This window comes from Eriocheir sinensis, chromosome 44, assembly GCF_024679095.1.
Source record: "Eriocheir sinensis breed Jianghai 21 chromosome 44, ASM2467909v1, whole genome shotgun sequence".
In the NCBI taxonomy this organism is placed as follows: domain Eukaryota; kingdom Metazoa; phylum Arthropoda; class Malacostraca; order Decapoda; family Varunidae; genus Eriocheir; species Eriocheir sinensis.
In genome coordinates, this window is record NC_066552.1 from 5,717,629 (window position 1) to 5,857,609 (window position 139,981).

Here is a 139,981-nt window from a genome sequence, read left to right on the forward strand (position 1 = left end):
TCCTGAGCTGGGATTCACAAAGCTCCTCACTTTAAGCCTTTCCTACAATGATGTAAGCCTTCAACCCTATTCACATGGTGCTACAACATTGTCAGGAGGTTGTTGTAAGTTTTGCATAGCTTGGGAGGTGTAAGATTTGTGTCATATTTACATGTAATGAGTTACAATTAGTTTCCCAAAAAGAAAATGAAATACGAGTCAATAAAGCAAAATTATTCATAAAAGTAAGACGGCAACAGAAGAGAAGTGTGTTCACAATCTTGTGGGGAGGGAGACTGTAGCCGCTGCCTCATGGTATTTCCAAAGAAAATGTTCCTCCTCCATTTCTACTGAAATTGATTTCTTTTCATAATCATACTCAAAGTATGCATTCATATCTACTAGCTCCCTTGCAAACCAGCAAATAATTATACAAAAGTACAGGAGTCATAAGTAGGATCAAGTAACCTCACTGAGCCCCTGAAAAGTATTTTATGCCTCAAACACTTTGTCACAATGGCCAAATTATATTTTTGACTCCCCACCCTGCCTTGCCTAATTAATCACAGTTGATGATGATGATGAAAATATTTTCAAGAAAATTAAAGGACCATATATGCAACCACCCTGTACTTATTCATCACAATCACTACTGAATTTGACTTTTAGTTTCTCTCCTAATGCCATACATCTTGATATAAGATCTACGTCTGGAGGCCACATCCTAGTGATGAAACCTATGATCCCTCAAATTATAACTTAGGTACAATATTCACAGCCTCTACGTGGTCACAGCTATACAGTCAGATGCCACAGTCTGTACAATACAGTCAGGATTGGATGTCATGCACCAGTCTTGCCCAGCACACTCACCAGGGTCCCTACACATGCCACACACATCTCTCTTATCACCAGCAACATCTGTCCTACCTCAGCCAGATTACGCATCCAACAAAACAATTTACCTCTCTCAGAACATGTATTTGCTAGGCCCTCAATATTTCAGCATGTGTGGGCGATAAGACCACAGCAAAGATAATATATCTTTGCTGATATAGTCAGTTTGCCACGTCAAAAATAGTTGAGTACATAAAGGACCGTCTACTTTTAAAAATATTCTTGAATGATCAGGTCTGAATATCAATTAAATCAAGTGAATGCATGATATAGATTTCAGATGTACGGGAATAGAACCCCATGATTTTATCATTAGCAAAATTAGCATGAAATTTTCAAGGATATTCTCAGTAGTTTCAATATTTTAACTTCCATTGTATGCAGTTACATTTATGATTTTTTTCCCTTCTTTTTTTTTACGATAAATTTGCCAACATACTTTCAAATTTACCTCTTGAAGTCCTTTTAGTGTACTAGACATGCTGAATTAATGACAGCTAATTTCATGAGTAGCATTTGATTAAAAGTCCTTTTATTCAAAGTATAATACTTTGATACTGATAGATTTTTCTGTTATCTCCCCTAGTTCAATGTCTTTTTTTCATCCTATAAAGGGACTTTTAATATAAATAGTCATTTGATTTTCAAATCATTATTTGTTTGACATCTTAACACCAATCACACATAGTCTAGAGCAGCATCCATGTCTTATATGCCAAGTGTTTTGTACAGGTAGCAGGTAATCCAGAGGCATACCTGACCCTCATGTCTGTGTTGAGGTTTAATACTGATGTCTTCCTCTTACTGAACCAAATTTAAACGACCTTCAAACTCTGCCATATAGGAATGCTCAAATTCAACCTTACGTTTTGGATGTTATTCACACTAGACTAGTATATGACTGGATCAACTATGCAAAAGATATGTAACCATACACCTTTACTCTGTGTAATGAGAAGAATGAATAACCCATGAGCCAAAGGATTAAATAAAGTTGTTTATATCACTCAAATAGGACAAAGAATAGGAGTAAAGTTATTTGGGCCACAATACAACTTTTTGCTTTGAACACAAAACCATTCAAGCAGAATGATACCACAATCCTCAAAGCAGCAACTGAAATCTGTCACTGGAAATGCAGGCTCATGTGGTGTTTTAACTCTTTCTAATTTCTAATTCAAGCAAAGCTTTAACCTAATATAGTTAATTGGAAACTGCTTCACTTATGTGATGATGAAACATATACCCTGAAGTTTATGGACTACTTTGAAAAAGGAGAAGTTTGGTGCCACTGCTGCTGCCATCAAGGTGAGAGGCTGAGTATTATTAAGGTCAAAACAGCCATAAGCTTTCCGACTGCCTTGAAGCACTACTGTGTGGCCTCAGTTTTTTTCTGTGCAAGGTTGCAATTGAAAACAATTCCCATGTGGCACTTTGTTTACAAGTAACAGCTGAATATGTTCTTCACTGACATCAATGCACCATTTTAATATTTACTCAGCTGCCATTTTAGAATCTCAGAGTACACCTTCAAATGCAAATACTCAGACACAAACAAGGCCGATCACATTTACAAGCACTGTTTGAAGGTCTTAGCTATTAAAAAGCCTTTTTGAAAACAAAACAAACAAAAATAAACAATAAATATGATGTGAAATTAGTTTTCAAGATCGACTTCAGAATAGTTTTTGTTCAGTGACCTTCAAACATTTTTAAATCAATTCCTGGTGCCCTCTTACTGCCCTGTGCCCCTGGTCTACCTGCCACTAATGGGGCTGAACCAGAACTAGGGTCAGGACTGGCCACAAGAGGTGTGCCACTTAGAGGAGCACTACACAGAGTAACGGGGGACCCAGTCGGCACACTAGCGGGAGGCCACAGCCGGGCACGCGACTGGCTCTGAGAGATGCATCCCTGCAAGTGGACTCTCCCTCAACACTTTACTTCATGGTGGTTTCAGCCGGGAAGAGTCGGCTTCATACACAAAATACTCTTTAGCAATTCTACCTAAACTAGGAAAGATCATTTTCATTTCTTTAGAGAGAAAATATCTTTAAGTAAAAATGTATATATAAATCACGAACAAAAACTAATTGTATGGCAAAATTTTTTAAATGTTCAAAACATAAAAAAAAAAAAAAAAAAAAAATGCAAAACATCCTTAGTACTGTGCAGTTAGTTAGGAGAGGAAATGCATGAAATAAATTATTTCCCGGCACTGCATCAAGATATTTCGGCTGGTACATATGTGAAGCAGTTCTCCCAAAACATTTACATAATTCTTATTTTAAACTGTGTCAAAGAACACACTGAACCATCATCAACAAAAACACTAATATATGCATTACTAACATGCTTTTCAGCATGGCACACTATCACTGAACTGTTTTCTTGAATTTTTTTTTTTTTTTTTTTTTTTAATAATTTCATAATCTAAACATGAAAGCAAGAAAACTCAACACACATAAGCCACTAGGCATTCAACAGATTTCCTGTAATGAAATGGTTAGAATGTGTTGGTTCAAAACAAAACTTAACAAGAATAGGTAATTGCTAAAGCTAGGCTATAGAGATACAACCTCTACAACTTGACAACATGTCATAAAGCTGAAAACCTGTATTTTCCATCTACATTAATTTCAAGATAGTCTGTTAGTCGCATTACCCTCTATATCTAATATGACATAAATCCCAAACTGGCAGAAGCTGTGAAAGTGACCCTAGTATTAAGTGTGATCCATAACCATCATAGGCCTACTTTTTTGTCTCTTAGGCACCCTCTGAACTTAGACATTGCAATAAGCCATCAACAGTCAGATCTCTTGAAGGTCATACCTGAAGTTTCTGGAATTCCTGATTTATGTTGGAAAGGCTGAAAGTGGCGGAATCTGAGGCACGTCGCACGGTGGTGCCTCCGGGAGAGTAGCGGTCGGAGGTGAGGTAGATGGAGTCCTTGTAATTTTCTCGGCCTGGAAGTAAAAATGTGTCACCAACAAATACTGAAGGTGGAAGTATTTTTCAATACAACTGTTATTTTTTAAGTGTATTACATGTATTACTGTTATTATTATTTCAAGAGAAGAGCTTTCATAACAATATGTGAAAATATTTACATACAAATTACAGCATTTAAGGGGAAAAATAAAATAAAAAGCTTATTATAAATGGACACACTGCTTGCATGCCAGACAAATAATTTGTAGATTTTTTAAGAACTCATCATTCTTACACACTTCATTACCAACCTTCAGTACTTTAGATAATCACAGTCCAATACTTTTTGTTCACATTAGCCAGTTCAAAATTTAATAACATCTGCATTAAGTAGCTGATGCTTCATGTCAGTGATAATACAAATTCTCTCAACAGGCACTTGAAATTCAACTCCTCAGGCAGGCACTAGGCATCCTCATTATTCAACGGTTGCTCCAAAAGCATAATTTACACCAAAGAAAACAGTAAGTATGCCTTCAAGTAATGAAAATACTTCAAAGTGAAAAAGCACTGCTGATAATGAATGGCAAAATATGTTATTGGTAAATAATTTGCACAATGATCGTACAATGGAACATAGCCAATTACTAGAGTTGTCAGCTTGCAAACATTAATACATTTGAGCACCAGTTGTATGCTGAGAATGTGGTCTACAATCTGACTGACACTTTCTGGAATGTGAATGTTGGTAGTGCACTTACACTGCCTTGTGAGGGTATTAGAATGATGGTGATGATGACTTTAAGAACAATTCAATTATATTTTGAGCATATCTTTTAAATTTCATTAGTAACACCAACAATTTTATCAAAGTTCAATTTATTGGCATAAAATAACTTGTCATAAAAATAGCTTCAAAATACATGGCATGCAACAGTTATTTACAAGATTAAAGAATCAAGCATAAAAACAAGCATGCAGCGGGCAATGGTCTCAGAAAATATAATGAGGATCTTGGATACCATGAGTGACACTTTAAGGTGAAGGCAGGCAAAAGTGCTAGAGCTATATATTCAAGCTAGCAATAATGTTATGTGACAAAATTATGACACTAGGAGACTATGCACTATATAACACATCCCTATAACAACACCTTGATGTAAAAAATGTCTCATCTCAGTAAGTCCCTAAGCTTACAATACATGAGGCAAAATTACCCAAGAATGCTGTTCACTCCTAAATGGTCTATCCTAGAGGGATTAATAAACTGTATGTACATGAGCGCAAATTTCCTTAGGGTAAGAGAACTACAGCATAATGCTTTAGTACAAGTAAGACAAAGAGGTTGTCTCACTTTTTTTGCTGCCACTACCAAAATTAAGGCAAAAACAGAAGTAAATCAAACAAATACAACAGGAACTTTGTGATGTCAACCCAGCCACCTTGGAAAACATACCACCACTGCTGATGCCACCACCACCACCAGTGAGAGTAAAGTCACCGCATTCGCCACGTCCAACCACCATAACATGGCTAAGGCCCGTTATAATTACCCACTGTGGTGCTATCAGCTGCTTCGGAGGGGGATGACACTAGCCAGTTATTTTCCAGGACCGTTGGGAGGCCTGTTTTTCGAGTGCGTTCCCTGTGCTTTGGCCAGGAATTGTTGTTGTTGTTGTTGCTGCTGATGTTGTTGTTATGTGGTGGAATGCCTGAGGTTATCCATGGGGCCGTGGAGGAGGGCGTTGGGTGGTGGGAGGTGGAGGAGAGGGAGGAGATTGAAGAGGATGGGGATGAGGAGTGGGTGGGGGAGCAGAAGGGTGTGGCACAGGTGCTCATGTGGAGGGGAGGGGAGGAGCAGCCAAAGCCAACATACGAGTAGTTGACCAAGCTGTGGGGAGAGGTGGAGGAAGGGATGGCATGGCGCTTGGCCTGGGAGACAGGAGGAGGTATGCCTGACATGATGCCTGGCTTGATGGCATAGCCTGTGCTGGTTGGTGGAATGCCTGTAGTAATGCCGGGGGCGAAGGGCATTCCCATTATGCGGGCATTGTTACGCATGTTTTGCAAATGGGAGGTCATGTAATCCATTTTCATTCGCGCCTCAGCTTCAAGTCTTAGCTCCGGGTTGATTACTACAAATTGGTCATGAGAGGAGCAGGTGAAGGGTGTGTGCAAGCCAGTGCCAATAAGAATAATAGGATTGTTAAATAAAATAAGACAACAAAGGTTTTTACAGAATGAAACAATCCAATTCAAAATAGAATTTTCAGATGAGATATGTTAAAAGAATGGGAGCACAACACAAATATATTTCCCCATCAAAGCAAGATGAAGATTTTGGCACATTTTCAAGCAAGCAGTTAAAAATAACAAATAATGGGCAAAGTCAGCAATTGGTGAATGGCATCACACAGGCATCAAAGGCAGGCAGGGGAGGGGAGGAGGGTCAAGGGAGGAGAAAAAAAAGGAAAAATAAAATGTAAACTCAGAAGAAAGACATAAAAGTAAAATTTTGGAAAATAACATTTCAAAATAGGACTACAACACAAACAGAGCATGCAATCCATATGAGATACAGCAGCATGCTTACTCTTCAACAGACTAAGTTATTATTAATGAAAATGTGCATGAATCCTTATATTCTCATAAAGAAAACATCAAACATACATAAAGTATAAAATAATATCAAACCATTCTTCAAAGACTCAAGAGAACTGGCTAAGAAAATAAGAGGGTAGAAAACAAGAAAAAGCAATAAATTCTACAGTAATGTTCAAACTTGTAGTAACTCATATTCATCAATTGCTAAAAAAACAAACTTAATTCAAATTACAATACATTAACTAAGCAGCAAGTCTCGTTACAGTAGAGCGAGTGCACACAGGAGAGTGACTACATGGCCAGAGTGACTCAGGAGGAGCTGCATTGAACCCAGCCTCACCTGGAGGCCGCTCAGTAACCATAGGCAAGCCGGTCTTTCGCAGGCGGTTGGGTGGCATCTTCCTCTGCGCCTCCTGTGGGTCCTTGGGTGTCACCAGGGGTAGCGTCACCCTCTGGCTGGCCCCTCGTGCTGACATGTAACTGTTTAAAGATAGGTCACTGTTGCAGTGTCACGGTCTTCAACAGGAGTCCTTAAATTTAACGTGTGCTGACCTGTTTTGTTTATTCAGAGCCCTTAAAAAAATAATTCACATTTGTATGATCCACTTAAAGTTTAGTCAGCAAAAATATGCCAGAAAACAGTATAGAATATCCACAAAGTTTTTTTTCAGGATCCCTAAAACTAGGAAGCCAGTCCATTCTCTGTCATGACTCATGTCCAGATACTTTAATTTCCTCTCTCCCTGTCAACTCACTGAGCAACGTCACTGGGGTCAATTTCCTCATCCCGGTGTGCCAGCAAGTCATCCTCTTGCTGTGGCAGTGGCTGGGAGTGACCCCCAAGGCTGCTGGGTACTAAGCCAATCTGTCAACACAAATACAGTTTATACCATTATGCCTATGAAAGTCCATAGATGAAAAATAAAAAAAGGATGGGGGATGGGGGGAAGCATAAGCATTCCTATGTTTGTTTATGTTACTGAACTATGAAATCCACACATTAGGCAGCAAAAAATAATTGCTGTACTCTTGCATGACACTGAAATAAAGGTTTTGTATCATCATCATAAAATTAAGATGTGAAAACTGTACTTTTTTATATTCCAAAAAAAAAGAAGAAAGTATCACATAATTCATGTATTTAACACAATGGATGCTATTGCTATGATATTTGAGAGAAAATCCTAAAGCAATGAAGTGAATTTAGATCTAGAAGACAACTAGGCATGAAAGCACAGGTTAAACACACAAGTATGGGAATCCACAGCACTAGTACAGGAAATTCAAATGATTAGCAAGCTTCCAATGCACAAACAGGGGTCAGACCTTTGTAATTTGTTCGTGGCTGTTGGGTTGGCTCAGTCCTCCCTCAGGCAGGTGACATTGGAAGTATACCTGAAGATTTGCTCCACCGTCTGAGGCTCGTCTGCCCAAGCCACCAGCTGCTAAGGTAAACATTACACCTTTACATACTCCACTTGGTAAAAGAACCCCTGGGAAGACCACCTGCACCACAGCCTCCAAGGATTCAAAGTTATAGATCAAAAGTTTAGAGGACGTTCAACTGAGGATGATCATCTGCCAATGCATCTTAAAATTTAAAAAGCCAACAAATCTTTCAATATTGAAACTTCCCAAAATAATGCAAAGCCTGCTATACACTGACCTGCATGCATGAATGGTGGAGGCTTCAAGAGGTGCTGGTCTTTGAAGGAGAAGTTCTGTGGAGGCAAGTTTTGTACAAGTGGAAGGTTCTGAGGCAGGTTGGTCTGGGGGAGGAGGGACATGGGAGGCGTCTGGTAGCCACTCATAACCCCAACACCTCCCGGGGCAAGCAGCTGCAGGTTCCCCCGCATGTGAGCCTCCATCACCTGTGGACAAAATGCAGCATGTCAGGGCACAGTATTGGTGCTCAGGGAGATCTCCATATGAATGAAAACCCACCATTGTGATAAATAATGATAAAATAATGATCACTCAATCCTCTAGAAACTAATTAAACACAACGTAAGAAATAAAGGGTTACTCAGCTCTGTAACCCAAAGTACCATACTGGGCAGCTTCAGGGCTTGGAAGAGATGCATGCACTGCTCATCAAACAAATAATTTTTTTAGTGTCAACAATTTCCACTCAAATCTCAATATACTGTACTGTATGTATGCATGCATTAGTATAAAAGAAAGTAAAAATCAAGTTAGTAACACAAAAAAATACACACGCAAAAACTCACAGTTCTCAGTTCTAAAGATTACAGCTCATTTTTAGCACTCAAAAACTCCAGGCATCTTGTTCTCAAATCAGGCAGAACTAATACGGTGGAATGCCAATAATGCTATCATGCTTCTTTGTTAAATCTCAGGTAAGTCCCTAAAACTGCCACAAGAGCTCAGCAATAACACTTGCAATAGTTGTCTGCAATGAGACGAGATGATAGAGAAAAAAAGAAAAAGGATTATAAACTTCTATGTCAATGCACAGCGCGTTACCTTAGCGCCTTGCGGTCGACCGCATGCTGGGCGGTATATATCCTGATGGTGATGGAGGAGGGAGAGGGAGTGAATGTCAGGCCTCTCAATGTTCTATGCTAACATGAGTATATGACAGATGAGATCTTTTACAACAACCTTGAAATGGACTCCTTTAGCAGCATGACTGGTTGATGGAAAGTAATAATTGTGATACACTTAACAGCTAACCAACCACCACTGACTTCAGGGTAATGGCAGTCAGGATGTGTCCTCACCTCCTCGTGGTGTGTGTCTCCTGGCCCAACAGTGTGTCGTCGTGAGCACAGGTATTTGTCCACCGTTTGTTGGTTGGGTTCCTCATTATCTGATTCTCCACTGATCTCTATGTCCCCATACTGGAACGAATAATTTGAGTAGAGCTCCTCATAACAGTTCAACAATTCAACATACAAATAATAACACTCTGATGATGTCCACCTTTGAAATCTTGAGATGAGAGTATATCACCATCCACAAAGTACTAAAAAATACAAGATGATTCCCCAACCACTCTAGGCCTTCTGTAGCACGAACCCTTACTTATCTCACCTTCTCGAAGGAGTAGGTCTGGTAGGGGTCCTGGAGGGATGGCAGATTTGGTGGTACAGGGGAACATGAGAACAGAGGCACAGTAACTTGGGTGTCCTCAGTGTCCGAAACAGGACTTCTGTCGACAAACCCTAAAGGGAGAAGACAGTTAGTAAGCTTATGGCATAATGACCCACTAGGATATCACCCGTCACTGCCACCATCACCAGACTTTGCAACTTGCATTCAATACACAACAGAAAAACAACATCAAGGCCTGGAAAAAATCATCAATTAATGCAAACAAATTGCCCTCTGGGGTAACTAGGTATAGTTTTGTAATCAAAATTATAATTATCAATATCTAAAATGTTTTTTTTGTTAAATAACAATCAAATGCCAAAACTCCAAAGAAATATAATTTTTCAGACCTAAAATTAAAAAATGCTCTTGTAAACTAATGTATCAAAATGCCATTGATGTTTCTTTCTGAATTTAAATCTTTTACTTATTTTCTCTTGAGAATGTTTAAGAGCCAATTCATTGTTATGTGGCCAGTCAGTCCTCTGCTCTGAAGATAGTGTGAACAGTAACAATAATAGTGATAATCATGACACTAATGCCCCAACATCCACCCTTGGAGGGCCCTGGCAGGTGGCTGACTCTCACCTGTCGTGATGGATGACTTTCTGGGATGGGCAGGCATGACTGGGAGGGTCTGGGGGTAGAAGGGGATGGCAGGGGTCGAGGAAGGAGCTTGCGTTGCCTCGGCCACCTGCTCCTCCAGGAGGTGGTATATGGCACTAATGTGATCAAACTTCATCCCATGCACACACTGGGGAAGTTGCAGTAACAGAGAGTTAGTATCATCCCCTACCTACCACACCACATCATGCAATAAACTACAGAAAACCATTAAGAAGCAAAGGTTCTTCTGTGACCTGAGCTTGGCACTGCCGAGTGTTTGTCGATCTGTTTCATTCCATTCGACTGATTCCAACTCAGAACTACAATGTGTTATAAGGTACATATCATATGTAAAAAATGCAGTCCTTTGTAAAATTAAGCTACCTGTATTAGAACACTCCTCTAACCTCAACCCCTCAGTCTACCATTAAAGCATAAAAATTCAACCATGCCAGCTATTGCTTCATAAAGCAAACTAATGCACTATCCAAAAATTTTAAATGATTCTTTTATGAAGCTTTCAGAAAACCGTCATAATTATTTTATAAAGAAAACTTGCCACACCACTACCTGTTGTAAAGGTAAAGTAAGCAAGAATCAAATGATCTACAATCAATTACAACAAGAAAAGTAAATCTTTGTACATTAGTGATCAAAACATGCATGTAAATGAAAAAAACACTCAATACATTAACTCAGTAGTAAATTGTTAATGGGAAAAGCATCATCATCAGTCAAGGAGTCACCTGTAATATCTGCTCCCTGTCCAGGTTAGGGATTATTTGCGTCATGTGATCCAGCACTTGCTCATTGTCTGGCGGCAAGCGGTTGCAGTCATCACAGTTGTATTTTTGGAGGATTTCCTTGATCTTGGAGTCTAGGCTCTCCTGCAGACATGTCAAAAAAACATTTTTTATATTTCTCACATGACTGACAGATTACAAACACAGTTCCTGTTGAGAAACAACTGGTTGACCCTTAAAATAGTGATAGTGAGTGCTGGTGACTTGTGTTGTTTTAAATATATTCAAAATGAATCTGATGAAAGGGCACATTGGGGGCTGACTTTATAGCTCTCATTAGGAAGTGTATATAAAAAAGATCATGGACATTAATGTACTGATTGACTGGTAAGTAAAAAAACATGTTTTCAACAAAACAACTCTCAACTCACCGAAGTTATCCACCTGTGCTGCATTATTCTTTCTATACTAATTCTTCTTTCTGGGTCTACCTGCAGCATTTTTCTTATGAGGTTATCACAATCTGAAAACACAGACATCAATGTTAAACTTTTTTGTCTAATATGTCTAATATCTACTCAATAATAATATGGAAAAGTAATGCACAGGTCGGACTATAAGGGAACCAACTGAAGCAGAATTAGCTCTCTCTAAAACATTACTCAAAAACAATTCAATCATGTCTTACCTGAGGACATGAAGTAAGGTATCCTAAATTTGCCAGCCACCACAATTGACCTCAGAGTTTGTAATGTTTTGGCATCAAAAGGCAGGTACCCGCATACTAACACAAAGAGTATGACTCCTAAGCTCTGCAAAAGATGAAAGTCTCTGTAAGACTCTGGAATGGGAAGTAACTTCAATGAATATCATACAAAAATATCATGAGGGCATTCATCACCTTCGCCTCAATGTCCGATGCCTACCCATACATCCGCTTTGGGGCCATCATACTCCTTCCCCTCAAACAACTCTGGTGCGGCGTAGGGAGGGGAGCCACACCACGTGGACAGTAAGACCCCTGGTGTGTAAAAATTGCTAAACCCAAAATCTGAAAAGGAAAAAGTGTTAGTTTGGAAAAAAAGTTAAATGAAGTATTCAAACTGACATTCATAAAACACTATGTATTCAAATGCTTAATAATATATCATACTTGGTGCCTCTTGCATGTCCATGGATAAAACACCTTTATAAATCACCCACATTGCCATTCATAAACCATTCTGAATACAAACACATCTTGGTAAGTGATAACGTATGTTACTTAATTCAGCCTAGCTAACTTCATTCCCCTCCACACACTCACACTACCTCACCTGCAAGTTTGATATTTAAATCTTTATCTAGGAGTAAGTTTTCTGCCTTCAGGTCCCTGTGTACAATCCCTCTTCTGTGGCAATACCGAAGTGCTGCCACAATCTGCATGAACTTCGTCCTCGCTTCCCGTTCCCTCATCTTCCCATGTGTTGCTACATAATCTGAGGAGACAAGTTAAGGTGAGTCTTCTGATTGTAAATTTATGAACTGGAGATGCAATTACTGATCATACATTGTACACATTATCTTTTATTTTCACAGTGATGGATTAGCAGTCCTTTCTGATGGTATTCAAGGTAGTAAAGTTGTGCATAATTCATAATTCCCAAAGCTGAGATAGACTATAACAAGAAGAAAAAAAGGAATGTGAATAAACATTATATACTTAATTATGCTTAAAAATAAGTAAATAAATAAACAAATACACAAGGATTTATCAAAACAGGACACTTACTTTTGAACTTTACAGTGAAAGTTCCTACTATATCAACTCCAAAGTGTGAATACTATTGGTCCAACAAGAGAACTTTGAGGTGCTACCCACCAAACAACTCCCCACAGCTGGCATACTCTGTGACCAGGTAGATCATCCGCTCCGTCTCCATCACCTGGTACAGCCGGATGATGTATGGATGTCTTAATTTCTTCAGGATTTCAATTTCTCTTAATATTTTTCTTAAATTATCTGTATCTATTTTGCTTTTGTCGATAATTTTGATGGCAACCTGCAAAAAAAGTGTGTATCAGTGAGCATATTTTCTAATGCTGGTTACCACCAACATAATTGGAATAACATGTTACCAAACCAGAAACTTAAGGTAATAAATAATTGGCTATAAACTAAATTAACAATACATGACAGGAATCTTTAATTTCCATGTCAGACACTGATGATGAGAAATTACTGATTATTAATGCAACACTGACAATAAATGTCTCAGATGTCATTTCGTGTTCAAGGATTTGTGTGAGTGTTAAAGGAGGTGGCAGCATTGACAGGAGGGTAAACTTTCATGCCATGTCAGGTGAAGCTGCATGAGTGTACTTAATGATCTGGGAGGTAACAGCAGTATTGATGGGTGACCGATTCTTAGTGAAGGAAGAATTCTACCATGGTTGACAGCTTAAACCAGTGGTTCTCAACTGGTGGTCCATGATGACTTTTTGGGTGGTCCACAGGATGCTGTATATGGTAATAAACTGGAAAATGAATGTACATAATTTTGAATTTTATTGAATATTCAGTACGAAGAATTCAATCAAAATAAATAATTGACCATTCATTTTATTATATTATAAATATTTAAGAAATACATTGCCTATCTTTAAGTTTTGGCTGCTAAGTAGCACTTCGAGTCACTTTTAGTTTCTAAATTGAATCTATTATAGAATGAATATCCATGATTTACTATACAAGTTGAGGGGATGAGCCATCTTGTTGATTTCTTTCAGCTGATGCACGGCTACATATTACGCTGTCGTAAAGTGCTGTAGCTAGTAGCAACCAAACTACTGAGCTGATAGCTGATTAGTTGTATCATTCGTCCTGTGTCCTAACACAGAAAAGCTTGTCAGTGAGAAGAGAATCCAAAAGTCTGGTTGCAAGGAAAAATTAATTAATCAAATTTGGAAGGACATTGTTGGTTAGTTGTAGTATACTTCTGCATAATTTCAAAATTTTGTTTGTTATAAATAAGTTTCACGACAAAATGTTAGATACATGTGCATATATTTCCTGGAGATTATGTTTGTAAGAAATATATTTCAGATCAAAATGTTAGCTGGATATTATTTTATATCATTTCTCGAAATTTTGTTTTGAAGAAATATATTTTAAACTACAAAATGGTCCACGACATTTTTTTTATTGGATTGGTGGTCCGTGGCCTGAAACGAGTTGAGAACCACTGGCTTAAACCAATGGTTTAAAACAAATGCTTAAAACCAAGCAAATTGAAATTGAACTTTAATCACTCGGTTTCTTCTTGATACAGGGGATTATACTGTATTTGCCAAAGTCGAAGACTCACTTCATTTGCAAGTACTATATTTTAAAGAAAAAAATAATCAAATAATATCTTGATCGTTACCAATTTTACTAAACTGTTTTGTTGCTTGTTTCATGACCTGTAGTACATGTCTACCATATACTATTGGACCAACACCATTTTAAAACATATATACCATACCATACACACATACACCATACTGTAACAACAGCACCATGTGGAAGGTGACCTGTTCACTTGGAAGGGTTTGTTTACCACTAGTGAATCCATCTTGACTAACGGCACATGGCCAATACCAAGGTCAAGACTTAATGGAGGGAGTATGTGGGTGAACCTCATCCTACCATTGGAATATACTGTATGGACTGCCAGTTTTACTAGAACTATTTTCATTACCACACGAACATTACCAACAAAACATCACATCACAATATGACAGTCAGAGCATTCCTACAGAGGACAAGTCTGTGGTCTGAATGGTGTAACACACCCTGCACCTTAGCCTTTCACTGTTAAATGAAAACAAAACATTTCATTGTTAGATAATGAATGAACACCAATTGGACCAAAAATGAACAGACACCAACTGAATCGATAGGTGCCGATACAAATGACACACTGGAGATGGCAACTCCCGCAGAATAATGCCAGGAAAAGCAACGTACGGTATGCTAGACAACCCTTCAACAACAAAAGCAACAACATCTTATCTAATCTGTGCACTTCCTATAGGCCTAAGTTATATCTACAGGTAATGTAACATTCAGCATCCACAATGCATGCTGAATTTTTGTCTTATTTTGAGAAAACGAGTACATCTTCGACACCTGCAATATGGTGCATAGCTTTACTGTGCATTTTTTTTCAGACACTGACTATTAATTTCTGTGTAAAACATGATGCTGTTTCACAGAGATAGTTCTATTTACCAGAAAACAGCTGTAAAAGACTCGAGGCAAGTTTATCTACAAATCACAACATAGCTATTTCAAGGTAAATTCAAATATATCCACAACAAAAAGCATCACACTGTATACACAAATGAATAGTCAGTGTCTTGATTAACTCAGAAACTACATCAAATGCACAGAAAAAAGAAAAGAATGAGCACTGAAGTCCCCACAAGGACATGAGGAAGGAGGACTCTGCTGCTGAAGTAAGCTGCCACCCCAACTGTTATATAGACAACAGCACATTGCAAAGCATATCAAAAGTATTTATCAAAAATATATGAATGTAACAAATCTAACTAAGCCTAACATAACCTCTTATTAACCAACCTAACTTCAGGATATAAGCAAACATGTAACTATACACTAAGTCAATAATTATATAAAAATCGTAAGTAATATCTGTGTGGTGAACCGCTCAGTTAATATATATAATGAGAGTACATGCTATAGCTGCGCATGGCCTCGGAGCTTGTCTCTGACTCATTGGCCCTTGAACCTGTAGCGTTTTATAGCCTGTTCCTTTTCAATAATTTTTCAAGTCTTAATTATATAGCCATATTCCTATTACCATATTAAAAACATAAAATGAACTACTGCCTCAATGTTCTAACAGAAAACATATATATAACTGGCATACTTCATTGGCAGGACCTTAGAAAACAGGTCAAAAGTGATGAAGAGTATGGTAACAGTGGATGTCTGCCTTGCTGTGATGGCCTTCATGCAGATATGCTGCACGCTATTCCATCAACTTTACATTACGACTGGACAACGAACCTTCTTTTCCGACATCATATTGACGAGGAGGAAGTGGAACGCATATTGAAAGTTTTGAAGGAGAAAAACACTAAAGCACAGCCAGACACAGAGAGACAAGAAGATCACAATGGGGAGGCCATTCCAGAACTAGAACTGAGCAAAATTCTAAAAGCCAAACAAACTGAAGGCACACTCCATATTTAAAACTGAAATCATTAACTGAGGAAGGTCAATCCATTTCCTAGCAATGCAACAGGGGACATAATGGAGTGAAGATGATGTCAGGGTAAATCACAGGTGTTTGTTTGTGTGGCAGGGGAGAGCTTGTTGTCAAGCACATAAATCAAAGTATAGCAACAAGGTGAGATAGGTTTCCAGGTGAGGAAGAAAGACTATGCGCCTGTGTTGCCCAGAATCCCTGTGTATGTTAATTAAGGTATATTCATGTGTGTGTGTGTGTGTGTGTGTGTGTGTGTGTGTCAGTGGAAGCAGTGTACAGAAAAAGAAGAGAAATAAGGAAGGAAGGAGGGAGGGGAGGAAGGAAGGGATGAATGAATGAATGAATGAAGGAGGGAAAGAGGAAGGAAGAAAGGTAGGAAGGAAGGAAGGGGGAAAGTGTAAGGCAAGGAAGGAAAGCAGGAAGGAAAGGAAAGGAAGAAAGGAATGCAAAAGAAGAAGCAGAAGTAAAACAAGGAAGACGAAAGGAAGGAGGAAAGAAATAAACGAATAAAGAAGATACAAAGCAGAACAGGTGAAAATAATAATAATAATAATAATAATAATAGGTGGCAGGGATGGAGTCAGGGCTCAAAACAACCCCTGGCATACCCACACCTACCCCTGTCCGTCATCCCCAGGCTCCCCCCTTCTACCACATCCCTTTGCCATAGCTGCCAACCATTTTTCCCATCCTGTCCACCCCTAGAAGGCTGCCAGGGCGTTAAATATGGCAAGATAAGATCGGGCAAGGGACGGGAGCCAAGATAAACAAAGCCGTTTCTGGGCGTTCCTTACCTTGGATTGTGTTACTTTGTGTGTTGCTAACTTCACTACGGCAAAATTACCCTTCCCAATTGTCTTTTCGAATTCATAATAGCCTACGCGCACTAGTCTTTCCGCATTACACGATCCAGCCTGCTCCGAGCCGTCCATAGTTGCCATTTTGGGTTTGACTGAATACTAATCTCTGGTTCTGCGAGTTTTCTTCTTCTAAAACTTACACATTGGATTTCCGGGATGGTTATAATTTACGGGGAGTTACTGGGGGTGGGAATTGGATGGATATAAGACGTAGATCACAGAGCACAGGTAATATTTTTTTTTCCTGGTTGGAACATGGAATTTCTCTTAGTATGGACGAGGGTGCGTGTTTCTCCCTGGGACTTTATTATAGAGGACTTAGTGAGGGTGAAAAATGGGAGAATATAAAACATAGGTCATGGAGAGAATGTAATATTTGTTTCATGGTTGTGGCATGAAATTCCTCTCTAGTAAGGACGAGGGGTGCGCATTTCTCCCAGGAACCATATTGAAGGAAAACTTGTAAATTAGCCATAACGTCTACCACACTGTGCAGCTACAACAATATATATGCAGTGTCCAGGGTGTAAACTATTATGTATTGTTTACGGAAATTAAAAAAAAAAAATCTTGGACAGTGTTGGAACATATCGTCTGCATTTTTCGAAGGCCACTTCCCTTCTACGTCGTCTGCTGCTTCTAGTCTCCCGCCTCAGTTTGAACACTTAACTATTTTTCGTACTATACTCTCTCTCCCTAAATAAACCACTCACATAATGATGATTCTTGGAACGTGGAACCATTTGGACAGTGGTTGATGAGGTTCCTTTCTTTCCACGGGCTTTCATTGTTCATTCATTAAAGGTCAAGCTTAACCATTTGGACTGTAGTTGATGAGGTTCCTTTCTTCCCACGGACTTTCATTGAGTTCCGCGTTCATTCATTAAAGGTCAGGCTTAACTATTTTTCGTGCCATATACTATCAAGAAATAAATCACCCAAATAATGAGTCTAGGAACTTGGAGTCATTCGGATGCTGGTTGAAGAGGTCCCTTTCTTCCCACGGACTTTCATTGAGTTCCACGTTCATTCATTATATAAAGGTCGATCAGGCTTAACTATTTTTCGTGCTATATTTTCTCAAGAAATAAACCATCCATGCAAGTAATGATGATTCTAGGAACGTGGTCATTCGATCGGATGCTGGTTGATGAGGTCCCTTTCTTCCCACGGGCTTTCATTGAGAGCCGCGTTCATTCATTAAAGGTCAAGCTTGTTACTGTACGCTTTTGAATGAAAGTCCGCTTGTCGCCTGCGGGTGGTCGTGCTGCCCCGCTGACCGCCTGCTGCCCCGCCACCCTCTTCCTCTTCCTTTGACCTGTATCAATTTGTGTTGCTTCGTGGGTTCAGGATTCTAGAGTATGCTTTCTCTAGACTCCAATATCTTGCTCCTCCTCCTTCTGATCCTCTCTTCCGCTTATTCACACACCTTGCGTTTCATCTTAATCCCTCACTACATATTCTTTTTGTGTGTGTTGTACTTTCCCAATAGTTTGTTACCATAGCCTGCACTCCACTTTCATAAGGTACTTCTTTCCCGCCCCAGCAGCACTTTTGGGCTGGAGGAGTAGGTGGGGGGTCATCACACTCCCTCAGGGGCGGGGTCACCATTAAACCCTTCAGCGGTTGTGATGTGCGGCGGCTGCCATCATTTCGCGACCACACAGGCTATGAAGACTGTACCGGCATCGCTTGTGTAATTTTCCCAGATATAAAATTAAAGCTCTTCATGCAGTGCCCAATACAGCAGCGCGAGTATACCTGCACCGGAAGATTGAGACTGGCATAAAAGCTAACGAAACAAGATTATTTTCTTAAAGGAAATGAAGCATTTCATTTTTCATTTCTAGGGGACCCGCAGAGGACCACTCTCGGGTGGCATGATATGCGGGGGGATTCAAGGGGCCAGGACAGGATTAGGATGAGGAAAGGTATTGGAACATGGTGAAGGGCCAGGATTAGGGATCGAGATAATGATTGATGATCCTATTCCTAAATGTGTCAAGAGTGGGACTATTAACTACGTGAGATGGGAGATGATTCCACTCTTGGATGCTGTGGGGAAAGAATGAATATTTGAATATACTAGCATTACTTTGATCACTCCGGGAAGTACTTAACACGTCTTGGCTACAGACCACACCCCACACCAATATCGGTCATATGTTACACGAGAACCTATTAAAGGGCTCATTGGAGGGTCGAGTTGGCAAATTCTGGAAAATCAAACCATTATAAAATGCGATATTTATTGTTTGAGGTAGTGCTTTAATATTTGATCCCTCATGTGGCATGTAGTATATTTTTACAAAAAAAAAAAAAAAAAAAAACTTTACTTGTAAATTCATCCGAAGAATATGTGCAGCCTTCCATAGGACCATAACTTCAAAATCGGTGTGGTCCATTTTTTTTTAGCAAGAACCAATGTTGACGCACATTATAAAAATAAATAATCAGTTCTTGCTGGGCTACTATATATAGCTTACTTGTGTATCTAATAATAAGTTGCCTCTTCAATAATCTGGACCCTTTCAAGGGGTGGACTTATTCCAGTTCATACTTTCCAGTCCTGGACACTTTAGTCCTCTCATCTACTGTTCTTTCAAGATATTCTACAGTTCTGTCCTCCCATTTCTTGGAAACACCCATAATCATCACAATGATATACTCTTGATATAGTTTCAAGACTTATGACTTAGAAATTAAGAAGATAAATAACTGACCTATTATATATAATGTGCAATGTATCTAAATGCTAACAATGTTTTATTGCACAACTTGTACTACAAATAAAATACAAGTACCATACTGTCTTTTCATCAGTAAGAACACGATTCAGCTATGAGAACTAAATTCAGATCGAGTTACAACTACATAACTGTAGTATTAAGTACTACTTTTCATCAGTAAGAACACGATTCAGCTATGAGAACTAAATTCAGATCGAGTTACAACTACATAACTGTAGTATTAAGTACTATCTTAAAGTATACTCTGTATTTACTTCCTACTAAAGGTGCCCATTATTTATCCTTCACCTTTTTTCCATTACATCCAACTGTGCAATTGCTGCACCGACTTATGTGTCTTGTTGTCACAGAATATTGCCCTAACTATATTTTGGGTATTCTCTGCATCATAAATGCATTGGCTTCAGGTTCACACAGCTAAGTACATATGAGATCCACTGTCACGACGATTTGCCCTCTACAGTCATTTGAAAGTTCTATATGGCACTTCTTTTCATTGACTGTGAATGGAGTAACAAAATGAAACTTGGCACATATATTGCACAGTTACACCCAGCCACCCTTCAGCTGCTTCAATCACCTGCAATAGTTTCAGTGTTGTCACCCATCCTGGTCTAATTATGTACTCCACCATCTTAAAATGTCACTTGTAAACACTTCCTTAACTTGCATACCACTTGCATTGAAACAGGCAATAAATGGAATGAAAGCAACATCTGCACTCTGCACCAGTCAGCCAAAGAGAAGGGTTGTAGGATCATTCATACGTCCAGTCACGCCCCCTATTCAAATGACACACTAAATTATTGCTCCACACCTCAGGACTGGTTCATTCTTTACACTCTTCCTGGGTCCTGGCACTCAATCACTCCAGGGTTTCCTGTGCTGTACCGACTGCTTTTTCCTTGTCCTGGTCAGGCTTGCTGAGGAGGCGGGGAGCTGTGAGCATGATGGCAGCAGCTCCCACCGGTGCAGTGACGAGAATGCTCAGCACAGCAATAGTCAGTACCTGCACCACATCACCAGGGAAAATGTAAATAGGTCAGCAAATAGCTACAGTTTGAGAAAAAAAAATCACTATCTTCATGAACATACTTCCTTATGCCTCACAATCTATATTATCTTTTCCTCAGCATATTCTTACCTGCTCCCCAAGTTTCTCCTCCTCTGGCCCAGCATTGGTTTTCCTTGCATAGTCCAATGCTTGGGACCCAATAGCAGCCTGTTTAAAGTGACACCAAGCCACAATTAAAAACTCTTGATCAAGAATGTTTTTGTCTGGTTATAGAATTTATTATGAGCATGAGAAGGATACAATGGAATCTGATATAAAGATATTAGCAACTGGTATTAAGTGTAGTAGTAAGTCAATACTGAAAATGATTGAAGTACATAAATAATTATTGACTGGTTTGTGAGCAAGTAGCTGTTTGGTGCACTGCTCCACTGATAGAAAGTCAAAACCTCTCACCTGCACTGTGGCCTTTGGGAGCCATGCAAGAGCTACAAACAGTCTCTCCCTGAGGTTGAGTTGCCCGCCCATAACCACCAGGAAGGAAGTCAACATGCGGAACACCAAGCTCACAAATAGTGTAAGCAAGCCATAGCCAATGGTACTTCCCTCTAGCTTGTCCACCTGTAAGAAGTGGTGGCCTCATTTCACTAATAATGATTTGCACACTGAATGGGATTTCCATAACTATGGTGACTGGAATCAGTCCCTAAGTTTTGTAGAGTCCCTTGACTAGTTCAGTGAATTTCTTACATCTCTGACAAAGTGGCAAAAAATAATCTCTTACCTGAATTTCTGCACCAATTAGAGCAAAGAGAAATGGCTGAAAAAATATCCATGCTTTCTCTAGCATTTGGTCCACATGATTCTGCAAAAGAGGAGTTCAAGTTATTTAATCATTGTTGTGTGACCAAAGCTACTTATCTAAATGTCATAGGCATAACGCTGACAACTATCACTCAAAGAAGAAAACTTGTACTTATCATCACTACTCTCCACAATATAAAAAACTTTTCTAAGCAAGACAAAAGAGACAGGCAAAGACAGAGAATGTGAAATGAAACCTAGATGTACTTATATAACCAATCACACAAGAAGGTATGAAATATTTATTCAGTTCAAAGAAAGTCACTGTTGACACTTTATTTCAATTGCCCTCAAAATAATAAAAGCTGGTGATACACTATGCAGTATAGTTTGTTTCATTCCTTTCACCTCTTGGTACTACCAATCTTTGAATGTGAACAGCAAACCAGGTGACACACCAAGGGTTGTAAAATTCCCGGGAATTTTTATTTATACCATAAGGTGCTGGCTATCATGTGTTTGAAGATACCCTAAACTTAACCTAACCTAACCTAACAAAACCCTGAACAGTTACTATAAGTCTTGACTCAAAATTCATATATGCTTCCTTCCTCATGAGACTTTCTTCAAAACAAAGTGAGGTCATTCTTAGTTGATTTACATCATTAGGTGCCGGCTATCATGTGTTTAAAGATACCGTAAACTTAACCTAACATAACATAACCCCAAACAGTTACTATAGGTCTTGACTCAGAACATTCATATGTGCTTCCTTACTAATGAGACTTTCTATACAACAAAGTGAGGTCATTTTTTGTTGATTTATACCATAAGATTCTAGCTATCATGTGTTTGCTGGGATAGCCATAAGGAAGTGGAGCCAAATATAACTTCTTACTCTACCTTCACTAAAGACGCCACCCACCTCCTCAGTCATTCCTTGTCGTCTCCAGCCAAAGCCAGCCACAAATGCCATGACTAGACAGCCTAGGGCACCTGAGCCACCCAGATGTATCTGAAATTTATGTTACAGAATCAGTGAGTAAACAACTTAACACTGGCATTTATCCAAAATTGTTCCACTCAGTGAAAAACAAATCTAGGTCTTAGACTGGATAAATGGTGTCATTTTTCAATGAGGATAAATAATGAAATCTGAAAAAAGAATAACTTCTTGAAGTGAATGTCTCAGTTTCCCTTACCATTTGACTTCCAAATAGTGACACTACGCCAGCAGCCAGCAGCAGGGAAAACCTGAGTACATCAGTGTTGTTCTCGCTAGGTACTGGCAGTACCCAGGAAAGAGCCCCCAGCACCAGGCCATACAGCACCCCGACCACAACCTCAAATGGGCCCTTTAGTATGACAACCCACAACTCTCCTGAAAATGTTTCCAGAGTAAAAGTCATTGAATTAGTGATTAAGAAACAGGTGATACTTCATTCATTCTGCCTAAACATATATCCTTCATTTGTATCAATATGCTCTATAGAAAAGCTGAGTTGCATTAGATTTTCTCTCTGTGTCTACAAAGTTATACATGAAGATATGACAGTCATTAACCTTCAGCAAACGTGATCCCCATCAGGACACCAAAGCCAGATATTGCCAACACATCATCAATGCTGGAGGCAGCAATGACCAGGGTGGGGATGCCTTTCTCCACCCCGTAACCTTTCTGGGACAACACTAGCATACACGGAACGATGACAGCAGGGGTCACAGCTCCCAGGACAAAGCTGCACGTAAGAAAACCAAAATCAGCAACCAAAATCAGCCTTACCTCTACAAATACAATTCACTACAAGACATTATTCAGTATTTTCTTTTCTGACATTCTTAATTTCTTAAAACATATTCTTCTAGTCAAACTTAATAGATTGCAGCCAGAGACACTTTCATAGCTATTTTTCTTTATTTTTATCAACTTTAATAATTAATTGGTAGCACCAAATCCAATGTTTTGTGAAAAGTTGAGGAAAAAAGTTTGATGACGAAGTTAACTCACCCTAGCATGAGCCCCCACAACCAGGGAAAGCCAAGGACGAGGTGCGTCACCACTGCCACCACCAGCGTTTCCACCACACATGGGGAGAAGGCAAGACGCACCACCATAAAGCTGAGCTGTCTCAAAGCTGCAGGGTCAAGGCCAAGACCTGCCCTTAGAAGGATGATCACCAGGGCAAGGTTTCTGCAGGAGTGGGAAGACTGTAGGGGTGGAATGGAAGAGCAAGAATGCATTATGTTGCTCTGGCATGAGTGAGATCATTGTGGAGGGTCAGGAGCAGAGTGGGCACTGAGATAGATTTTGTGTGGGAAAGGAATGAGATGGAGGGAAAAATTAAGGGTATAGCTATGCAAGGATTTTGTGGGAAGGGATGAGACTGCTGCAGGACATAGAAAGTGAAGAAAAATGCTGTTTAAAAAGATTAACCAACATCCTGATGCCTGTTGATGCAGAGGTAACCTTTCAGTTTCCCTAAGGATGTTCATGATAATATTAATGATAGATAATGATGCTAAAAATAATAATGTTTATAGCAACATTATTGCTCAATGGTAAATATACAGCAATAAAAAATTAAAAAATAATGATAGATAGATATATATATATATATATATATATATATATATATATATATATATATATATATATATATATATATATATATATATATATATATATATATATATATATAAGGATAACTTCCAAATGGATGCAGTAAGGAGTATTACAGGGCTTACCGGAGTGCTGCTGACCACTCCTGATCAATGTTCTTCCCTATTACGTCAAGTCCAGGGACACTCTTGAGGAGGATGCCTACCACCAGCATGCCCAATAAAGGTGGCAGCCTCAGTGGCACCACTGCCCGCCCCGCAGCCTCCGCCAGCACAAAGAGGACAAAGAGTGAAAAGATGTTGCTCCCTGGAAGCGCTGATTCACCCAAGAGGGACACTAGGGAGCCAAACACTAGTGAAATGATTAACAGGCCTGTCAACCACTTTCCAACCTGAAACAACACAGAACTGACAATATATGTGTTTACTGGGAGAATCCTCTTGATATGAAGGTTTTCCCATGCTTGACCATTTATCAATCTCAAATAATGGTAGCTGTCAAGTGTTTCTTTACAGAACAAGTTATGCATGTGAAAGCAGCAGGTATACATATCATATGAGGCACAGATTTCTCAACATCAATTATTACTCTTACTCTGCCATGTGGGGGACAAAGAAGAGAGTATCTGAATTTCTGTCGGAGGGTGGGGTTGTCAGGCAGCAGGTAGAGGCTTCGAGTGAAGGGACGAAGGCAGGTCGCACAAAGGGCCTGGCACCGCCCTACCTCTTTCCTGGGACCACCTGGATCCTCCACACTGCATGAGTCCAGCAAGACGGGTGTAAAAGTTTCTTGAGTTTCACCATCACACTGAGCCCCTGTGGGTTGTGGGTTAGTACTTTTAAGCTTTCATTAGCTCCTGTTTAGATAACCCCACTTACACACATGAATAATTGTTTTTCTTTTCATTTCTATTTATTTTGGGATTTTTTTTTTTTCATAAGGCTGCAATCTAAAACATTCAATTAATAGGGCAGTAATCTTTCTAATAGAACTTAAAATTATTTCAAGTTCAGTTCTTAGCATAAAACAAATACTTACCACCATCCTGTGAGGCATTTCCAGTTTCAGAGAACTGCAGGGCCGAGTTTTCCATGGTTCACTGGTCACAGGAGCTGCCAAAATCTCTTCAGGGGAAAAAAATATACACCACGGAGGAACTGCCTAGGCAAATTTTTAGATTTATGAAGTACATCTTTGGTGTTATTTGCAGTTAATGAAGCATCCTAATGTTTAAGATGATGTACTGCTCGTCTGACAGTAGTGGAGGCATTGTGTTAAGCCGCGGTCCCTCTGTCATGTCTCGGGGAGTGTCAAGCCGGGTGGGGCCCCGGTGTTACCCTGACAGCCACACAGCAGGATGCACTATGCCTCGACGTTCATTCTGTAAGAAGTTATCTGCTTAACAACTATTCTAATGTCATCACTTGCTATTTCACTGTGACAAGTAACCTTATATGCCTACAACGACAACCCATGCGAGTATGTAAGACTTCAACTTTCCCTTCAGAGGCGCGGCAAACACCCACTGCCGGCTTCAGCCCTTCACCCTCACCTGCAGGGTTACGTAACGGTGCAGCCACCATGACCCTCGGCACCCCACGTACACCGCGGCTTATTACTGTACAACTGATAGGCTTTAGTGTAGGAGTTATGCAAAGAAATACAAACCAGACGTACCATCTTCTTCAGTGTTTTAGGGGGCTGGTTAGGCAAAGGGACCACGGCCTCTAAAGCCCCAGCAGCACATACCTAACCACCTCCAGCCCCGCAGTGTTGACAATCACTGATGAAGGTCCGCCGCGGCGCCGCCGCCGGCGGCCCGCCGGTGTTCCTCCCCGCCCCTGCCTCCCCTCCCTCTTCTCCCTCCCTTCCACCCCTCACATCCACGACCCCTCACCCCCTGCCTCTCCTCCCTCTTCTCTCCCTTCCACCCCTCACATCCACGACCCCTCACCCCCTGCCTCTCCTCCCTCTTCTCTCCCTTCCACCCCTCACATCCACGACCCCTCACCCCCTGCCTCTCCTCCCTCTTCTCTCCTTCCCCCTCACATCCACGACCCCACCCCCTGCCTCTCCTCTTCTCTCCCTTCCACCCCTCACATCCACGACCCTCACCCCTGCCTCTCCTCCTCTTCTCTCCTTCCACCCCTCACATCCACGACCCCTCACCCCTGCCTCTCCTCCCTCTCTCCTTCCACCCTCACATCCACGACCCCCCCTGCCTCCTCCTCTTCTCTCCTTCCACCCCTCACATCCACAACCCCCCTGCCCCTGCCTCCTCCCTCTTCTCTCCCTTCCACCCCTCACATCCACGACCCCCCCCCCTGCCTCTCCCTCTTCTTTCCCTTCCACCCCTCACATCCCTATTTCCAAAGGCCGACAAGGAGATCTATTGGGTTCTAATGAGTGTTTCCGTAGGTTCACGGTACATATGGGTCAAAATACCAGATGGGTCATAAAGCTACCCCAGAAAAAGCCCAACTCCTAAGAAAGCCTTGGCAAATAATTATGTGAACTTGGGCGATGTATAAGAATGACTTTTTTACTTTAATTGCTCTCTTATCTTGCAGAAACTTTGTCTAAATTTAACCAACTCCATTTATGTTTCACAAGGATAAAACAGACATAAAAAGGGTACAAAATACATATAAATCCTCCGAGCTTTATTAGTAAAACAATCCAAAACTAAAAAAAAAGGAATTTAGGTTATATCAACTGGAACAAAATGTCCCTAAAACAACTGCATCTCAAAGTAAACATCCCCACCACAAGTCTGACCAAGGGCTTGGGGTAACTTTACAAAACTATCAGGTAACTTCGTAGATAATACTAGAGGCTCATTATTTCCCGTCGAAACTTTAAAACAAAACTGAAAACACCAGAATTTAGTATTTGAAGCAAACTATAAAAAAATATCTTAGTTTCCCTACTTCAGATAATCTCATGGACGCGACGGTAGACGTTGGATATGTACTCCTTCGCCAGCTCGAGGGTGAGGTACCTCGAGGAATAATTGAGAGAGACGCAGAGGCTGTTCTGGTAAAGATGCAGCACGAAGGAACAGGCGTAGCCGAGCTTGTGGCGGGACATCGCGGCCTCCGTGTACTCCACCACCACGTGCGGGCCGCCTTCCGTCACCAGGGGCGTCACGTCGTCCAGGAAAGTGGTGAAGTAATCCTTCATCTGCGGCAGCGGCTCCTTGAACATATCATCGTGTTCGCTCGCCCGTGGGGGGTTGATCTCCATCAGCGCCAGTTCCCTCATGGCTTGGTCTCTCTCCTCAGCAAGTTTTAAATCAGCTTCGAATCGGCGCGCAAATTCCCAGAAGTTGTCGGCTGCGTGGCGAGGCGTGGGGATACTCAGGTGCACAGGGGTCATGAGGCAGCCCATGAGGTGTGGGGCATCAATGGCACCCGTGTATGGCCGCAGATTAACATTGTGGCCACTGAAGAATCTGTAAGTGTCTTTAATGACGTCCCGTGCTGTAAGAACGTCCATCAAAGCAATGTTGAATATGGCAGACATGGCAGCCATCAACCGGACACCCTCGGCTTGGCAGCGGTCTAGGAGGCGTCTAGTGGAGTCCGAATCGAAACTAATACCTTCATGGCGGTTTCTATGGCGTGGTCTCCTCCCAGCCCGACCGCCTGCTCCGCCTGGTCCCGGTGGACACTCTTTGAATATTCCAGTGGCACTAGATTCCCAGTTATTCCTTGCTTCTATTTCCGCTCTCAGTTCTTCCTGCTTGGTCAGGTTACTTAGGAGAATCATTCTCGAATTTAAGGCATCCCTCAACTCGGAGACTGAATTTTCCTCCAACGGGACTGTATCGTCTATCTCTATCCCTGCAACTGTATCGTTTATCAACTTTACAAAACGTCCGCAGATTTTCATGCCCGTGATACAGTCAGCGATGCCTTGGTGGATGCCGACCACAACACTAGTGGAGCACTCAAAATTTCCCCCAATGGCTCCCTGTGCTGGAAGGCTAGGGGGTGAAGGTCCTCTGCGTGGAGACGAAGAGAGCGAGGATGACCCGGTATCTAAAAATGCTGGGGACGCAGAGCTGGAGGTCCCTACGAACGAAGAACGTGACGACCCGACGTCTTTGGGAGCAACAGCTGTGGCTGCCGCAGTGGCAGCCGCAGCGCCAGCCGCTTCTTCTTCAGAAGTGAATTCTGATAACCCGTACCCGAGTTCTCCCTGTCCCTCCCCCCCTCCTGCTGCTGCTGGCGCATTCTGTGGTGCTGTTGCTGGTGACCCACTGCCTCTGCGACCGTAGAAGGAAGGATTTGAAGAAGATCTGGACGGAGGATCGCTGGCCAAGGCTCCTTCACCCACGCGCCTTTCCATGCGAAACGGGTCCACGAGTTCACCTTGGAATATTCCGGGGGCATGGGGGTCATCAGACGGGGAGACCCGAGGCACTTCCCCACTCCCTCCACTTCCATACGCCTCTTCGGGCGACAGTCTGCGGTAGGCAGGAGAAACCGTCCTGTAACCCGGGTCAAAGGGTGCAAAATCTGCCCCTTCAGCTCCCCGTACATCCCCTCCAACAGCACCCATGAGCGGATCGTCGTATTGCTGCTGTGGATCCACACCCGCTTCTGGGGCAGGCGCTTGTGGTTGCAGGATCACACAGCGGTGAGGTTCATTGACGGGCACCCCGATTACTTGTCCGGGCATAAGCGGCCTGCAGTCGTAGGGTTCAGACGGATGGGCGCCAAAGCCAGTATCGGGGCGTGGCAGCAGCATTTCTTTATCTTCTCCCTCCGGGGAGGAGGTGCCCAGACCAGTGTCAGGTCGAGAAACATTTTCCCCACTAGCCACCGAAGGGCGGCCGGGATTGTAGCCCAACAGCACCTTGACACACCACAGCGGGCCCGTGTGAGACCTATAGCGGTATCTTGTCATGCTAGCCATCACATCATCCACAAAGTTGTGTCCCATCATCTGCGGAGAGAACTTTTTATTAAGGCGACAAGTACTGGAGGCGATCTTATTATATAGCAATCATTTTGTCATATGATGCTGGCAGAAGGCAACGAGGATAAAAACCGCCGTCATGGACACTACCAAGCAGATTTATATGGTATTACTTGGCATTACTGTATAGTACATAAACTATTCCAACAATGCATTTTAAAACTAACGAAAAGACTTGCGAATCTAAAACTAGGGGAGCAGGAACCCACCTCCAGGTCTATTGTCTCGTTCGTGGACTCCTGAAACCAGATGGAGCCCCCGCTCTCGCCAAAACATAAACGTAGGCACGGAACTTGTCTGAGGAGAGCGGGCAGGACAGATTACTTAATTCCTTTGTCTCCCACTACATTGGAAAATTTATATGTCAGCTTGCCCTGCACATAATTCATTAAAGGCCTCAACCATCACCCAGCCTACGACACTAAATTCCCCCTTCTCCTCAATCATCAACCTCCCTACAACCACACTTACCTACGAAGGTGAACGAGCGCCTTGTGTACCTGCGAAGGCGTTAAGGTCTGCATAGATCTCACCCGCACAAGGTAGCCGCAGAGGAGCGTGTCGTTCAGGTGACCCATCTCGCAAATCTCCTCCAGGTAGGAGGCGGGACGCACCAACGCCCCCCCGCCCGAACTTCCGCCTCCCATGGCACACATTATTTTTTGCTCTCTGCCACCACCAGTCCACCCGCTACACTGAACACCTCCCAAAAGGTTGCACAAACCGTTTAATTCTTGAAGGAGAGACTGGACTCCATAATGTTATCTAGTGGCTCCAAGCAACGTAAGGTCCGTACGTTAACAATTAATTGAACAGCGGATGTCGTTAGAGGGACACCCGCCGTTAATGACCTGACTCCTGCCAGCTCATCCCTCAGACAGTGACTGGAACACAATCTTACCTATAGACACCTCGTCGTCTCTATGAACGCTTGGATATGAAACCGCTTCGAACCGGGGAGGAACATTTACGCCCAGGAATTTATACATTAGCAAATGAAAAGCTTCTTCACTTAATGTAACCTTGTTGGTTGTGAGATAAACATTAAATAGAGGGAGGGTCATGGCTTACCGGTCAGCCTCACGCAGCTGTCCAGCAACGGCCATGAGAGGAAGGTCATAAACATGAAGTCTTGGTGCCGTGGCGACCAAGGGACTGTCCCGAAACCTGAAGCACCACATTATCTCCAAGGACACACGCTGCTCACAAATACTCGAGCTGTCTCGGGATACTTCTTTTTCGCTTCCCTTAAACAATATTTACGATACTTGGGGTTAAATGTAGTCAATAACTGAATAAAATCTTATACACGCGTCGCATCAAAGCACCCATATGGATTGCTCACAGTACTGAGTGAAGCAATTCTAACAAGAGACCCAGTCAGCTCGGTATAATAGAACTGAGGTGGAAAAGAGGAAGTACACGGGAATAACCAAACATCCTTTCCCTGTCCCCCTATCTGAACTTAATACTGGGGCGGTAAGGAATAACCCAGGCTTCATATGATTCCCTCTGACTCAAATAAAGGATAAATTAAAGTTAATATGAATCTTATACATAGAAAATCTCTTTGTAAATAAAACACTGTGATTACAATATTCATGTAGTGTCGTCATGACAAAAAAAAAAAAAAAAAAAAAAAAAAAAAAAATGACGAGAGAAAGACTTGTGTATAACTTGTGGCAAAGCTCTCCATCACCAGGAAAGTCGAGCTTTGGAGGAGAAAGTCAATAATTTACTTCCTTCAGTCCACACAGAGACGGTATTTTGCTTCGCCTTAGACATCAATGCTCATCTCTCTCTCTCTCTCTGTTTGTCTGTCTGTCTGTCTGTCTGTCTGTCTGTCTGTCTGTCTGTCTGTCTGTCTCTCTCTCTCTCTCTCTCTCTCTCTCTCTCTCTCTCTCTCTCTCTCTCTCACACACACACCTAGATAGACTACGGGAAGAATAAAAAAATAGGAGATGAAAATAATCAAAATACATAAACTACTTCAGCATGGAAAATATATATAATATACATATATGTTTATCTATGCATTCAGGCTTTAGATACAATGGGCAGCTGTACAACACAATCAGTCCTATGTAAAAACTCCATTCACACGAAAATCCTTGATATACTCTCCTCGGAGGCGTCCTTAAATGTATGTACAGTAATGCATAGGAATATATCTGTTAAAAGGTCCTCAGGCTCACTAAACTAACAATGCTCTTTTAAGTAATACATCAAGACGACGCCTCGTGGTTGGCATCTTACGGTAAACTTGAAATACCGAACACCGATGAGGAATGACTGATACGCGAGACATACGCAGAAGACATGGATATATTACACTCCACACTGTTAATCCACCACAATACCATACATACATTCCTGTCGGTGTTCGGAGGAAGAAATACATCATAAATACGCCAAGAAATTAAGGAAGAAAAAGTTTCGTTGCTGGACAATTCCGGTGGGGAGGGAGGGCGGGGAACGGGGCGAGAGATGCATGACAAAAGTAAGTCACCCCCCCCACCGCCTCCCGTCCTTTCACAAGCCCTTCACTCTCATTAACATGACCCGGGACTGTTTACACATGCTCTTGGGGGGACGCAGCACCCCGCCAGCCCTTACCCCTCTCCCCCTCTCGCAGGATATTAAAGCAACGCAAATAATAAATACATTCCCTTGAGGACGTATATAATGCCGCGGCGACGCTTCTTGTGGCACGTCTGCTTCTCCTTGGCCGACTCCGACTCCGTGGACGCCGCCTGATGCAGTCTTGTTGAAGTTACTGTATGTTTGTTTTTGTGGCGTTATTTCCTGTGACCTTTAAGCATTGTGACTGTGTTAGGGTTTGAGATTCACACTCCTCCCTGATGGCTCCTTGCTTCCCTCTATTAGCTTTTTATCAGTTTTATATTGATACATTTACATCGACTTTTTTGTATTCTAATCGCTTTTGCATATCTTTTAAGCGAGTGGGAAAGTTTGGGCTTATCCCCTCTTAGTTCTATGTTATTTTCGTATCATTATCTGTATTATATTATCAACGCTGTAATTAACTGGTTTTAATATTCTTTTTCAAGTAAGCAGGAAGCATGATCACGTCTAAAGGAAAACTATTAATGCTATTACACTTATTATCATTAAAGTTTCTAAGCACTAAATCATCATTGTGACCTTGATTTTGGAGGTCTCGCCTGGGCCAAACAACAAACAACTTGAGGAGTGCCTGCTTGTCCTCTGAAGGTCCCCGCTCGTTCATAAGTACTTCACCTACATTCTCATTCATCCTCTCGACTCAGTACGTTCAATCATGTCAATTATCCGCCAAGCATTCACGTTCCGCATCCACTCAAGACAAACTTCTCGCATGAGTTGCCGAGGGAATGGTGTGACAAGGCGGAAAAAAATTGACTTAACTACGAGATTGATCAGTTTTGTTACGATTAAGTATGACGGCCAATTTTACCCACAAGAAAATTTAATAGTTCTGTAGTGAGGATCAGAGTATACATCGCAGGGATCACGTGACTCACTCCCTCTCCCCGGGTAAGTCCAGAAACTGATTAGTACTGGTTAAGTCTTACGTTAATCTTGGCACGCGTGAAGGTTAAGACAATGTTGTACTTTACCTGGCAATATAGTTATGAAGTAGAAAGTGGTGCTTCATTAACAGGTGACGTAATACAATTGACAGTGGAATATAAAGGAGCAGAGAAGTGATAATACCGCAAGGCTTATCTTAGAGGGAGCAAAGGGGCAGAGTAATGCGGCAAGGGAGTAATGCAGTAAGTAGTAAATGATGGAAATACAATAACAGGTTCAACACAATTCTTGGTAGACTCTTGAGCAACGCAGCAGTGGGTGACGCAAGACTGCCAGGTAATGCATGTCAAACCAAGTAAACATAACGCTAAACCAGATAAGGTGATACGGTAGCGTGGACTAAACGGATGAGGGACTGATTCAAGGCTGTAAGAAAGTGACACATGAACACACTGATATTTGGGAACCTGCACAAGCCTCCATCTCCTGTGGTTGGTCTTTTTACTTCGCCTCTTACAAAGTCTGGGATGGCTCTTGTATCAACATAGTGAGTATACAACTTAAGGGGCTATTACACTGGGCAAATTTTCCGTGGATCTTCAGTCAAACCATGATTTCCGATAGCGTGATTCTCATATTTCCGTGGTTTTCTGACATGTCCACAATCTTCCAAAGCTATGGTAGATTTCACCGAAGGACGACGGTATTACTCACCATCATCATAAGCAGCATTAACACGAAACAAATGAGAACCACGCTAGCGGAAATCGTGGTTTGACTGAAGATCCACGGAAAGTTTGCCCAGTGTAATGGCCCCTTTAGTTGTGGAGTTTGAAAAGTGAGTGGCACGGGGGAATGGTATGGATAAGAACGAGTATGTATGACTGTGAGAGTATGAGACAATGAAGATACCGGAAGAACACGACTGATATCAACAAACATTAACCTCAGACATCTTATATAGCAGTAAAAAATGGCAAACGCTGTATAAAAGAACATAAAAAACGTGAGAAAACTACGTTACCAGCGAAATAGTACAAATAAATGGCATAACTATAAAACAAGTGATGAAGGAAGCTTGAGAGAGCGGAGAAGGAAGTTGATGGAAGGCGAGGGACGTGACAAGACGCCGCTCAGATGCCTCCCTCGTCGAACGCTTTGCTCATGTCATCAACGATTGACTTGAGGGTCGGGCGGTGCGGAGAGTCCTTGCGGAACACCTCTTCGAGCAGCGCCGGGTCCGTGAAGATGTCGAACATGAAGTCTATCCTGGCGATGCTCTTGTCCGTGAGGTGCTTCCCGACGAGCTGCTTCAGAAGGTCTCGGCATTCGCTGATGTTCTTGATGAGGAACCCCTTGTCGAAAGAAAAGTCCACCTCGAAGAAGCTGATCACCGTCTTTACGATCGTGTTGAACTTGATGTGGAGCTGAAACGTGGGCAAGAAGGGTGTTATTCAGGTCTATGTGTCTGGTAAGTACTTCCCCTTCTCATTTTCACATTTCTTCTTCCCTTTCTTATACATTCCTACCCTCTTTTATCTCTTCATACACTAGTGCTACATCTGCTAATTATAGAAGGAAGTTTAACACGGCAAAAATGGTATAGCTCTTGATGTTTTAAATTCGTTTCGTAAATCAGTACGGTATACGATAAGAACTACTACTAACGCTCTTTTCTTTTAAACATATTAGCAACAAGGAAAAGTAACAGTATTTTAATAATATCTTAATAGCTTTTGGTTGGTTCACAATATAGGAAGTATCAATAGTTATTAGTTGGTTTGGTATATAAGAGGGTACCTGAGCCTGCAATATAATTTTCTCTTAATATGAATCAACAACAGAGAGAGAAGAGAAGAGAAGAGAAGAGAGAGCTACGATTGACTATGCATGGTGGTCACAATAAAAGCAAGAACTCTCTCTCTCTCTCTCTCTCTCTCTCTCTCTCTCTCTCTCTCTCTCTCTCTCTCTCTCTCTGTTTACTCACCTGGTTGCCCACTTTCAGTTCCTCTGTATTGAATTGGTCGTTCCGGTACAGGATGTGTATTTTCACGACGATCTTGATGATGTACTTGACCAGCTTTTCCGCCTCCTTCTTGTTCCCTGTCTAAAAGATGGTCACATAAGTCAATGCTGGCAGGACTCATGTTTATCTACTATTATATCTGTACATACACCTACCTAACTACAAATCAAACTACCTACCTATCAATAACTACTTGTCTATGTATCTTTGTCTACCTACCTAGCTATTTATCTATCTCTATCTGTATCTATTTTACCTATTTATCGGCCCAGCTACCTACTTAACTATATACCAACCTACTTATCTAACACCCTTTCCAACTTTTTTTTTTTTTTACAACAAAGGAGGCAGCTCAAGGGCACACACAAAAAAAAACAATAGTAAAAAGAAAAACCCCGCTAATCGCTACTCCCATAAAATAATCAGAAGAGGTGGCCAAAAGCAAGGTCAGATTCGGGAGGAGAGGTGTCCTGATACCCTCCTCTTGAAAGAGTTCAAGTCGTAGGCAGGAGGAAATACAGATGAAGGAAGATTGTTCCAGAGTTTACCAGCGTGAGGGATGAAAGAGTGAAGATGCTAGTTAACTCTTGCATAAGGGGTTTGGACAGTATAGGGATGAGCATGAGTAGAAAGTCGTGTGCAGCGGGGCCGCGGGAGGGGGGGAGGCATGCAGTTAGCAAGTTCAGAAGAGCAGTCAGCGTGGAAATATCGATAGAAGATAGAAAGAGAGGCAACATCGCGGCGGAATTTAAGAGGTAGAAGACTATCAGTAGGAGGAGGAGAGCTGATGAGACGAAGAGCCTTAGCCTCCTCTCTGTCCAGAAGAGCTGTGTGGGTAGAGCCCCCCCCACACGTGAGATGCATACTCCAGACGAGGGCGGACAAGGCTCCTGTATATGGATAGCAACTGCGCGGGGGAGAAGAACTAGCGGAGACGATACAGAACGCCCAACCTCGAGGAAGCTGATTTAGCGAGAGAGGAGAATCATATATTCATCATTTTTCCCCATTTTAAGTACTGTTTATCGAGTGTCTCATTGAGCTCTCTATCACCCATCTGATGTTTGTCCACTCCAGTTCCCTGACAGCCGTTGAAGACATGAAAAAGAGGATGAGGAGAGTGGTACTTGAATAACTTTATCATCATTACCTGAAAACACCCATTGAAGCGTTGGGACAGGTGTGTGTGTGTGTGTGTGTGTGTGTGTGTGTGTGTGTGTGTGTGTGAGGCAGTGGGTTAGACGGACTGATAACAAGCTGATAAGGATAAGCGTGTTAAGGAGGTAAAAATATAAATAATGAAATGTAGTTAATGAGAGAGAGAGAGAGAGAGAGAGAGAGAGAGAGAGAGAGAGAGAGAGAGAGAGAGAGAGAGAGAGATTCTTTATATTTTTCTTTTTAAAAATAAATAAAACGCTTTACGGACAAAACTATGAACATTTCCGGTTTCCTTTGTTCCGAAATAGTATAAACAGTAAGGTCACATGTGTGTTTGTGTGTGTGTGTGTGTGTGTGTGTGTGTGTGTGTGTGTGTGTGTGTGTGTGTTGTATTCCTACATTAACAACTTTCGTTTCTTTGTTTTCTTTTAATACTGCGGCTGACTCGTTCATTCTATAATCCTGACTTCCTTTCAAACTCAAACTACACTAGGGAGGACTGCTAAGGATAATTCACAACGGGAAAAAAAATGTTGAAGAAGATAACAAAGACATGAAAGAGAACACACACACACACACACACACACACACACACACACACACACACACACACACACACACACACACACACACACACACACATTTCTCAAAACTAGCAAAACCGTTCCAGCTTTCTAAAATTATAATGCATTTTTCTCCCCTATTTCTCGTACAATACTTGAATAATTAGCAAAACAGTAATAAAACGATAAAAAGAAATATATAGGTTGGGCTTATACACTATCACCTTATCATTGTTATTACAGTAGTAGTAGAAATAGTAGTAAAAGTTGTAGTAGTAGTATCATCATCATCAGACTCAACAGATCCGTAAATAAGTAGGAAATCCCGCTTTTTGACGCTGTTGGACTGTTTTGGAACGTCACGGTCTCGAATTTTAACTTTTATCTAGTACAAACAGGACGGAAAGAAGGGTCCCACCACGCTCTCTCTCTCTCTCTCTCTCTCTCTCTCTCTCTCTCTTACAACAACAACTACTACAACTCTTCCTCCTCTTCCTACTACTACTACAATCTTTACTTCAATAACGCCATGATAAACAATTACTACTATACCATTATAAGCCCATGTTAAAATAAGCGAGCCAGAACACAGCACACCAATAAAATCTTACTCATATCTAATCTAGCCGTTGAATTCTTACGAGTAGGGTGCGAGGTATACAAATATGAGTGTGAAAAATGTAGCTACTCTTCATACAGACCCGGAGAAGGCAAAGAACAGGGGGAGAGGTATAGACAAGTCGAGAAAAGCCAAAGCAAGGTTAGGTAGCCAGGGCCAATATTCTCAACATTTCGGGGCTTATAAACCCACATCTGTCAAGGCTTTCGAAGGAGTTGTAAGCATTTCCATTGGTAGTTTCGTGACCCTGGTGGTAGTTTGACAAGGGTTATGTGCCATGAACCTCAAAAACACCCATGAAAACACGACGTATCTCTTATTATGGGCTTTGGGATTTGTTGGTGTGAGAGGAGGAGGTGTCTGAGAACGCCGACTCAGGTTATGTTAGCCAGAGTATCGCGGAGCCTAAACAAACGTCTCGGCCGTCGCCCCAACATAAGTCACGAAAACGTCCCGAGAAGAAACGTGTAGCAGATGTTAGGCTCCGCTCAGTATACACCGGCGATGATTTATAAACGCCAAAATTCAACTGAGGCTCCAGAAATGATGAAAAAGAAAGCCGGCACCGCGCGCAGCAGAAGCAACGCGTAAGAATTGTATGACAGCTGGGTAATGGAGAAGCTGGTCTGGTTTATACACCTACGCCTGAATTTTTAACCGTGGTATTAGTATTTATTAACAGTTATGTGGCTAGTTTGGCTTTTCAGCTCCATTTTTGGGACGGAGTTAGCTAGAAGAGTTGGATTTTCACAAAGACGGCATATTTCAAGACTCAGTCGTGAAAAGTTATGAAAAAAAATTAACAAAACCAACTAAGCACGCCTTGATAATCGGGGCAAAACAAGACAAATCAGCCACATTATTGTTGATGAAGACTAATACGACGAAAAAAAGAAACAGGCGCTAAACATTAAGGCTGATATTACAAGACACTTTCGCTTCTCACATCAGCTGTTTCTAAAGGTCAAAGGGGGAATCATTCAGGTTCTAATGAGTATTTTTTAGGCTCAGGGTACAGAAGAAGGGTCAAACTACCACCAGGGTCATAAAACTACTACTGGAAATGCCCACAACTCCTGCAAAAGCTCTCCAACGTTAACGCTCACAGGATGATGGTTGCGATAATACGTGTTCTTGGGCAGCGAGATGTCTTGTAATACGACCCTAAAACTCAGCTAGTGGCGCAGGAATCATAAAGGAAACCCGTCGTGGCAGCAGAAGCAATAGCAAAACCCCTCCAGGAACAATGTACGTGGTATCTGCATCCCGGATATGAGGTATAAAGGTCCCTCGGTCAACAGCATACACCTACGATGACCTCTAGTCCTCTAAATTCAGCTAATGACTCACGAATGTTAAAAAAGAAACCGTGAACAGCAGCGGAACCAACAGGAGTAGCCTAGACTAATTCCACGATCCAACAGGGAGTTTTTAATCTCCCAAACTAAATACCAAAGACTACACTATCTTGTATACAGTATTTAGTGTTGATATAGAAGCTAAGAAATTTAAGGGTACTCTCTCGGATGCTTATTAGAAAACCTGGTATTGTGGGTTGTATAGTTTGGTCTCAGCGCTTATGACACTATTCTGGGCCGAGCTAGGAGGAGGAGAGGAAGAGGGAGGGATCAGCGAGAGGGAGAGGGAGAGATAAGCTTGAGTTGAAGAGGTGTAAAGAAACCTCCAGCTCCAGTGGCAATGCTTTCAAGAGATGCCTGTAACCGGATGTGAGGAAAGCCACGACGGAGAGCAGCAACGATATCACAAAGTTCAACTGACGCACGAATGAAAAAGGAAAAAATAAAGTCGTCATATCCCACAACGCTTAAAATAGACTTTCTATGTAAATATTATAAAACAGATTTCTTAGAACGCTTGGAAACGTTCAAAGGTCGATAAGTAACACCTTCCACGGTTTGTAAGAAGCAGAAAGAGGGCCATCATGAAAAAAATAATAATAATAAAATAAAATAAATATACACATACCCATAGCAAAAATGAATGAACAAATAGATGAAAATACAAGAAGGGGGAGGAGGGGAGCGGGTAAAATTTAGTGATAAAAACAAATGTCTCCAGACAAAAAAGTGCTCGCCCAAGACACAACCAAGGGATCTGAAACAATAAAAAAAAGCCATAAGAATGTTAATATATGGTGATCAGCTCTCCAACGTTAACGCTCACAGGATGATGGTTGCGATAATAGCTGTGCGTTATCTATCTCGCTGTTGCGTGTTTAGGGAAGGCGTGCCGAGGAGACGCCGGCAATCACACAAGGACTCCACTGGGAAAATTTAGCACCACTACTACTACTACCGGCACTGGGGTTGGCCGCTTCAGGAAAATACTTGTCGTTTGAACATATATATCCTGCCATTGCTAACACCACCACTACCATACCATCAACAACAATAACAACAACAAGAACTACTACTACTACCGGGCGTTTTATACGTAAGAAAGCAGCAGTAAGATGGATGACTAAGAGAATTCCGACCCACATCAATTTGCACTCCATTTAATCTAGTTTAGCTTCGTCGCCAAGCAAACCATACTACTACTACTACTACTATTACCCCCCACCCCCACCACCGCACACTCACGTGGGCCTTGTAGAGTTTGTGGATGTTATCGAGCACCGAGCAGAGAGTGTCGTCGATGAAGTTCTTGGCAATGGTCTTGTTGGACATCTTGCCAAGCAGCTTCTTCTCCGCCTTCAGGCTGATATCCCGCACCCTGAAGGAGTCACCCATCCTGGAGGGAGGAAGGGAAGGAAGGTCGTGAGTGGATTTTGATAGACACGTTTATTGACTCAAGTATATACATAGTAATTAAAGAAGGCAAAATGCACACAACATGCACGACTCAAGTACAACGTCGCCTGCAAAATAAACATATGATAAAAAAGGCAAATAATAATGATTAAATACACAAGTGAAATAAAACAATAAATAAATAAATAACAATCTAATAAACACGATACATAGTGATAATCTTTACTATGTAAGTGTGGAAATAAGTCAATCGATATTTTGAAAGTAAGGCGAGTGGTGAGGGCGGTGGTGAACACACGAAGAACATTGGGTGCAGTGAAGAGAATGTTAATAATAATAATAATAATAATAATAATAATAATAATAATAATAATAATAATATACGAGTTTTAAGACCGAACAAAGCCTCGCAAGAAAGGAAACCACAAAGGGAAGGATTATGACGAGGGCTATCACCATGACCCACACAATGAACTGGTGAAGGTGGTGGGGGTGGGGATTGAATTGGTGAGTCATTTACAGTAAGAAGCATTATCCTATTGACTCTTGAGGCAGGACTAAGATGGTGGGGAGGGTAGTGGTGGTGGTGGTAGTGGTGAGGGAAAGAGGGGAGATGGCTGAAGCGGGCGGGAGGGGAGGTGGAGGTCGTGAAGTGAGGGAGGAGGTGGATGTAGGGCATGAGGGGGTGGAGGAGGAGGTGAGGTGAGGTGGGAGATGTGTCCTTATGTTGTGGCGGAGCGAAAATAGTGTTGGAAAAAAAAGGAAGGTTAAAAATAAGAATGAGGACACTTTACGAGGAAGAGGAGGGGAAGGGAAAGCAGCAGCGACCCTACACTCCAGTTCTCAAGAGGGAAAGAAACCAGACGGGGCAAGGTTGAAGGTAGGGAGGGATCTGGTCACGAGTTTGGCCACAACAGTAAAAACAAACGGGGAAAAGGTAAGGACATTAGAACCTCAAGGGCGGGGGATTGTTTACCATAAAGAAAACAAACATGAGGAAAAATATGGACGTTAAACGGAAAGAGGAGGAGGAGAGATAGTAAAAAGTGACGGTGGGAAAGCAAACGAAATGAAATGAAATGAAAGAGAAGGGAGGAAGGGATTGAAGAAAGTGACTGGGGCAAAGTAAAGAAGAAAAGAAGAAAAAGAAGAAAGAAAACACGCAGGTTGTTGTCAGACGGAAGGTGAGTATGTGACAAATGAAAGTGCATGTGAAAATGTGGAAAGAAAACTAAGAAAACTGAACTTGATGTGCGATGTGACAGAGAGAGAGAGAGAGAGAGAGAGAGAGAGAGAGAGAGAGAGAGATGTGCATTCTCACGAGACGGATGCGTGAGTAATAAGCCACCCCCTCTCGACCTCCCTCCCTTTACTCCTTTTCTTCTTCCCTCCTCCCTGTTCTCCCTCTCTTTACTCCCTTTCTCCTTCCTTCCTTCTGTCCTCCTCTTCCTGCTCCTCTTCCCTACGACACTCCCTTTCCTGTTGAGCCGGAGGAGGAGGAGGAGGGGAAGGAGGAGGGGAGGGACAGATGGTTGAAGGAGAGAGGAAGGAGGTAGGAGGGGCTGACGTTCCCTAAATATTACGTCATCAAGAGAGAGAGAGAGAGAGAGAGAGAGAGAGAGAGAGAGAGAGAGAGAGAGAGAGAGAGAGAGAGAGAGTAACCGACTTTTTAAATCCTGAATATAATTTTTCCTAGTATATCATAAGTAAAAACTATAAACTCAAACCATTTCGCATACATTACTTTTTTTAAAGGAATGAAAAAGTAAATCCAAGGGCAAAGGCAATCAGCACATATTCAGGAAACGTGTGTGTGTGTGTGCCCCAGATAAACGTCTATCACACAAGGTCCTGAATTAATTGCTAGGATTAGTTAACATGACGTGTGTGTGTGTGTGTGTGTGTGTGTGTGTGTGTGTGAGGAAGGGAGGGAGAGGGAGTAAAAAGTCATGAACAGCACACACACACACACACAAGTGCCTCTCTGTGGTGACAACGAAGAAAAAAAAGGAAAGGAGGAAAGGAGAGACGTAAGAAATTTGAAAACATAATAAAAGTGAGAGGAAAAGTAGATATTTTTGTTTTGTTTTACTTACTACCACTACTACTACAATTGGGATGCTACTTTATTTATACGGTACTATCTTATTATCAGGTGTGTTATCTCATTACACTTCGTTATCAGTGAAGTACTTCGTTTGATGGACTCCAGGGGCAGCGGGACATTTCTGAAGGGCAAGGAGAGGCAGGGGTGAGGGTAGTGTAGGGGCTGAGGGAGGGATAGGTAAGGGCGAGGCGGGGAGGGAAAGGGATGGGATGGAGGAGAGGGTAAAATGTGTGGACGGGTAAGTAGGGTGAAGGTTCGTGTGTGTGTGTGTGTGTGTGTACTCCCCTTATCCGCCACACTTCCACTCAAGCCACAACTTTTGCTCCATATTTATCTACGCCACAGGATGTGAGTTAAGAAGGTGAAGACAAGCTGAAGGAATCCACAAAACGTTTCCGAGTCCGCTAACATCAGACTGCGAGAGGAGGAAAGACATGACGAAAATTCTTTGTCACGCAGTGGAGTAAACATGGTTGGTGATGATGATAGCGACGTCTGAAAACTAAAATCAATAAAAGAAAAAGACCTCCATACATGCAAAAAAAAAATAAATAATAAATAAATAAATAAATAAAATAAAATAAATACTGACAGGAAACGGCAATGGAAAAAAAAGAGAAAATGTAGGAAGGAAATTTGTAAAGATAATAAAATAATAATAATAATAATACATAATAACAGGAAAGGAGTGGAAGTTTGTTGCTTTACACTACTACTACTACTATTACTACTACTATACGAAGAGAACGAAACTGATCATGCTGGGACGAAAAACGGTGACGAAAAATACAGTGGAAACGTTATAAAAAAAAAAGCCATGAGAAAATACTGATACGAAGAGAACCAAACTGATCAAACTGGGACGCAAAAAGGTGATGGCAAATACAGACGAAAAAAAAAAAAAAAAAAAAAAAAAAATTGCAACGAGCCAAAGACACCCACAGTCCACGGGTTAGAGCAGAATACGAGAACCGAGACCAGAACAACCACGGCGTTATCAGAGGAGCAGGGAGGAGGCTAATGGGCGCCATCTCATTAACGAAGGAGGAAGAGGAAGAGGAGGAGGAGGAGGAGGCAGAGGCAGGAAAATAAAGGTCGTAAGGTTCAAAGAGGAAAAGTAAGGTTAAAAAGGCCCCCTAAAAAGGACAAGACAGGAAACAAGAGTACAGGGTTTAAAAATAAGAGCAGAAAACAATATTAAAAGTGAAAGAAAAAGGACTTATGGGTTTAAAGGAAGAAAGAGGAGGAGGAGGAGAGGAATGAGAGAAGAGTTTGGGACTGAGAAAACAAAGACAAAGGAAACAATACAGGGTTGAAAAAGAGCAAAAAGAATATTAAAAGTGAAAGAAAAAGAAGGGATAATGGGTTTAAAGGAAGAAAGAGGAGGAGGAGAGGAATGAGAGAAGTGTGTGGGACAGCAAACAAAGAAAGAAGAGAAAGAATAAGAAAAAGTAGTGGGAGAAAAGGGAAGCAACAAAATATAAGGAGAAAGAGGAAAAGTATGTTGACAGATATGGAAAAAGAAGAATGATAAAATGGATGGAGGAGGAGGAAAAAGGAAGAAATAGGGTGCCATAGAGGAAAAAGAATAAATAGTGAAAGGGTTATAAAAATGGAATACGAACACGGGGTAACGAAAATGGAGGAAAAAATAAAAACAAAATATGAGACAGGATGGGGCGGGACCAGGAAATAATGGGAAAAAGGGAAAGAAGGAAAAAGAGCAGGCGAACAAAGAAGAGGAAGAGGAAGAGGTAGGGAAGGAAAGAAGGATGAGCGAGAGGACAAAACAAGGGGAGATAAAGGAGAAAAGTGGAGCAAAAAGAGTAGGAATAGAAGGTAAAGAAAACCAGACAAAAAAGGGAGGAAAAAAAGAAAGGAAATAATGACACTGAGGGAAAAGGGAATAGAAAGGAGGGAGAGGATCATAAAGCAAGAGAAGGGGGAGGAGGAAGAGGAGAAGATAGTAAGATAATAAGTGATACGAAAATGAGGTGAAGATGGGAAGAAAATGACAAAAAAAATATTAAGAGGAGGAGGAGGAGGAGGAAGAGAAAAAGGAAGGAAAATAAAATAGATGAGACGAATGAGGAGACGACAGTGTGTATAGGGTCAGAAGAGAAATAGGAGGAGGAGGCTGATGATATGAAGGAAGCGCCACCAAGTTGTTATCTGCTGCAATGAGCGATGTCACGAGGGAATATTTTTGTGTCTGCTCTCTCTCTCTCTCTCTCTGTCACATTCACTCAGGGCAAGGTATGAAATCATGTGTTATGAGACTCCTGAAACACAAACATTACTATCACTACTACTACTACTACAACTACTACTATTATTACTACTACTACTACAACTACTACTACTACTACTACTACTATTATTATTATTATTATCTATTTCCTCTGTACTAGTTCTCTCCACCTTTCTTATCTTATTTATTTCTTAATATTTATTATCAAGAACTGTAAGGTAAAGTCCCATCTCTATTTTAAGACAAACAGGTAAATATATTAACACAAACAAATTTACATAAACAAACAAACAAAAAGATGTGAACAAGGAAAGGAAAACACACACACACACACACACACACACACACACACACACACACAGAGGCAACAAGAAAACAGGAAAAGGAAGGAATAAATCACAAAGTTTCTCCGTTGGTTGTTCTTCTTCGCGTTAAGTAAAATAAAAGACCATGACAAACACATTTCTTGGTCAACAGTAATTCAAGTAACGACCACGTGACCTCATGAGAACCTGGGTGTATTCATGACCTCTGTATAGCGGCCCAAGACCAGCTGAGAAAGACGTAGTAGTGAGCACCCTCTTCACAATGCGTTACCAGCTATTCCTCGTACGTTACAATGCAGTGGACGTCCTCTTCAACATATCTTTTACGTAACCAACAAATTTTTCAACGTAACCTCATGACATAACCTGTGCCGTAATGACCGTGACTTTTAAATCCTGAATATCATCTTTTTTTCTTTTTTGTAGTGTGTCATTGGTAAAATTATAAACTCAAACCCAAGTCGCACACATTATACCTTTGTTGGAAGAGATAAAAAAGGAGTATGGTTGAATAAAAAGGGTAGGAATAATAGGTAAAGAAAAACAGACAAAAAAATAGGAAAGAGGAAAGAAGAAAGGAAATTATGAATGTGACAGAACGAGATAATAAAAGAGGATGGAGGGGAAAGAAGGAGAGGAGGAATAAAAGATAAAGAAAAACAAACAAAAAAGGGGGGAAAGAGGAGGAGAAAGGAAATTATGATAGTGAGACAGAGCGAGAGATAATAAAAAGGATGGAGGGGAAAGAGGGAGAGAAGGAATAGAAGGTAAAGAAAAACACAAAAAAAGGGGGGGAAAGAGAAGGAGAAATTCTGGGATAGTGAAGAGGAGAAAAAAAAAATGAGGGGAAAGAGGGAGAGGATTGGTAAATATGACGATACTGAGCACCCTCTTCACGACACTGACTGTGGTATTGAAAGGGGTGATATGACTGGTCGGCTCTGTGTGTGCTGTTGAATAAAAGGATAACGCTTATTGGTTCACTTTCGGCAGTTAAACGAAAAGAAAATTGCTTACTGCCTGTTACTGGGCGCGTGTAATGAACGACAGCCTCCCATTGGTTGATTCTTTGAAGGGAGAAGAAAGTCTATTGGTCGATTTTACGGAGGTCGTGAAAGGTGAGCGTTCGTGGGTTGACTCCGTGTACGTTTGATTAAGGGACAGCGCTCACTGGTCGCCTGAGGGCACATTAATGAAAGAACGGATGCGACTGGTTGTTTACTGGGAAATGTAACAACAGGACGGGGCGCAATGGCTGATTCTGAGTGTTTAATAAAAGAACTGCGGCCATTGGTTGTTTCTAGGAACGCTTGATGAAAGGAAGGCGCTTATTGGTTGTCCGTGGATACCTCCGAGTTGTGATTCGCTACCTGAGGTAACTCCGGAAATTGAGCAACACCTCCGGACTTGGATTAGACAACGAGGTTCGGACTTTCATGGGTTTTAGTATTTATTTCAACAAATTAATTAAACAAATCAATAGAAAATGAGGAAATAATTCAGGGTAATTTAAAGGTCTGTACTTTAAACTCATTGGGGTCTGTGTATTGAGAACTTCACTTGAGGAGCTGGATTGACCCTCGAGCCCTGTCAGGCATCAGTAAGCTCTGTTATCAGTCCTTATCCCTTTAGCTTTCACCTTGGACTCTTGGATAAAAACAAATAATAAGATAAACCCGTGGATATCGATAAAACTTCTGTGAGCAGTATTATGGTTTAGGCCGAGGCTAGAAACAGCTCCCTTGGTGTTTTTCCACTGGGGGAGAGGGGGGGGTAGGGGGGGGTGAGTCAGGAGCTTCAACTATTATCTCCGGATTTCAAAACTCTCAAAGCTGGCAACCCTAATTAGTGATAATGACTTTGATTACAGAAGCTACCATCACCACTACTACTACCTTATTTTTCTTACAGCAAGGGAGGCAGCTCGAGGGCAATAAAACAAAAAACATCAACGGAAAAGCCCGCTAGACGCTGCTCCGACAGAAGAAAAAAAGAGCATGAGGCCAGAATAAAGGTCAATTTCGGGTGGAGAAAACTACTACTACTACTACAACTACTACTACTACTACTACTACTACAACTACTACTACTACAACTGCTACTACTACTACTACTACTACGACTGCTACAACTACTACTACTACTACTACTATTACTGATGATAAGACATTACTCATTACCAATTCACCTGCACATACCATCACTACTACTACTACTACTACTACCACCACCACAACAACAAAACAACCACAACAATACTACTACCACCGCTACGACACAATTACCTACAACAAAAACCATAATCATCGCATCAGTCGTAATTACAGCCAACATCAACATACAAATCCCCCCCCCTCCACCACCACTATTATCACAGCCACCACCACCACCACCACCACCGCTATCAGCAATACACCGGCCTCAACTCCGTTTCTTGCCCCATCTGACCGGAAATGACGTCACACCCAGTTATAACCGTCGCCGCAAGAGAGAGAGAGAGAGAGAGAGAGAGAGAGAGAGAGAGAGAGAGAGAGAGAGAGAGTGCGTCTGTTGATATCAAAGTTGAAATTATTTTAGGATAACAACTTCACGTAACTGCTATGAGAGAGAGAGAGAGAGAGAGAGAGAGAGAGAGAGAGAGAGAGAGAGAGAGAGAGAGAGAGATGGGTACAAACAGGAGACTGACAACTCGCGTACAATAACTTTACTTTTGACGTACGATGACGATGACGAGACGAGCGCAAACACCTGACGTGCTGTTGACTGACTGGAGACTGACAAGGATGAAGTTTGTTGGATCGAGTTAATGTTTTAAGTGTTGACGATCAGCTTTGAATACCAACACGGAGGGAAGGATTTAGGAAGGGGAACAGAAATGAAGGGAAGCGATGGGTAGGAGGTGGTGAGGGAGAAAGGGAAGGAAGATGAAAAGAAAAGGACAAGGAAGAAAGGAGGGAAGGAAAGAGAATAGGAAGGTCAAGAAATGGAAAACTGCATGAAAGGAAGGATTTGGGGAAGAAGGGAAGCTCGAAAAAAAATTGGAAAAGGAAGGAAAGGGAAATGAAAAAAAAAATGGATGAAAGAAAAAAAAAGGAAATGGTAGGGAAAGGAAACTGCCAAGGATGAAGGAGCGGAAGGGAAGGAGGTAATCAAAGAAGGAAGAACAGAAGTGACGAAAGAAGGCAAGGAGAAAGTGACGGGTGGGAAGGGAATGAGAGAGAAGGCAAAACGGCCAAGGAGGGTGAGAAGGGAAGGAGAGGTTGACATTCAAGTTAAGAGAACATGAAACAGTTACCGATGGCTAGAAAGACAAACCGGCGATAGGAATGTTACGAAGGACGAAATGAAGGACAAGAGAAAAGGTTAGGATAGATACAAGTTAGGACATGACATGAGTAAGGATGGTAGATATAGTTGTTAAAATAGACAAATATGCAAGCTAGTGCGAACACGAAATTAAGCAAGGAAAGAGGGAGGAGAGGACAGATAGTGGAATTAATGATATATTAATGATGCAGATAAAGTTATTAGTTAAAAAGACATGTAAATAAGCAGGTGAGAAAACGAAAGCATGCAAGAGAGAGCGGAAAGGGAGACGACAGATTGTGGAATTAGTGAGAATAATGATAGCGTTTTGAACATATAGAATATAGATAGTTGCAGTTGCTAAGGGTAGAGAGTGAGTGAGTGAGTGTGCGTGTTGGGTAAGCAAGTGAGGGAGTGAGGAGGATTGTGAGTGAGTGAGTGACTTGGTGTAAGCGAAACGAGTCTTCTTTCTTCGTGACTTGTGGAAAGGCTAAAGGATAAGGAATGTGTGACCCAGAGAGAGAGAGAGAGAGAGAGAGAGAGAGAGAGAGAGAGAGAGAGAGAGAGAGAGAGAGAGAATATGAGTTGGACGTGAGTGTGGTCGAGAATAGTGGATTGAATGAGGATCAAATAAGTATGTGTATATAAGACGTGTATGTTGGTGCAAATGAAGAAAAAAAAAAGAAAAAAAAGTAGTGATTGAGGTCACGCAAAATTGGATTCAAACAAAGAAAACATAAATAAATAAGTTTGAGCCATAAAGTTCAAATATCTTTAACTGATAAGAAGTTACCTTCCTGAAATAAATTATATTCACGGATATACGCAAAATTCCTTTCCACATTTTTCCTTGACAATATATATCGTAGGAAAACAAGATAAGAATACGGGAATAAACTAACACCAACTTTTGCATACCAAGTCACCCAATCAAGTTAACCACAACCCAGCACACGAAGTAATATGAAAACGGTCCAAAACATGCGCCATATACAGATAACGGCGTTCATACTCTGATTTTCGCTCATTCTCTATGCTATCGTTCACATTGATGTAATACTTTTGAGAGCAACTGTGCAACCGAGTATATGACATAACAAATAGTCAAATAGTCTAAAACGTGCACCATTTAGTTATAAAAATGTTTATTCTGTTTTTTTCTCATTTTTCTTCTATCGTTCTAATAATTTTTTTTAGGGGGGGGACAACAGTATTTAGCACACGAACGAACATAAAAATGGCTTATAACACGAGGCATTTACAGTTAGAAGCGCCCATTTTTTTTGTCGATTCTATATTCCGTTCACATGGAAGTATTTTTTTTTTTTTAATGGCAACTGTGCAACCCACCAGACGAAATAATATGAAATCGCTTTAAAATATGCCCCGTTTACAGTTAACGGCGTCCATTCTCTCTGGTTTTCGCTCATTTTCTGTTCCGTCGTTCACTTGGAGGTCGATTATTTTAGGGGACAAGTGTACAACGCCAACGCAGCGCCATAAACTCCTCCAAACAAGCACGGCCACGCACCACCAGGCACATGACGGCGATTCAGTGTTGCTTGTGGGTTTTGCGTTTTAGTGGCTTCTTGATCTGTATTTTAATTCCAATCTCTCTCTCTCTCTCTCTCTCTCTCTCTCTCTCTCTGGCAAAACGACTAAAAACTGAAAAATCAAAACATGTAACTCAACCAAGAACAACACTAACAACACAAATGAAACAAAACAAAACAGTGAATAATTGAATAAGCAAGCAAATCAAGGTTAACCGTGGAATGAATACAGAAAGCAAGAGGTAAATAAACACACTTAGCAAGGCAGACTTACTTAAATTTAATCCAAGGCCTATTTCGTCCCATCAAAAGCCGTTGGATGTGAGGACTTCAGAACTACCAGAGAAAAAAAAAAAATAACGAACACGAACACCCCCTCCAACGGACAGCGAGGACAAGGACGCGGACAGGGGAAGTTAGAGGAAGGCAAACAAATGACAGACGGAGAGCGGGAGTGAAGATTAGGGATGCGTGTGAAGGGCAGGGGCGGGAAGGCTGAGAGGGAAGGGAAGAGGGCAAGGAGAGGAAGGAAGACAGAGGTGGAGTGTGTGGGCTGGTGGGTGTGGCGTGGGTGGGTGTGGGTCGGTGGAGCACGTGGATCGTGTGAGTATGGAGTGTGGGTGTGAGGACGAGAGGCAGGAGAGAGAGGAGGGGGAGAGGTATTAAGATGAAGGCCAGGGAAGTGCAAGGTAGGAGAAGCTTAAGAGGAGGATGAGAGGGAGGATGATGCAAAACAGGGAAAGGATGAAGAGCAGAGTGATAAGACTAACGAAACTGACTGAGGAGGAGACACTGGAAATCTGGAAATGAGAATGAGCCAGGTGAATGCAGAGAAGAGAAGGAAGATGATGCAAAACAAGGAAAGAATGAAAAGCAGGAAGATAAAACTAACGAAACTGAGTGAGATTGAGGAGGAGGAGACACTTGAAATCTGGAAGTAGGATTGAGCCAGGTGAATACAGAGGAGAAGGAAGAGGAGAACAAGTGTAAATAGCACAAAAACTGTGCTAGATCGGCATTGCGTGACCCTCCAACACACCCCCAACAATTTATATTATGCAACTAGGGGCCTAAAATGGAAAATGCTGAAAAGTAAAGATGGCGCCACTATATACACTTGCCTGTGCCACAACGGGCTGGGGCCGACCATCAGGCCCTATGAAGGCCTACCGGCGCCACAGGCCAAGACGTAATAATAAATAAATAAATAAAAAAAGCTGACTTTGTTTATAATGCCATGTTGTAGGGTTCATCAGGGCTAACAAATGTTATTATACAATGTCATGTCTACAATGCATGGGTAAGCCAGGAAAACAACTTGAAGAGAACAACAAGATGTACAATCTGTTGATCGGCGTCTGCGACGCCGATAAAAATGCAAAACAAGGAAATGATGAAGAGCAGAATGATAAAACTAACGAAACTGAGAAGATCGAGGAGACACTTGGAATCTGGAAGTAGGACTGAGCCAGTTGAATCCAGAGGAGGAGGAGGAGAAGGAAGGTGATGCAAAACAGGGAGAATGAAGAGCAGAAAGATAAAACTAACAAAAATGAGAGAGATTGAGGAGGAGGAGACACTTAAAGTCTGGAAATAGGATTGAGCCAGTTGAATGCAGAAGAGGAGGAGGGGGAGAAAGTGGGGGGAAGTGGAGGAAGAGGAGGCGGGCGACGAAGGAGTCAAGATGATCGATGGCCAAATTCAGGAGGACATTGTCTTGACTACCTGCGCCGAGGAGTTACCTGCCTTGCTGGCGTCATGCAGAGGGCAAACACACGAGCCCCGGGTGTTCCTATTCCTGATAGTTCGATCCGCGCCCAATCAAATACCAGAGATGTAATAAAGAAAAGAAATATAAAACAAGAAAAAAATAGAAGAGAAAACGTTTGAGCAAAAGTTTCAAAGTACGTCACATAGTGTTCTTCTTCTTATTATTATTATTATTATTTTATTTGACTTGTTGTTATTTAATAAATATAAAAAAAATAGCTCTGAATTTCCGTGTCAAGAAAAAGATGTCTAGGGACTTATAAAAAATTAAACACAGACACAGATAAATAAATAAATAAATAAAAATAAATAAAAACAAAAAAATGAAGTTTGCCTTGTATTTAGGAATTCAATACGCATCTCTCTCTCTCTCTCTCTCTCTCTCTCTCTCTCTTCACAAGCGTGCACACAACCTTCTCACTACGCTTTGCAAACTACTACGAATTTGCCCTCCAAGGATTTACTGAGCTGCTAAACGGATTGCGAAACGACGATGGCGAAATAACGATAATTCTCTCTCTCTCTCTCTCTCTCTCTCTCTCTCTTATCTCACCGACTCGCCTCTCTTCTTCCTCTTTCTCCTTCCTCCTTCCTTCCACCCTCCATCTTTTTCACCGACAAAAAGGACTCGACAACTGACGGACGAACAAAGGGACGAATATTCAACGTGTCGATTTCAAGATCTTCAATTCGACTACTGATATAACCTGTTCCCTTCCTGACATTCCCCTACTTCTCCCTCTCTTCCCTTATTCTCTCCTACTCCCATCTCTCTTCGTCCATACCGTTTTCATTCATTGTGTTTCTCTACTTCATCTTCCCCCATGTAACTTTTCATTAATATTTTTACCAGGAAATGGCTGCGTACTTCTTCCTCTTTTCCTTCATTCTTTCCTATTTCCATTTTTCTTCGTCCTGCAGTTCTCATCCATTGTGGTCTACGTCATCTTCCTCCATGCACCTTTTTTACTATTGTCTTTATTAGGAAATGGTTGAGTGTATCAGATTCACACACACACACACACACGTACCGTCACACCTACTTGGGCAGGCACGCGAGTTAACAATAACATATGATACGAACGTGACCGGGTGGAGAGAGAGAGAGAGAGAGAGAGAGAGAGAGAGAGAGAGAGAGAGAGAGAGAGAGAGAGAGAGAGAGAGAGAGAGATTAGAGTGAATCGCCAATAAAATCCAGCTCAAGTATAAATTAATTTCGAACTTCAGTGACGAAAGAGTTCCAGTCAAGGCTCTCTCTCTCTCTCTCTCTCTCTCTCTCTCTCTCAACAAGTACAGTCCTTGTTTACACCCAGCGGTCACTCCTCTTCGCTGTCAGAGGCGGGGAGATCCAAGAGTAGGTTAAGAGTGCGCTAAGAGACCCTTTTAAAGAGGTAACGCGACCTTCCTCTTCCTCGTCTTCTTCCTCTTTCGCTTCCTTTTTTTGTTGTTAATCATTCTGTCTTTCTCCTCTTCCTAGAATCGCTGTTACATATATTTCTATTTTTCTCTCTTGGAGATGCTTTTATTCACTTTCTTTCTCCTCTTTATGGATTTTTTGTTTTTGTTTTCTTCCTGTCTTTTACGTCTTTGTCCTCTTCCTAGAATCGCTGTTATTGTTTTCATCTTTCTCTTTCTGGAACCAGTTTTATTCACTTCCTTTCTACTCATTGGATTTTTTTTTTTTTGTTTGTTTCCTGTCCTCTTCCTTCTCTCTACCGTCTTTTTTTATCATTTTCCTCTTACTCCTCTTTCTGGACATTTTTTTCTTATTCACTTCCTCTTTCTCCTCTTACTGGGAGTATTTCTATTCCCTTCCTCTTTCTCTTCTTCTTGGACACGTTCTTATTCACTTTCTCCTCTTTATGTAACCGTTTTCTTTCATTCTTTCCTGTTTTTCCTTTTTTTTCCTGGAACCGCTTTACACTTTTTTCCACGTTCGAAAACTAGGCTATACATTGCATTTGCTTACATCTTCAATTAATAAATAAAATAAATAGTTGATGGATATTTAGTTGTGGTAGCTGTCTATTTCTTGTTTTCTTTACTTTCTTCATTATTTACATCTTTTCTCTCCATCTATTTATCTTTCTTCGTTACTCTCTTATCCGTATTCACAGCCCTTCCTCTCACCTCTTAACATTTTCACACCAGACGTCTTTCTTTCATTTTCCTTCCCTTATCTTTCCTCCCACTCATCCGTTCTTCCATCTCTCTCACGTCACATATATAAATAACTTCCCACCCTCGTTGTGGCACCTCAGCGCACCATAAACACGCCATAAAACCGCTAAAGAAAAAGAAACATCGCTGCCCTTGAATCATACCCTCTATTTATATACCCTATTATTAATGGTCTCTGCAGAAGCACCTAACGCGGCCTTGAGTGAGGATGCGAAGCGGACTGCAGGCTCTCAAGGGTTGCTTTGTTCAGTAAACGAGGAAGGAAAGGAAGGAGGAAGGAGGAGGGAGGAGGTGAGGAGGAGAAATAGGAGTAACAAGGCGAGGAAGGAGGAAGGGATGGAAGGAGGAGGTAAGGAGAAATAGGAGGAACGAGCCAAGGGAGGGAGGAAGAGATGGAAGGAGAAGGTGAGGAGAAACAGGAGAAGCAAGAGAGAGGGAGGAAAGGGGTGAAAAGGAGGTGAGGGAAGGCGGGAGAAATAGGAGAAACAAGGCTAGAGGGAGGGAGGAAAGGGAAGAAGGGAGGGCGACGAAGCATAGCAAGGACGAAGGGACACACCAGGCAAGAAGGAAGGGAGGCACGAGGCAAGGAGGAACAAGGAAAAAGGGAAGGGGGAAGGGAGGGATGAGGCAAGGAAGGACTGGGTGGAAGGAGGGAGGCAGGGACGGGATGGAGTAGGGAAGGGGAGGCACTGCAGTAGGAGGCGAGGGCACGAGAGGAATGGGATGGGGAAATCAGAGGAGGAAGGGCAAGAAAAACAAACATCGATCAAGATTGCTCGATAGATGAAACAGCGCGGGTAAGGAAACACTGGCAGACAGACGGGAAGACGTGCGCCGATGTAGACGTATGTTGTGTGTTTACTGCGAAAGAGGATGTAGATGTATGGTGATAATTAACTGTTGAATAACGATGCAGACGTACGATGTGAAATAGCTGTGAAATAAGGAAGTTTACATATGTTGTGTATTAACTATGAAAACACGTGCATGCAGTAAAAAATGTAGTTACTTAAAAATGCGCATAATTACGATTAATTACTGTAATTACTGAAGATGTATCACTGATTTATAACTTGCTTCCTTGAGACGGAAAATGTACATGGGTTTTCATAGATGCACGTGTGTGTGTGTGTGTGTGTGTGTGTGTGTGTGTGTGTATGGAGTTGGATGCTGCTCACGACACATAATCCTTTACGTGCGGTTGTCGAGAGAGAGAGAGAGAGAGAGAGAGAGAGAGAGAGAGAGAGAGAGAGAGAGAGAGAGAGAGAATAACATGATGACAAAAAAAGACAAAGATGAAGACGTGCAAGAAAACTCGGAGGACAAAGAAACTAAAATCCGCTGAGATAACTAAACATGAAAGAAGAGGAGGAGGAAAAGGAGGAGGAGACATATAAAACAGTTAATCAGCTATAAAACATAAAACAAAGCTGCCAAAAGTACCGAAGACATGAATCATACCAAAATAACTTATCTAACCTTTCTTTCGCCCCCCTCTCTCTCTCTCTCTCTCTCTCTCTCTCTCTCTCTCTCTCTCTCTCCGTCGCCAATGCCATGAGACACGTGGCGGGAACGGTGTGACAAGACAAGGAAAGATGGGAGGGGGACGGCTGGGGAAACAGGGGCGGGGGGAAGGGCAGGTGTAAGAGGCTACAGGTGGGCTGCTGTGAAGGGTCTATCGAAGTGTGTGGACTCTTAAGAAGCCTCGATTGAAGACTTTTTATCAGGTATCACAGAGAATAAAATAAATTGTCGTTTAGAATGTAAAATTATACTCTACCTTGAATAATATAATGTTCCCTGTATAACCGACATCCAGGAGAGAGAGAGAGAGAGAGAGAGAGAGAGAGAGAGAGAGCACTGATAAATTGTACACTAAAATATCTGTCGTTTTATGGTTTTAATTATACGAGAAGCGTGTTGGCAATCGTGTAATCATACATAATTAGTTAAACGACCATTGGGACAGTTTTATTGGGAGTATATGCATGATTAAAGAGGGGGAGATATATAGATAGACATACACAATTATAGATAGATAGATGATAGAGATAAGTTGAGGGACATATAAACAATAAATAAGCAAGTACATAAAAAAAAAAAAATACCGAAACATGAAGAATTATCCTCACACTCGTATATCACCTAATGTTGACATAACGACACGAGAGAGAGAGAGAGAGAGAGAGAGAGAGAGAGAGAGAGATTAGATGATTCTCTCTCTCTCTCTCTCTCTCTCTCTCTCGCGGTTGCAGGGTTGCGGTCACCTGCAGAAATAGGTTTGCCTCGCCGCCACTGCCCTTAATTCCGCGGCCTTCTCTGTACCGCGTGTTTGTGTGCCTGGGGCTGCGCTTGGCTTGCACGCATCTCATAAAGTATGGGCGAGGGCGTGGCCAGCGGCGGGCGTGCATTCATATAGGAGCCAAAACGTGTGGCGCGAGTCTAATAATGCTACTGTGAAGATTTAGAGGTTGAGGCAATGGTGGGTTTGTTTGTCAACTTGTGTGTGTGTGTGTGTGTGTGTGTGTGTAGCTGCCTGGTATATAAGAGCGATATGAAAGGAAGTGAAACATCCTGTAGACTCCTACAGATAAGACTCACCGACCAAGGAGCACTGGACACACACACACACACACACACACACACACACACGCACGCACACACACACACACACACACGCAAAGCCAAACACAACTTTTTCCAATAAGTTTCAGATGCAAAGTTTAATACGTGCAATCAGAAGGAGGAGGAGGAGGAGGACGAGGACGAGAGGAAGAGGAGTTTGTTGTCCTTTGCCTTGCCTTGCCTTAAAGACTTAGATTACTGTTGTTAGTAGTAATAGCAGTAGTAGTGTTGAATGGTAGTGGTAAGAATGACAAAGTTTCAATGTTTTTGGTAGTTGACGTGTGACCGGTTATTTATATTCACAGATAAGAATGGAAGCAGTGTGGCTGTCTAAGTATTTGTCGTGATGGTAAAGCAGTGGATTGTAGTTACGAGAGTTAGTTACAGTGGCAGTTGTAAGGATGCTTGAGCTGTGCATGATGAACCGCGGAACACACACACACACACGGACAACAAGCAGAACACGTATAGAAGATGTGTGTCAAGGAGAGCACAATCCAGCACAGTCACACCTTCGCATATCAATTTCATTTCGTATTACCCTCCTTCAAACTGACTGACATCCAGGCCAGTCTCAGAAGGCACCGGGAAGATGGTATGTTTTATTTTTAGACGAAATTAAAGACGTTGTACCAGAAGAAATCATAGAAACAGCAAAAAAGTACCTTAGTTGTGGAGATCGTAGTCGTCGTCATCGTAGTTTTAGCATTAATGGGAAGTATAGTTGTAATGGAGGGCAGTAGTCAAGTAAGCTCATTCTTATTTTCTCTTTTCTCCTTTTTTTTTTTTTTGTTTTCTCAGTTTCCCATTTAATTCTTGCCTAGTTCCCCTTCCCTCAAAATTGTTTCCGCCCCCCACCTCCCCCCAATCTTACAAATACCTTTCTTCACCCTTTTCTTAATTTTCTTTTTTTCGTCCTCATTTATTTTTTTCTTCACTTCATTTTACGCCCTGTTCCCTCTCGTTCCCTCTTCTTACACATTTGCTTCCTCCCTAATCTAATAATTTTTTCTCCAGCCTCTTCTCCTTTATCTTTCCTTGTCTATCTTTTTTCCACTGTCACTTAATCTTAACTCCCATCCTTTTTCTTCTCTTTCTTATCATCTTCAATTCACTGGCTACATTATTTTTCCTTCTCGCCCCCTCTCCAATTTTCTCTTTTAATTTAAGTTCCCATACTTTATTTTATATCCCCTTTCGGTACCATAGTCCACCCAACTTTGTTTCCCGTCTCTTTTCTTCCCTCTTTCCAGAACTATTTATTTTTACAGCTAATATTAGTCCAAACTCTCTTTTCTCCTACCTCCTCATCCCATACATATCTCTCCCCCTCTTTCTCTCCACCTAATTTTGCTTCACGTCTCTTTACCTTTCTCCTATTTCTTCTTTCACTTGTTATCAATCCTCACTCCCTTTTCTTCTGACTCTTCATCCCTTTCTTATATGTTTTCTCTCCCTCTTTTTCTCTTTACCTACTTGTGCTTCTATTTCCCCTTTCCGTAACTATTTCTTTCACCCAATACTACCCCTTTTTTCTGCCTCATCCAATCTTCACATCTTTTATCTTTCCCAATCTTTCTTTCTCCAACTCATGTTGCTTCCCGCCTTTTCTCTTCTCTCTTCTTACATCTAATATTACTTCTCGCTCCCTTTTCACCTGGCTCCTCATTCCATCCTTATTTATTTTTCTCTCGCTTTTTCTCTCCACACAATTTCGCCCCCGTCATCCCGTTCCCCCACCAGGAGCAGTCAGTGGGTCGTTCCGTGGCTTTAGGCGTTGTTAAAGTTAGTTTCCCCCCGTAAATTACCTTCGTATACCCGAGGGGGACACGGCCGAGGCGGAACGCTGTGTGTGAGAGGAGGGGGAGGAATGGGGCGCTGTTGTTGTTGTTGTTATTGTTTGTTTTAATCCCTTGGTGACTGAGATACAACACATTTCGGAACGTGGAAAAAAAAGTCTCGAGTTAGCAGAAAATAAAGGGGGGGGGGAGGGGGAGGGGGGATACAAATAGTCATGGAAAAGATAACTAGGTGAAACTTATCGTGGGCCAAAAGGTTATGGCTATCTTACATATCATTATTATTATCGTTATCATATTCACTTCTCGTTCTGGTATCGGCACCGTCGTTATTATCATTATTAGCAAACCGTTATAAAAATTAGTCGTCATGTCCGAAAGAATGATCTCAACGGGTGACATAATGTGTCACATACGCCAAGGACAGCTTATCGCGAAGATCCAGTGGAGATGATCACTGGCTGCTAATCATTCCTCCACATATTCCGCATTATCAGACGTGTCGTGATAAGATAACGTGTGCGTGTGGGGGGGGAGGGTCAAAGTGTGTGTGGGGGCGGTTAATAGGTATATGTGGTTTAAATGGTGTGTGTGTGTGTGTGTGTGTGTGTGTGTGTGTGTGTGTTAAAGAAGCATAACACACTCGGATTACTTTACAAGGCACTAAACAGACCGAGCCGTGTTATTTACGAAAGAGCGTGGAGGCAGGGGCGGAGGGGGAAGAGGTGGGCATGTATCTATTGTGCTGCTGCTGTGGTGGTATCGCCCGGGGACCGTTACCAGTACCACTACCCCCGCTATGGGCACCTTACACCTGCCTACCCCAGCTTCCGGAGCCCACCGCCACCCGCCACCCGCCCCTCGCTCGCCCTCCCTCCCGCTCCTCGCCCACAACCATTAAAAACTACGGTAAATGTTTAAGTTCCGGGGCTGGTATACCGCGCTAAGGAGTTCCAGGCACGGGCTGTTGTTACCTGCTCGCTCTCATCAACAATCCCAGTTTCAAAAGTTCCATGAAGTAATCCACGACATTCCACTGCTATTCGCTGCTCCATAACTGTACATCCACACGAAATGGCACTCGTTCTGTGTGTACTAACGGGTGTGATGCAGGTAAAGAGTGGCAGCGTACCTGAGAGGCGTGCGGGGCGGCAGACGGGGAGAGAAGAGGCATACACCACTGAACGCACCGCTGCCACACAACAACTGACACACGTTCGTCGGCGTAGCGGACTCGGCTGCGGTGCGAGGTGTGCTGCGCAGCGCCATCTGTTACCGTCCTGCGACCCTCCTCTTCTTCTGCGCCCCCCCTCCCTCCTCCCAGCACTTCAGGCACAATACTCTGGCTCAGTGTTAATAACGATAGGCAGGAACACAAGAATAGGTCGTCTCTGGCTGCCATGACGACTATTTCCTAAGGTCAAAGAGAAGGCTAACCAGGTTTTCATGGGTGGTTTTCCAATTCAAGCGGCAGAAGTTGTGTAAAACTATCACTATAGGGCCACAAAACAGTCCATGAAAATCCCACCAACTTCAACAATAGGTTTTTCAAACTTTTGAGTTTTTGGTCGATGTGCCAATGACGAAGTCTGTTGTAAGTTTGAGGACCACAAGCAATTTTTTTTGTCGCAGATCATGTAACAGAATGACGCCTGTTTAAAAATTGCATGTATAGTATACATGCATGACTTCACATGATATTTATATCTAGTCTCACATTTTCCTCAAAATTTCCCTGAAAGCAGACCGTTACTCCAGAATGAAACTGATATGAAATATTTTCCTTCCACAAAATATAAGTGAAGCAACATGTGATTACCTCCACTTTCTAAACCTATTGTCCTAAGTACTTGGTGGCTGAGCGTCTCTGTGCGAATTTATGAAGGATTTACAAAATTGTTTGGTACAATAACATACGCACAATAAAAAGTGATGATAAAGTAAGGAGCTCAGAACAGTGAAATCCATCGATAACTTTTATTATGACTATAAAAAGAAACCCACAACGAAGATACAATAAAAACACAAAAAGAATGTTTGGAGGAGAATATACAACTCTAGAATACAGAGCTTAATCAGGAGCGAAAACAGTCATATGTGTTGCTTACAGAGCGGGCAGAGGGAAGAGTGGGCGAGGCAGGAGGCGAGACAGGAGGCGTGGTAGAGGTGCAGGCAGGGCGTCACTCTGGCCTGCCGCAGCTCCTCCAGGCACACGGGGCAGGTGGGGCGGTCCTCCAGCTCCTGAGAGAGAGAGAGAGAGAGAGAGAGAGAGAGAGAGAGAGAGAGAGAGTTCAGTAATAAGTAATGAGTTTGTTTAGTAATAATTAGTAATGACACAACGAATACGATGATAACAATAACATCAACCAAAAAACAATTACTACTACTACTAGAACTACTACTACTACTACTACTACTACGACCACTACTTCTCTGCTACTACTTATTTTGCATATAAATAAAAATTATAATATTAATAATAATAATAATAATAATAATAATAATAATAATAATAATAATAATAATAATAATAATAATAATAATAATAATAATAATAATAATGCCAATATAGCAACAACATAAACAATAACAATAATACGAGAAAAAAAATTATGTCCAAAACCCCCTTTATCCCCTTCTCCTCATCTGTGGACCTTGGGCGTGGCCTTCCTGCAGGCGGTGAGGACGGCGGCATGCGGGGAGTCTCGGCCTGCCACCCTCTGCGCCACCACCAGACCCGGCACAAGCAGGTTAGTGTAGGCCGCCACCACCACCAGCCACGGACGGGACGGCGCCACCACCACCGCCACGCCCGCAGACATCACCAGAGGGAGCACGAGGGCCCCCAGAGGCACCCAGAAGTCTTCCTCCTCCTCCAGGGGTGGCAGACGGAGTGCTCGTATCCATGTTATGATTCGCTCCTCCCCTGGGGAATGGAGGGAGACTGTTTTAGAGGGGCTGTGGTTTGTGTTTATTTATGTCTCTTGGAGTGTGTGGTTGTGTCTTGTTAATCTTCCTTCAGGCAGTCAGTCAGTTTCTTCTGGTTTGTGTTTGTTAAATGTCTCCCGGGAAGTGTGGTTGTGTGTTAATCTTCGTTACTCAGGAAGGCGGTTTATTTTCTATCAACTGCTTTCTTGTGGAGTGTGTGTGTGTGTGTGTGTGTGTGTGTGTGTGTGTGTTTACTATGTCTCTTGGGATATAGTTGTATGTTTTGCTAATCCTCTATTAACTGGTGTCTCATTCATTTGCCAGTCAGTACATAAATCACCACTGGTAATCATCATGATCCCGTAAAACAAGGGTGAACATGTATGTACTCTTATCTTGCCTCCCTGACGTGTTTGTGTTACCGGGTCACCAAGGTTTTGCTGTGCCTCAAGGTATGATGCTGACCTGTCCACTTGTGTTGTGTGAGAATAAAGTAAGTGAAGGTGATGGAGATGAAGGTCAGGTCAGGCTCGACGTGGGAGAACTGAAGTGTGAACATGACCAGCACGAAGGACATGGCCACGCCCTTGCCCAGCCTCGTTGCAATGTACCACACGGCCAGGCGCGCCAGGTCATGTGATTGGCCCACTTGCACTCTCATGGCCCAGTGGCGTCCCTGTAAGGTCGGGTAAGGCCTCAGGTGGAAAGTCAAGGATTAATTATTACGATTTTTTATCTTACATTTATCTCATTGTTTCGTTTGTCACACTTTGTACTAAAATTAATCCTTTAGCAAATCTATTATTTTTCCTTTCTGTTCATTATCCGTCCTTTCCCTGCTGCTTCTTTTTATGTAATTTCCTTGTATTCTACGCCCTGACGAAACCCCGATGTCGTGCTTACGAAGAGAGCTCTGTGGATGTAGACGAGGACGGTGTAGAAGAGGAGGAAGTAGAGGGACGTGAGGTGTGCCCAGGGCGTCACCAGCTCCTGCACCATTAGGAAAAACACCACCTGAAGACCACGCCGGAGAAAAGAAGAAGAAAAAAATGTTAACAGATAAATAAAACCATGTTTAAGATTATGGGTAAAAAAAAAAGATAAACTTCCAATAATTACTTCCTGATATACTAATCTTGTGATCTATTCGAGAAACATGAGGAAAGTGTAACACAAAACACATATATAGATAGATAGACAGATTCATTAAACATACAAAAGCGACAAATTGATAGACAGATAAATAGATGCAAAGGCAGATAGTTTGATACATTCTCTCTCTCTCTCTCTCTCTCTCTCTCTCTCTCTCTCTCTCTCTCTCTCTCTCTCTCTCTCTTACCTGATTGGCTGTGATCCGGGCTCCGTAAAGGCTCATGTACGTTTCATGTATGGCAAGAGTCACTGCCACGGACAAAGCCACGGGCAGCACCACACAAGCCCGTACCACCCCCACCAGGAGGAACCTCACGCCCACCACGACGCCCCGCACCGCCCCCGCCGCCCACCGCCCCAGGGAAGTCGCCCACCCCCTGGAGAGGATAAAGAAAATGTGAGTATGCTAGTGGTAGTGGTGGCGATGGCGGTGGTGGTGGTGGTGGTGTGACGTTGATTTGGCTTATCATCTTTGTTAGCTTGATAATTATTCATCATCACGCCGTCAAAATATGAGCTACTGTTTACTCTCTCTCTCTCTCTCTCTCTCTCTCTCTCTCTCTCTCTCTCTCTCTCTCTCTCTCTCTCTCTCTCATTACCGCGTCAGGAGTACCGCTGCAATGGTCCTGGGCAGCCATAGTGGCGAGGCTTGAGGCAGCTGGGGGCCCAGGGCGCGAGGCAGCACCACTAACAGGTAGCAGAGGGCAGCAAGGAACAGCAGGGAAGGGCAGGGACGCGCCAGGTACAACACGAAGGGCATGCCAAGGAGAAGCAGGAGGTAAGGAGCCCCAGGAACAGCCACCTCCTGCGCACGCACTTTGTTGCTACCTGCAGGAAGGACTGCACAGCCCACGGAAACGTCTGCCACCAGTACCCGACACCACCACCATTACTAATACTGTTATTGTCATTCACCACCACCATCATTAACTGTCAACCTTCACCACACTTAATATTATTCATCACCACCACCACCTCAGTTCATACCTACAAGCACGACATTCCTCACATCATTTGCGTCATTCCAATCGTCCATATCTGAATCCAGGCATTAACTATATGAAAACCAAGATACCAAGACTTGATCTAGACCAACAGTGCGATGGAGCGATCTTTTACTTACTTACCTGAAGTGCGCGTAGCCATTGGTGGATGCTGTACTGGGCAGAGCGAAGAACACAGCCAACAGTGACCGAACGACCCGCAGCAGGAGCTTAGCGAAGGAAAAGTAGCCTGTGAGTGCAGGGACGATGACGCCGCTGTAGAAGACGATGCCCACCACCACCGGCGTGAGTCCCCACTCCCGCACCAGCAGCGGCGCCAGCAGGATCAGGGAAAGAAGACAGCCTATGAGAAAATGAGATAGGTATTATTTCAAAGCGCGTGTGCATTGTATATTTTTACGTTCATTATCACTTGTAAATGTATACAATGGTTCTTAATAAAGCAATTTGGTTTTACGAAAGGAAAACCATGCATAGCAAATGTTACTATACGTACGACAGAGTGGCAGAAATAATGAAAGAATTAGATGGATGGAAGACAGCATATACCTAGACTAGGAAAAAAAATGGCAGAGTATCACATGCAAGGTTAATATGAAAAATTGAATGCGGTGAAGGAATTCAGCTTCCTAGACAGATCGAGCATCGGATCAACTTAATATATTATCGAAAGATGTGTAAAAAAATCAGTTGTAAAGAAAACTTATAAAATAGATTAAAAATACCGGACACTACGAACTTGGCTAACTCCTGTCAAAATACAAAGGTAAGAACACCTGCTGTGCCGTGGCGGACTTCCTGGCGGAAGACAACGGCCCTCCAGCGACCAGGATTGCGGTAGGGCGAGGGAAGTGGCATCCCCCAGCAGGCACCCCCCGTCCCCGCCAGGCACACTCACTCCACCACTGGAAAGGAAGCTACGTGTTTACTTCTCTGCTTTTGATACTGTTAAATACTAAAAGTTATATGTATAAGAAAAAATTGCATCACCTCTGTATGCACTACCACGACCTTGGGCCAGGGACCGCCGCCAACATCTCAGGCCAAAGGTGTGTGGGAGGCATTTCGTACCGGTACTGGTGTCATAACTGTTGCCTTGATTTTGTTCAGCACACCAGAATCAAAATTATATACCGATTATAAGCATCACATTAATAACACCAATTATACAAGATGAACTTCATATCATTCGTTCATTCTTGACAAATGAGCCTACTTTTACAAGCAGGTAAAACAGAATAAGTATGGACCATGACTTCTATCTACCAGACTACCGTGGCGTAGGAGCTTACATAGTTAGGAGTAGGGGAGCCAGAGACGAGTGGATATTTTCATTCACACATTGCATGAGCTATAATTCGCTCATTTGCTGTACTTTTCCCAACATTTCCATTCTAATCAAGTAATTTGCCACCCATTACCCCAGTCTGTCACAGGTTCCAGAGGCAGGGCAGGAGCATGTCACGACACCACCACCACACAACACCGATGCTCCACCACCACTGCCACCACCACCTGGCACTGGCACCACAACACTGCTGCCAAATTTGCGATGTTACTAGCCTGCCTACGTAGAATAACTTGTAAACGAAAAAAAAAGAAAAAAAAAAGCGAGATGTGTTAGAAATACCGCATGTGTTCTGGAGATAAACAACATGGATCAATGACAATAAGTAATGACACTATAAATTATCATTCACTGCCTACACCTTGTTAGATAGGAGAACTAATCACTAAAGTCAGACACCCAAAAGGCTATTAAAAGGGCAATTAAGTGGCTATCATCACCACATCTCGGGAGGGAGTCACGTGATGCCAAACGTGTGCATACAACCCTTCCTCCCCTCAAGGTCACTCCGTACACGCGGCGCACACTGATTCGTCTGCATGTACCTCACCCTTTCTTGGGCCTTTTCTCCATTCAATAAATCAAATGGACTCTAATATGGTATCTGGACTGTTAAGCGAGTCTCTGGGCACACGTCAAGGGCGGGTTTGATGGGGAAATATTGTCCGGGGAAGGTGTTGAGGTGGGGGCGTGCGAGGGGCGGCGGCCAGCTGAGCGAGGTAAACAAACGTCATGGCAGGCCGGCGGGCGCTCCTCCATCTGCTCCTCCTCCTCTCCCTTGCCGCCTTATCTGCCCCAAAGAAGAGTGAAGGCGAGGAGAAGCCAGCCTGGGCCAAGAAGGACATTAGGGACTACAGCGATGCGGACCTGGAGCGGCTGTTGGAGCAGTGGGAGGTGGGTGGCCATGTGCTCCGTGTTGACAGGCGGGTCATCACTTAACTTCTTTTCCTCCTCCTCTCGTTTCTTTCTTTTTTTGCACGTTATTTTCCTTTCATGTATTCCGGAAACCAGAAACAGAAAAAACAATCGAGTTCACCAGCATGCGTACCTCCCAGATAGTTTTAAGGGGTCAGACACTCCTGAAGAAGATAGCGCCAGTTTTACGGTTCACTACAGCAAGTTTGTAAGCTCCCCAACCAGACTCAAAATACGACAAAAAATCCTTGAAGCTCAAGTGTCTGGCGTTGATATAAAGGGAGGAAATTTTTGAAACCGCACAGGAAGAGTCTATTAGTATCTGGTATTGAGTAGAAATAATGGATCATTGTGGAGGATATTTTTTGGTTTGGACGCTTACAATGACTGTGTGTTGGACTGTCGAACTGGCCAATATTCTAAAACACCTCGGCGCCCAGGCACACATACTTGACCTGGCTTTCGTAGGAGTTTTGGGGATTTCCAGGTGGTGGTAGTTGGACCCTTATTCTACACCATGATCCTAAATAACACTCATGAGAACTTGATTTATCTCCTTTTTGGCCTTTGGAGATAGTTGATGTGAGAGGTGGAAGGAAGCATCTGAGAATACCAACCCTGGCTCGTGTAAGTGTCTCTGGCTCAGGTAATACAATCACCAGGGTGTAATGATGCTACCCAAATTTACTGGGTAGCGATTCATAAGGAAAACGGTGAGCCCTGACTAAATATAAAGTTGGCAACTTTGATAAATTAACTTTGGGCCCCTCCCGCGGCCCCGCTGCACTCGACTTTCTACTCATGCTCATCCCTATACTGTCCAAACCCCTTATGCAAGAGTTAACCAGCATCTTCACTCTTTCATCCCTCACGCTGGTAAACTCTGGAACAATCTTCCTTCATCTGTATTTCCTCCTGCCTACGACTTGAACTCTTTCAAGAGGAGGGTATCAGGACACCTCTCCTCCTGTATTTGATCTTCCTTTCGGCCACCTCTTTTGCTTTACTTTAGGAGCAGCGAGTAGCGGGCTTTTTTTTTTATTATTGTTTTCTTTTTTTGTTGCCCTTGAGCTGCCTCCTTTGTTGTAAAAAAAAAATAAATAAATAAAATTGCAAGTGCACTGGATTGGGTGTTCAGACTAGAAACAAACACTGCAGCATAGATCACCCAGGTGTCTCCTCCATCTTCACCCACAGATCAGTATTCAAACTAATAGAATGCCACCTTAAAATAAATTATAGCAACTTATCACTGCTAAAATAGTAACTTATTGCTGCTGAGGAAAGTAACCTATCACTATGAAATAGTAAGCTACTACTGTTGAAAGTTATTTGTAGCCCAGTTGGCTCTAGCACTTTCATAGCAATTTTCTGGTGATGATTGTCTTCACCTGAAAAAGGTAGGCTAACTATCCATCAAAGGACCCAGCTCACGGTGACAAATGATGACTCGACTGCCTCATTCGCCTTTTGCACATCAACATTAATCTTAAGTAGTTTATCAAAACTAATAAGATTAATCTTACAATTGTAGACTAACCAACAGAGGGGGTCATCACCCCTCCTTTGACCCTAAAACAAAGTCACTGCAGTGAGTTTAGGTGAAGGAAATCTTTTATTGCAGAAACAAGAAATTTTACAACAAATAGGCTAGTTATAAAGAAAGATGAATAGCACATTAAGATCTATTAAATAAGTGTCAAAACACTGAAGTGCAATGGTCTTTTAATAAATAAATACCTGAAAACATCATAGGTATATTACCCAGACATTGATAGTCTATCTCTGAAATAGTCTGCTCAGGTCTACTGAATAAAATTACTATATTGTATTCATATGGCCATCCCCTGGTGGGAGCTCCTAGGTGCAGGCGTCGATGAAATGATGATGATGATGTATTCATATAATTAGCAAGTTGCAATTAAGTTCATCCTCAATTTTTCACAATATTCTAGCGACACCAAATAAAATATATACTATTAATTTTCATATTCGTCTTTTGATGTGACATTTATTTATTCTTTTATTTTTAAAAGCTAATGCAAGCCAAAGAGGGTTGAAAGGTCCCTGAATCTATGGATGTGGAAGGATTGAAGTGGAGTATTAATTACATTAATCAGCATTTTCATTTGTGAAGGAAATTTGACCCAGCCATAAAATTATCCATGAATATTTTTAATGTTTCAACTCTGCCTAATTATTCTACTCTTCATTTGTAGGAAGATGAGGAACCCCTGCCTGAGGATGAGTTACCAGAACACCTACGGCCTCAGCCACAGGTGCAATTTGATCCTTCCAACATTGGGGATCCTGAGCAGCTCCTCAAGATGAGCAAGAAGGGCCGCACGCTGATGATGTTTGTGCAGGTGAAGGATGAGCTTAGCCCCAGTGAGGCCGAGGAGGTCACTAAGTTATGGCAGAGCTCTCTTTATAACAACCACATCCAGGCTGAGAGGTAGAGTAATGCTTTTCCCCTTTAGTTCCTTGACAGTAATCTTGTGTAAGTTCAGAGGTAAGAATATATTGCTAGTTTGGTGGTATGATTAAGGTTGGAATTCGGTGTGCTGACCACAAATATTGATTTTTTTTTGTCCTCCTAACATCACTTTTCCAACTATATCAATATTTTTTATTGCAAGTGCATACATATGTGATGTACCTCTGGTATTACTCCTAACATCACTTTTCCAACTATATCAATATTTTTTTATTGCAAGTGCATACATATGTGATGTACCTCTGGTATTATTTTGATAGAGATAGCAGCAGTAGTTTCTATGAAAAAAAAATCTCAATTTATATTAAAAAATATGTGGAATAACTTCGAATATACTTGGAGTACAGTAATTTCCTTTTTTTTTACAGATTTTCCTAACCTTGAAGTACAATTCTATGTATTTTTGTAATTGTAGCTGAAAAGACTAATTTTTCATAACATTGCAAAGTACTGATTTTAATTTTTTGTAAAAAATTGCAATTAAAAATCTTCATACTTAATATTTATGGTAATTAAGGCTTGAAAATAGAGTACATCACAACATATTTATATATCTCTTATATAAATAACATATCAGGGTATCAGTGGTGCCCACCCAAGCTCATTGTTGCCATGAAATCATTCAGAAACCGCCAGGCTGGTAGTCACGGTCAGATGTTGTACATTTCCTCTTCTTCCCAGTATGTTTGGGTGGTGTTGTCTTTTTATCGTCTATTCTCTTCCTTGACACCACACTTTCTGAGGTTAAGGCAGGACCCTGAGGCGGTGTGCTGGGGGTGGGAGCATAGCGGCTGGGAGCCATGTGCGAGGTCTTTAAATAGCCAGCCACTTAAATACCCAGCGCTGTGCGAAAACATGATTGTACAGCTGCCACCATGGCCTATTGGCTGCGTCCAAACCCAAAGAAATTAATGACAAATATTTTAAAAATCGACGTTTTTCGACCGAATAGCCGAATTCCGTCCTTAACCCTTTCCATCCGTGACGCAGACATTGGCGTCACGGTATGGAAAGGGTCAGGAGAAAATGGAAGAGGATTAATCCTCTTCTAAACCTCTCAATCCTCCTTTAAATTCCTCTTATATTTCCTCTTAAGAGGTTTAGAAGAAGATTAAGAGAAAATGGAAGAGGATTAAGAGGTTTAGAAGAGGACTAACCCTTTCCATACGGTGATGTCGTCGGACGCCCATTGGCATCGCTGGAGTGAAGGGATTAAAATTTTAAAGGAGGAAAGGACAAAAAGACCACAACTCCTTGACCTTACATCTTCATATGTTTGCTAGTTGAATAGAGGAAACAAAAAGTGATAAAGTCTTTTTCTATACAGTCTAGTATTCAAATACAGACTTTTAGGTGTGACCTGAGTGTGCTATGCCACAAGGTTAGGTTAGGTGTGTTTCTATACATAATTTTTTACTAATGATATTTTGCATGAATATGAGTTTGGTATGACTGGATTTAGAGAAAAGTTATGTCAGCCCTATACTAACAATGCAGAAATACGATCTCTTTCTATAGTGAAATGCCATTTTGGGTGAGTCGGGGTTGAGGTGGGGCACTTTGCAGTTTTGTAAAGATGGTAACTTAAGAAGTTGCACAAAGGCCCAAAATTTCCTGCTTTAAAACAGTGTGCATGCAGTACATAGAATACTTCTAATGCTTCAGCATAGGAGAAGTTTATCATCTCTTTCCAGGTATACATAATACTCCTATGTTGAAATGGTGACAACAAAGATGGCATTAACAATTTATTTGGCATCAGCTACAATTATCAGTATGGCTAATATTAAATCATTCCTGTATATGCAGTGACTCATCTGTGAGTAATTTTCTTGCACTGCTGTTTGTATCGGTAATCCTTGTGTAAATGTAAATCGCCATTTTACAGATACATGGTGGATGAGAGGAGAGCAATATTTATGTTTAAGGATGGAGCACATGCTTGGGATGCCAAAGACTTCCTGGTGACACAGAAGGACCTGAAGGAGTGCTCAGTAGAGAACAAGGTTTACCATGGCCACTATACACCTGAGGTAAGGAGACTGAAAATAGTACAGCACAAAGTAAAACTGCAGGAAAGGCCTAAAGTAATTTTTAGGCAAGTGCATTCTCTTAATTTTAGGAGTATTTATTTAGAACAGTTGTAGAATGTGTTCTGTTTTCTTTATTGAAATGGTTTAAAGTTGGCAGTCATATTATATGAACTGATAGACCTACTGCACATGCCTCTAATGAAGATGCGCAAGTGAAGGTGTACTTTCAGGGATTGAGAAATGTTTTCTGTGTAGCTGACCTTAATTGAACATTGACTTGTTATGAGGAGTATTTCAGAGTTCTGTTTCACCTATATTATTACTTTCCAGGGCAAGAAGGAGAGAGAAGAGGCTTATGCAAAGAAACTTGCCAAGAAGAAAGCAGATAAGAAGAAAAAGAAGACTGAACTTTAATTGTTGCTTGGTGTAGAAATCATTTCTTCAAATTTGGTATTTTTTACCAATTCCAAATACTGTTGTGCCCTCTATTGAACTTGGTATTTGATTTTTTCACATACAGGTAATTTATCTATTTTATGACCAGACAAGTATTTCTGTATGTGTGCATTTGTGGCAGATTTGACAGTTTATATACCTTTCCTAATAAATCTTTTGTACAACTTTTAACTTTTATAAGACCCATTTGCTTTGAAAAGTAAGGATTGTTCACACCATTGGTTTAAATTGAAAAATCTAAAGTAATTTATTCATAATATTCAAAACCTGATACTCTTGCTATTTATTAGATGCATCAATTGGTTGACTGAATGTGTAGTTCATTGTTATATAAAAGTATGATTCACACTGCTAAAGTTACCTGAAATCTACTTCTCTGTGCCCTATCTTTGGGGCAGTAACTAATCCTCCAATCTGGTGAAGTAGACTAGAGTGTCAAGGGTGATATTGTACAAGGTGAAAGTTTTGGGGCCAGTGTCAACTAGCTCTGTGCCTTCCTGTTTCCATTGCCCTGGAGGTAGCACCACGTCTAAAGAGTTTCCAGTATTGAATTCCACCACGGGTACCACCAACAGGTCATCCCCGACCAGAAACTCTGTTGATGAAATAAGACTAAATTAAGGAATTTCTAGTGTAGCAGCAGTGTCATTCTTGTCATCTTCATAAGTGCCGATTAGTGTGGATAGGTAAGAAAGACGAGCTGTGGGAAGAATATACTCACGCTGGTCTGCAGTGAGGCACTCAGACAGGGTGGGGCAGAGCCACCAGGTGGGCCGAATCATTGGGGCCACAGAGGTGGTTGTCTCTTCGGCCAGGCTGAGCAAAAGTGGTGTGTACTGAGAGTGAAGTCTTGTAACTTCCTGACACAGCTCTGTCACCTTTAAAAGTGGGAACAAAATTAAATTAATGAATAAATGTTAAATTTGAGAATTGATTGGGGCCATTCAGGTGATGTACATGGGAACCCAGAGAACTTCCTTTGACTAATATGCCATGTTTTCTCAAAATAAGGAGTAAGTCACCTCATCATCATACTCCCAAGGCAGGAGAGAAAACTGGAGGGCTGGCATGAAGGCACTGGCTTGGGCCCACCTCACAAACAGCTGCTTGCTGGGCTGCCCATTCCCTCCAATCATGTCTGGCAGCACAAATGGGTAGCCCAACAACCCTGAAAGATGATTGGGGTACATTGTGGGGATTACTGTTAATAATGCAGTTTATGGAAACTTGTGTCATGTGGTGGAATATTTTTTACTTGATTAAAATCATCCACTCACTGCCGTAATTAATTATTTTTACCATAGTGAAAAACATAATACTCCAGGATTATTCAACTATTATAAGCAAAGGTCCAGTTAGACAAGTTCAACTGTATGCAGAGGTCTGCATAAGTGTTGTAGCTGGGCCCAAGGGTCCAGGAGAAAAATATAACTAAATAACATGAAGGTCCTGGTGACTGATTCTTGCAAGTGTAAATTCTTTGACTGACTGTAGGGCCAACAATCAGTCCAGGAAATACACTTGCAAGAATCCATTGCTGGGACCTTCATGTTATTCAGTTACATTTTTCTACTCCTGGAGCCTGGGGTCCAGCTACAACACTCGGAAGGTCTGGATTCAGACCGCAGGCAGCCAATTGAGTAACCCTGTAATATACCATCAGGTATTTATGTACCAAAGTGCAGAAGGGTAGGAATAAGACTCTTCAGCCCATTGTCATTGCTCCAAGTGGAGTCCTTATCCAGCATCCGAAGAAAGGCACCATGGCGTTGAGTTCCTCGGCCAACCCTCGCCTCTATTATGGGCCCAAACTGTGTCACTGTCTCAATAAACCTGTCAGAGATGCAGACTATGTGATTCAACAGGAAACTGGTGAATGGAAACATGCTGAATATAAATTTGATAAGAAGTAAGTATGCTACAGTAGGTTAATTGTTGAAAGCAGTCGGTATTTATTTGAAATTAAACATGAAAGCAAACTGTTGACCTTCATGTGACACTGTACAATGCAACAGGCTGTGTCTCAGTGGGGCCTACTTGACAGAGTAGATACTGGGCCAGAACCGCTTATCTGCCTCAAGTGTGTAGTTATCAGGCAGCCAAGCACTTTCACCAGCATCAAACTTGAAGCTATCTATGCCAGTCTGTTGCTGCAGGTCCACCAAGCGTTGTATCCACCAAGCTGCAGCCTCAGCGTTGGTGAAGTCAAGGAGGCCAGCTTGGTCTGAATTCCACCAATGGATGAACTGCGTTGTGCCTGAGCTGTCCTATGAGGTTGATGGGAACAAATATCTTTACATGGCATGATCTGATACTCCTGTATAGCAATTGTAAATTTCAAGCTGAAAGTGCACAAAATCCATGACCATCAAATGCTTTAATCGGGAAAAAAAAACTAACCCTACTGATATCTCCGCTGAATATATATACTTGAGGGCCAAAGAAAAATATGGAATTGTTTGGGTTGTCAGGAGGACATGCCCACCTTGGCGAGGAAACCATGCTCATCAGCATAGGTGAAGGCTGGACAATCGCTGTTGATGAAGGGATGGACCCACAGTGTTACCCGGAAACCCTCACTCTGCATGACAAATAAAGAGAATGAGAAAATACAAATTAGTGTTTCTGGCAGCAACTTCCTCTACTTCATTGAAAGGGACTAATCAGAGTGCGTGTGTGTGTGTGTGTGTTGCTTACATGTAGCTGGTCCACCATGCCTTGTGGGTCAGGGAAACGTTCCGGGTTGAACACAGCCTCGCCGTAACATGTCTCCCAGTTGTCGTCGATTTCCACCTGCCAAGGGAGAGACAAAACCTGAGGATATTTTCCATCTCACTATTTACACACCCTTTCCCTCACCACTCTTAACGTTTGAACAGCAGTCCTTTGACACCCCTTCTCCTCCTTGGGCCAACTATATTGGATATCTTTGCCACTCTGCCCTCAGCTCCTTTCTGTTGTTTGTTTGTTTTCCTTTTTTAACTTTCTTGTCCAGCAACCACTTGCCTCCCACCTTAGTAACTAACACCCCAGGAGAAGTTTCTTCATGCTAAATAGGGGCCTGATGCCTATCACAGCTACCTCCGTTCACCTCTTGCTTCTTTTTATATGAGCAATGATTAGCGGGCTTTTTTGTCTTGATTTGTTTTTTTCCCTTGAACTGCTTCCTTTTGTGTATAATAATAATAATAAAAAAAATTATTACCCAAGCCACGTACTCTCCTTTCGCTCCACCAAGAGAATCATTTAATTCTTAGCCCAGCACACACCTGACTGTTGTTGAAGCCATGCTCAGCGACTGCCCGGGCAATATCGAGGACTCTAGAGTCGTTTACATCGACGTGGTATTTTACCCAAGTGGACCAGATAGGGTCACGCATCATGCGGGAGTCCGGCACGCCAGCTGGCAGCTCGAAGAACTTGGTAAAGGTTGCTTCGTGAACCTGTGGTGAGTAGAGATGGGAATTAATAATTAGCAGCCTTATTACTGACAATTTACAGTAGAAAAATGTGTAACAGCCATCTAATACGACACTTGCAGGAGAGCAGTGACACACGTATAAAGAAGAGGAACTTATTGGGTATAGCCCCGCATACTTTCGGGGTAAGTACCTGTACAAGGCTTATACAGGGGGTCACAGACCTGCTTGACGTCGTCAGCGGAGCAGAGAAAATACGTGAGGGTAAGGGGGCTGCCCAGAGCGGCAGCGAAGGGTGGGTCGTGGCGGGCAGCCAGACACAATTCGTCCGCCGTCCTGTCGCCGTCCGTGTCTGGGACGCTCAGGAACAGCGGTGTTTGCTCCTCCACCTGCAGCAGAATATACACATTTCAGAGTAACAACCTGCCTGCCCCTATCAGACCGACAGGGATCAGTAAGTCAACAAACTAATAACGACAAGACTTGTAACTCAAAAAGGTCATGCTGGCCAGCCTCACCCGCACCGCCACGCCCTGCGACGACACCCAGTACGCCTCCGACACTCCGCCGTACAAATGCTTGCGGTCCTGTGACATGTCGGCCGTGATGAAGGCGGTCTCAGCACGCGGTTCATTCTCCATCGGCCACGGCTGCTTTGCTTGCTGGCCGCCACCATACCTGGAAGTGGCACACGCCGACTCGAAGATACACCGTGATAAATGGACAGCACAAGGAATTTCTGAATGGACTACGCCAATAGGGATTTGAATAGGTGTTAAGTGCACCTATGACTCAAAACACTTAAGTAAGAGGAAGGATACTGCGTAATAAGAAAAAAAGAAATATTCCGAATGATAAGCAAATAATACAAGTTCATAACTTGTCGGCTGGTTATGTGCATCTTTGTCGACTATTTTCCGCACGCCGCGCCCTTCCCTCGCCCCACCCACCAGTGTCCCTCCAGCAGCACACAGTCCAGTAGCTCCGCGAGACTGCCATTGCCGCCGCCATCGCCACCGCTGGTCCAGGCCACCTTCTGGCAGTGGTCTTCGACCGTCACCACCACTCGCGCTACGCTGAAATCTAGGCATGAGTCGCCCTCGCCGCACGGCGTCCCTTCCGCACCCTCAGGCAGCGTGAGACCCCACCGCACGTGGGCCTCTCCTACCGATGGGGCAAGGGAAGTAACAAGACGATGACACCAACGATTCGCGCGTTCAACGAAGCACACGCTCACTCATCAATACTGAATCGTTGCTGCTGCTCAGCACTGGGGTGACGGAAGGAGAGGAGGAAGCCTACCTCTAGGGTGGACGAAGTGTAGGGTGTGGTAGGCGTCCAGCGTTAGGGTGTTGTGGGGGACATTGGACACCCGCAGGAGGGGTTCACAGCTCCCGCCCGCCAACACCATCAACGACACCGTGATCCATGCCAAGCTATGCTGCATTGCTGCAAATCTTGTATAAGCACATTGCACATTTAAAGAGGCATATAGTAAGTGATACGTACGCCCTTGACAAAAAATAAACGAAGTGAATCGGCATGTGTTGGATAATATGCCTTCGTGAAAATTAATATTAAAGATATATATCGACTTTTATAATGGATATACGCATTACATCGCAAAAGGTGGGTGTGCACGCCGGTGCCTAATCAAGTGAATGGAAAAATTATCCTAAACACAAGCAGCGAATCGCACTGTTATATACGGGGAGGCAGACTTGCACGATCTCAGTCGATCTGCTTGGTTAGGCATTCTAAAAAACCCTCCTGTTTTCTACGACCGGTGGTTCACCTGCAGTAGAACAGCAGCACCAGTGGCGGATCCAGCTCCAGGTGGAGGGGGGGGGGAGCTGATGTACAAGATGGGCGCCATACCATGCCATACCATATATATATATATATATATATATATATATATATATATATATATATATATATATATATATATATATATATATATTGATTGATTGATTGATTGATTGATTTATTGGGGGCCCTGCAGGTTTTTTTTAGGGTAAGTAAGAAGGGGCCTAAGATGGCAATACCAAGTGGGAGCACTAAATGTAGTAATAATAATAGCGGCTGCAGGGTAAGGCAAGGGGTAGGTCTAAATGTGTACTATACAAACAGTAGAAGTATTAGGAATAAGATAGATTTATTGAGGGGAAAGGCGTGCGTAGAGAAATTTGATATGATAGCGATCACAGAGTCATGGATAAACACTGCAGACAGACACTTTCTCCCAGAATTAGAGATTGAAGGGTATAAGTTATTCCACCAAGATCGAATAGGCAGGAAAGGGGGTGGGGTCGCACTCTTCGTCAGGGATAATCTTAAGTGTGTCATTAACAACTCAATCAAGGAAGATAGCAATACAGAATCCCTCTGGGTATAAACAATAGGTAGGAAGGAGAAGCTTGTCATCGGAGTACTTTACAGACCGCCCAACCTTACCAGGGACAGTAGCCAACCCCTTTTACAAGAAATTAGTAGGGCGTCAAGATATAGGAATGTGTGTGTAATTGGGGATTTCAATTATAGGAACATAGAGTGGGATACTTTATCCGGAGACCAAGAGGCACAGGATTTGTTAGATGTGATACAGGATAGTTTCCTTAAGCAGTTAATTAGGACACCAACGAGGGAAGAAAATATTTTGGATTTGTTGTTAACTAATAGAGATGACATAATAAGCAACATTGAGTTTGGGGATTCATTAGGTAACAGTGATCATAAGGAAATTAGATTAATATTAAATGGAAGGATAGAGTAAGCAGTAACAACACATTAATACCTGACTTCAGGAAGGCAGACTACGAGAGGTTAAGAAAGCAGCTGCAGAGGTTTAGGGGAGCGAGATCAGAAGTAGGTCAGGACCCAGAGCAGGGAGGGGCGGTAATCTCTGGTGAAGTCACTAGTCAGGTCAGTAGCTTGGAGGGTGAGTACAATAGTCTGGTCAGGGAGATTAAATTAGGACAAACAGTTTATACCTCACAGGGGAGTCAGGTCAACAGGTAATTACCCGCGATGGATGACAGACAGGCTAAAAACTGAAATAAGAAGGAAAAGAGGACTATATGTTAGAATTAAAAGGGGGGAAACTCACTTAAGGGATAGTTACAACGATTTAGCTAGAGCAGTAAAGTAAAACACACGTATGGCAAAACGTAATTATGAGATTAGAATTGCCAGGGAAGCAAAGACCAATCCAAAGGGCTTCTTTCAGCTTTATAGGACCAAGGTTAGGGATAAGATAGGGCCGCCTAAGTCAGGAGAATCACTGATTGATAGTGATGAGGAAATGAGCGAGGCGTTAAATAGATATTTCTTAACTGTATTTACCAAAGAAAGATTAGATGATATACCTCAGGGAGAACAGATCTACAAGGGAGAAGAGGTAGAAGAATTAACCGACATCAACATAAGTAGGGAGCTCGTGATAAGACAGATAGATAGACTTAAAGTCACTAAGGCGCCAGGGCCAGATGAACTTTTCCCCAGGGTAATAAAGGAATGTGAAACTGAAGTAAGTGGGCAGTTAACAGAAGTATTTAGGAAGTCACTAGACAGAGGGGTGGTGCCTGTTTCATGGAGGCAGGCACACGTTATTCCAATATTTAAGAAGGGAGACAAATCTACTATGGAGAACTATAGGGCGATTAGTTTGACGTCAGTTATAGGTAAAATGATTGAGTCAATAATAGCTGATAGTATTAGGGACCATATAGACAGACATAATTTAATTCACGACTCACAGCATGGGTTTACTAAAGGAAAGTCGTGCCTCACTAATCTTATATCCTTTTACAATAGAGTATACGAGGCAGCTGACAATGATGAGAGCTATGATGTGGTTTATCTTGATTTTAGTAAGGCCTTCGATAAGGTACCTCACCAGAGACTGTTAAATAAAATCAGGGCTCATGGGATAAGAGGGAAGGTATTTGATTGGATTAAGGCGTGGATTAGCGACAGGAAACAGAGGGTTACCATTAACGGTAAAAAATCCGAATGGGGTAATGTTACCAGTGGGGTTCCTCAAGGTTCAGTTTTTGGCCCGCTTTTACTCATTATCTACATCAATGACATAGACAATGGGATAACTAGTGACATAGGTAAATTTGCAGATGACACCAAAATAGGACGCACTATTAGGACAGGGGAGGATGCTAGAGCACTGCAGGAGGATCTCAACAAACTGTCAGCTTGGTCAGAGAAATGGCAGATGAATTTTAACATCACCAAGTGTAGCGTACTTAGTGTAGGAACACGCAACCCATTACACGGGTATAGTTTAGACTCCACAGCGATAGGCAGGTCTGAGTGTGAAAGGGATTTGGGAGTGTTAGTGAACTCTGACCTAAAACTAAGGAAGCAATGTATTAGTGCGAGGAATAGGGCTAACAGGGTATTAGGCTTTATTAACAGGACGGTAACCAACAGGAGTGCAGAGGTCATCCTCAGACTCTATTTAGCGTTAGTTAGGCCACACTTAGATTATGCTGTCCAGTTTTGGTGCCCACACTACAGAATGGACATCAACTTGCTAGAATCAGTTCAGAGGAGGATGACCAAGATGATTCAGGGGCTGAGGAACCTCCCATATCAAAATAGGCTGAAACATCTAAACTTACATTCACTAGAGAGACGAAGAGTGCGGGGAGATCTGACAGAAGTATTCAAATGGGTCAAGGGTTACAACAAAGGCGATATAAGTAAAGTACTGAGAATTAGCCAGCAGGATAGAACTCGCAGTAATGGATTTAAATTAGAAAAGTATAGATTTAGGAGAGATATAGGCAAGCATTGGTTTAGTAATAGGGTGGTGGGGGAATGGAATAGACTCAGCAATCACATAGTTAGTGCAGGGACGATAGCTTGTTTTAAGAGTAGACTGGATAGCTACATGGACGAGGACGACAGGTGGCAGTGAGGTGTGGGTGCAGTAAGGTGACGGGGTACTGGTGCGTGTCTAGTACCGCCGGTATAACGAGGAACTACACCTCACCCACCGTGAATAGTGGGGGGGATTCTGGAGCTGCCCTGTGTAGGCCACCCGACCTCTTGCAGTTTCCCTATGTTCTTATATATATATATATATATATATATATATATATATATATATCTATATATATATATATATATATATATATATATATATATATATATATTTCTATTCTTTCTTTACTTTTTACAAATACAAATGCGATAATGTTCGCAATTTCTTTTATTTGTTTTGTACGTTTATTATTATTTATTATTATTATTATTATTATTATTATTATTATTATTATTATTATTAGTAGTAGTAGTAGTAGTAGTAATAGTAGTAGCAGTAGTAGTAATAATAGTAATAGTAGAAGTAGCAGTATTGTTATTATTATTATCATTATAATTAGTAGGCTAATAAGCTAGTGTTCACAGGAATGGTTACCCCCAGATCTCAGTGAATTGATTGATTGATTGATAGTTTATTGTTGCAAGTAAACAACAAAGGAGAAAGGAGGAGCATGCCATCCCAACCCCCAGGCAGTACAGAGTGTGATTATACAATGAAAGGGCGCAATTACCGTGCAATTAAGTCAATTTACTCACCCCAGCAGCCAAAACTATCAAGGAAAATGGGTGAGTGAGTAGGGCACGAGGAGAGCCTGTGGGTGTATGGACGTGTGACCGGCTTCCAGGACTAATATGAAGAAGGCGCTGGGAACCGGCAAGTGTTTGCCTGGCAGCCTCATCCTCCTGCCCCCAGGTGCCTCCCGCCCTGCGTTGCCTTCCTCCCAGTAGCGTCATGCCCGTTACGTTATCTTACTTTTATGCTTTTTATTGTCTCTATTACCTCAAAACAGCTGAGGCATTCTCAGAGGTAACGTGTGAGTGAGTGTGTGTGTGTGTGTGGTTATAAATTTATAATAATAATAATAATAACAATATTATTATTATTATTATTATTTTTTTTTTTAGTAGTAGTAGTATTAATTATAATAATGATAATAATGATAATAATAATAATAATAATAATAATAATAATAATAATAATAATAATAATAACAAAGAACCCGACGTCAAGCTCTCCGCAGAGAGTCTGTAGGCGGTTGTTGAGGCTGAAGGCCTTACTGGAGAGAGAGAGAGAGAGAGAGAGAGAGAGAGAGAGAGAGAGAGAGAGAGAGAGAGAGAGAGAGAGAAACCTGTCACCTTACTGCACCCACACCTCACTCCACCTGTCATGCGGACATTAACTGTTGCTTTACTCGATTGTTAACTTACGCTACTTGCAATCTAGGTTGTGGGGGAGAATAATATGAATTTAGGTTGACGTCTTGCTGCAATCTGTCTGAAAACATGCGAAGAAGGGTCAGTATAATCTTATATCCCTGAAGTACTTATCCAATGAAGACTTAAAGCTATTGATACTCTGTGCGGTAACTACTGACGGTGGGAGTCTATTCCAGTGATCGACGACTCTATTATTGAAAAAACTTTTGCGCACCAATGTGTTACGTCGGTTTCCCTTTAACTTCATACCGTTGCTGCGTGTTCTTGTGTTGGTGTCTCTCTGAAATAGACTATCTGGGTTAATGTTGTCGAATCCATTAAGGATTTTGAACACTTCAATTAAGTCCCCTCTTATCCTTCGCTTTTTTAGGGAAAACATTATCTAAACGCTTTAAACGCTCGTCATATGGCAAGTTTCGGAGCGCTGGAATTTGTTTGGTTGCTCGTCGCTGTATCTTTTCTAGCAAAACTTGATCCTTGATATAGTTCGGTGACCAGAACTGAACGGCGTATTCTAGGTGTGGTCTTACAAATGCTAAATATAATCTCTTCATAAGTTCGGGTGATTTATAATCAAAGTTTCTTGAGATTAATCCTAACATCATATTGGCTTTTTTACTCGCTGCAGAACATTGATCACTCATTTTAAGAGTGTTACTGATAATGACACCAAGATCTTTTTCTTGTTTTACTTCGCTGAGCTCATGTCCTTGAATCTGATATTTAAAGTTAGGATTTTTTTTCACCTATGTGCATTACTTTACATTTGTCTACGTTAAAACTCATTTGCCATTTTTCGCTCCAGTCGTCAAGTCTTATTAAGTCTGATTGAATCTTTTCGCAACTTTCACTGTTCATTACCGTACCTCCTAATTTGGTGTCGTCGGCGAATTTGGCTACTTTTGATAGAATATCAGCTTCTAAGTCGTTCACGTAAATTATGAATAGTGTTGGCCCCAGGACCGAACCTTGGGGCACGCCACTGGTGACGGGTTGCCAATCCGATGCTTCACCATTAAGAACTACACGTTGTTCTCTGTCGGTGAGCCAGTCATGAATCCACGCACAAAGATGGTCGTTAATACCGTGGGAACGCAGTTTTGAAATAAGCCTAACGTGAGGAACTTTATCAAACGCTTTCTGAAAATCTAGGTAAATTACGTCATATGGGCTTCGGGCGTCCCAAAATGTATAAACATCGTCGAAAAAAGTTAATAGGTTGGTAAGGCAAGACCGATTACTACGAAATCCGTGTTGACTATCAGTTATCAAATCATTTGTTTCAAGGAAAGTGATAATTTTATCCCTGATAATTTTTTCGAATAGTTTAATTAGGACAGACGTAAGGCTGATAGGACGATAATTACTGGCTTGTTTTTTATCTCCTTTTTTAAAGATCGGGGTAATATTGGCCTTTTTCCACTCGAGAGGCACTTTAACAAACGCTTTCTGAAAATCTAGGTAAATTACGTCATATGGGCTTCGGGCGTCCCAACAGGAGGAGGAGGAGGAAGAAGAAGAAGAAGAAGAAGAAGAAGAAGAAGAAGAAGAAGAAGAAGAAAAAGAGGAGAAAGAGGATAGGGAATAAGAGAGAGAACTCATGAAGGTAATGATATTGATAGTGATGCCGTTCTACTACTACTTCTAAAAATAATAATATTAATATTAATAATAATAATAATAATAATAATAATAATAATAATAATAATAATAATAATAATAATAATAATAATAATAATGATGATAACAATAATAATAATAATTATAATAAAACGAAGAAGAACCCTTTCCTCCTTCACTCCAATTCTCCTTTCCCTTTAATCCTCCCGCATACTCTCTCTCTCTCTCTCTCTCTCTCTCTCTCTCTCTCTCTCTCTCTCTCTCTCTCTCTCTCTCTCTCTCTCTCTCTCCTACACACACACACACACACACCCACACCCCCACACACTCGCCTGACAGTTCCCGTCCCCAGGGATATAAGGAGGGACAGGGGGACAGAGGGGGAGGAAAAGCGACCTTGCCAAATTTCGTCTCCGGCGATTTTGAGTGTCCCGAGGAGCAGTTGAAGTGGCTGGTGGGGCGGTAATATGGCCTTGATAACTGTTATCTACTGCCATCACCGGGTCACTGGTCTTTGCACTATGCGCTCCTTTAAGTGTGCTGCGTTACAGAACTTTTTACGAGGCCCTCAAGGCTGCCGATCGTTATGCGATCCATGGCGCGGCGTCATATGTTCTTCATTGCATCAAGTGTTGTTCTGTCCTGCACTAATGGCAGATTGAGCTTTATGTAAGGTATGAACGAGGCTTACATAAAAAAAGGACGTAATGAGCGGAGCCAACAATCAGCTGGTTGAGTTGACAATTTCCTGCTTTTTACAGGTGATCATCTAATTACTATACGGTTCATTTGAACATAAGAACATATAAGAACGTAGGAGTCTGCAAGAGGCCGGTAGGCCTGTACAAGGCAGCTCCTTTGAACCTAAGCTCCCGTGTATCTAACCCCACCTAATATCGCTGTCCATGAATTTATCTAATCTATTTTTTAATGTGACAATTGTATTGGCACTCACCACATGACTGCTAAGCCTATTCCACTCATCCACCACTCTATTAGTAAACCAATTTTTGCCTATGTCCCTGTTGAATCTGAATTTATCCAGTTTAAACCCATTTATCCAGTTTAAACCCATTACTTCATGTTTAAACCCATTACTTCGTGTAATAACAAAATAATAATAATAAATAGAAATTAGCAAGAACTTAAATATGAGTTTAAATATAAGCTGCTAAATGCCGGTGTGTCTGAGTGTGTGTGTTTTTTACGTCTTGGCCTATTGCGCCGGTAGGCTTCTTCCCGGTGGATCCTGATGGTCGGTCCAAGGCTTCTTTCCGGTGGGTCCTGATGGTCGGCCCAGCGCGTTCTGGCGCAGGCGAGTGTTTATAGTGGCGCCATCTTGCATTGGCTCATGCTGCCCTCCCGGAGCTCATCTTTAATCCTAGAATCTAGAGTCCGGGTTGATAGGTGGTCTTCTGGACAGCATGTGGGTAGTTTTAAGCCACTCGGCGGCGGCTGAAAAATCCCAGCTTGGTGGCACCGGTCGGGGATTGAACTCGCGTCCTCCTGGACGCGAGGCCGTCTTGTTATCCGTTCAGCCACCGCCTAACCCGTGTGTCAGACTGCACGCACACAATGACATTTGCTTACGTAGAAGGATGGAGGACTAATGACACACACACACACACACACACACACACAGGGACTGAAAGAAGGAATGAAGCAAATAAGGAAGTAAAAAAGGAAGTAATGTAGCAAGGAGTAAATGAATATATAAAGGAATGAAGGAAAGGATGAAGGATTGAAAGGAAAACATATAGCAAGAAGTGAAGGAATATTTTGAGGGAATTAAGGAATCTAGAAAGGAGTAAATAAATAGATAAATAGATAATAAAAAAATAATAGCCTTGGCCAATCACTTTATCCACCAATCGACCTAAAAAGTGTGTGTGTGTGTGTGTGTGTGTGTGTGTGTGTGTGTGTGTGTTCTGTAACCCTTCTCGTCCCCTCCTTCCCTCCTCTTCTTTCTTCTTCCCTCTCCCCTTTTCCTCCACCCCGTCTCCACCTCTCCACTTCCTCCTACTTCACTTCTTACTCCTGCCCCCCCCTTCATGACTCCACCAACATAACCTTCCTCCCTCCTCCACTCCCTCCACTTCTTTCCTCCACCTCGACTCCTCTCTTCGACCCCTTAGGCTTAAAGTCTTAAACCACGATCACACGCGTGTGCAATGACATATAAGAGTGTTAGACTGATTGATTGATAGTTTATTGTTGCAAGTAAACAGCAAAGGAGAAGGGTGGAGCATGCCTAATCTTTTTCTGCGGATTATTACAACAATCGTGTGTGTGTGTGTGTGTGTGTGTGTGTGTGTGTGTGTGTGTGTGTGTGTGCCATATACAACGATTCACACGACAAGACAAGTTAAACACACTACTTCACACATCTTGTCATACATGCTATATAAAAAGAAAATACCTGGCCAATGCAACGGAAATGAACACGGAGGCCACGCGCAGCTATAGCTTATGCCCCTAACTTTACCTTGCTTTACACCCTATTATACATGAGAGAGAGAGAGAGAGAGAGAGAGAGAGAGAGAGAGAGAGAGAGAGTGAGTGTCTACGTATTTGTTTCCCGCCAGTCAAGTCAAAGGCACGATTATGACGAGACACGTGTGTATGTGTGTGTGTGTGTGTGTGTGTCTCTCTCTCTCTCTCTCTGCTTCGTCACTTCCCTTTCCTTCCCTTTGTCATCACTTAAATTAACCATTGTTATTATTATTATTATTATTATTATTATTATTATTATTATTATTATTATTATTATTATTATTATTATTATCATTATTATTATTGCATTCACTGTTCTTGACATTAAAGCAACACCATCACCACCACCGACAATAAAAACAACAACAGCAAAATAAATAGCAACAACCACTAATATTACTATTCCTACTCATACTCCTACTACTATTACTACTACTACTACATGACTTCTAGCACCATTATCATTATATTTTTAATAACTGAAGAAGAAAAGAATAACAGAGAACAAAAAGAAAGAACCCAAAGGAGAAAAAAGTCGTAGATAATGATAATAAAGAAGAAAGAATAACAAAGAGAACGAGAAGAAAAAACCCAAAGGAGAAAAAAGAAGTCGAAGATAATGATAATAAAGAAGAAAGAATAACAAAGAGAACGAGAAGAAAAAACCCAAAGGAGAAAAAAGAAGTCGAAGATAATGATAATAAAGAAGAAAGAATAACAAAGAGAACAAGAAGAAAAAACCCAAAGGAGAAAAAAGTCGTAGATAATGATAATAAAGAAGAAAGAATAACAAAGAGAACGAGAAGAAAAAACCCAAAGGAGAAAAAAGTCGTAGATAATGATAATAAAGAAGAAAGAATAACAAAGAGAACAAGAAGAAAGAACCCAAAGGAGAAAAAAGTCGTAGATAATGATAATAAAGGAGAAAGAATAACAAAGAGAACGAGAAGAAAAAACCCAAAGGAGAAAAAAAAAGAAGTCGTAGATTAATTAAAGCGTGTCAGGACGAAGGAAAACGCGGAAAAGAACCAACCAACCAACCGACCAAGCAACCAACCAACCAACCAGTCCGTGATGCGACGCCGGAAGACAAAGTGGAGAAGAAAATAACTGAACAAATAAATAAAATAAATAAGTAAATTAATACATACATAAAGTTAAAACGAAGTGTGACCAAATGAATCACACGAAATAGAAACAAAATAAAAAGGTGAAGAGGAAAAGAATAAAAAAAAAAAAAAAAAGAGAAGGAGGAGTTATACAAGTGAGGTCAATAATGAGACGGAGACTAAAGGAGGACACGACTGCTGGAGGGAAGGAGGAAGGGAGGGATGGAGGTAAGGAGAGAAGATGAAAAGCTGAAGGAAGGAAAGAGGAGGAGAAGGAATGACGGTGAATTATGCAACACCACCTCCTCCTCCTCCTCCTCCGCCTCTTCCTCCTCCTCCTAGCTTAAAAACCTCTTATCTACATCACCTTCTTCAGATTTTCCGTGTGTGTGTGTGTGTGTGTGTGTGTGTTATGAGAGAGAGAGAGAGAGAGAGAGAGAGAGAGAGAGAGAGAGAGAGAGAGAGAGAGAGAGAGAGAGAGAGAGAGAGAGAGAGAGAGAGAGAGAGAGAGAGAGAGACCCCCATCCTTCTTCCTAATGCAAGAGTTGACTATTCCCTCTCTCATTTAATACTCGTACTCGAACTTTATTTAACTCGAATATAGTATGCTATGTTTTTTTTTTTTTTTTTTTTTTTTTTACTTTCAAGCAACAAAAATAATATAAACTATGCCTGATCTAAGACTCATCCTAATCTCGGTAATTGTCATGATTTCCTTATTCAGGGAATGGCCCGTGGAAAAATACCGCGGAAGTGACCGCCATTTTGATTGAGAGAGCGGGAACTCAGTCCCTCACCAAGGCGGGAAACAGGACCTTTTTCAAATCATTTCGTTATTACTGCCAAAGCTGAGCTATGTGTGGGAAGCATGACCCACTATTACCAAGTGCATGTGTTAGGTTATTAATAAATAATAAATCCATAGCCGTTAGGGCGTTTTAGCGTAAGTGTTGCACAGAAAACGAGATGTCAGTATGGCGAGAGCTGGCATCTTGACCGCGGCCGGGGAGCGGAGCATTGTGGGTCCCGCCGCCATCTTCCGGCATCTTCCTCCGAGACTCCAACGCGACAAGACGTCCCTCACCGCCTCCCGCGCCACGCTGTCCATCGTGGTGGTTTTCCTGCCTTTGTAGCATCCACAAGTCCAGAGTGACCGTGTACTCAGGCGAGGGAAGCCGTTGGGAAGTAAGGAGGGCACGGCGTGTTGCAGAGAGGAACGAAGAGGACAGAAGGACTCCAGGCGGAACGGACCACGAGGAAGACAAGGTGTGACTTGGCTTTCTCCCACCTACAGCTAAGTAATCTATTTGCTAGGATGTTTTAAGATAGATAGCTAGGTTGCTGTGTGCTTGGTATTAATTAATTATTCTTAATTTCCAGCGAGTTTCTTTGTTGCTTAAATAAACTTAAGAGCTGGTTCATCTGGTCTTTGCTTGTCCTATGAGAGATGTGACTGATCATATATTTGAATACTAAAGGACTAGGAGGGGCTGTGAGTCTGATAACTCAATTTTCAGATATTTTATTTTATATTTTTTATTGCTAAGAATTTACGGGATTTTCGGAAGTCCAGACCTTTCAAGTACCCCACAGTAATGTTCACCTAATTATTCATCAACGTCAATTTCTTAGTAATCTCATAAATCTGACTTTATTTCCGGTTTCCTTTCGCGAACTGTGCTTGAATCACCCTCACATCTTTGCTGTCCAACTCATTATGCAAGAGTTAGCTAATTCCTCACATATGTGAATTTGTTTGCAACCTCATGAATAATTGACCTTTTCCGGTTTCCTTTCAATTCTTAGAAGCGCAAAGCAACCCGCCGTCCAACTCATTAATGCAAGAGTTAAGGGGCTCTCACACATTCCCGGTCCCGGTCCCGATCGTCCCCGATGAGTCCCGATAAAGGGGCTCTCACACATTCCCGGTCCCGGTCCCGATCGTCCCCGATGATTCCCGATAAGTCGATCGGGGCCTGACCGCCGAGAAAATAGGCAATAGTCCCGGGACCGGCGGTAGACCGGCGACCATATACAATTTTCGATTTCTCCGACCGGCGACTGCAGCAGGTCAATCGGCAGTAGACCGCCGGCCTACCGGCGGCAGACCTGCGGCACATCGACGAGTAAACACTTTCTTTGCATTTTCATATATTTATAATTACCTCATAATCAGCTTCATACCTAAATTCATTCGTGTGCATAACTCTCTCTCTCTCTCTCTCTCTCTCTCTCTCTCTCTCTCTCTCTCTCTCTCTCTCTCTCTTCTTTCACCCATTCCTCTTCCTCCTTTCTCTCATCTCTTTCCATCCTCACAAAGACACAAAGATTGGTAACTCGGTTCTGACTGACGAAGACAGGCAAAGCCTCCAAGAGGATTTGCACAAAATTTCAGCTTGGTCGGATAGATGGGAGATGCCCTTTAACGTAGACAAGTGCCAGGTCCTTCAAGTTGGAACGAGGAATAAGAAGTTCGAATACGAAATGCGCGGCGTTAAACTCAAAAGCGTTCAATGCGTCAAGGACTTGGGGGTCAAAATCGCGTCAAACCTCAAATTCTCACAGCAATGCATCGATGCAGCAAATAAAGCGAACAGAATGTTGGGCTTCATTAAAAGAAACTTTGTATTCAAGAATAAAGATGTAATACTCCCGCTCTACAACAGTTTAGTCAGACGCCACTTGAAATATGCGGTACAGTTTTGGTCTCCCCACCATGCAAAGGATATTGCTAAATTAGAAGGTGTTCAGCGTCGGGCAACGAAAATGATCCCTTCCTTGCGCAACAAATCCTACGAAGAAAGGCTTTCTACCCTTAACATGTTCTCTCTTGAGAAACGTCGCCTCCGAGGAAAACTGATCGAATGTTTTAAAATACTTAATGGTTTCACGAATGTAGACAGATCAACATTGTTTATGATCGATGACACTTTGCGCACGAGAAACAATGGCGTAAAACTCAGATGTAGACAAGTAAATTCAGACTGCACCAAGTTTTTCTTCACCAACGTTGTAGTGCGAGAATGGAATAACCTTCCACCATCAGTGGTCCAGTGTAACACGATTGACTCCTTCAAAAATAAGCTCGACCGTCACTTCCTTCAACTTAATATCAACTAGAGTAGAAATGCAACGTTTTGGAGTCTTCTGATTAATGTAAAATCACTTAGGTTTAAGGACAGACCACCAAGTCTGGACCATGGGGTCTGTGTGGTCTGATTTTCTATGTAAATCTATGTAAATCCTTTCCTTCCTCACTCTCCTCCATCCCTCCCTCTCTCTTCCTCACTCCCTCCCACCTGTTCCTCCTTCCATTTCTCTCTCTCTCTCTCTCTCTCTCTCTCTCTCTCTCTCTCTATATATATATATATATATATATATATATATATATATATATATATATATATATATATATATATATATATATATATATATATATATAATTTTTTTTTTTCTCTTTCACCCATTCCTCTTCCTCCTTTATCTCATCTCCCTCTCTCTCTCTTCATCCCTCGCTCCTACCTGTTCCTCCTCGTTTTCCTCCTTCCTCCCTTGCTAATCCCCAGGTCAGACACAGGTGTTCACTCGCGGTCTACCGCCGGTCTGCCGTGGGTTGTCGGCGGTTGACCGCCGGTCGACCAGATATATTTTTCGACACCGCCGGTCGACCGGGCGCATCGCCGATATCTTTGAAAATTTTTAAGTTGACCGGCGGTGGTCGGCTGCGTCTACGGTCCTCAGGGTCGACCGCCGATAATCCCCGATCTTACAGCCGGTCGAGCGGCGACCGGCTTATCGGGAGTCATCGGGGACGATCGGGACCGGGACCGGGAATGTGTGAAAGCCCCTTTCAAGGGGCTCTCACACATTCTCACACAAAAATATTAGGAATGTGTGAGAGCCCCTTTCAAGGGGCTCTCACACATTCCCGGTCCCGGTCCCGATCGTCCCCGATGACTCCCGATAAGCCGGTCGCCGGTCGACCGGCTGTAAGATAGGGGATTGTCGGCGGCAGACCGCCGGTCTACCGCCGAATAAAATCGATTTTATTCGGCACCCGGTACCGGTACCGGGTGCCGAGTGGAATCATTACAAATCGGTACTGCTCAGTGCCGAGTGCTCATAACACTATCGGTACTGGGCCTCGCTCAAAGTGTCGGAAGACTAACGGTACCATCAGTACCGTTTGGGTTCCCAGTGCCCCCGCTTATAGGGACACTCGCTTGCCCTCCATGCTTGCCTGTGTGGTGTTGGGCCCGGCTGTGCGAGTCGCTGCATGTCGATCCGTCTTCCCGCCATTTTGTCCTGCCTGATGTTTCCATCCTCCCGTTCGGCTCCATTATTTTATTAACTTATCTATTATATAATTTTTCATGTCTGATTCTTTTTTTTTATAGTTTTGCTAATATATATATATATATATATATATATATATATATATATATATATATATATATATATATATATATATATATATATATATATATATATATATATATATACTGTTATCGTTATTAGACTTTCTTTTTTCTTTCTTTATTTTTACATCTTACATATTGTAAATGTGTACATATATGTTGATGAGCGGGCAACGGCCCGCCGGTGGGGGGAGTGTCAGGGCCACCCTGGTGGCTGGTCTATGAGTCCATCCATAGTTATGCTAATTTCTATCGAAAAATAAATATTCACTTCATTCAGTGGAGAGAGAGAGAGAGAGAGAGAGAGAGAGAGAGAGAGAGAGAGAGAGAGAATATCCATATCACCGAGATATCCAATCAGGCACTCAGTCTCAGCCTCACGCGTATTGGTACCTTTACCGAGCAGTCTGGTACCGGCACCCATTCCTTCAGGTATCGGTACCAGTACCGCTACTAACGGTACCAGCTATACACCCGTTAGTAGCGGTACTGGTACCGATACCTGTCCACCCCCTAGACTCTAGAGGCTAGAGCCGCTAGACCATGGGCTAGAGTGCCAGTGTTTCTTAAAGTGTGGTCCGCGGACCCCCAGGGGTCCGTGGAATGTTCCAAGGGTTCCACAGGATAATTTTTAATATCGATTTCAGTCAAATTTTCGGCCAAAACGTCATAAATTCCTATTTTTGTAGCACCAAATCCTGATGGCTTTTTACAGTGGCTAAGTCACATTGGGATTTGAAGATAAGCCAGTAATAAATAATTGTTGTAATTTCAGTATATTATGACCTGCAAACACTTTCAAACTCAAGAGGAAAATTATAATAATAAAGGGTCCGCTACATGAGTAATTTTAATAAAAGGGGTCCGCTGCACAAAAAAGTTTAAGAAACACTGGGCACCAGGGCTAGACTCTTCACGGCGGGGAGCCCGGGGGAAGCTGCAGCTGTCAGGGGCCGCCCACTCGCGGCACAGACTTCCAGTGGATGACTCACAGCGGCAACGGATTGAAGTGAACGGAAGCAGCAGCCGGCGTTGACCTGAGATTATCCTGACACTGTGGCATGTGGCTCAGCTCGGTGCTCAGGCCTGCCTCACTCACGGCGGCCAGGTGAGGCGACTTGTCAGCTGGTAATGTTTGGGTGATGACATGCCCCACAGGGCAAGGAAACTGCTTTGCTTCAGAAAGACACGCACGCACTCATGACCTTTACATTGGCTTATCTGGCTGTTACTGTTTAACGTGAGAACGACAAGCTATTTACTTCCGGTCCGAAAGGGTCACCTAACCTAACTGATGTGATCCTTCAGGTCATGTGCCAGGCGCCAGTATGGGACCCGCAAACCGAAAGGTAAGGTGTGGTGTCAACCTGTGTGGCGGGCACTCTGCTGCTACTACTTGACTATTTCACTTTATATGTTACCACTGGAGTGAACTGAACTATACATGCAGTGGGATAAATTATAATAGTACTTTTCGGTAAAGATTCGTTTTAGTACCGTGTCAGTATCTCATTATCTACTTTATGAAACATCACTATCTCTTAATATATCTTTTCTACAAAAATTCAACAGTCATGGAAACGCTTTGAAAATCCAATTCAAGTACTTTTTTTTTACTCTTGAAAATAGGGGATAATGTTTACGAAAGCGCGTCACCTCTGGCGTCATGGCTGACGGTGCCTTCGCCGCAGCCGCAAAATAGCTCGCAGAGGGTTTAGGGTTGGGGAGCATATTTAAACTACTCCAACCGAACTTTATGACCTACTAACGGGAGGGGGGGGGCTGCGCCCCCCTGGACCCCCCCCACATGTATATGTGACTTATTTCAGCGAGGAGGTATTTCTCGCAACACCAGCGGCACCGTCGCCGCGGCCGTCGCTAGAGGAGGCGACGCGCTTTCGTAAACATTATTCCCTATTTTCAAGAGTAAAAAAAAAAGTACTTGAATTGTATTTTCAAAGCGTTTCCATGACTGTTGAAGGTTCGTAGAAGATATATGAAGAAGTACTGATGTTTCATAAGGTAGGTAAGGAGATGCTGGCACAGTACAAAAACGAATCTTAACCATACTTTTCTAGTTTTCAACTTCATAATTATATACCTAAAAAAAAATGTTTTTGTATCCTTCCAGTTCATTTTCATTTCATTTCTAGGGGACCCGCAGATGGCCACTCTCGGGTGGCATGATATGCGGGGGTTATGCGGGGGATTCAAGGGGCCAGGACAGGATTAGGATGAGGAAAGATATTGGGACATGGTGAAGGGCCAGGATTAGGGAGATAATGATTGATGATCCTATTCCTAATTGTGTCAAGAGTGGGACTATTAACTACATGAGATGGGAGATGATTCCACTCTTGGATGCTGCGGGGAAAGAATGAATACTTGAATATACTTGTGTTAGTTTGGTAAGTGTGGTATTTAAGGCTGTGGCTGCCTCTAGTGGATCGTGTAGTCGGGTGTAAATAAGGGTCTTTGTTTATGTCTACTAAATTGTTTGTGATTTTATACGTATAGCATTTTTTGTCTGTGTATTTGTGTCTGTGTCTTCCAACAACTGTAACTTCACCTTATCTTTCCAAAATGGACCCTCCAAAAATGAAAGTAGTTTTATAGTTTTCCAATAATAAAACATTTCAAACACTGAAGCAAACAACATAAGAAGCATAATGTATGCAACACAAGGAAATACACAGCAGAGATAACCACAGTATTTCATATAATATATACTCACTCATACAAACATGAGTACTTAAAAAAAGTAGATATTACATCACAGAAGTGGAAATATCTACAGAACTAAGCAGACAACCAAAATATCCCAAATAAATGTAAAAGAACCCCAACACACACACACACACACACTTACTTTTGCCACACCTCCATGTCTCAACAGAGGTCAGAGCCTCTGATGTTGGGTCAAGGCTGGAGATTCATCATCCACTTTGGCCACACTGCATCCGCCTCTCCTACCCTTGGCTGAGGGATCATTGTCGCTGTGGAGACTGCTTCAACTACACAACAGATCAGCGACGGTTTGACCCAACACAAATGCAACTCAATATTCGGCCAGCGTGCGTCTCTGCAACACCCGAGAGACTAGAGATGCAGTGTGAGCTTCCTCGTATTTAACTTCAGCATTGACATTATCTTTGCCATAACAATATATCTTTACCATTGTTTTTATCTTGACTGGATCATTATTGTTATCTTCCATTATTATTACATTTGTAATCCCTATCAGCTTTATCATTCGTAAAATCATTACCGCAATCTTGACCTGATCATTGTTATGCAAAGAATCCTATTCATATTATAATTCTCAGCATCACTCTTATCTTCATGGTGTTACATAACAATATATAATATCTATGATATTTATATTGTCAACTTCTCGGTTACACAAAAAACACTCATACCAGGAGTATACTGCAATTAGGACAAAATAACTTGCTCACCTTCACCTTTTGGTTCTATATCTTCTCCAGGGCCAGATGGACACAAGTCATCTTATGAGTACAAGTTTCTGTGGCAGAACACCTATGAGGGGCGCCAGACCTCCCACAAGCCTCCTCAGCTGCTCTGGACTGCATACACCTTCCCTAAGCCAGAGCAGACCACAGTAAGTTGAGAGAGTAAAGGAAAAAAAAGATACATTATTTTTAGATGATTTGTCATAGTTACAAAATGATGTTATTGCAAGTTGATTAAGACCTAGAGATAAACCAAACCTTAAACACAGTAATTTTGCTATTTGACTCATTCCATATGATTGCATACATTGATCATAAGAATAGACAAAAAATATTATGTATTATTGGAAAACCTTTGCATTAGCTTCTGTGTTAATAAACAAAGTCCCATTTTACAGGTTTCCTTTGATGAAATGAAAAGTCTTCAAAAGGATGGAGTTAAGAAGGTTGTGGGGGCCATAATAAAACATGGATTTGCTTTTATCTCAGAGGTTTGTGCCTTGAGGCTGTTTTATTCATGGGAGGAGGTGCAATGAAAGGTGTGATATATGAAATAAAAAAATTCTACAACTTTTCCGATTGGAGTATGGCTATCTGATGTTCAAAAACATTAGGAAGAACTTCTTAAACATATAAATATTTTTCTAACATCTTATGAGCCAAAAACCATATCCAAAATAGATGAGCATTGATTTAGTATCAGCTCTGTATTATCTGGCAGGTGCCGACTGATGTAGAATCCACTCGTTCTGCAGTAGAGAAGATATGTGCCATCAAACGGTCTTTCTTTGGAGAAATGTGGGGCATGGAAGGCAGTGATCTTATGCACTCAGACACAGCCTACACCTCAGAGTTCATTGGGGCTCACACAGACTCAACCTACTTCTCACAGGCCTGCAGGTAATATGAAATAAGGGGTTTACACAGTATAGGGATGAGCATGAGTAGAAAGTCGTGTGCAGTGGGGCTGCAGGAGTGGGGGAGGCATGCAGTTAGCAAGTTCAGAAGAGCAGTTTACGTGAAAATATCAATAGAAGATAGAAATAGATAAAACAAGGCAGCAGAATTTAAGAGGTAGAAGACTATCAGTAAGAGGAGGAGAGCTGATGAGACGAAGAGCCTTAGATCCCACTCTGTCCAGGAAAGCTGTGTGAGTGGAGCCCCCCACAAGTGAGATGCACACTCCATACGAGGGTGGACAAGGCCCCTATAAATGGAAAGCATCTGTGCGGGGGAGAAGAACTGGCGGAGACGATACAGAACGCCCAACCTCAAGGAAGCTGATTTAGTAAGAGATGAGATGTGAAGTTTCCAGTAGATATTTTGAGCTAAGGATAGACCGAGGATATTTATTGTTGAAGAAGGTGACAGCTGAGTGTTATCGAAGAATAGGGGATAGGTGTTTGGAAGATTATGTCGAGTTGATAGGTAGAGAAATTGGGTTTTTGAGGCATTGAAGGACACGAGATTCCTTTTACCCCAATCGGAAATGATAGCAAGGTCTGAGGTTAAGCGTTCTGCAACCTCCACTCTAGAGTCTTGTAATTCATGTTGAGAAGGTCTTCTGTTGAAAGAAGTTGAATAATGCAGAGTGGAGTCGTCAGCGTATGAATGGATAGGACAGTTTGTTATGGAAAGATCATTGATGAATAACAGGGAGTGGGTGATAGGACAAAGCCCTGTGGAACACCACTGTTGATAGGTCTAAGGCCTCCTCAGTGTAACTGTGAAGCAGAACAGTGAATGGAACACTGCAATTATGAAGAGGCAGTTTCAGAAGGCCTCCCTTTATATTGCAGCATGGCAAAGGGAGGCATCTTTACATACATACATAAACTTTGGTATGAAAAGTAATGTTCCAGCTCAAAATATTATTGGGCATAAGGACTGATTTACTGTCTCATATTTCCCTAAGAAAAATGTCTCCAGAGTTTTAAGCGACTACTTAATGATTTGCTTTGTGATGTTTTGTTCTAGGATACAGGTGTTCCATTGCCTTGAGGTAGCCTCTGAGGGTGGTGAGAACCTCCTAGTGGATGGGTTCAGTGTAGCTCAGCAGTTTAAGGAGAAGTACCCAGAGGGGTATGCCTTCCTCTCCTCTGAATCATTCCCCTCTGAGTACCTGGAGGAGGGGCAGCACCACAGTTCCCTTGACACTGTCTTCAAGCACAATCCAGAGACAGGATGCTTGAGTCAATTCAGGTTTGTACTGGCCTATTATATGGTTCATGTGGTATTCTCTGTTGCACTACAGGAGGGGAGGTGTGGGCTGAGGGCTGTGGTAATGAAGTGTTCAACCCTTCCAGAAGAATGGTATGTACATGGGCACTATATTTACTGCAAATGATGAAAAATGTAGCTTTTGCTGTTCGCTTATGAAGTTATCAGGAGAATTTCTCCATGATATTAATTCCAGATAAGTAAAAAGTTACCTGATTGTCTGTAGGTAAGGCAACTAAGGGTACCCCCACACAGGACACTTTTAGTGTTTGGTGGCTGCCACTAAAAATGGTCAGAAATGGGACACACACGTTTGTACGGAAGACTGCAACCACACACCAGCAACTATTTATGGACGCCACCAAGAGTAGCTACAAAGTGGCTACAGGGTCCATTTTCTTGGCCACACCACAGTAGCTCACCACTAGTTGCTGGCAAAAGGAATTGTTGTGTCAGATGTACTTATGGTGACAATGTTGATGAATGTAGTGATGATTTATGCAATAGTTATGATTTGTGTGACTATGTTTACTTGAGAGAGGAAAGATATAATTTTTAACTCCTCGCACACTTGAACGCCAATGGCATGTATTTATTTTTAGGGCCAAAGTGCACTTTCATGCCATTGGCGTCCATTTGAACAAAAATATTATTTTTGAAGTTATATTCCTGCCAGTGGCGTCATCTTTTGGTTGAGCGCAAGTTTTTTATTGATTCATAAAAAACTACAACAAATAACAAAGTTATTGATATACTTTGTATAATGATGACTGCAGGTTTGGGGGAGGAAAATAGCCGAGAAACAAAATATTCCGGCGCGCTAAAAAACTGACGAGCTGGCGAGACTTGATTTTACAAATAATCACGGAAAAGAAAACTTATTGAAACTTATGGTGCGTGAGAGGGTTAACAGACTGGCTTCTGAAATTTACAATCAATGACTAGTTGCCATTTCCCAAACTTACATATGTACATGTACTCAAAAGTTTGGGTTGTGGACTAGTCTCAGTATGAGTCATGAGTTATTGTGTTTTCAGATACAACATCTATGATCGAGCTCCCTTGTCCTCCATCCCTCACGAGAAGATCCAAGACTTCTACATCCACTTTTCAAATCTCACAAAGATTATTCGTGACCCTAAAAATGAACACTGGCTCAGGTTGGAACCAGGTAATTGCATTGTTTTGGTTGGGCAGATTATTAACCTATTGAACTGAGTTACCTGTGTATATATAGTCCTTGAACCAGTGTATAACCTTGCCAGAAAGAAGAGTATCCTCCCTTGGTCTAGGTTCTAACCTATGCTGGGATGAATATTTGAATATGCTTTCTCAATATTTATGTTTACTGGAGTCTTGCTTTTGCTACTCAGGGTTGACTTGATTGCATGCTTGCTTGTATCTGCCTTTTCCTTTATCACTGAGCACTGTGAAGATGTGAACATAGTGAAAAACTTTATTACTGATGAACTAGATGTTTTTGTTATTGTAGAATGTTGGAGAAATTAATTTTTAAGGTCAGTGACCATTCATGCCATAATGACCCTCTTGGCAGGCACAGTGTTGCTGATTGACAACTGGCGGGTGATGCATGGCCGGAGGAGCTTCTCAGGGCGCCGGGCAATGATTGGATGCTACCTGGACAACGAGGAATTCACCAGCAGTGCCAGGGTGTTGGGGCTGAAGCTGGAGTAGTGCCTTACCCTAAGAAGCAAGTTACCTCTAATCTTCATACCAAGTAACCCTAGCCCCCTTTCAGCTCACTTAATGAAGGGATGATGCTTAGATATATTATTCTTGTATTGCTGTCAATCTGTCATGATCAGTAAAACTGTTGCAATACAGCAAATGAAAACAATGGAACTGGGACTAATACCAGGGTCTTCAAGAACTGAAAAATGCCTCTTTTTCAGCTCACAAAATAACTAAATATTGAAATTTTGTCTCAGCTTAAAGAAAACTCAAGTATATTGCATGATATCAGGTTATTACTATACTGTATATAATTTCTATAGATCACTCAAATTATTTTTTATTCTTGATTGCATGACCTTAAATCTTTGATCTAATAATTAAATGAACTATCATTAGGAACATTTTCGATTTGGTGTCAGTCTTCCCTCCTGTTTCTGTGATACTGTGACTCCCTCCATTGGATATCTGCCTTTCTCAGGAAGCCTCATACAAACACAAGTGCCACTGCAGGACAAAGGCCTTTCCCAATGTTTTCTACCTCTCCATGTTTGATGGACATTATATCTAATGAGTCTGCTGCCTATTTGTTTCCAGGCATGGTGAGACCCTCAAAAAGACATCTTCAACTTTCTGATTGAAATTAAAGCCTATAGTTGAAGTGTTTCAAATTCAACATGGTGAGATCAGAAGTCAGTGATTTGATTTTCTCTATTAACAAACTACTTGGTCAAAGGTCAGTGGCTTATTAAATGGTTGTAAAGAGTTGTTACATTTGAAAAAGAAAAAGAAAAAGAAAAAAAAACGGTTAAGAGTTAGATCTATCATTTATTTTTGTCACTGGGTACATGTAACTCCATTTGGAGAGGTGTGGTAAGGTCATGTGACAATTTGACTTGTTTGGCCAAAACAATAAAGTGGACCACAGTCCCCAACCTCAGTTTCCTGAAACCTACCAGCCATGCTCTCTTTAGCAGTCTGGTGTAGTGGTTAGTGTGCCTAGCTATGAATCTGCAGGCCCAGGTTCGAATCCCAGCCCAGGCAGTCGGTGTGCAGCTCACCCAGGTCTTCATCCTCCCTTTCAGGCTGGTCATTAAATGAGTACCTGGGGAAACCTGGGGATGGTAAACTGTGGTGGATGTCACACCGGCCCTGTACCCTGGGGTAATGGGTTCTTACCCACCACAGGGTCACGGGTCAGTGTGACGGAGATGAGCACTGAAGCCACATGAAGTGTTTGCCACCAAGTTTACCTTACCTTTATTTATGATATGTGATGGAATAGACAAGCAATTAATTCCCCAGGTCTCTAAGCTGAAGAAAATTATACTATACAAAAATATATATATTTGTAATTTATGGAGTTCTTTTATTGATGACCTATTTAATGCACCCACTGGCTAATAGCCAATTTGAAATTACCTAATTGCTTATTCTACTATAGTAATCATCTGAAAAGTAAAAGGTAAAATAGCTATTTACAGTCAACATTTTAGTTTGTTAGAAAATTTGCTACCACTTCCACTAAAATGTTAAAAAATGCAAGAGGAAGGTCTTTCCACAATGTTTATCCCTATAAAGGCTCTTTCCCTCCCAGACATTTTGTACACACCTAAAACACTGCACTCATCTCTATCTCCTTCATCTCCTGTATGTCTGCCTTGAGGCGCAACTTCAAGATCTCCCGCCAGATGGCTTCCACATGCTCTGGGTTCTTGATGCCCATCCTGACCAGCGTACCTTCACTGATGCGAACCAGTGCTTTCCCAGTGATGTCATTCTGTAAGGCCAGACATGATCTGTGTATGTCATTGTACTGTGGTGGATGCTAAGTACAGTTAGAATATTCAGCAGTAACTCTAAGGTAAGGCTATAATATAATGCTCAGTGGCTGGCAAGCTCCAAAGGAACACCCACCGAGATGAGGAGGTGTGAGTACAGCTGGAAGTACTCGCTGCAGTGCCTCTTGAACCACTTCTGAACATCTGCCGTCGTCCACAGATAACAAGGCTTAGGCCGGGTCAACTTGCCCTGAGGAGGATCATTATTAGCATGTACAGGTGAGGGCATGGAATAGTGAAAAGTTGTAATTCTATGTCCTCTCTTATTTTTCCATATCAAGTATTAATGTTTACTTATCATAAAGGCTTTACCATATATATTTTTTGAGTTATTAAGTGGAAGTAAAATGAAAAAGGTCTAGAAGAAACATGTGTTTAAAAGTATGGGTCTGCCAATTCCTGCAAGACACTAATATCTCAATAGGTTCACATCTATGTAAAGAATTACACTGAAATATATATGAGCTTATTTAGCAGATGATTGATGAACTGAGAAGTGTATTCACCTTGGGTCTGGGGCCTTGGCAGGTGTCTCCAACAGGTATCTCAGTTTTGGTCTCTGGGAAAAAAAAAGTAAAAGTATAATGCCTTTTATTTTTCATAATATATTTTACTGTCAACTAAAGCATGGCATTCATACAAAGTATAATAATGGACAAAATCAGTGAATATAGTTGGCCAGTCATGGAAGGGTAAAAGATAGCACCTCACCTGTCTCACCTGATGGACACTGGCTGGGCATGGTGAAGTGCAATGGTGCAGCAGATCTGGCTTAGTACTACTTACTTAACTTGCCATGAAACCTCTGATGTTCTAAGAAGTAGCAACAAGTCAAACTGAAAAGTAGAAAGGGAATAAAAGGATTAGTACTGCTGGGATCCTATTATCTCTGACAGGGATGTGGCAGCAGGTCAGAGTACATGATGAGGAGATGCCTGCATGGAAACCAGCAATTAGTGGTGTGCCTATGGACCAGTGCTGGGGCCTGTCTTGCTTGCTATTTTTGCGAGTGATGAATGTGCTATCAACAACAGTTAAATGTTCATGTTTGCATGTGGTAAAAAGTTGCATGCAATTAATACATGCCAGTCTAAAACTCAGAATATTAAATAAATAAAACATGTTTACAGGAATGGCCTAATACGATGCATATGAAGTTTCACTCTGACAAGTGTAAAGTTATGCACCCTGGTTACATATTTACTACTGGTGTTTGTTCAGAATTATACTGGTGTGTATGATTAAGTTCATATTGACACATACAGGTTATGAACTGCTTTTTCAGTTCCTAGGTTGGTAAAGGCTTTGGTAGAGATTGGTTTAAATAACTTGTAGGGAATAAATATTGAGATTATTGTAGTCTACTCTTACGCCAGCGACAACATGAAGCGTAACACACGTATTTATCGTAAATAATTAAACTTGACAAATCTAACCAAACTAAATGTGACTTAACCTGTCCACCCCCTCTCGCTGCTAAAATGTGATGTGCTAGGCTGTGCTCATCAATATTTTACATTATTATATTGAAGTTTCTTTAATTTTCCATAAGCTAGTAGTTGCTGCAATACGCCTCCGTGGTCTAGTGGTCAGCGTGCCTGGCTACTACTCCGCGGGCCCGGGTTCAAATCCCGGCCCGGGCAGTTGGTGTGCAGCTCACCCAGCTGTTCATCCTCCCTCTCGGGGTGGTTGATAAATGGGTACCTGGGGAAACCTGGGGAAGGTAAGCTGTGGTAACCCGGATGTCACACTGGCCCTGTGTCCTGGGGTAATGGGCCTCCTCCTCCCACAGGCTCAAGGGCCAATGCTACGGAGATGAGCACCGAGGCCAAGTTTTCACATTTATTTTGATGCTTACTCTTTACTGTGGTTTTCCAAAAGGTTTGAATGTTATTAAAAACGTATATGACAACAGAAGAGTAGTTTGTAGGGTAGGATATGAGATATGGACATGTATAGAAATTTTAACCAAAGCTCCCTTATTTTGAGGAGTTATATTAAATATGGTAAATCAGGTATACGAGCCATGTTGCAATAAAAAAGGAGGTATGGGCATGTGTATAAATTTTAACCAGTGCTTCTTTATTTAGGAGTTATATTAATGTGGTAAATCAAGTACGAGCCACGCTGCAATCAACCCGGTAGCTGCAGGGATTATGTTGCTTAAAGGTTCCTTTAAGCGAATTTACGAGAAAAAAATCATCACTCACGCAAATCATTATATACTATGTATCAACGCATTTGTGATCAGTTTATGCATCTTCTATTTTTTGGGGGTTTATGTCAGGTCAAAAATTTGGCCCGTCGCTGGTATGCAGTAAAGCCACAAATTTGGCCAGTTGCTGCTATTGGGTTAAAAACAAACAAAATATTTTACTTTCCACACACCCGAAAAGCAATTAGCTACTCATCACGTCACACCAGGAAGCAACCCAAGGCACCCATCTATCCTCATTTCCCCCGCCCAATTACTACACTCAAACACATTTCTGGGTTAAGATTCGTATTAGGTCCGTGCCAGTATCTCATAATCTACTTTATGAAACATCACTGTCTCTTCATATATCTTTTCTACAAACCTTCAACAGTCATGGAAATGCTTTGAAAATCCAATTCAAGGACTTTTTTTTTTACTCTTGAAAATAGGGGATAATGTTTACGAAAGCACGTCGCCTCCTCTGCTGGCCGTGGCGACGCTGCAGCCGCAGCAGCCGCAGCAGCCGCAAAATAGCTCGCAGAGGGCTTAGGGTTGGGGAGCATATTTAAACTACTCCAACCGAACTTTATGACCTACTATTTCAGCGAGGAGGTATTTCTAGCAACACCTGCTGTAGCGTCGCCGCGGCAGCACCAGGGAGGTGACGCGCTTTCGTAAACATTATCCCCTATTTTCAAGAGTAAAAAAAAAGTCCTTGAATTGAATTTTCAAAGCGTTTCCATGACTGTTGAAGGTTTGTAGAAAAGATATATGAAGAGATACTGATGTTTCATAAGGTAGGTAATGAGATACTGGCATGGACCTAAAACGAATCTTAACCCATTTCTGCTTCCGTCAACCTGAAAGAGAGAGTAATTATGGCTCAGGTGCATGCCAATTAAGAAGGAGGGACAGGTGAGAGGAGGATCTTACCTGTTATATTAATGTGGTAAATTGAGTACGAGCCACGTCGCGCAAAAAAAAAAGATAAATAAATAATTAATCTTGCTTTCCGCTCGCCCAAAAATCAATCAACCAGCCACCACATCAGACCAGGAAACAACCCAAGACACCATTCTCAAACATTTCCGCTTCCGTCAACCTGAAAGAGAAAGTCATTATGTCTCAGGTGCATCCCAGTTAACAAGGCGGGCCAGGTGAGAGGAGTGCCTTACCTGTGGGGATGATGTGCTTGGAGGAATCACGTATCAGGAAGATCAGCAGCCTCACCCACTCCCGTCGTCATGGCAACCCTGATCTTGATCTTGATGTCACAGGTGGCTCGGGATTTCTCTCCAGCCAGGCCTTTGTATCGGCAACTCCTGCGAAAAGAAAACAAAACATGCGGGAAGTCTATGTTCTCGGGGCAAGATGTCGTTCCCTACATCTTGCACGCCCATGCCCTCCAAGAACTCTTTCACTGCCTCAATCACTCGTCCACTCGTCTCTCCACTGAGCCCCAGCAGCAGCACCATCCACTCCACTCCCTTCCAGTCCTCTCATTCACTCCACGTCCCATCGCGCTCAGAAACACATGCATCATCTTCGTTCTCTCCCTGTCATACTTCTTACATTCCAGCACTACATGCTGCACAGTCTCGTCCACACCCCTATCACACATCTGGCACACTTTGCTGCGGGACTCAGACCATCTATAGTTTCTTGCATTCACATCCAGACACTGCGCTCTAGCACGGAAAAGAAGATCACCTCCCAGGCTTCCCTCATACCACACCTCACACTTTGGGGCCTCTTTCTCCCTGTACCAGTCAAGAGTTTCCTTTCTTTCCATCTCATTCTTCCACTTGCTCAATCCCTCATCTTTAACTGCCATATAGGTATCTATCACATTCTTCCACTTTCTTACATCCCACTCAAACCCCTCTCCATTTCTGTTTGTTACTCTCCATTCAAACACATTCTGTCAATCTTCAAAGGGTCGGTACACCCACCTACTTAGCATAACATTCCTGTCTATCATTCGCCCACATTTATTCGCCTTGCTAATCTTGCATCCTCCATTTGTTCCAGTCTCACTCTATATCTCAAGGTTGCCTTTACTAGTCTTTCCCTAAACGTGCTCCATCCCATGTCACCCCTAAGAGCCTCTACTGCTGCAAACCTTGGTGCATTCAGTGCCATTCTTGCTACCCTATTCTGCCCCACTTCCAATTTTTCTATCTCACTGTCATTCCATGTCATCACATCCATTCCATACATAATGCTCGGGACAGCCACACTCTTCCAAACCTCACGGATGACATCATACTTGCTCGCTTTCATCCTCGCTGCACTCCCTAAGCGGCCTACCCACTGGTTTGTCATACGTATCTTTACATTCTTGGCCCTGCCGCATCCATTTACCTCCATCCACACTCCTAGATACTTGTATTCTTCCGTCTGTTCCAACTCATCCCCTTCCAGTCTCCAAGTTGTTTCTCTCTCATCCTCTGATCTATTTACTATCATTACTTTGCTCTTCTCACTACTGAACCTAACCCCAAAATCCCTTCCACAACCCCCTACCACATCTAGGAGACTGTAGTTCTTCAGCAGACTCATAACCACCACATCATCCGCATACAACAACACACATACTTTATCCTCTCCACTTCTCACTCCTGCATTTGTTCTCATTCTGACTGCTAATTCTTCTGTGAAAAGACTAAATAAGGTTGGTGATAATATACAGCCTTGTCTCACTCTTTCACTCTTCACCCAACCTGTCTCTAGATCACCTAGTCTATACTTTGCTCTTGTACCTGCATACATACTTCTAATTATGTTAACAATCTTATCACTTAGCCCAACTTTTTCAAGCACTCTACACAACACATCTCTATTCACCCTGTCATAAGCTTTCTCTATATCTAGGAAGCCTAAGTACAGTTTCCCTCTCTGTTGTCAATTTGGTCTTGGTCTGGGTTGTGTACTTCGTCCTTGCTGAGTGCTGACTACGGGGTGGCATTTAGCTAGGCACTCTAAAAATAAGATGGTGATGAAGACGAAGAAGAAGCTAATGGGGGAAAAGAAGACGTAGAAAATGAGGAAGAAGAAGATGCTGATAATGATAAAGAAGAAGAAAGCTTTACCAGATCCCTAAAACATTGCTAGAAGAAGAAAAAGAAAAATAAGAAGAAAACGAAGAGGTAGAAGATGTGATACAGATGTTACACTTCACCTTTCTCGGTACAATCTAGTTCGCTCCTCATATTTATTGCTTCTCGCCTTCCTTCGGTATTACTATATAACAACCCGAGGTGAAAGAAAGGGAGCTATATATGCACACATGAACAACAGACTGAGAGAATACACTGATATAAGATACAAAGTTATTCGTTTCCTGAGTGGATAAGCAAGAACAATATGCCACCCTACTCTCTCTCTCTCTCTCCCTCTCTCTCTCTCTCTCTCTCTCTCTCTCTCTCTCTCTCTCTCTCTCTCTCTCTCTCTCTCTCTGCAGGAAATCTGTAGTGCAGAGAACCTTAGAAGAGGAATATTCAAGACAAACGTCCATTGTACATTTTGTGTGAGTCGGAGAGAGAGAGAGAGAGAGAGAGAGAGAGAGAGAGAGAGAGAGAGAGAGAGAGAGAGAGAGAGAGAGAGAGAGAGAGAAAAAATGCATGGCGAATGCTGGACAGGGAAGTAAGCAATTTGTGTTTGTGTGTACGTGTGTGTGTGTGTGTGTGTGTGTGTGTGTGTGTGTGTGTGTACGCGCGTGCGATCGAGCGCAGACACTTGAAACGCAACCTGCCAATGAACACACACACACACACACACACACACACACACATGCACTCCAACTTCAATCACGTTTCCGGGTATGTACGAGCAGCCCAATGCACCTGGATTACATTATCACTCATACCCCTCCCCCCTCTTCCTGCGCACCTGCTCCGCACACCCACACCTACGTGCAATTAATGCATGCGTGACTGATGATATATAAAACTGACCAGCACCACTTATTTGCCACTTTCAGAGACCAAAAGCGTTCCCTTCTACTACTACTGCCACTGCTTCTTCTACTACTACTACTACTACTACTACTACTACTACTACTACTACTACTACTACTACTGCTGCTACACCAAGGTATGTGGATTCTGACCTCTGAATTCATCGAAGATATTACTATTGGTGATTTACTGAACCCATGACAATCGATTTAAAGATGCCGACATAATTATAGGTAAAAAAGAGAACCCATACTATCTTGTCTAACCTTTGCTCTATCCAGATGGCTGCTGCTGGCTGTGGTCCGCGGCTGGTGCTGTTGCTGCCCCTGCTTCTTGGTGCTTTGGCGACGGCGGAGTTCCAGCAGGGAGACAGTCTGCAGGACCTGGAAAAAGGAGGAGAAGAAAAAGACAAGATTCACCCCAAACTGTCGCCAGGTATTGTGTCGTGAAAGAATGCTTCAGGGGTGACGAGTGACTGGTTAGGGTGATTGCTTCAAGGGAGAGTTACGACTTATTTTAGAAGTGTGACTTGACTGACCACAGATCGTCCCTGTAACGTAATGTTTGCTTTGTCTATTTTCACTCAAGGCTTTCGAGAAACTTTATTTACATGAATAACCTCTTTTTTTCCACTTCTTCCTCTTCCATAGCATGCTAGTTTCTCTGATGGCATAGTTGAAGCTTGCTGGAGAATCTCGTTACGTTCCTCCTCCTCCTTCTCTTCCTCTTGTTCCTCCTCCTCCTCCTACTACTACTACTACTACTATTACTACTACTCTCAGGGAACTTCGAGGGGTCAGAGTTCGACATCTCCTCGCACCTTCCTGAGATCGCGCTTCACGGGGGCCTCTTCCTGCCCGTCGTGGAGGCTTCGGGCTACGAACTGACGAGGTAGCATGCCAGGGAGGAGACGGCAGCGGGGGAGGCGGCGACGGACCGCTTCATAAGTAAGTATAGAAGTAATGATGTTAATAGTATCAATAGTAGTAGTATAGCAGGAGGAGGAAGAAGATTAGGAGGAAAAAAGGAGAAAAGAGGAGGAGGAGGAAGATTGGGAGGAAAAAGATGAAAAGAGGAGGAGGAGGAGGAGAGGGGGCGAACTGTATCATAAGTAAGTATAGAGGTAATGGTGTTAACAGTAGTAGGAGGAGGAGGAAGAGGATTAGGAGGAAAAAGGAGAAAAGAGAAGGGTAAAGAAAGAGAGGGGAGTAGAGTGTAATTTCCATAACTTGCAATAATGTTTAATACAAGGATGACATAGAGAATAATGTCTGTCAATACCGATTTGTGACGAGTATAAGGATGGTATTAAAGCTGTGATTATGTGCTCTCTCTCTCTCTGTCTCTCTCTCTCAGGTGAGCCAGTCATGTGCGGCTCCTACACCCTCGCACCTGGGAAGGCCGTGGGCGTAGCGACGCCTTACTTCCCGCAAAACTACCCCGAAAACTTCGAGTGCACCTGGTCCATCAAGGTATGAGGCTGGTGGCCACTGCTACTACTAGTACAAATGTTAACGTTACTACTACTGCTTCTATCCCTCCTCCTCCTTTCTTTTTGATAATGCATACCTTCTATTACAACCATGGAGGTATAATTCGTGAAGTCGACACGGCCCGCTAATCCCGTTCATTGAGGTGAAGCCGACGAACTGTCAAATCTACGGCCAAAAGATGGGGGTGGGTGAGCCTGGCCGAGCCCATTAAGAGGGAGCCTGACCTGACAACATCTGATACCTGGCCGTAAAAATGACAACTCGGGCGGATTCACTTATTAATTAATTGGGCTGATGTCGACTCCACCAATTCTACCTCCATGATTACACCTGCTACGGTTACTATTTATGTTTATATCCCTCCTCTTCTTAATACCGCATGCAAACTATTACAATTACTACTGGTACTGCTGTTGTTTCTATTCCTCCTCCTCTTTTTAATACCGTATACCTACTACTACAGCGGCTACTATTACTACTACTGTCTCTATTCCTCCTCCTCCTCCTCCAGCCGTACTGAGCGGAGGTGTGGTAGCTTTCTCTCCCGACCCGTTCTCAGAGTCAGGTCACAATGCCACCAGCCGCTAGATATACGTGTTTGACTTGCAGGAGGGAGTTCACGATGGACTTCCTCAACCAGGAAAATGGTGAGTACACTGTATGTTTTTTCTGTGAAACTGAACACAAGGTAAGTGTTAAGTTAGAAGCGATAGATAGCAAGGTACAGTTTCTGGAGGGTGTGTTAGGATTGGATGTAGCTAGTGTCGGGGAGAGTGAGTTCAAGGTAGTTGAAAAGGTAGAGAGGTTGGAAGATAGAGTAGGTGAGGTAGAGAAGAAGGTAGGTACCTTAGATTCCTTCCAGCAGGTTAGAAAAATGAGTAAGGCTGTAGCGGCAGATGTTAGTTACAGTGGTGTCGTGACGAGGAACAGGTTCCAGGTGTTAGGAGACCAAGTTGAGAGCGATCCTAGCATCGTTCTTGTCGGTGATAGTTTAGTTAGACAGCAGGACCAGGAGTTTTGTAGGAAGGGAGCGAGGCGGAGGTATGTAGTTTTTCCTGGACGTAGAATTGAGCATGTAGCTGAGAAGGTTGACGACTTAGTCGTCACTACCTCAGAGGAGACAGTGTTTGTTTACCTGGTCGGAACAAACAATGTAGTTAAAGGTAGGTCAGAGGAGGTTCTAGACAAGTACAGGAAGTTTGTCGGGAAGTTGAGGGATAGCAGGCAGCGTTCAGTTGTGTGTGGTTTGGTCCCTCGGCACGATGTTAGTTCCCTCATTCTCAGTAGAATGCTGGGGATTAACGAACGTGCCAGGGATCTGTGTAGTCGTGAGGGAGTCATGTTTGTGGACGTCTGGGATAATTTTATTCATGACAGGAGCTTGTTTGCTAACGATGGACTTCACCTAAATTGTGTAGGCAAGGCGAGGCTGGGCCGAGTGTTGGATGAGGAAGTTTTGAAAGAGTTAAAGAAAAGTCAGGTGCAGCTGGAACGAGGTGTGGAAACTTCCGGCTTGGCTGGGAGTGGGAGGAGTCTTCACTCAGACGGTGAGGTCCACGGAGGTAGGAGTGTCAGGTTTCAGGTGAGGGGGGAACTAGAGGTGTGTAGTGCTGAGGAGGACGTCAGGTCACCAGACCCCCAGGTGGGGAATACTGAGGTAGCGGTCAGGTCAACAGCCACACAGGTGGGTGGTGAGGTAGAGTTAGTTGTAGATAATCGGGTCTGACGCACTATTCCAGTGAAACGACAGTTGATATATGGCGCACACTCGGCGAATAAATTAAACATCTTCTATGTAAATGCCCGTAGCATTATTCAGAAGCGTAGCCACTTGATAATTCATGCAATTACTGAAAAACCCGACTTCATTTTGATCGCAGAAACATGGCTAAATACGCGTGACAGGCATCAGTTAAGTGAAGTAGCTATCAATGGTTACAACGCGTTTGCTAAGTGTCGTCTACACAAAAAAGGTGGAGGTGTAATAATATATGCTAAAAGAAATTAAAAAGTCATTCAGTTTAACACAACCGAAACAGAGGCTTATGATTAATTGTATGTACAAACGACGATCAATAATGAAAAGTATGTTTTGGGCGTAATTTACCGACCTCCTAAATCAAATGACGACATTGATGGAAATCTCTACGCAGAGATAAATAAAATTATCAGAAACAGAAATGCAATAATATGCGGCGACTTCAATAACCCCTCTGTTAACTGGTCTGCACTATCTGCCGACAGGGAAGGAAATAGATTAATAAATTTTGCGCAAGATACATTTCTTTATCAAACAGTTACCGCGCCGACTCGAGGAAATAACATTCTGGATTTAGTCTTCACGACCGACAGCCACCTCATAACTGCCTGTGAGGTCGGCGACCCATTTGCAAGCAGTGACCACAACATAATCAGATGCGTTTTAAATATTGAAACAAAAGCACGAGAAAACTCACTCCTAATACCTAACTATAGTAAAGCAAAGTTTACGGACCTAAGAAGAGAATTGGCTTCAGTAAATTGGAATCATTTGCTAAATAACGTCAGCGTTCAAGAAATGTATAATCGTTTTACTGCACAAATCACAGCGAACTTAAATAAATTCATCCCACTCAAGCCACGAAGGACAGAGAATCAAAAGCCGTTATGGATGACTAATTACCTGCAGAAAATCATCGTCGAAAAAAGAAAACTGTATAAGAAATATAAACTGTCACACACTTCACAGGATCATACTAATTACATCAATGTCAAGAGAGAGTGCGAGAGGAAAATCAGAAAACAGAAACGCGAATATATAAAAATATCACTTGATGCGAAGAAAAATCCCAGATTATTTTTCAGTTACATAAGAAGCAAAAAAAAAACCTGTAAAAAATAATATCGGCCCACTATTAGTAAATGGCGATACGATTAATGATGATAAAGGCATGGCGTCGGTCCTAAATTCAACCTTTAGTAGCGTATTCACAAAAGAGAACATGACATCGATCCCAGCCCCGAGGACTATTTTTCAAGGCCTTGAAGAACATAAGCTTGCGTTGACCGAAATCGATATCAATGAAGTGCGTGCGTACCTGTAAAAAATAGATTCAAATAAATCTCCGGGCCCCGACAATTGTTGTCAACAACTAGAATTACCTATAACGTTAATGTTCAACAAGTCATTAGCACAGGCTAGTCTGCCTCTAGAGTGGAAAAAGGCCAATGTTACCCCGATATTTAAAAAAGGAGATAAAAAACAAGCCAGTAATTATCGTCCTATCAGCCTTACGTCTGTCCTAATTAAATTATTCGAAAAAATAATCACTTTCGTAGAAACAAATGATTTGATAACTGGTAATCAGCATGGATTTCGTAGTAATCGATCTTGCCTTACCAACTTATTAACTTTTTTCAATGACGTTTATTCAAGTTGGGACGCCCGAGCCCCATATGACGTAATTTACCTAGACTTTCAGAAAGCGTTTGATAAAGTTCCCCACGTTAGGCTTATTTCAAAACTGCGTTCCCACGGTATTAGTGACCATCTATGTGCGTGGATTCATGACTGGCTCACCGACAGAGAACAGCGTGTAGTTCTTAATGGTGAAGCATCCGATTGGCAACCCGTAACCAGTGGCGTGCCCCAAGGTTCGGTCCTGGGGCCAACACTATTCATAGTTTACGTGAACGATTTAGAGACTGATATCCTGTCAAAAGTAGCCAAATTCGCCAACGACACCAAATTAGGAGGTACGATAACGAACAGTAAAAATTGCGAGAACATTCATTCAGACTTAATAAGACTTGCCGATTGGAGCGAAAAATGGCAAATGTGTTTCAACGTAGATAAATGTAAAGTAATGCACATAGGTGAAAAGAATCCTAACTTTAAATATCAGCTTCAAGGACATGAGCTCAGCGAAGTAAAACAAGAAAAAGATCTTGGTGTCGTTATCAGTAACACTCTTAAAATGAGTGATCAATGTTATGTGGCGAGTAAAAAAGCCAATATGATGCAAGGATTAATCTCAAGAAACTTTAATAAATCACCCGAACTTATGAAGAGATTATATTTAGCATTTGTAAGACCACACCTAGAATACGCCGTTCAGTTCTGGTCACCGAATTATATCAAAGATCAAGTCTTGCTAGAAAGGATACAGCGACGAGCAACCAAACAAATTCCAGCGCTCCGTAACTTGACGTATGATGAGCGTTTAAAGCGTTTATATAGATGTTTTCTTTAAAGAAGCGAAGAGTAAGAGGGGACTTAATTGAAGTGTTCAAAATCCTTAACAGATTCGAAAACATTAACCCAGATAGTCTATTTCAGAGAGACACCAACACAAGAACACGCAGCAACGGTATGAAGTTAAAGGGAAACCGATGTAACACATTGGCGCGCGGAAGTTATTTCAATAATAGAGTCATCGGTCACTGGAATAGACTCCCACCGTCAGTAGTTAGCGCACAGAGCATTAATAGCTTCAAGTCTTCATTGGATAAGTATTTCAGGGATATAAGATTTTACTGACCCTTTTTCATACGTTTCAGGCAGTGAGGTGTGGGTACAGTAATGTTAACAGGATACTGGAGCGTACCCCTGTACCGAAGGTAAACGAAGATCAAGCCTCTACCGGTAACCCCTGAAACTACATCTCACCCCATCGTGAGCAGTCCAATTTAATACTAGCTTTTATTTATTTTTTATTTTTTATTTTTATGACTCAACTACATACACTGTTTACTGACCCTTTTTCGTTTGTCTCAGGCAGCCTGCAGCACGAGTACAACCTGAAGACATTAGTTTCCCCCACAGCTTAGGTCACCAGTAGCGTAAGTTAAGGGTAGTAATTTCCTCTTATTTCTCTCTTTACTGTAAAATTTCCATGTCCCTTTCTTCCTAAAAGGCACATGGTGTTCTCTTCTAATTGTTTCCTACCGGCACGTTGCCGGAGGGTGAGGTGGGTGGGGAGGAGCCTTCATCTATTCTATCCTGTCCTACCACACGTAAATTACTAGTAGTAGCGGTAGTAAACTGTAAACAGACACCCTCGCCATAGACCGACAGGTCTTCTGGTGTCTGTTCTTCCTATGTATTCCTCCTCCTTATACTGTTTACCTGAAGAACACAAAGAGACGCAAAGCAGCAGGTAGACACTCCTACTTTTCCTACTCTTACTTCCTGCTTCCAGACGAACTACACCCAACTGCTATTTACCTGCTCCTCCTTCGGGCTCGGCGAGGGGGACTACCTGTCGGTGCAGCACGGCCAGGACGACACCATTGCCCTGTACGTGCCGGCCCTCACCACCACTGTAATGAGAGAACACCACCACACCCCCACCGCCACTGTAATGAGAGAACATCACCACAGCACCACCGCCACTGTGATGAGAGAACACCACCACACCCTCACCGCCACTGTAATGTGAGAACACCACCACAGCACCACACCCTCACCGCCACTATAAATTATATATCACCACACACCATCCCTCATCCCCACTAGACTTGAAAGATATAGAGAGATACGGACACACATATACCTCAGGCTTTTTTGTGTGTATCTAGCGGACTTTTTGTTCATATTTTGACCCTGAAATGTCTCCTTTACTGTAAAAAAAAAAAAAAAACTTCATTACTATACTTTAAAACCACACACTTTCACTATATTTCTAAAGGCATAACCGACCTCACTGCCTCCTCACCATAATTAACTACACAACCTCACAAATACTTTGAATATATATATAAAAAAAAAAACTGCAGCTTCATCATCATACTTGTTAAACACACACCCTCACTATACTTTTAGAGACATAATCAACTGCAGCTTCATCATCATACTTATTAAACACACACCCTCACTATACTTTTAGAGACATAATAAACCACTCTGCTTCATCACTATACTTATAAACCACACACCCTCGTAATAATCTAGACATAACAAACCACACACACTCACTATACATATAAACCAAACCACACACTCACTATACATATAAACCAAACCACACACTCACTATACATATAAACCAAACCACACACACTCACTATACATATAAACCAAACCACACACACTCACTATACATATAAACCAAACCACACACACTCACTATACATATAAACCAAACCACACACACTCACTATACATATAAACCAAACCACACACACTCACTATACATATAAACCAAACCACACACTCACTATACATATAAGCCAAACCACACACACTCACTATACTTTCAATACACAACAAGCTACTTAACTCTAACCACTACCACTACGGACAAACCAACATCAGTCCCCCCCTCCCCCCCCATGCAACACACAAACACACCTCATCACATTTTTAAAGGCGAAATAACACAGCACGCCACAGCCATACACCGCCACTGCGATATCACAACACACAATCATCACCACCACCACCACACGACATCACCACATTAAGGAGTATCAATGAACACACGCCTTCACCACCAATGTAATGACCTGACAACACCAATATCATCACGTACTCATCACTTTGTGGAATGTATAACGAATCACACACTACAGTCATCACCACTTTATAGGGATTAGGATACAATTTACATCTTCACCACCATTGATGTGATGATTTAAAACGATGCTCATCACCACCGCCACCACTATTGCTACTCTGTCCTTCACCACCACCCCTTTAATTACTGGGCTAACAACAACACCGCACACCCTCAACACCATTACTTGTCATCACCATCAATGACGATCCAAACCACTACTTGTCATCACCATCAGTGTAGAGACGATAGGCTACAATACCAATCCATCACCACCACACACTGTCACCATCACCACCACGACGCTACACCACCACCATCACGATAAATCAACAGTCACCGCTATATTGCACTTTAAAGACGTAACACACACACACACACACACACGTCGCCCTGCCTAGTGAACATGACTCACCCACACAGTTACCATTGCTAGAGAAAACTATGAATACAATGACACCAAGACCAGCATTATTTTAGACTATTCACCCACCATAGTATCAAACAAAACACGAAGACACACACAAAAAACGTAAAAAAAAAGACCCCTCAAACGGTACACATTACTGCAACCCTTGACAAAACACACTTATTAACTCTTATAGGAGGAAAAAGACTAACATAACCTAAAGAGTGACTGTCCAATAAGCGGGTCGTCTACAGTTAGCACATGGTCATCACAGGTTCCGTGGGCAGCTGGGTCCTGAGGGGGTCGTGTACCCTTCCAGCAGCCTGACCCTGGGATTCCACTCGGACTGCCGCACGGTGGGCCAGGGCATGGACTGCTATGTGGACGCCATCGGTCAGTAGTAGTAGTAGTAGTAGTAGTTGAAGAAGGAGGAGGAGGAAATAAAATGATGACAAAAATAAAAGACAGATGATGATAAAGAGTAACAATAACAAAGGGATGAAGACGAACAAAGTAAAATCAGCTGAAAGAAATAAAGGAAAGCAAGAGGAGGAAGAGGAGGAGGAGGAGAAGGATTAATCTGTCTGCTGTTTATGGTGACAGGTAAAGGCAACATTAATTAACAGGTAAACAATTATAATGCTGAGTTCACAACAATAAAACATCTAACTGTGCATCTGTGTGTGTGTGTGTGTGTGTGTGTGTGTGTACAAAACCCTTCTTCCCCCAGGTTCCACCCCCACGTGGGCCACCTCCCCCGTGTGTGGGCTACCGAACAGAGTGAAGCTGAATCGCATGACCGGGGGAACGGAAACTATTGAACACCAGTACCCGTGGCAGGTAAGTCCTCCCCCCCCCCCCCCTCTCTCTCTCTCTCTCTCTCTCTCTCTGTGCGTGTGTGGTAATTTGTGGAATCAATAGTCGCTTGCGCAATATTGTATAAACACTGCTTTCTCTCTCTCTCTCTCTCTCTCTCTCTCTCTCTCTCTCTCTCTCTCTCTCTCTCTCTCTCTCAGGTCCTCCTCTACATCAGATGGAGTGACTACCAAGTGACCTGTTCGGGGTCACTCATACACTCTGAATGGGTCATCACCGCCTCACACTGTCTCCGCAGGTAACACACACACACACCTGGTTTGGGGCAATTAATCTAGTCAGGTATTTGATTACTTACTTATTACGTTACTTTAGTTACATATTTGTTCACTCAGTGGAGGCGCTCAACATTATTTTCTTCTGGTATATGCTTAAAATGAAGAAAAAAATACTATACTAATATCAGCTAATAAATTTTCCGTTGTGCAAAATTCCTACGCATATACAATAACGGTTATGACAGTTTTCAAGCGAGTATCGCACACACACACACACACACACACAAGGGGACTGACTGTGTGCGTGCTTGCGTGTTTCTGTGAGCGTGCGTGCCTGTTCCTACGTCTCTCTCTCTCTCTCTCTCTCTCTCTCTCTCTCTCTCTCTCTCTCTCTCTCTGTGTGTGTGTGTGTGTGTGTGTGTGTGTGTGTGTGTGTGATAACAGGTTGAAAATTATTGGTGTATACTTCCACTGGTAAATTTCGTGTGAGTGTATAAAGGTGGAAATATCAATACTAATGTTTACTTTCTTACATGAACGTGTGTGTGTGTGTGTGTGTGTGTGTGTGTGTGTGTGTGTGTGTGTGTGTCCCAGGACGAAGGACGGCACGCTGTTGACCCCCAGCGTGAAGGTACACCTGGGCGTGGTCACCAGGGACGGGGGCGGCGAGGTAGTGACGGAGGCAAGCAAGGTCATCCTCCATCCTAAGCTCAACTTTCTCTACGACGTGGCTCTCCTCAAGTGTGTGCCCTCTCCTTTCATTATAGTGTCAATGCCTTAATTTTCCTTACAGCATAGGAAGCAACTCAAAGGCAACAACAAACAAGATGCCCGTTAGAATCTCGCAGTTAGGGTCTCTTGATTATATTATGTTCACTTGATGATATCCTATAACCGTGAACTTTTTAAATGTTTCGCTATAACATTAATGCCTAGAGTTCGTGTTTCCTCTCACTTGTAAATTACTGTGTACTGCATGAAAATATCCCACCACTAGGATCTTTGGATTATATAACAATTGAGCTTTAACCATCACCAGTCGATTCACTTCCTTGGTTGCGTTACCCCATATCAAACATTAACTTATATAGCTACCCACACTACCTACTCCACACTCGCTAAACTACGCATAGCAATCACTACATCAGGCCTAGCCGCATTTCCTTTACATCACATCCATTCCTCGCCACACCAAGCTTTAGTCACACCTTATATACGACACCCAACATCCCATACCTCTGCCATGCACACCTCACTCGCCTCGGCGCTAGGTTGGAGCGCCCTGTGGCCTTCAGCACCACCATCCGCCCCATCTGCCTGCCGCCGCGAAGCCTCGTGGACGTATCTCCTGAAGGGGCCAAGCTAGAGATCTCCGGCTGGGGCAACGACGAGACTGGTAATACACTCTGCTACACGTCTGGAACAGCCTGATAAACCTATATAAATGGGGCACGAGTTTAGACGTTTAGCTGTTTAGGCCATTGAAGAATTTACCGATTTGTTTTGCCAAGTATTTACACACATATAAATGAAAAAAAAAGATTAGTATCAACTAGTATAGGGACGTATTCAACTTATACTTAGCTTTGTTACAGTCATTTATCGAAATGGCTAAATTCTTATAGAAGCGGCGTATTCTCTCACTTCCCAGGCAAGAAAAGCAACGTGCTGAACATGATAGAAAGGACCGGGATGTCTTCAGCCAAGTGCAAGCCTTACTTCCCCAAGTACATCACGGAGCACCACTTCTGCACGTACGGCAACGACAGGAAGCACATCTGCATCGTGAGTACGGAGGCGACACCTGCGCTCCCTTCATTTGAGTATGTTGTGGCTTTTTTTTTTTTTTCATTAGGGTACTATGATTTACGATTTCCTGTGCACGTGAGGTTATTGTTGTATCGTGGAAAAAAAAAAAAAAAGTTGGCAAAAACAAGTATCTAAAAGATGAAATTTTAGCCATGTTTTAGGCCACAGCAGACCGAGTGCGCCATTTTTTCCCTGTTAGTCCAGCACCTCATGGCCGTTATTTTCCCTCAGGGGGACTCGGGCGGCCCCGTCATGATGGAGCTGGAGGGTCGCCTGGTGGCCATGGGCATCACCAGCTTCACGGCGACGAGTACCTGTGACGGCACGCTGCCCGACGGCCACTCCTCCGTCCCGTACTTCCTCGACTGGATAGAGGAGGAGACGGGCATCAAGCTGCCTTCGTGAGGGTTTATCCTTCCTCTAATACGGAGACACAAGTGACAACATTGAAGTACTTTGGACAACACAAAACAGAACACAAACGCTCAGTGTCATCCGCTCCTACCTTTTACTGTATTTCAGATTCAAAGATTGTTACATTTAAAATGAAGTTAAACAGAGCAGCTAAATATTTTAAAAGTAAATAAATAGGGATCTTTTCCGTTTGGCGTACAGCGCTAAAATTAATTTTAATATAGATTTTCTTATGTATTTTTGTCCGTAGAATCCGAATATGACAACCGTTTTATGGAGAAACGAACAGTTTTTAAGTTATTTTCCTTTGAAGTTAAACCATAATACCATGGTGGATTTCAATAACTATCTAAGAGAGGTGAGACTTACAAAATAACCTAACCTAACCTAACCTAACCTAACCCAACCCAACCCCTAACCTAACCTAACCTAACCTAACCCAACCCCTAACCTAACCTAACCTAACCTAACCTAACCTAACCCCTAACCTAACCTAACCTAACCTAACCTAACCTAACCTAACCCCTAACCTAACCTAACTTAACCCCTAACCTAACCTAACCTAACCTGAAATACTGAAAAATATTGCTAATTTTCAGAAAAATTAAAAGGATGACTTCTTTGTTTGTTTTTTTATATGTACTGAACTAGTTCTGTATTAATAAATTGTATATAATACTGAATATTACGACTTTTTAAAGTTTGAATTCCTTCAGTAATAGATAGGAAGAAAATAACTTTAAAGGCAAATAACTCAAAAACTGTTAATTTCTCCAAAAAAATAATGTGATATTCTGATTCTACGGACAAAAATACATAGAAAAATCTATATTAAAATTACTTTTAGCGCTGTACGCCAAACGGAAAAGACCCATAAATAGTAAAACAATGAGCACTGGGCATCACTGTTTCAGCCAACTAAAATCATTACACTAAGACCCTGAAGGAAGATGTGAATGAAATGGTTGTCTCAGTAATAAAGTCTGCAATAATAGCTTGTGATGTTTGAAAACCCCATAATAAGAAATAAGCTGATGTTGAGAAAAGATACTACTATAATAATAATCAGTTTATTAACAAGACCATATTGTGGAAATTATTCCGTCTGTATATATTGTATATTCCTATTATTATTACTCAAATGATATTCAATTAGAATTAGGGAAAAAGTGGTAGTACTTCAATACCACTAAATAATTAGAAGCAGTGAGATGAGTGTCAAGCTAAGAGCAGCGATGGACTGTGGGAACAACCTTGCCATCCTGTACCCTCTGGGGTGTCAGGAGGTGATGGAGGACGTGGGGTCGGATGAGCTGATCCACCAGCTGAAGACACTTGCATACACACTGCAATCCATGGGCCAGGATAATAGGGCCTTCCAGGAGTACATTCCACTGGCCATGCATATCTCCGATGAGTTTATCCTGACATACGGTAGTTGCAATGTTCAGCTTCTCATCGCGTGCTGTATCACTGACATACTACGAGTCAAAGTGAAGGAATGACTACCAGATTGCCAAGGAGGTCATTTTCAGGTGCTACAACACCCTGAAACCTTATATCCAGGCTTTCTTCAACACGGTTCTGATCCTTGGCAGTGAGGAAAAGAGTTAAGTCACCTTGAAAAAGGTGTACGATCTCATCTACGAACTCAATCACACCTGTCCATCTGTACCGCTCGTTGTGCTGCCCCAAATGGAGTACAAGCTCAAGAGTGTGGACGAGGAGGAACGCTACAGGTCTGTGTCCTTGCTTGCAAGCATGTTCTCTGAGAAGGACTCCAATGTGGCCATCAACCACATGCCGCTCTGGGAGGCCTTCTTGGGCAGGTTCAATGACGTCAACATCAAGATCCGGACCAAGTGCGTTCAGTACTCATTGCATTTCCTCCTCAACCACCCACCACAAGTTGGGAAATATAAGCTCAGCGGTGAGGTGTTCCCCAGCACTGGGGGGACCCTGAGCCCTGTGTGCCAGCGGTTTGCAGAGACTGACGTGCCCAAACAGGCCAAGCATCACTCTTCACACTGCTTCTAACTGTTTTGTGATATATTTTGTGGTATTGAATTACTACCACTTGCTCCCTAAATCCAACTTATTATCATTAGATTAATAATAATAATATAAAATATAGAGACAGCATAATTTCCACACATATATTTACTTTCTTAAAAGATGCCATTACAATTGTTAGACTTGGCATATGTAAACTCCACCTAACCAGGCACTGGTGCTGGCAGGTGAAGGAGGTATATTTGCAACACGTGATTTACTCGTTCATTAACGTGTGTACAGTCAACAAAGGATGCATCTCCATGACTAAACATTTTTGGGCCTGAGATATTTCAAGTGTGGCTTCTTGGAAAATACAACATTATTATAAAATTATTAGATTAAATAGATGTACACACTATTGATACTGCTCTGAGGTAAAAAGATACTTTAATTATTTGTTGACTGTCCACAGTTCAAATGTTTAGGCATTACATTCAAGATGTTGACCTCTGTTGACACTCACTATGGGATGACTGACAAGAAACAAACTGTCGACCATTCAATATACAACTTCCATGATGGTGTGTGGGCGGCCTTGCTCTGAGTTGTCTTTTGCATAAATTATACAACTTAAAGCCAAACAATTTTTCATTAGTCATATCTTGACTTGTAAGCCAGGTAACTTTTAATTAGTGGAGACAAATTAAGCAGTGTGCTGTTAGGTATAAAATAACTTAAAAAATTCTTTGCATTATCTTACTCCAATGGTGCTGGCTTTCCCTTTCCATCTCTAAGTTTCCTACCAAGCATGAGGTGCATTACAGAAGTCAATATTATAGGCAGAATAGCTGGCTAGTGTGAGGCTTGCATTATCATAATACTTTTCTTTCAGACACATATACATTTGTTTGTGCTCTGTGACTGTACAGAACATACACCTCACAGAGCCAGCAACATTTCCACACACAACCTGTCAGTGACTCCCCCAACATCACACCACTGGCCTGCTGAGTGCCATACTTCCTGAGGCCACCATTCAACAAGCACCACTAAGCCCCTAGTCTTTGCTGTCCCATTAAATCCCTGCCATTTTAAATATCTTCACTTATTCTACAAAACCATGACAATTGCACTTCCCTAAACATTCTCCCTTATATCTGACACTCATTTTTAACCTGCCTGCCTAAAACATCCCAAAGATTGTTCCATTTCTTATTACCCCAAACTCAATTTCTTGTAATATCCAACGTGACATTTTCATCTGATGCTCACTCCTTTTCTGAAACCTCAACCCTTTTTTTCTTTATAAATATTCCACTCAACCATTCAACACACCCCAATCTAATACTATGCTCAACGTTTTTGCCAAAGACAGGAGGATTTGGTCTATTCTAACACCAAGAACAGTGTTGGGAGGGAGTTGAGGGGAAGGACTATTATTCGGTATGCAGTTAATCCATCACAAGAGCTCCGAGGTGAAATACAGAAAAAAGTTTGATTGCAAGAATTTCCTGTAAGAACCATCATAGTATGTGTGACAAGGAGGAATGATGAGAGTTTAGTTTTGAGTAAAATGAGATTATGTTATGATAAACATGTAAACAATGGCAAAACCTGATTATCTACAGAGAAGTGAGCTGATTATTTATTTTTTTAGGAAAAAATTAATATATAGCAACCATACATGAATGACTTGAGAAATTATTATGCCCATACATGAGCATATGGATTGTGCTTGGCCCTATGCATATCACAACTGTATGCATGTATGTATACACACACACACACATACACACATATATACACATGTAAACACACACACACACACACACACACACACACACACACACTTGTAACCCCAAACAAATACATATGTGCATACACATGCATGCTCAGTCCCCAAATTCACATTTTAAATTCCGTGAAATGCAGATAATTTAACCTCTCCTTTGACAAACCTGAAACACTACAAAGCATAGAAATCACTGTTGAAATGCATGGTGGCACAAAAAGCTTTAATTTTAGCATAAGTTTAGGATTTACAGAGATCCACGGTGCTGCTGTTGCTGCTCATCCACTTCTTCCTTTCTACAATAAACTAGTTCTACTATGAAGCATTGAGTGTTATATATGACACAGACAAACTACTTTAAAAATATATCTAAACATTCTGCTGCTATGGTCTAAATCTATGTGTGTATCACTACTCCTGATCAGCCAAGGCCGACTGTCACTGGTGGCTGGCTGACCCATGGCTGCTGCTGCTGCTGGCACACTCACTGGTGCCAGAAACACTTTGTCAAGCAAAACAGCTCCATAATAGTGACATTTGGCAGAGTGCTAATAAAACAATAGTGCTGAAAGTAAGTGCGCTTTGAAGTGGGTTCTTTCCTAATCAATATCCTGACCACTAATGTGTCACAGAGTCATAAATACAAAAGGTGAGGCTTGGATGCTCATGGCAGAGACAGATCAGCTTCTGCAATGTGGTGATGCAAAACTGCTGTAAAAGGTAACACTTAGGTGTAGTATTTCTTGCTATCATCTAATGTTACCTTACCTGGTAGGCACTGACTCACTGTGGCGAAGTTCGCGCATATTACTACTTTTCATCGTTGTTTGGAATTGTTAAGCATCAACAATCTGACACAAGAGTCAGTCTCTGCCATGTGAGCTTCCAGCAAAACTTTGTGCTAACGTTAATACTGCTCCAAACTGAATGATGGGTTACATGGCACTCCTCAATAGTAATTACTATTATTCACTCTTTAAAAACATCATGAAACTTGCTGCTTTGGTAATTCACAAAATTATGGTGATGACAGTGGAATGATGGAAAACTGTTTCCTCCTCCACCAAGATCTGGGAAGAGTAATGGACAATGTTTGACACACATGAATTGTTGTGGACAAGACTATTGGGCTGTAAAGTGTGGTTTTGAGAATGTTAGTTAGGCATTATGATGCTCCCTTTGGGAAAGCTGGCAACTGCATTTTGTCACATTATGATCAGTCAATTGAAACAAATAAAAAAATAATAAATTTTGATATTTGTACTATAATAAACTCTTACAGCTAAAAAGAGAACGTAGCTATCACTTAGTTCTTGACAAGATGTTTCTCCTTGATCAAAATGTACTCAGCTATGGAGCCACAGGGGCACCATGGCGGTCTTAAGCCACACTGCTGGCAGTCGGTGGCCTGGCTGTGGCACTACAAGGAGGCATTGAGGCCTTGGCCCATGTTGGCACCTGTCTTGTGGTGGCCTGCATCCCCCCCAATGCCCATGTGGCCAGTGTAGTAGCGGGAGTGGTACACGTCAGCCAGGTTGTTCCTCCCGCCCTTGGCAGCCAGGTTGGTGATGCTGTACTCGGTGAGGGAGTCGTGCTGTACAGTTGGTCCTCCATGGGAAACTTTGGGCATCAGGCTGGTGTACTTCTTATTTAGGGAAGCCGAACCCTCCCGTGGACACTCGTCTTGCTCCGTGCTGCTGCAGGAGCTGAATGACTGCTCACTCACCATGCTTTCCTCCTCTTCCTCTTCCTCCTCCTCCTCCTCCTCTTCTTCCTCTTCCTCATAGTCATCAGTCTTGATGTAGCCCTCACTGTGCTCCTCTTTCTGGCACTCCCGGCACTTGGATGGCTCTGTGTGACCCTTCTCGTTCTTGACAGGCAAGTAGATGCTCTTGAGGAACAGTTTGTGGCAGCGGCAGCAGTTGTAAGACTTTTCTCCGTGCCGCTTCAGGTGCTGGTTGAGAATGCTGCGTTGGGAGAAGGCCTTCCCACAGTGTGTGCAGGGAAAGGGGCGCTCACCCGTGTGCACTCGTGTGTGCTGCACAAGGTACACCTTCTTACGGAATGATTTGCTGCAAACCAGGCATGAGAAGGGCTTGTCTTCTCCATGCACCTTGTCATGCTCCCTCAGGGCACTCTTCAAGGCAAAAGACTTGCCACACTCACAGCAGGTGTGAGGCTTTTCCCCAGAGTGTCGCTTGAGGTGCTGCACCAAGTTACCTTTGAGTGAGAATGCGCGCTTACACTGTGGACACTTGTGGGGCCGCTCACCAGAGTGCGTGCGCATGTGTTGGTCCAGGTAGCTCTTCTTGAGGAACAGCTTATTGCACTCTGAGCATTGGTGTGACTTGCGGTCTGTGTGCAGCTTGAGGTGCTGTGCTAGGTTACCCTTGAGGGAGAATGCGCGGTCACACTGTGGACACTTGAAGGGCTTCTCGCCGGAGTGGACCCGCGCATGCTGGTGCAAGTAGACCTTCTTGAGGAAGGTCTTGTTGCAGTCATTGCAGCGGTAGGTCTTTTGGTCTGTGTGGAGCTGCATGTGTTTGGTGAGGTTGCCCTTCAGGGAGAACTCTCGGTTGCAGATGGGACACTTGTGGGGCTTCTCCCCTGTGTGAACCCTCACGTGGCGGGTGAAGTCTGCCTTGTTGGAGAAGATCTTGCTGCACTTACACACAAAGCTTTTGTCGTGGATGGAGGGGAGAAGCAGGTCCTCAGCCTGGATGGAGGAGGAGTACAGAGAGCTGAAGTGAGCTACCGGGTAACTGCAATTGTTACTAGTGGGCAAGATGCTGCTCATCGTGTCCTGAGCTCTCTCTCTCTCTGCCTCTCTCTCCCGTGCCTGGCTGGGACCGGCTTTGAGGTGCCTCAGTTTGGTGGTGGTTTAAAATCCCTTGCAAGTGATTGAAGACTGAGCACACTGCTCCATCCTCCAACAACAGAGTATGGCACAGCCCCTCACTGTAGTCGTGTTTCCCCCATCATGCCCTGCAACAACACCATAAAACTGTTAGACTGACAGCTTCATAATGGCTACATTGGCAATATCATGATACAGTGACAGGCAATATTGCTTGTGAAAAACCACTTGCAGAGAGTTCAATATCAAGTAATGATGTTATTTAGCAAGTATCAGCCTGGTACTTAAGTCGATCATGTGTACTAAACTGCTCAGCAAATAAACTAAACTTGTGAAATTATTTATATTGCAAATGTCACCTAATGTATAGTAACCTATTATCATTTACTGATTTAAGAACTATTTACAAGTTCACATAACTTTAACCTAACAGACTGTAATCTATCACCTCTAAGGAAAATAACCTCTTCCCACTAAAATAGTACCCTATCTGCGTTTAGTTAATAATCTATTACCTTCTGGTATGCTTAATAAATAGTGACTGAAGTATTTGATATTCACTGAGCTGCTGCTTAGTAAATAGATACTCAGTGTCAAATATTCAGCATTAAAGTTAAGGGGGCCGGCTGGTCGAAAACGACGAAAATCGGTCAAATATGAAAAACTGAGAAAAAAATCCTCAGCATCAAAATATATGACTGAGCATGAAGACATTTTTTTCTATATATTATTACAAATAAATGAAAGGATAAATGCCATAATATCACTTCACTATGTTTGAATGTTACGCATTCAAAACTTTACATGGCCGTATCTCAAAATGTAAGTTATGTACCTTTGCATTTCAATTTCTCCATCATTTTTCAACTGATTTCAATGAAACCAACACCAAAACCATGCCTGGCCATGTAAGAATCAAACTATAGTGAGTTTTTTCTCGTATATGAAGTGACTGAATTATGGTGTATTTATGTCTGAATTTTTAGGGGAAAATTATGACCATGAAAGTTTGAAAATTTATATTTTGCAAACTAATGATTTTTGATACAGACTTTTGCTATACTTTCATTGGCCTAAACATGGTTCTTGTACTATAGTAATTGTTCCCATCTAGAGCAATTATCATAGTAGAAATAGCCTTTTCAAAACAATTTCAAATTTTCCAAAAATTCTCATTGGTAAAAAATGGAAAGGTGATAGATTGGGTTTTTAGGACTATATCTTAAGCGTAGGGTGTCCGTTACATCTGGTATATAAATCATGACAATAACCCATTGAATAAAGAAAAAAGGGTAAAAAACGGTCAGCCCCCTTAAAATAGCACAGTCAAAGGGCCACAAGTGGTTTCTTGTGTCACTTTTACTTAGAATTGACCCTGTATGTATCTTGTGGCCCACCTCCACCACTGCCCTGTCCCGTCCCGTGCTGCGTATTTCTGCCACCCTGCACTACATGCCAAATAATTTCAAACTAACCTAACCTAATGTAACCTATTTAACAGGGGGGCTTTGCCCCCCTTGATCCCCCTTTTATTTTCCGAGTCATTTGTTACTGCCCTGCATTCTGGGACCTAAAAAGAACCCATATTGTAAGTATTACCTTGGCAAGAGGTGGCTACCCTATCGTCAACATTACCCCTCCCATTACTCAGCCCCACACCTCAGTCACCTATGGGTCTCACGGTCACCTTACGAGAGGGTCACCTAAGCGGCCTAAGCTTCCCCTGAGCCCTGGAGTCACCCACACCCGGCAGCCACCAGGACATGTCAGGTGAGTCAGCTGGGCACCCCTGCCAACGCCACCTCCAGGACTCGCCCCCTCCATCTGACATTTCAGGGGCAGGACTCCAGTGCCTCACCCCCCCAAGGACCCCCAGGCCCCGCCACAGCACCAGGCGTCCTCGTTCACCCCCTGCGAGCCTTCCTCAGCGGGGGTAGGTGCGGAAAAATTTGAATAAAGAAAGCCGCGTTAGCCCATTTCCTCTTGTTTGTTTTTCCTTGCGCGCGTCCCTCCCATCCAAGCCTCCTTTATTTACTTTGCCGCCAGCCTCTGTTTCACGGTTATTATACTTACTCGAGTGTTGTATCCATTCCACAGGGTTAAATGATGATGGGCCGCGGCGTTGAGTTCCTCCGTGGCGCTAATACACGATAAGTAGGGCGAGTTAGGCAGGAGCGGACTGGCGTCCTCCTGCTCTTTGCTGCTGTATGAAAGGTAATGCTAATTGTTTTAATCATCATTACTAAATTTCCGGTCATTTTCAAACAAGCGGTGGAACTTTGGGAAATAGACGCCGCAGGAAGACCGCACGTCGTCAAAACAAGGAGAAATAGCCAAACAAGACAAGGATACATGGCTTGATGTCGGACTGATATCGGGCAGGAAGGGAAATAATGACATGGCTTGCATACGGCGGTCTTCGTATAAATATTGTGACGTGTTTTTTGTATGTGTAAAGCGAAATTTCTGCTTATTAAAATATAAGCCTGAATATCGATAAAACAAGCCGCACTCACAGAAAACGTATCAAAACAGACGCCGTGCAGGGAAGACTTCTCCATGGCGAGTGGGTGCATATTACTGTATAAATGTATGATGGGAGGAAATTGGAGGGACTGAGGGATGTTACAGTATGTTGTCCTTCCTTCCCTCCTTCCCTTCCTTCCTTCCTCCTTTACTTCCTTTCTACCACCACGCCAGTCGGGAAGTGAAACAGTCTAATAGCCCTAATGCACGCCCAGCCACGGGTGTTGGAATCTTCCGTGGCGCAGATATAATGTTAGGACGGATATTTATGGATTCCCAAACTACCCGAGGTGTTCAACTGGACAATGTTACTTAATAAATGTTCTTGAAGGAGGTCCGCGAGCAACAATTGTAGAAAAAAATCAGCGTTACCTCCTCCCTTGTTGTAGTACATTCATTCCTGCCATTGTGTCATTTTCGATTCGTCGTACTACCTCCCCATGTATCACTAGTTGTATCATCACATTCTGTACAGCCTGGGGGTTGGGATGGCATGTTCCTCCCTTTACCTTTGTTGTTTCCCTGCAACAATAAACTATCAATCAATCAATCAATCAATCACATATGCTTGGAGGAGATAATTAATAGATGCATCCGACAAGAAGACACCACACGTTAACTGATTAGATATAAAAAAGACTAAAAAATAGAACCGTTGTTATGGGTTTCGAAAAACAGCACCTGCAAGTTCTCATTATTGTATATATTAGAGAGAGAGAGAGAGAGAGATTACAAGGCTTGTGTAGAGGTAATTATTGCACAGATGTCGCAAGTGGTTTCACTAGTCACAAAAAATGAAAGGTGTCACCGCAGAATAACGATGGGAGGCACGTCCCCTGTAGCTTAGGAGGGAGGTTACGTGAGCCTGACTTTACCAACACGGCAATAACAGCTCTAATTACTGTCCTTGCCTACGACAGAGGGGGGAGGGTCGTGCATGGGAGATAAGGGGGTTGTGAACTTGAGAGGGAGACGAAATTAAGGCTGGATGGGTGTGTGAGGGAAGTGGTGAGTGCGAGAGTATGGACAAAGATATATGTGAAGTATCGAGGAAAGTGTGTTTGTGCGGAGAGATACTAGGAAAAGTGTGTATGTGTGTGTGTGTGTGTGTGTGTGTGTGATTTGATCATAGCAAAAGGGGCGGTAATGCTACTCGATACTCTGCTGACACCCATCTCTCTCTCTCTCTCTCTCTCTCTCTCTCTCTCTCTCTCTCTCTCTCTCTCTCTCTCTCTCTCTCTCTCTCATTCCTTATTTCTGCCTGTCTGTCTGGCTAGTCAATGGTCGACAGAGGAATGCGTCTGTCTGTCTCTATCTATATATATCTAAGAAGGCTAGTCTGTCACCACTCACCAGCTACCCGAACAATGTCTCTCTCTCTCTCTCTCTAAAATGGTGCCGTATACACTTATTTGTTCTCATTAACGCACCTGTCCCTTAAAATATCATAATGCATTGGAGGGATGGAGAGATTGAGAAGAGGAGGAGGAGGAAGAGGAAAAGAAGAGGAGGAGGAGGAGGAGGAGGAGAGGAGTGGGTCTGTAAATGTATGACGGGAGGAAAGGGGAGGGACTGAGGGATGTTATAGTATGTTGCCCTTCCTTCCCTCTTTCCCTTCCTTCCTTCCTCCTTTACTTCCTTTCTACCACCACGCCAGACGGGAAGTGAAACAGTCTAATAAAAAGCCTCTCTCTCTCTCTCTCTCTCTCTCTCTCTCTCTCTCTCTCTCTCTCTCTCTCTCTTTTCGAACTTATTCAGAGAGAGAGAGAGAGAGAGAGAGAGAGATAGAGAGAGAGTCTTCGCTCCTCATTTGTCCTCAAGATCTACCCGATTGCCTTTTGACCTGACCATTTGATCTCTCTCTCTCTCTCTCTCTCTCTCTCTCTCTCTCTCTCTCTCTCTGACCCCATCTGACCGTTCTGACCTCTCTCTCTCTCTCTCCTCTCTCTCTCTCTCTCTCTCTCTCTCTCTCTCACACACACACACACACACACTGAAGTAACGTGTTTCTGTGTGTGTGTGTGTGTGTGTGTGTGTGAGAGAGAGAGAGAGAGAGAGAGAGAGAGAGAGAGAGAGAGAGAGAGAGAGAGAGAGAGAGAGAGAGAGAGAGAGAGAGAGAGAGAGAGGATGTGACGCACTCAGATGAAAAATAAAACAATCTGGAAGGATTCAGAAATTTACCGGAGTGTAAGCGATCTTGTAGCCCTTTCTTGCTGGTGGAGGAAGAGGAGGAGGAGGAGGAGGAAGAGGAAGAAGAGGAGGAGGAGAAGGAGGAGGACGAGAGCGTGGGAGGTTTCATCGTTTTTATCATTAGCTTAATTATGCGCTTATTCACATTTTCATTATCTCATTATTATTATCATTATCATTACTATTATTACTGGTGTTCATCTATATCAAACTACTATTATCATCACTATTACCTTCCCCTCCTCCTCCTCACCACCACCATCACCACTAAACAAACACCAACACCCTCATTTCCCTCACACATTCCACGTCCTGATCTGATCCAACCTTAATTAACAGTCATTATCATAATTAATTGCAACTAAATGATACTCTCCACCACCCCCACCCCCACCACCTGATTGCGAGGACGAGAGGGGGAGGGTGAGGGAGGGATGAGAGAGAGGGGGCGAAGGGGGGAGGGGGTTATTTGATACTTTAATTCACTCTAGTGTAGAAGGAAGAAGGGGGTGGAGGGAAGGATGGAGGGAGGAATGGGGTGGAGGGGTGGAGGAAAAGAAGGCGTGGGGGGAAGGCTGCTACTCGGTCTGTCTCCATTATTATACTGAAATACGACTCTCTCTCTCTCTCTCTCTCTCTCTCTCTCTCTCTCTCTCTCTCTCTCTCTCTCTCTCTCAGGAAACGTCGATCCTAATATAACAAAAACTTCACACGAAAAAAAACAAAAACAAAAAAAAAAAACAAAAAAAAAAACTGACAGATTATTACCAACTAAAAAAAAAAAAGTAAAAAATCTAATGCGGTGGATGACTGCAATTACGGGTCAATAAATCAATTAGTAACGAATTAATTAGAAGAGTTTGTTTATCCTCTGGGACAACCACCACCACCACCACCACTATCACCATCACCATCACCACCTTCACCACCACCACCACTGCGCAGACTATTAAACCTTTCAAGTTCTTTCTTCCTTTTCTTCACTCCTTCCGTTCCCTGTTTCCTATGATAGATGCCTTTTTGCCGATCTTTCTACACCTTTTCCCCCCATTTCTTCTCCGTTTTTTCCCTTCCGGCTACTCATCTCATTTAGTTTTCTTTCCCATTATCTCTTTTCTAACTTTCCTTTCTAATGTAATCTCTCTTTTTCTACTTTCCTCTTTTTCCATCATCATTTTCCTTCTTTTCTTCCCGGCTTCTTTCCTTTTCTATGGCTCCCTTTTCCGTTATCTCTTCTCCTTTTAGCTCCTCCCCCCATCTCCCCCTTCCGTTCTCCCTTTCTCTTATTTTCCTCCATATCTTCTCATTTTTTTCCCTCCATTCCTAAAGTTTCCTTTCCCGTTATCTTTTCCTTTATCTTTTCCTATTCCCCCTACCTTCAGTTTCCCGTTTCTCAAGATGTCTGCCTTCCCCCCTGCCTCCCTCCATCAGATTGTATCGTCCCCTAATTAACATATCTGATGGCCTGCCGCCCCTGTCCGCAGGTAAGTAACGGTGAGCTACCCAGCCCTAATTCACCTTTTATGGGAGGTGTCACAGAGCAATCTAATCTCCCTGACGCCTTTATTAATATATTTTTAATTCTATTGTGCTTTTTTTTTCACTTGTTAATGTTTAGTTTTCCTCGAATTGTGTGTCGTTCGATTTTTCTCTTTTCTTCTTCTTATCATCACAACAATTATCTTTTTCTTCTTGTTTTCTTTCTCTTTTCATATTCTTCCTCATTTTCATATTCCGTTTCTTTTTTCATTTCTTCTTGTACTTTTACTTTTTCTTTCTTTAATGTCTCTTCCTCCTCCTCCTCCTCCTTCCTCTCCTTTGTTCTTCCTCCTGAGACACAACACAAGAGGCTTTGACAGATTTCTCAATACGGTTTTAGGCACGTTTATTATTTTTTTATTATTGTTTTTGTTTCTTTTCTTCAACCTTTTTTTGGCCATTCTCTCATATTCTTCTTCCTTTTCTTCGTCGCTTTATCTTTGTTGCTCTTGATTTTCTTTTTTGTTATTTTTGTCCTCCTCTTCCTTTTGTTATTTTTGTCCTCTTCTTTCTTTTGTTATTTTTGTCCTCTTCTTCCTTTTGTTATTTTTGTCCTCTTCTTCCTTTTGTTATTTTTGTCCTCTTCTTTCTTTTGTTATTTTTGTCCTCCTCTTCCTTTTGTTATTTTTGTCCTCTTCTTCCTTTTGTTATTTTTGTCCTCCTCTTCCTTTTGTTATTTTTGTCCTCCTCTTCCTTTTGTTATTTTTGTCCTCCTCTTCCTTTTGTTATTTTTGTCCTCCTCTTCCTTTTGTTATTTTTGTCCTCTTCTTCCTTTTGTTATTTTTGTCCTTTTCTTCCTTTTGTTATTTTTGTCCTCTTCTTCCTTTTGTTATTTTTGTCCTCGTCTTCCTTTTGTTATTTTTGTCCTCTTCTTCCTTTTGTTATTTTTGTCCTCGTCTTCCATTCGTTATTTTTGTCATCTTCCTTTGTTGTTTTCCTGGTTTTAATCTTTCTCGTTTGTATGCCTCAGTTTACTTTGGCTGGAATTCACGGTTCTGTTAATTTGTTCCAGCACTGTTCTCGTCTAATCCATTGCTTCCTCCCTAGCTCCTCCCTCCTCTGCCCTCCATTACCTCCCTTCCTCTAATCCTCCCATCTCGCCTTCCTCCGCCTCCTCCTCCCACTCTTCCTTCCCCTCAGATTAAGTTACCTGAGTTTACCCTAAAATGATCACCTGAAATTAATCTACTCGGCCTGGGAGACAGAGAGAGAGAGAGAGAGAGAGAGAGAGAGAGAGAGAGAGAGAGAGAGAGAGAGAGAGAGAGAGAGAGAGAGAGAGAGAGAGAGAGAGAGAGAGAGAGAGAATCGTTTCTGTGTGTAAACATGTTTATGAACGCACTAATTGTCCTTGGTGTGTGTGTGTGTGTGTGTGTGTGTGTGTGTGTGTGTGTGTGTGTGTGTGTGTGCAAGCAAGCAAGCAACCATGACTCGCCGCCATTATTGTTGACAGAGTACACAAGATTTTCCTTCGTAGGGTTACATTGCCTGGTCTTTCCCTCCCTCTCTCCCTCCCTTTATTCCTCTCCTCCACCTCCTTCATTTCCTTTGTCAGTACCACCTTCCCTCCATTAATTATCTTTACTACACTTCTCCCTCCTCTGAACGTCTTCTTCTCCTCCTTCTCCACCTCCTTCACTCCCTCCCTCAGTCCTACCTTTCCTTATTCACTATCTTTACTCCACTTCACAATTCCACCTCCTTTCTTCCCTCCTCTGAACCTCTCCTCTTCCTCCTTTTTCCCTCTCCATGCTCTTCTTGCCCCCTTTTCCTTCCTATCCTCTTGTTTATCATCTCCACTTTTATCCTTCCTTCATATTTCCTTCTATCATTTTATCTCCTTTCTTTCTTGCTTTCTCATAATTGTAACTCCATTTTCGTGCCGCTGTCTTTATTCTCTCTCTCTCTCTCTCTCTCTCTCTCTCTCAGGTAAGGAGGCACAAGCACGCACACCTGAGGTTCAATGTTCCTTTGTTAATAATCACGCCAATTAGAGTGTGTGTGTGTGTGTCTGTGTGTGTGTGTGTGTGTGTGTGTGTGTGTGTGTGTGTGTGTGTGGAGAGAGAGAGAGAGAGAGAGAGAGAGAGAGAGAGAGAGAGAGAGAGAGAGAGAGAGAGAGAGAGAGAGAGAGAGAGAGAGAGAGAGAGAGAGAAAAGGGGAAAGGACAGGTTGAGTTTCCTCCTCCTCCTCCCCCACCCTCCTCCACTTCTTCCTCCTCCTCCTTCACCCTCTTCACCCTCTTCATTCTCATTCATTCTTTGGGTCACTCCCCCTCCCACCCCCTCGCTCGATAACTTGTCAAAGGTCAACGTGAGAGCCCCTGTCACCCACTCTCTCTCTCTCTCTCTCTCTCTCTCTCTCTCTCTAACTCTCTCACGTCAGACCGGAAGTGTAACCTTAGGAGAGACATGAGCTCTCTCTCTCTCTCTCTCTCTCTCTCTCCGTAATTTGCCATGAAGAGCTATTTCCTTTTATCTGTTACGCTATTTATAACTTTATCTTTTCTTATCTTTTTAATTTTATGATTTGCCTAATTATGAGGAGAGAGAGAGAGAGAGAGAGAGAGAGAGAGAGAGAGAGAGAGAGAGAGAGAGAGAGAGAGAGAGAGAGAGAGAGAGAGAGAGAGAGAGAGAGAGAGAGAGAGAGAGAGAGCAGCTGGTTACTAGAGAAACCTTTCGTATACTTTTGTTTTTCTTTCCTCTTCTTAAACACACACACACACACACACACACACACACACACACACACACACACAAACACACACAAATAGACACAGACTCAATTATCTAGAGTATTTTCCATTTCTGTTTCCCTTCTCTCTCTCTCTCTCTCTCTCTCTCTCTCTCTCTCTCTCTCTCTCTCTCTCTCTCTCTCTCTCTCTCTCTCTAACTACATCAAATTTCCCACAGACGGCGAAAAATTTTGCTTGGGCAACAGAGGAAGAGAGGAAAGGGGAGACACGAGGAGAGGGAGGGAGGAGGGAGGAATGGAGGAATGGGAGAGGAAAGGGGAGAGGGGGGGAGGAGGAAAAGAGAGCGAGGGGGAGTTGCCTTGTGAACCGGAGATATTTGATCCTCTCCTTGTGGGCGTTGAGAGAGAGAGAGAGAGAGAGAGAGAGAGAGAGAGAGAGAGAGAGAGAGAGAGAGAGAGAGAGAGAGAGAGAGATGACAGAAAAAATAATACCAAGTTCAAAGGAGTCCATCTATTATCTTTCTCTCTCTCTCTCTCTCGCCATCAAGAAGCCATAGTTGCCTCTTCCATACATCTGAGAGAGAGAGAGAGAGAGAGAGAGAGAGAGAGAGAGAGAGAGAGAGAGAGAGAGAGAGAGAGAGAGAGAGAGATATATATATATATATATATATATATATATATATAGATATATATATAGATATATATATATAAATATGAGAGAGAGAGAGAGAGAGAGAGAGAGAGAGAGCGAGCACATGAACCTGATATAGAACGAAACAATAACGTGATACGCACCACATGACTCTCTCTCTCTCTCTCTCTCTCTCTCTCTCTATCTCTCCAGCCTGCATGATGGGGGCAGGTGGCCAGGCGAGAATAGGGCGGGGACGGGCTGGGCGGGGCGGCGGCGGCGGGGCCAACCAGACACACCAAAATAACCTTAGCTGCAGTGCCTCGGTGCCAAGAACGTTCTGTCGCCTTCCCTGAAACCCCCTATCGTTGTCCTCATGTTTAGGGGGTTTTGAGGCACTTCCACAGGCTCCAGCGGCACCTCCTTCGCATCAGAGTCTCCTTAGGGTGTTAGGTATCCTTTCCAGGCACCCATGAGTCCTTTGAGCCACGAACTTGCCGGGAAATTGAAGCAGAACATGAGGTGGTGAGGTGCGCACTTCCCCGTCGAAGCGAGCCAAGTGACCCAGACACACGCACGCATTCCTTTACTTCCTCCTCGCCCCACGCCGTGTCTTCCGCCCTCTGCATGCCATAGGAAGGAAGATCAGGCCTTCATCTAAAAGCTAAGCGAGTCAATTATCACCAATATCGCCCCTATGGAAGGATATCGGCGTGTGAAAAACAAAAGGCGTGCGTGAGCAGCCGCCATCGCTGAGGCCACGCGGGCAGCCTCTTCTTCTCTTGTCTCGCTCGCCAGTCGCACTCGCCAGCAGGGTCAGTTTGGGTCGAGAGGTTGTGGAGGGAGGGTGTTCTGCGCGTGGCTCGTACATTATTATTTGCGTCCTACCTATTGTGTATATGTCAACCGGTTAATTAGTGGTCTATTAATTTGTCTCTGGTTAATGAACAAGACTGTAAATGTGTACACAGGAAAAAATAATTCAAGAAAATGAGATGTAAAAATAAATCCAAATAAATATACACACATAGAACAACAACAACAACAAGACTGGCAACCTATACAGTGCGCGGAAAGAAAAACAAAACAAAACAAACAAAACAAAACAATCCATCCGGTGATGCGCTTTTGTTTTGACCACTTTTTTGTAACGAATTCGTGAATCACACAAAAAAAAGTGGAAAAAGTGCCCCAATCATCTTTATTTTCCACGTGAGTCGAAGATATTGAGAAGAAAGAGAAAGTGACGCAATAGTGGATGATAATGAAAGGTGATGAACAGGAGGACAGGTGAAGAGTGGATAGTGAAAGAATAATAACATCATCATCATCATCATCAAGAAAAAGGACACCGAAGAGGACGAGGACGAGGACGAAGAAAACATTAACCAGGGAATCTACCTAAGCAACGCCTGCACAACTATAGCAAAGGTAAAGTTGGGGGCACAAGCTATAGCTGCGCGTGGCCTCAGTGCGTATTTCCGTCACACCGGCCCTTGAGCGTGTGGTGCAATACTTTCCAATTATCCTACGATAAATAATAGTAATAGATGGATAGATAGATAGATAAATAGATAGGTAAGGACGTTAATGGAAAGGAGATAGACAAGTAGATGTAGATATAGATAGATAAAAACTAATGGAAAAGAGACGAGTAGATAAAGATGATTAAATAAATAGATTGATGAAGATGAATTGATATATAAGGACAGTAATGGAAAGGAGAGACAAGTATAGAAAATGAGAGAGAGAGAGAGAGAGAGAGAGAGAGAGAGAGAGAGAGAGAGAGAGAGAGAGAGAGAGAGAGAGAGAGAGAGAGAGAGAGAGAGAGAGAGAGAGGGGTATTCTTCAGGTACAAACAAGAGAGAGTTGAAGAGGGCAGGTGAAGGAGGATGAGGAGGAAGAGGGGGGGCGAGAGCAAGTGAGTGGGGGGCATGGGCGGTTTAGAGGGGGGTGGGGGGCACGGGGAGGGGGTCAAGGGGAGCGCTGGCCCCCTCATGGCACCATCATGTCGCAAGGGCCAGTGCCAAGGTTGCAAAGTCTCCTGTTGCCGTGGGTTGCATGTTTTTCAAGACCGTTAACTTATTTATTCACTTAGTGGTTATTTCATTTATCTAAGTCTTATTTATCTATTTGTTTATTCGCTTATTTGATTTCTCGTTTTTTTTTTTTTGGCTTTTCGTTCTCCCTTTTCTCTCTTTCATTCCTCTTCCTATTCATTAACTTCATTTACTCACTTGTTTCTTTATTTCACTTTATCACACTTTTATTTATCTCTTTTTTTTTTATTCGTGTATTTGTTTTCTATTTTTGTCTTTCCTCTTCCTTCCTTTTCTTTCCTCTTTCTCCCTTTCTTCTTCCTATTCATTAACTTCACTAACTTACTTTTTCGTTTATTTCACTTATTCACAGTTTTATTTATCTATTTGTTTATCCGTTCATTTGTTTTCTATTTTTGTCTTTCCTCTTCCTTCCTTTTCTTTCTTCTTCCTCCCTTTCTTCTTCCTATTCATTAACTTCACTAACTCACTTGTTCCTTTATTTCACTTTATCACACTTTTATTTATCTCTTTTTTTTTATTCGTGTACTTGTTTTCTATTTTTGTCTTTCCTCTTCCTTCCGTTTCTTTCTGCTTTTTTCCTTTCTTCTTCCTATTCATTAACTTCATTTACTCACTTATTCCTTTATTTCACTTTGTCACACTTTTACTTATATCTCTTTTTTTTTTTTTATTCGTGTACGGTACTTGATTTCTCTTTTTGTCTTTCCTCTTCCTTCCTTTTCTTTCCTCTTTCTTCCTCTCTTCTTCCTATTCATTAACTTCACTAACTCACTTTTTCGTTTATTTCACTTATTCACAGTTTTATTTATCTATTTGTTTATCCGTTCACTTGTTTTCTAATTCTTGGGTTTTCTCTCTCGTTTCCCTCTTTTTCTGTTTTTGTTTTGATAATTTGGCACGAGTGTTTTTCTATTATTGTTGTTGTTGTCTTCGTGGTATTTGTTTTGTTGTGTTTGTGTGTGCGGGGTGGGGTGGGAATGTTTCGGTGCGTGTGTGTGTGTGTGTGTGTGTGTGTGTGTGTGTGTGTGTGTGTGTGTGTGTGTGTTACCTTTGTTTTGTCATGTTTTAGTGTTTGTGTGGGCGAGAGGGGAGGGAAGGGGCATACGTTTCAACTCCTCATCTTTCTTACTGTTGTGAAGGAACCGGAGGAGGAGGAGGAGAAGGAGGAGGAGGAGGAGGAGGAGCCAAGAAGTGTACGGGAGAGAAGAGTAGAATGAGATAATAATAAAGACGTAGAGAGCAGAAACAACAGAAGGAGGAGGAGGAGGAGGAGCCAAAGAAGTGTAGGGGCGAAGAAGAGTGAGATGATAATAGAAGACTTAAGGCGCAGAAACAACAGGTTCGGAGATGACAATGAGGCGTAATGGAAGACGTAGAGGTGGCAGGTGGAGGAGGAGGAGGAGGAGGAGGGGACTGAAAGGAGGTATGAAGAAGAAAAGAATGGTCAAGAAGAAGAAGAGGAGGAGGAGGCAAAAACACGAAAGAAAAGATCAAAAGAAAGCTTATTATGCAAAGATGAAGCAGAAAAGGAAGAGAAAAAAAAGGAAAGGAAAAGAAAGAGAGACTGATAAGAAGATATGCATGGATGATTGAGAAAAAGAGGATAAGGAAGAGGGACAGAGGAGGTACAAAGGAAGTGAAGAGGGGATAAAGAAGATGAAAGAACAGAGGATTTGAGAACGAAGAGATGAAACAGGAGGAGGAGGAGGAGGAGGAGAAAGACTAAGAAAATGGAAACAATGATGATTGAGAAAAAAAGAGGATAGGGAGGAGGACAGATGAGGTACAAAGGAAACGAAGAAGGGATAAAGAAGATGAAAGAACAAATGGCTTGGGGACGAAAAATGGAAAAAAAAGAAGGAGGAGGAGGAGAAAGAGTAAGAAAATAGAAGCAATGATGATAAAGAAAAGAAGATAAAGGAAGGAACAGACGAGGTACAAAGGAGACGAAAAGGGGATAAAAAAAATGAAAGAACATGATTTAGGGACGAAAAGATGAAGAAGGAGGAGGAGGAGAAGAAAGAGACAGAGAATAAAAGTATAGATGAAGGAGAAAAAAAAGACAAAGAAGTGAGACATATAAAGTGCAAAGGAAAGGAAGAGATGTTAAAAAGATGAAAGAACAGAAGATTTGGGGACGAAAGATGAGACAGAAGGAGGAGGAGGAGGAGGAGGAGGAGGAGGAAAAAGAGTAGGAAGAGGAGAAGGCAAAGATGGGAGAAAGAGAAGACAGAAAAGAAAACAAAGAAAATAGAAAAAAAACCCACGGAAGGTGAAGAAGGAAAAAAAAGATGAGGTAATAAAAGAAACAAAGAGGAAAATGAAAACAAAGACGATGAAGGAGGAGGAGGAGGAGGAGGAGGAGGAGGAGGAGGAGGAGGAGAAATAATAGGAACAGAGTGCAAAAACTGGGAGAGAGAGGAAACAGAGAAAAGAAAACAAACAATGAAGAAAATTAACCACGGAAGGTGAAGAAGAAAAAAAATGTGGAGCAAACAAAGAGAAAAACGAGAACAAACAAAGACGACGAAGGAGGAGGAGGAGGAGGAGGAGGAGGAGGAGATCGCGTGAGTATTCCTGACGAAGAGGCGGCTGGAGGTAAAGAGGCGATTAATCTCCCCAACAACATAATCACAGCCTCTGGTCAACCGCAACGCACACACACACTCACACACCCTCTTAAAACACGCCATCACCCCCCCCCCCCCCGTCTCTCTCTCTCTCTCTCTCTCTCTCTCTCTCTCTGTAAAAAAGAACGCATACATTAAAACGGTAAAGTACAAAGCCACAATGTTTTCTCTACAAACATATCGAATTCTTCACACACACACACACACACACACACACACACACACACACACACACACACACACTCCTGAGAAAAAAAAAAGAAGCCGTTCAAAAGTCTATAAAATAAATAACTTCTTAGATCAACAAACGTTCTCTAAATCAATAAAAAAATAAACGTTTAAAGTCCTGAAAACGTTGCCAGTGAAAAAAAAAAAAAAAAAAAAACCCTAAAAAAACGTTCCAGGAAATTCTAAGACGTTTTTTTGAGAGTTTTATAGGCGTTTTAACTGATAGTAAAACACTTTCTATACTGATAAAGCGCCCTATGACTGCGATAAACTCCCTCGCCGTGATAAAACACTCGTAAAACACCCTTTCTCTTAATTAATCCCCGCCCCCCTCTCTCTCTCTCTCTCTCTCTCTCTCTCTCTCTCTCTCTCTCTCCTTACCACCCGTATGCCTACTCTTCCTCCCTCTCCCTCTCCCTCTCTCTTTAATGCTTCTCTCTCCTTCCCTCCTACTGTTCTCCGCGCCCGTATAATGCCCTCCCTCCCTCCCTTACTTCTTTCCTCTCCCTCCCTCCATCCTTATCTCCTTCCTTTTTCTCCCTTCCCCTCCATACTGTCTCTCCCTTCTTCCTCCTTTCCTACTGTTCTTCTCGCCCATATGTTTTCTCACCCTTCCTCCCTTCTTCTTTACCTCTTTCCTCTTATCTTATCTCCTTCCTTTTTCTCCCTTCCCCGCCATACTGTCTCTCCCTCCTTTACTGTTCTTGCCCTTACCCTCCCTCCCTCCTCTGTTCTCTCCTTTATATCTTTTCTCTTCCTCCTTTCTTATCTCCATCTTTTTCCTCCCTCTCTCTCCCTATTGTTTCTCTTTCTCCTTTCCTTCCTCTGTTCTTCTCGTCCGTATGTGTTCTCTCCCTTCCTCCCTTCTCTTTCCTCTCGTCTTATCTCCTTCCTTTTTCTCCCTTCCCCTCCATACTATCTCTCCCTCCTCCTCCTTCCACTGTTCTTCCTGCCCGCTCTCTTTCTACCTCTCCTTTCTCTCCCTCCTCCTTATCTCCGTTCTCTCCTCTCCATACTGTCTCTTCTTCATTGTTCTACATGCCTAACTCCCTCCCTTCCTTCCCTCCCTACCTCTTTCTCTCCCTTCCTCCCCCCCTCCTCTCCCTCTCCCTCTCTCTCTCTCCCTCCTCAGCCATAACTCAGCACTAATCTCTCAGCCTTCAGCCGCAGTCACTCAGGAATTGTTTAAACGCTGCGGGAACTATGTCACATGCACGCATTTCATCGTGTGTGTGTGTGTGTGTGTGTGTGTGTGTGTGTGTGTGTGTGTGTGAGGGGAAAGGTACCTAGGGGGTGTTGTACAAACGAGGGAAATAAGGAGGAGGAAAGTGGAAGGACAAAGAAAGGGATGAAAGAAGGAAGAATGAATGAAATGCAAAAAGGAAGGACGGAAGGAAGGAAGGAAGGAGAGGAAGGAAGAGTGATAGCAAAGTAGGGGAATGTAAGAAGAGAGGAAGTAGGAGAGGCAAAGATGGGAAAGTATGGTATAAAGGAAGGATGAATAAAGGAAGGAAACAGAGTAAGAAAAAGAGGAAGAGGAAGGATGCTAAAGAACACTAAAAAAAGGAGGTAAAGAAAGACGGGGAAGTAAAAATCAAGAAACCCGCGAACAAAGGAAGGAGGGAGATAAGGTAAGGGCAAGCAGGCAGGAAGGAGGGAGGGAAAATAATAACAGGGAAGGAAGGAAGGAAGGTGGAGAGAGAGGGAGGGAGGGAAGGAGAGTAAGTAGGTGGGAACAGTGTGAGAGAAGGAAGATGGAAGATGCTGTTTACGAGGAAGGAGGGAAGGGGGGAGAGGAGGAGGGAAGGGAGAGGAGATATGAGGGAGTGGGAAGGAAGGGAGTAGCTATGAGAACGGTGTGTGTGGGAGAGTGAAGGGAGAGATGAGGGAGTGAGGAAAGGGTGGGAAAAGGGAGAGGTGGGAAAAGGAGGGAGGAAGGGAGGGGAAGGAAGAGAGAAGGGCTGCATACGGGTATATACAAAATGGAAGAGGAGGAAGAGGACGAAGGAGGAAGGGTAGAGAAGGAGAGGGTGAGAGAGGAAGGGAAGAGAAGGAAAGGGGGTGAAGAGAAAGGGAAGAGGAGGAGAGGGGGAGAGAGGAAGGGAAGAGAAGGAGAGGGTGAGAGAGGAAGGGAAGGAAAGGGGGAGAAGAGGAAGGGAAGAGAAGGAAAGGGTGAGAGAGGAAGGGAAGAGAAGTAAAGGGGGAGAAGAGGAAGGGAAGAGAAGGAGAGGGTGAGAGAGGAAGGGAAGAGAAGGAGAGGGTGAGAGAG

At 42.5% G+C, this 139,981-nt stretch overlaps 12 protein-coding genes across 31 annotated transcripts in view; 4 read left to right on the forward strand and 8 right to left on the reverse strand.

Moving 5' to 3' along the window:
- LOC126980349 (serine/threonine-protein kinase SIK3-like) overlaps positions 1-17,108 on the reverse strand; it is a 24,994-nt gene extending 7,886 nt beyond the window's left edge. For 2 of the 7 annotated variants that reach the window (XM_050830114.1, XM_050830120.1), the window contains exons 1-17: positions 16,933-17,108; positions 12,742-12,922; positions 12,197-12,358; positions 11,807-11,931; positions 11,569-11,692; positions 11,312-11,403; positions 10,884-11,024; positions 10,120-10,285; positions 9,472-9,602; positions 9,159-9,278; positions 8,902-8,943; positions 8,081-8,285; positions 7,741-7,859; positions 7,170-7,279; positions 6,755-6,894; positions 5,364-5,945; positions 3,712-3,845 (exon numbers count right to left, since the gene is read on the reverse strand). In XM_050830114.1, the coding sequence (XP_050686071.1) occupies positions 3,712-3,845; positions 5,364-5,945; positions 6,755-6,894; positions 7,170-7,279; positions 7,741-7,859; positions 8,081-8,285; positions 8,902-8,943; positions 9,159-9,278; positions 9,472-9,602; positions 10,120-10,285; positions 10,884-11,024; positions 11,312-11,403; positions 11,569-11,692; positions 11,807-11,931; positions 12,197-12,358; positions 12,742-12,922; positions 16,933-17,079 (2,721 nt within the window). In that variant the 5' untranslated portion in view covers positions 17,080-17,108. Of the gene's footprint in view, positions 1-3,711; positions 3,846-5,363; positions 5,946-6,754; positions 6,895-7,169; positions 7,280-7,740; positions 7,860-8,080; positions 8,286-8,901; positions 8,944-9,158; positions 9,279-9,471; positions 9,603-10,119; positions 10,286-10,883; positions 11,025-11,311; positions 11,404-11,568; positions 11,693-11,806; positions 11,932-12,196; positions 12,359-12,741; positions 12,923-13,242; positions 13,751-16,932 lie in introns of all 7 variants that reach the window. The other 5 variants (XM_050830118.1, XM_050830115.1, XM_050830117.1 and 2 more) reach the window with 5 other exon arrangements.
- Positions 17,109-19,838: 2,730 nt separating this feature from the next.
- LOC126980350 (sodium/hydrogen exchanger 9B2-like) lies at positions 19,839-26,031 on the reverse strand. Of its 4 annotated transcripts, none has more exons than XM_050830122.1 (12): positions 25,865-26,031; positions 25,226-25,568; positions 24,782-25,002; positions 24,313-24,578; positions 23,576-23,758; positions 23,131-23,306; positions 22,770-22,948; positions 22,493-22,582; positions 21,548-21,628; positions 21,220-21,384; positions 20,893-20,970; positions 19,839-20,757 (listed from the first exon to the last, which is right to left on the reverse strand). In XM_050830122.1, exons 2-12 carry the CDS (start codon positions 25,278-25,280, stop codon positions 20,614-20,616), a joined length of 1,638 nt encoding a protein of 545 aa, XP_050686079.1. In that variant the 5' UTR covers positions 25,281-25,568; positions 25,865-26,031; the 3' UTR covers positions 19,839-20,613. The 4 variants fall into 4 exon arrangements, with proteins under 4 accessions (XP_050686079.1, XP_050686082.1, XP_050686080.1 ...); XM_050830125.1 differs by having other exon boundaries at positions 22,471-22,582; XM_050830123.1 differs by having other exon boundaries at positions 25,937-26,023.
- An 806-nt stretch (positions 26,032-26,837) lies between these two features.
- Positions 26,838-31,016, reverse strand: LOC126980351 (uncharacterized). The gene is made up of 3 exons (XM_050830126.1): positions 29,645-31,016; positions 29,383-29,470; positions 26,838-29,140 (listed from the first exon to the last, which is right to left on the reverse strand). Exons 1-3 carry the CDS (start codon positions 29,827-29,829, stop codon positions 27,119-27,121), a joined length of 2,295 nt encoding a protein of 764 aa, XP_050686083.1. The 5' UTR covers positions 29,830-31,016; the 3' UTR covers positions 26,838-27,118.
- A 142-nt stretch (positions 31,017-31,158) lies between these two features.
- Positions 31,159-59,056, reverse strand: LOC126980355 (tumor necrosis factor alpha-induced protein 8-like protein). Of its 2 annotated transcripts, none has more exons than XM_050830139.1 (4): positions 58,898-59,056; positions 39,677-39,827; positions 34,695-34,814; positions 31,159-34,134 (listed from the first exon to the last, which is right to left on the reverse strand). In XM_050830139.1, exons 1-4 carry the CDS (start codon positions 59,032-59,034, stop codon positions 33,841-33,843), a joined length of 702 nt encoding a protein of 233 aa, XP_050686096.1. In that variant the 5' UTR covers positions 59,035-59,056; the 3' UTR covers positions 31,159-33,840. The 2 variants fall into 2 exon arrangements, with proteins under 2 accessions (XP_050686096.1, XP_050686097.1); XM_050830140.1 differs by lacking the exon at positions 58,898-59,056 and adding an exon at positions 45,549-45,707.
- Positions 59,057-59,719: 663 nt separating this feature from the next.
- On the reverse strand, positions 59,720-64,660 carry LOC126980353 (RING finger protein 145-like). 5 transcript variants are annotated; one of them, XM_050830132.1, is made up of 8 exons: positions 64,271-64,660; positions 63,626-63,754; positions 62,973-63,192; positions 62,033-62,222; positions 61,597-61,707; positions 61,159-61,369; positions 60,420-60,691; positions 59,720-60,006 (listed from the first exon to the last, which is right to left on the reverse strand). In XM_050830132.1, the coding sequence occupies exons 2-8, from the start codon at positions 63,705-63,707 to the stop codon at positions 59,857-59,859; spliced, it is 1,236 nt and encodes a 411-aa protein (XP_050686089.1). In that variant the 5' UTR covers positions 63,708-63,754; positions 64,271-64,660; the 3' UTR covers positions 59,720-59,856. The 5 variants fall into 5 exon arrangements, with proteins under 5 accessions (XP_050686089.1, XP_050686087.1, XP_050686092.1 ...); XM_050830130.1 differs by having other exon boundaries at positions 64,142-64,660; XM_050830135.1 differs by lacking the exons at positions 63,626-63,754; positions 64,271-64,660 and adding an exon at positions 62,445-62,673 and having other exon boundaries at positions 62,973-63,137.
- Positions 64,661-64,811: 151 nt separating this feature from the next.
- LOC126980356 (LDLR chaperone boca-like) lies at positions 64,812-70,263 on the forward strand. The gene is made up of 4 exons (XM_050830142.1): positions 64,812-65,091; positions 67,332-67,567; positions 69,498-69,642; positions 69,973-70,263. Exons 1-4 carry the CDS (start codon positions 64,930-64,932, stop codon positions 70,054-70,056), a joined length of 627 nt encoding a protein of 208 aa, XP_050686099.1. The 5' UTR covers positions 64,812-64,929; the 3' UTR covers positions 70,057-70,263.
- A 154-nt stretch (positions 70,264-70,417) lies between these two features.
- On the reverse strand, positions 70,418-92,451 carry LOC126980352 (myogenesis-regulating glycosidase-like). 3 transcript variants are annotated; one of them, XM_050830128.1, is made up of 13 exons: positions 79,116-79,427; positions 74,820-74,974; positions 74,468-74,681; positions 74,036-74,195; positions 73,742-73,906; positions 73,368-73,541; positions 72,796-72,891; positions 72,584-72,679; positions 72,136-72,365; positions 71,774-71,931; positions 71,121-71,266; positions 70,820-70,976; positions 70,418-70,693 (listed from the first exon to the last, which is right to left on the reverse strand). In XM_050830128.1, exons 2-13 carry the CDS (start codon positions 74,962-74,964, stop codon positions 70,500-70,502), a joined length of 1,935 nt encoding a protein of 644 aa, XP_050686085.1. In that variant the 5' UTR covers positions 74,965-74,974; positions 79,116-79,427; the 3' UTR covers positions 70,418-70,499. The 3 variants fall into 3 exon arrangements, with proteins under 3 accessions (XP_050686085.1, XP_050686084.1, XP_050686086.1); XM_050830127.1 differs by having other exon boundaries at positions 74,820-74,966; positions 79,116-79,426; XM_050830129.1 differs by lacking the exons at positions 74,468-74,681; positions 74,820-74,974; positions 79,116-79,427 and adding an exon at positions 92,306-92,451.
- On the forward strand, positions 89,980-98,180 carry LOC126980354 (trimethyllysine dioxygenase, mitochondrial-like). Of its 3 annotated transcripts, XM_050830137.1 has the most exons (10): positions 89,993-90,544; positions 90,745-90,785; positions 92,333-92,548; positions 92,925-93,058; positions 93,308-93,400; positions 93,631-93,809; positions 94,887-95,111; positions 96,167-96,300; positions 96,685-96,840; positions 97,419-98,180. In XM_050830137.1, exons 1-9 carry the CDS (start codon positions 90,498-90,500, stop codon positions 96,822-96,824), a joined length of 1,209 nt encoding a protein of 402 aa, XP_050686094.1. In that variant the 5' UTR covers positions 89,993-90,497; the 3' UTR covers positions 96,825-96,840; positions 97,419-98,180. The 3 variants fall into 3 exon arrangements, with proteins under 3 accessions (XP_050686095.1, XP_050686094.1, XP_050686093.1); XM_050830136.1 differs by having other exon boundaries at positions 96,685-98,180; XM_050830138.1 differs by lacking the exon at positions 92,333-92,548 and having other exon boundaries at positions 89,980-90,544; positions 96,685-98,180.
- Positions 97,630-102,181, reverse strand: LOC126980357 (protein aveugle-like). Of its 2 annotated transcripts, none has more exons than XM_050830144.1 (5): positions 102,035-102,181; positions 99,383-99,498; positions 99,169-99,221; positions 98,739-98,852; positions 97,630-98,601 (listed from the first exon to the last, which is right to left on the reverse strand). In XM_050830144.1, exons 2-5 carry the CDS (start codon positions 99,402-99,404, stop codon positions 98,434-98,436), a joined length of 357 nt encoding a protein of 118 aa, XP_050686101.1. In that variant the 5' UTR covers positions 99,405-99,498; positions 102,035-102,181; the 3' UTR covers positions 97,630-98,433. The 2 variants fall into 2 exon arrangements, with proteins under 2 accessions (XP_050686101.1, XP_050686100.1); XM_050830143.1 differs by having other exon boundaries at positions 99,374-99,498.
- A 3,770-nt stretch (positions 102,182-105,951) lies between these two features.
- On the forward strand, positions 105,952-117,057 carry LOC126980626 (serine protease 48-like). Its single transcript, XM_050830729.1, has 9 exons — positions 105,952-106,290; positions 111,492-111,727; positions 113,531-113,649; positions 113,987-114,096; positions 114,252-114,370; positions 114,945-115,091; positions 115,622-115,746; positions 116,002-116,135; positions 116,391-117,057. Exons 1-9 carry the CDS (start codon positions 106,141-106,143, stop codon positions 116,562-116,564), a joined length of 1,314 nt encoding a protein of 437 aa, XP_050686686.1. The 5' UTR covers positions 105,952-106,140; the 3' UTR covers positions 116,565-117,057.
- A 4,723-nt stretch (positions 117,058-121,780) lies between these two features.
- On the reverse strand, positions 121,781-125,062 carry LOC126980627 (zinc finger protein OZF-like). Its single transcript, XM_050830730.1, has 2 exons — positions 124,905-125,062; positions 121,781-123,345 (listed from the first exon to the last, which is right to left on the reverse strand). The coding sequence occupies exon 2, from the start codon at positions 123,155-123,157 to the stop codon at positions 121,781-121,783; it is 1,377 nt and encodes a 458-aa protein (XP_050686687.1). The 5' UTR covers positions 123,158-123,345; positions 124,905-125,062.
- An 8,151-nt stretch (positions 125,063-133,213) lies between these two features.
- The window catches only part of LOC126980358 (irregular chiasm C-roughest protein-like), a 65,293-nt gene continuing 58,525 nt past the window's right edge, over positions 133,214-139,981 (forward strand). The window contains exon 1 of the mRNA XM_050830145.1: positions 133,214-134,222. The gene's annotated coding sequence lies outside the window, so the exon portion shown is untranslated. The remainder of the gene's footprint in view (positions 134,223-139,981) is intronic.

What these genes read in the sequence shown, in the direction of transcription:
- LOC126980350 (XM_050830122.1), bottom strand. Translation starts at nt 25,280, where the DNA reads ATGGAAAACTCGGCCCTGCAGTTCTCTGAAACTGGAAATGCCTCACAG. An exon ending in TTTGTCCCCCACATGGCAGA is followed by an intron (nt 24,579 to 24,781) that starts GTAAGAGTAATA and finishes GTGTTGTTTCAG; the next exon opens with GTTGGAAAGTGGTTGACAGG. An exon ending in GGGGATCACGTTTGCTGAAG is followed by an intron (nt 22,949 to 23,130) that starts GTTAATGACTGT and finishes AAACATTTTCAG; the next exon opens with GAGAGTTGTGGGTTGTCATA.
- LOC126980351 (XM_050830126.1), bottom strand. Translation starts at nt 29,829, where the DNA reads ATGTGTGCCATGGGAGGCGGAAGTTCGGGCGGGGGGGCGTTGGTGCGT. An exon ending in GCGCTCGTTCACCTTCGTAG is followed by an intron (nt 29,471 to 29,644) that starts GTAAGTGTGGTT and finishes CGCTCTCCTCAG; the next exon opens with ACAAGTTCCGTGCCTACGTT. An exon ending in ACGAGACAATAGACCTGGAG is followed by an intron (nt 29,141 to 29,382) that starts GTGGGTTCCTGC and finishes TTCTCTCCGCAG; the next exon opens with ATGATGGGACACAACTTTGT.
- LOC126980355 (XM_050830139.1), bottom strand. Translation starts at nt 59,034, where the DNA reads ATGGCGCTGCGCAGCACACCTCGCACCGCAGCCGAGTCCGCTACGCCG. An exon ending in CCGCCCCGCACGCCTCTCAG is followed by an intron (nt 39,828 to 58,897) that starts GTACGCTGCCAC and finishes TCCTCCCTCCAG; the next exon opens with GATGGGTGACTCCTTCAGGG. An exon ending in AACTGAAAGTGGGCAACCAG is followed by an intron (nt 34,135 to 34,694) that starts GTGAGTAAACAG and finishes CCCACGTTTCAG; the next exon opens with CTCCACATCAAGTTCAACAC.
- LOC126980353 (XM_050830132.1), bottom strand. Translation starts at nt 63,707, where the DNA reads ATGCCACTTCCCTCGCCCTACCGCAATCCTGGTCGCTGGAGGGCCGTT. An exon ending in AATGGCTACGCGCACTTCAG is followed by an intron (nt 62,223 to 62,972) that starts GTAAGTAAGTAA and finishes TATCCTCTCCAG; the next exon opens with GGGGTGGGCGACTTCCCTGG. An exon ending in CCCGGATCACAGCCAATCAG is followed by an intron (nt 61,708 to 62,032) that starts GTAAGAGAGAGA and finishes CGTGGTCTTCAG; the next exon opens with GTGGTGTTTTTCCTAATGGT.
- LOC126980356 (XM_050830142.1), top strand. Translation starts at nt 64,930, where the DNA reads ATGGCAGGCCGGCGGGCGCTCCTCCATCTGCTCCTCCTCCTCTCCCTT. An exon ending in AACCACATCCAGGCTGAGAG is followed by an intron (nt 67,568 to 69,497) that starts GTAGAGTAATGC and finishes GCCATTTTACAG; the next exon opens with ATACATGGTGGATGAGAGGA. An exon ending in ATGGCCACTATACACCTGAG is followed by an intron (nt 69,643 to 69,972) that starts GTAAGGAGACTG and finishes ATTACTTTCCAG; the next exon opens with GGCAAGAAGGAGAGAGAAGA.
- LOC126980352 (XM_050830128.1), bottom strand. Translation starts at nt 74,964, where the DNA reads ATGCAGCATAGCTTGGCATGGATCACGGTGTCGTTGATGGTGTTGGCG. An exon ending in AGCATGGTTTCCTCGCCAAG is followed by an intron (nt 72,366 to 72,583) that starts GTGGGCATGTCC and finishes TCAACCTCATAG; the next exon opens with GACAGCTCAGGCACAACGCA. An exon ending in CTTGGGAGTATGATGATGAG is followed by an intron (nt 70,977 to 71,120) that starts GTGACTTACTCC and finishes CCACTTTTAAAG; the next exon opens with GTGACAGAGCTGTGTCAGGA.
- LOC126980354 (XM_050830136.1), top strand. Translation starts at nt 90,498, where the DNA reads ATGTGGCTCAGCTCGGTGCTCAGGCCTGCCTCACTCACGGCGGCCAG. An exon ending in TGGGACCCGCAAACCGAAAG is followed by an intron (nt 90,786 to 92,332) that starts GTAAGGTGTGGT and finishes ATGTCTCAACAG; the next exon opens with AGGTCAGAGCCTCTGATGTT. An exon ending in GATTTGCTTTTATCTCAGAG is followed by an intron (nt 93,401 to 93,630) that starts GTTTGTGCCTTG and finishes ATTATCTGGCAG; the next exon opens with GTGCCGACTGATGTAGAATC.
- LOC126980357 (XM_050830143.1), bottom strand. Translation starts at nt 99,404, where the DNA reads ATGCCCAGCCAGTGTCCATCAGGTGAGACAG. An exon ending in GTGTCCATCAGGTGAGACAG is followed by an intron (nt 99,222 to 99,373) that starts GTGAGGTGCTAT and finishes TTTTTTTCCCAG; the next exon opens with AGACCAAAACTGAGATACCT. An exon ending in ACTCACACCTCCTCATCTCG is followed by an intron (nt 98,602 to 98,738) that starts GTGGGTGTTCCT and finishes CTGGCCTTACAG; the next exon opens with AATGACATCACTGGGAAAGC.
- LOC126980626 (XM_050830729.1), top strand. Translation starts at nt 106,141, where the DNA reads ATGTGCTCTCTCTCTCTCTGTCTCTCTCTCTCAGGTGAGCCAGTCATG. An exon ending in AGTGCACCTGGTCCATCAAG is followed by an intron (nt 106,291 to 111,491) that starts GTATGAGGCTGG and finishes TCCTGCTTCCAG; the next exon opens with ACGAACTACACCCAACTGCT. An exon ending in TACGACGTGGCTCTCCTCAA is followed by an intron (nt 115,092 to 115,621) that starts GTGTGTGCCCTC and finishes CCTCGGCGCTAG; the next exon opens with GTTGGAGCGCCCTGTGGCCT.
- LOC126980627 (XM_050830730.1), bottom strand. Translation starts at nt 123,157, where the DNA reads ATGAGCAGCATCTTGCCCACTAGTAACAATTGCAGTTACCCGGTAGCT.